Here is a 125,672-nt window from a genome sequence, read left to right on the forward strand (position 1 = left end):
GCAGTCTACAACTTCCTCGTAAGGGGGTGTCGAGAGGCAGGAGACCTTTTCTCCATTAACACCAGTGACAGGACCCGCGGGAACGGGGTTAAGCTGAGGCAGGGGAAGTTTAGGCTTGACATCAGGAGGGGGTTCTTCACAGAGAGAGTGGTTGCACACTGGAACAGGCTCCCCAGGGAAGTGGTCACTGCACCGAGCCTGACTGAATTTAAGAAGAGATTGGACTGTGCGCTTAGTCACATGGTCTGAACTTGGGTAGACCTGTGCGGTGTCAAGAGTTAGACTTGATGATCCTTAAGGGTCCCTTCCAACTCAGGATATTTTATTTTATTTTATATTTTATTTTATTTTATTTTATTTTATTTTATTTTATTTTATTTTATTTTATTTTATTTTATTTTATTTTATTTTATTTTATTTTATTTTATTTTATTATTTTATATCAGATTCTGGAAATGTCCAGCCCAAATCCATCCCTTATTTAAACCCCAGTAGACGTAGACATGATGTGTTTAGACCAGATAAAGGGGACTGGGAAAAGCTTCACAGAGCCCTAGCCTGGTAGAAATGTGTCACAGCCACAGGGAAAATGCCCCAGCTGCCAGGCAGCAAATTGCCATCAGTGCACAACTCATTATCGTGCTGTCTCTGGGCTGTGGCATGAAACCCATGGAGGGGACCATCTCAGCTCACTGCAGCCATTGGGAGAAGCTTTCTCCATTACTTGTCTCTCTCACAGTTTCCAGTTGTTAGCATCACACAACGCTGTGCTAGGAAATGCATGTTGTCAGTACTGGTGCAGGGAAGGGGAGGGCAGAGGCCTTCAAGGAAGACCAAGGAGAAACCTAATACCTCCATGGGTTCCCTTGCAGGGACAAGATCAGGGGATGTGGAGTTATTTATTAGGTTATTTATTAGCTTGATTACATGCTACAACATGCATGTCATCAAGCATCTCACTGTAAGCAGTGGTCTCCAAGCTTTCTTGTTACAATTTTCAAACATCCTTTCTTTCTAATCTAGAGTTACAGATTTTGGTTCTTTGAAGAGCAGCACAGGATGCTTTCTGGAATAGCGACTTCTTGTCTAGACTTTGATTTTTGCAGGTCTCTCTTGGGCAAGGGCTTTTTGTTTATTTGTTTTGTTTTGTTTTTCATTTCTCTGACTGCTGAAAGGTGACTCTGAGTGACTTTAGCTATTGGGTAATTATTGGGTAAGAAATTCTTACTACTCTATCTATAAATTTTGTTTGTTGGTGTATATCAAATACTCACTTTCTCTTCATTTATGGACCTAAAGTAGTTCTAGAGCTTGCAAGTTCACTGAAAATAGTAGTAAGTAGGTTTTATGACAGCATTCAACATCAAAAGGTTTCAAAGACAGTTTTCTTAACTTCCAGTAAAACTGATGCATAAGTCTAAATGAAACCTTTATGCTAGCATGAGAAGAATCTATAACTTGGTGATTTCATCTTATAACTACATGTCTCCAGAAAATTAAATATATTGTTGTAGTGACTGCTGGAACATTCCGCTAGCAGATGTTTGTTTTAAGCCACTTTTAAGAGAGTCCTTGCATGAATGCAATAGTTTGTTCATTTTTCTTTTATTTTTATATAACTGAAGCCCTTGTCTCTCTCTCACAAACATCGAGGGTGGACCAGGACAGAGGAATTTGTGAACTCTGACTGCCATAGAGCTCTTTTCCATGTCTGTGCTTGTACTATGCATGGGTGGGACATTCTCTGTTTCCTGTGACTTGCTCTTCATACAGTTTCTTCCCAGACACAGAGAAGGAAATGTTCTTCCCTTTTGTAAAGCCACCTTTTGAAGGAAGACATGATGTTTTGTTGTGTAATACCATCTTTTCCAGTAAACGTATATTCAGTTAATGGAATGAATCTGAGTACAGTCTTGTGCCAGTCTCTGAAACTTACTTTTGAAGTGGTTTCATTGGATTAATAGAAGATGAGATTTCATTACTCAGGATGGTATTCAATTTCAAGGCTAAAATTAAATACTTCTAACTTTCTAACTGGGGGCAAATATTATGTGTTTGTTTAATATTTGCAAGCAGGTGGAATTTTTATGTATTGCCAGGCTTTGTAGCAATTACATAGTGCTACAAGAAATTTCTAAGCATTGAGTATATTTTGGTTAGTTCAAAAATGCCCAATTTTTTCCTTATATTTTTTTGGATATATGAGACCATGAATCTGCCAATATGTTTAATCACAGAAGGTGCAAATGCCAGTAAGTCCAAGCATTGTGTACAAAGTATGTGGCCATAACTTTATTTCTTGTCAGTCTTAGGAAATCCACAGTCTGAAAAAAAATTCAAATGCCAGCTAGACATTAATGTGGCTACACAGCTGTAATATGGCTGCCTAAAGTTATGGTGCTACACCCAAACTTCACTGACAAGGATTAACATTCCATTGGCCTTGATCTTAGTTGCATGTTGCCACGACCAAAATGAGAACCCTCTTCTGGGCATTGTATTGTCTAGGAAGGTAGGACGTAGACCATTGCATTAGAGCATCTCAATATGGGCTTGCAAAGCTGGTGTATGTATGTTGGGCCTGAAGGTTTAGGGCTTGTTTTTTCAGCTTCAATAGTTCTTTGGTGGTATGCCCTTTCCAAGATTAATATAAAATTGTAGAACAGTTTGGGTTGGAATGGACGTTAAAGATCATCTATTCAGATCAAAAAGATAATTGGCTTTATTGTTTCAAAGTTTGTCTCAGAAACACTCAGACACCAATATTTGTATTCCTTGCTTGATTTCCATTTTATGGAAGACACAGCAGAGACAGTCCAATACTTACAAAGAAGTGAATGTTTTGCTGCCGTTGCCTTGAGTCTCTGATAACAAGAAAAGCTAGTTTAATAACTGAAGCAACAACTTTGGTTAAAGATGTACTATACCCAGAATCCCAGATTTAAGTTCTAGAGGGATCAGCTCTTCATCCTTCATTTATCCAGCATTAAACAGTCTATTCAGAAAGAGCTTGTCTACAGTGAACATGGAATCCACCAGTCTGATGGACTTCCCCCTCTGACTCCTGAAAAAATAGTGGTTTCTTTAATGTCTCTGGATGAAATCTCATCTTGGTACTGTTCTGCTGTTCGCTCACTGATTGTTTTCTCAAATACAGATATATTCTATTGCTACTTCACAGTGTACGTACAGATAGCTAGAGATTAAAAGTCTGCACAATGTAAGTTACTACAATAATAATTCCAGGCTCAGAGCACTGAATGTTCTGGGGTTTTGGTTTTTGTGGTTTTTGTTTGCTTACTTGTTTGTTTGTTTGTTTGTTTGTTTTTCAGGTAATGACCCCTGGTAGTTCATAACTGATAAATAGGATGCTGGATAAAGATATGCAGCTCTGGACAGTGTTTTCAGCAATCCTATTTTTGTGGCTCCATTTATACTGTTCATATGCATTTTCTTGATATGTGTATGAAGCTCAAGAGGAAAATAATCAGCTTTTGTGGGATTTAGACCTTGCAATGCTTCTCTATTTCTAAGCACTCAAGTAATAAAGGCTTTGGTAATCATCTCCAGCATACTGTATTACTATCTTTCCAAAGCCATCATTGCTGTTAAGCTTAATGGCTACTCTACAACTTAGGAGCAGATATGAAAATCAAAAAGGATGACACAACTACAGACTGAAATCCAGAAAGCTGCGGTTCTTGCTCCAAGAAAATTATTGAACACATTAGCAGAACATGACTTCATTAACAGCATTAAAAGTTAGCATTTACTGGAAGGCAAGCTCTACTTTGGCACATATTTCAATGAATGACAACAATTTTTTTATTATTGCATCATGCATCAACATCTAGTTTAGGGCAGTGAGTCTAAAAGCATTTAAGATTACATCAGTGTTCTTCAAAACATTATGAAGAATAGTTATTGAACTCATTTTTTTTTTTAATTTTAAAAAGGCATTTTCCAGAATGTTTAGTATTTACTAATGTTCATATATAATTAAAACCACAGGCAAGAGCATAAGTCTCTGAGCTAATTATGTTGCCCAGTATCTTTCTGAAGCGATTGCCTTTTATCCTTTTCTCTTTCCCTCATAGTAGAAAAAGAAATAGATACTAAATTTTGGTCTTTCTTGGCTTTTATAGTTTTACTTAGAGTTGACTCAGCCTGATGACTGCAAGATTGGATTGCTTCCTTCTGGTTCTCCTCCATCCTCACCTCTATAGCAGTGGCTGGATTTGGTGAAGATCTCTTACTACCAGCTAGCCAGCAGCAAGTCCTCTCCTAAGTAGTTGTCACTGCTGCTGCAATGCTGAGATTTTTGTGACATTATCCTTTCTGGGGACAGCAGAACAGATCTCGTGAACTTCTGCAAGCCCCCTGCCTGAATAGGGATATACCATTCTCAAAGACTGTTACCATTTCCTGAGCCAGCAAAGCAGTAGTGATAATATTTCTTAGCTGTTCTGACTTTTTTTTTCTCTTCAGTCTCACGATTGTTTCACGAATAGATGGTAAAATTTTGATTTAAGACAGCATCATTCAGTGTTTCAGAATATCAGGATCAGTTTCAATTAGGCTTTTCCAATTATCTTTTACTTACAGGGAAAAAAGAAATCTAAATGGATAAGAATGTTATTGGGTCTCTTGGGATTTCTTGTTTACAGTTGTAAGGCTTAATTCTTTTCTCTCTTACAGTGATACAAAGCAGATATAAATGTAAGGCACGTAAATGTAAAAGTACACTGGGGTAAAAGCAGAGAAGTGAGAGGAAAGCACTTGGGCCTAACCTGGGTGAAGTAGAGAGTATTTGGATGCATGTAGGGTACATGATCTTTGAAGCAGAGGGGACAAGGACAGGAGGTCCGTGAAGGTGAAGTTTCAGGAATCTGAGGTCACATTCTGGAGAAAAGTGTTAGAGGTGTCTCATTTGGTGTCCTTGCCCACTCTCCCCACAAGCACGCATCTTTGGGTGCAGCTTTTCAGACAGGAAGACTGTACAGGTGAGGTGCTTGACAGACAGAAGTGAAAGATAACCATCTAACACAAACCTTCCCTGCACCTCCAGGGACTGGGAAAGGAGAGGAAAAGCAGACTGGTTGCCCCTGTGTCCTGGCTCTGGGTGGCTGTGGAGACCAAGCACACCTCACCAGAGCACAGAGAAACAGGGGGGGGTTCTGGAAACCAGGAGAGCCTCTCGGTAGCTGCCATGCCTGAGGCACTGCAGGTTCACCAGGAGCTGCCTTTGCCATGCCCAGGCCTGGGAGCAGCTGGCATCAAGCAGACTTCTCTCCCAGGCGGTTAGGGAAGTCCTGCAGGCCTCGTTTGCTGTCACCACAACCTCACAGAGGCTGTCTGTAATGGAGCTGAGCACCGTCACTGCCCTCCTAAAAGGGATGAAAAATGAAGTTTAAAGAAATGTGAGAAGAAAGCAGGAAAATAAATAATGTCAAGAGTCAAGCTAAGAGCAAGCCTGCTCTTTAGCTCATTACAGCAAGGAGGAAAGAGTGGGGACAAGAAATCAGCAAGTCCTGGAGGGGAGGAGGAGGGTACTGCATCAGTTAGCAGCAGGAACTGAAAATGTACATTTGCACCTCAGATATTCACCTTCTTGCTCACATCCAATTTTCTGCCAACATTTTCAACCATGATGGCCATTAAACACCACCACGTGTATGCACAAAAGCTTGTGTTCTGGAAATGGCATTCTATTCTTCAGTAATTACAGACCGCTCCGTTACACTAATGAAATACCCAAGCAATGCAAGGAAGTGTTCCCTCTGCCGCCCACCAGCACAGAAAAAATATATCATATATACATATACATAGCTACTGAACATGGGGTTTGGCATCTGTAACCAAGCTGCAAGTCACCAAAAAAAGAAAATAAAAATTCCTCAAGCCACTAAAAATTCAATGACATAATTCTCATTTGGCATGCTGTGGGGAGGAAAGTCAGTATAAATTGTGGGGGCACCAGGAATGCTATGGGTGAGCTCCCTATCCAGTGCCTCGATGGAGAAATGCAGACAGTGGAATAAAAGGGTGACAGCTTAAGTGAGGAAAGGGCTAAGGGAGCCATGAAAGGGTGGAAAAGGTGAGGGGAAGATTAAGTGACTTTTTGTAGAAAGAAGGGCCCCAAGAGTCACATTTCTCAGGAAGGAGAGGACAAAGGGACTGGAGATAGTCAGGGGAAAGGGAAGACAGTGATGTGATCACGTGGAAATTAAAGAGGCAGTCCTGATCACATTTTTTTTGGGGGGGGGACGCAGCACTGAAGGGAGACAAAGCAGAAATACATTTTGAAAGGACTTTTCCATGCAAAGTATGAGAAATGAAAAAGACTACAGAAAATTCACCCAGACATGAAAGGATGATGCTGAAGAATCAGAAAGGAAGAATCACAGCAGGACTAGGATGTTATTGGCTTTGCTTTATTGATTGTTTGGCACATCCAGCATGTTGCCCCGAGAGTGAATGATTAATGGCTTGCTTCCTTCCCTAGGCCCTGCTCCTTTGGATACAAGCTGTATCATTCTCTCTTTTTTTTTTTTTCTTTTTAATCTGAAAAGCATACTGATGCACTCATGTAGCTGAAAGTCCATAAAAATTCAAACAAATAACTTTACAGCAAAGAGCAATATTACAGCGGCAAAGCACTGTGCCTCCACAGGCAGCAGCTGCGGGAACAGGGTCTCACTTTACTCTGATCAGCTCTTTACCCAAGCATTTTCATACGTCTATAGTCTTATTCTGTCCACTATCAGAGAGGTAACAAATGACAGAAGCCTCATATTATGAATTATGTAGTTCGTCAGTTATTAGAAGATATGTAACAGGAGGACATATACACATAATGCAATGATTTTAAATTTTAAATTATTCATTTGAAACCCCACTTACCGAAATACCAAGAAAATTACATTCTATCTGATAGGGTTTTGAGCTTTGTGTCTTCTTTGTTCATAAGGAGGTAAATTTCCGCCCCCCCCCCCCTTTTTTTATTTTTTTTTTTCTCGTGCAGTAGAAAGAGAACACCCAAGATCCCCTTTTCTGTGGAGGAATTTCAGAGCAAAGAGTTGCCATCTCTTATAGCACCAAATAACTCATTGAACTAAGTCCTATTTGCAGACTCATAAAATAACAGCAATCCTTCAAAACATCTTTCATTGCTGAAATTGGTAGTTTTATTTTGTCTTCTTCTGATTAAATTTGCTTTGGAAATAAGGAGTGGGGAAAATTACCACCCCTGTAACTACCCACCTGTGTTTGTACTCCTTTTAATAATGTTGACCTGTAATTCAGAAAGAACCAAAATGCTGTTTTTATGTAAATATATAGAAAGTTACTATCCTCTGATAATAAGCAAATGTTTAGGAATGTCTGAGACACAGGTTTAATTTCAACTGGAAATGATGTTTTAAAGAAGCTCTCATGCCTCACAAGCAGGCATATAACTGTTTTGTTTGTTTGCTTGTTTGTTGAGGATAGTATTTTCATTTCTACTCAGCTTTCTCTATTTTTCGTGCCTGCTCTTAGAAGATTTTTAAAAGAGAGTTTCAATTATCAAGTAAAAATGCCTTTAGGAAGAAATGGGAGTTCCTACTGTTCTCCTCTGCTCAAGGCTTGCCATGGCTTTTCACTCCAAGGGTCACGTACACCTGTGCTGCCTGGTGTAAAGATTTCCAAGCCAGTTCTTACTGAGTTAGCATTGCTATCAAAGTGATAACAGCTGCATTAGCAGAACGCTGCATGACAGCCAAGTTCTGCTGCCGAGAAGCCAGCTTGGATGCCTGCAGTCATTTAGCACTAGGTCAGGCGTCACGGCCAGGTACTGGATTCTGGCATGGAGACGTGAGCAATGTTTCTGAGAGAAAGAGCACTGACCACTTCCCCAGCCTGCCTGTTCCCAGATGATTCATCAGGCCAGTCTGCCTATTAGCAGCTCATGCGTGCTGGCTCCAGCAGCTCCAAAGGGCGCGATCGCTCATGAGTGACACGGTGAGGTCAAGAGACCTTTGCATCTTTGGCTCCTGACCAAACTCCTCCATGAGAGGCAAGGCAGGCGGGTGGCAGTGGCTGACCTGGAGCATCGATCCAGGCATTGATTCATTTCTTCCTTCTGCCTGAGCAGAGCAGGATCCTGTTTCTCCTTCCAAAGGGAACTGACTGTGCAGGGGCCTGAAGCAGAGCAGCATGTGTCAAACAGTGCTGGAAACACCCAGGGAGGCTCTGCAGGCACTGCAGACGATGCTTCATGCATCACCACGAGCCATGCTATTGATTTTGCTCCACTCTTGTCATCAAGCTGAGTCGAGGCTCAGTTCTCCTAAAAGCTGCATTAGAAAGACATAAGGATCAGCACCTCCATGTGTTGTTCTGGAAGCTCACAAGATTAGCTAGGCCTAATGCAGTAGGCCGGGGTATAATCTTTCTCTGTGATTGCTGGACATCCTTTTTGTTATGCCAGGCTCTGACTGTCCTGAGAGAGAAAGGGTATTGTGCCAATCTCATCCTAAGTGAGTGCAGTTCTATAAATCAATGTTAATGCTGAGCTTATTAGAACCAGGGGCAAATAAGAGGAGCCTAAATGAGCAATACTGTGTATTTAACTATGTATGAGGAACAATTCAAACAGCACAAGAGCTGTGTGTTGGATGTACTGTCCGTAAATTCAGTAATGAAGCTGTTTACTGGGGAACACTCGCTTTTCTTTAGCCAAATGACAAGAAATCCTTTTTGGCATTGTATGACTGTGATGCTGCAAGTTTTGAAGAGCAGAAATAAACTTGAAAATCTAATTTAACACTGAACAATAGCTTGCTGATCACAGACTATATAATTTATCTTGAGGTAAGTCACTTTCCTCTAGACAACAGCAATTAATGCTTAGGCACAGAGGTATAATGGAGAGTTTGAAAAGATAGTGTCTTCATCCCTGTGTCTCATAAACCCATTGTCCTTAATGCACATAGTTCTCCTTAACCCTCAACAACGTCCTCTGCAGAATGCACTGCAAATGTTCTGGATGTTTGCTTCTTAAAGGGCGACCAAAATATAATGAGATGAAGATGGCTGTGATTTATTCTTGAAGTTGTTTGTTGCAAGATCCTGACCCAGATTCAGCCCTCCTTAGGGCAGTTTTGCACTGCACTCTGGGCAGGATGCCCTTGGAAAGGGCATAGCTGGTTCTGTGTTTGTGGAATGCACTCTGAGGTTTCTTAAGTAACAAAAGTCAAACTCTGTTTGCTCTGTGAATTTTTTTTTTTTTAATTTGGAAAAAGCTAAGGGTGTGGGGGAAAAAAAAATAAAAAATTAGCCTGTAAAGAATATGCTGCCTAAAGCCTGTGTTAAGATCATGTATAGCAAACAGTGCAAAACAAGAAATCAAATTGACTCCTGCTAATAAATCTCTAATCGGGCCTTATTGTTGAAGAAAATAAATGAGGGGATTAGCCAGTCTAGTTAACACCCTTTGGGTTTGCTGTTTGGTGCTGATGCTGGAAGTGCAAAGTTGGCACCCAGAATCCAGCCTTACAAGCATGACCCTACTTTTACCTTTTCCTGAAATGTTCTGTAACAAAACAGGGCTCTCATCTCTTTTTTCCTGATCAATGGGCTTTTGTCATTCTACTTCTAAGAAAAAGAAAGGAAACATCATGATCTCCACTGGATTTAGCTTATACCTGAAACTTACTGTTTGTTTTACAGACTGTCCTTTGTGCATTGCCCTTCCTTGCACCCCATTTTCATTTATCTTACTCATCCTCCCTCTCCCTCTCCTTGAGCAGGTAAGACTGCACACCTCCGTGACACCTGGATTAGAAAGCTGTGCCTTAAAGAGGCTGAGCGCTAATGCCAGCTCACCTAATTTCGCAGGCTGTGGATTTAACCTAGCTGCAAGGGTGCGAGGAGTGCTGCAGCAGCACAAGTCTCATCTGTACCTCCTGCACTTTCTCTCTGCTGTGTGCACTTTGTTTTGTTTTTACAGAAACACAGCTAGTTTCTCAACAATGACGGTGAAAGACCATGCTGTCTGCTCTTCTATTCTACAGGCTTTGCTCAGTTTCAGCTGCTGGGATGATCAGATAAGTGGTCCAGTAAGGGTGATTGTCTCACCACTGCCAGGCCAGGCAGGTTCATCTTGATGCAGAGAAAATTAGGTTTGTCTCCCTTCCCTCTGTGTATCTTACACTCGTGCATGCACACACACACATACACATTTCCTACCTGTTCTTTCTCATGCCTCTGGGCCTGACTGTCACACCAGCAGGCCACAGCACAGAGGAATTTCCCCTTCCTGTATGCTTAGATTTGTGTAGAGACATCCTGCAATGTGAAGGAGAGCCAAGACCCAAAGCAGCCCCCATGACCTGCTGTTTGTGGCTGACAATCTGCCCCGTGCTTTGAGAATGTCATTCTTGTTCACCTGGCCTGTTTCACCTCTGAAATGAGCCCAGCACTAACTACAGGAATATCTCTTACTCAGAGGCCACTGTGCAGGTCTGTAAGAGCACCGTCAGCCTGTGTCTGTTCAAGGAGGCCAGCGCAGCTGATCTGCAAGGCCCGGGGCTGAATTCTTCAACATGAGTGAAGCTCGATGGAAACTTCTCCCAAACACTTCTGGTCACACAGGAGTCAGATTGGAGAAAACATGTGCTGTAACTGGTAGCAGAAGTAGGCAGTAGGCAACCCCAAACTGCAGTTAAGTGCACGTTATGAGATTAGCTATGCATATCAAAAGATTCAAAGACTGATGCAACCTCTATGGTTTCTATTAGAGCCCCAGTTTTAGCTTTCCTCTTTAGAAAATAAATGTTTCTGTATCTTCATTAGTGGAAGATTTTAAAACAAGAGTGAAGCAGGTGTCAGGAATAATCCCCATACCATCCCTGCTGCCAGTGTCCTTGGAAGCCAAGACGGGATTGACATTTTCCTCTTTTAATTATGTTCATTTTCATTTTCTGGCTGTTCATAAGGAAGCCATTAGCCTGGAACATATGCTGGGGCCGTGGAAAATTAACCCCAGCCGTGTCCAGGCTCCAGCAGATGGGTGTTGCTCTGCACAGGCTGATGCATTTGATACTGACATCCCGTCCTGAAGCTGAGGGCAGCAGGCTGAAAGCTGGATATGCCCTGGAGATCAGTCTGTCCTGCCTTCCTCGGGGTTTATCTTCTTAGGCCTTGCAGAGATGGATTTACGGGGGGAAATCAGGAGGAGCGTAATGCCCCTCATCTGTAAGTACCATAGTGTGTTTTGTATCATGAGGCAAGAAAGTGACCATAGCATTGCTTTCTCTCCTAAAGCACCATCATAAGTGGTTTATAACTATCCCTGAGCTATGGACAAGTAGATAGGATACCTTTGGAAATTCCTGACTACCTCCTACCTACCTGTCTTCAACCCCAAAGAACATAACATAGTTTCTTGAACTAAGGCAAATCTGTGCTGGCTGGAAGCTTTTACCCCAGCTAAAACACAGGTTGATCCCTGTGTTGGCAGTGGTGGTTTGCCCTGAGAACATTAGTTTGTGTGCTGTTGGTCTAGGGCGGCTACCTCCAGGCTTTCGCCTTGAAATTTTTATCTCAGAACATGTTTGGTTAGTGCTTTTGCCCTGGTTTAACCCGTTCTCTGAATTATATTATGCAGTCTCCAGTGCTCCCCGTGCAGCATGTGGCTGTAATTTGCCCAAGACTCCTTCCATTCTGTCACTCCAAATGCTCTTTATTGAAATTAAGGCTGTATTTCATGGAGAAAATCAGCAGTGTTATGGTGAGTCAAGCAGAAGTATGAGGTCAGTTGGCATAACTTAACAAGAGGAACCTGCGTGCTGAAGATTTCATCATGCTAAATGCCTTTGGTTCAATTTAGGGCACTCTTTCACCAAGGACTAAGTCCCTCAGGATTAAGGACCACTTTAGTCACATTAGGACCACTTTAATCCTAAATGAGGACATCCATTTGGGTCTTTAATACACATTGGCTTCCCGTGGTCAGGTGAATTGGCTTAACTTTCTGAGTGTCCCCTTGCAGACAAACCCTAAATCTCCTTTGTTTTGCATTTTTGCAGTGTCCTACAGCAAAGGACTGCTGCGTCACACCTGCTATGCCACGTGTCTAAAATCCTCTTTCCTTCCCTAAGTCACTGACTCATCCCTCTCATCAACTCTTGACTCTCTTTGCAAACTTTTGTAGGCTACAAGCTATATAAAGAAACAAATTGCGCTCGACTGTATTAGCAAGCAGCCTGAAGGGTTTTTGTTTTGATTTGTTTTTATTTCATTTTTTTTCTCTATGCAACGTCAGAAAACAATTTGCCCCATGTTCAAACTTTCTGAAACACTTGACTCACATTCCTGAGTTATCAAGACTTCTTTATGCCTCAAAATTACTGCATATGCCGGTACTTTACTCTTTCATTCACTGCCTTTTTTTATTCAGAGTTGATCGTTTTTTCAGAAACGCTATAGATTATGTTACAATTAGCTTATTTCACATAGAACTAGCACATTCATCTACTCTCTCACTGCAATTAGAGAGAAAAGTAGCACATCTGAAAATAAATAGCCCAAGCATGAGGTGTTTTTGTGGAACAATACAGAGCAAGTGGGTGGACAGGAATGTGGAAATAAAGCCAGGATTCAGAGTGGCAAAAATTGGCTTATCTCCATTAGCTTTCTTGAGCTACAATAGCATGAACTCTCACATTCACTGATAAGCTATGAAATGATTAAAAATGCATAGTATAAGGAGAAATGTATACATCTAAGCTGTTCTTTCAGAGGACTTCTGCTGGCAACAGCACAGCTGAGAGACAAATGGTCTAAACTTAGGTTTTTGCAGTTGCCCTTCTGGCTGTAACCCACAGGGCCTTATGTCAGGGAAACCACACAAAATGGAGGGTCTCTGTGACAGATGGAGCGACTGGAGGTGCGCAGGAGGTGAACGAAGAGGATTCTCCCTGCTGGAGTGATCTGAGTGACCTGGAGATGTGATGACTCAGACTGACAGCTCATGACTTGTAATTTATGCCATGGAATAGTGGAGAGAGAATAACATTGAAAAATTCCTTAGACTTTCTCCTTTTCTTGCTAGCACAGCTGGTTCTTTTCCTGACTTAGATTCTGGAGTGCTTTTTTTCAAAAATGCCAACACTTCTTTAGAAAATTTGGGATTCAGGTTCCAAATTCAAGGTGCTGCTGGAAGTTGTATTCCCATCCTGACAGTCATCACCAACTTGACATCGCAATTCTCCCACGCCACAGCTACTGTTTATAGTTTCTCACAGGCAGCTTTCTAGTTTGTATAAATTGGTTGGCCTTCCTTGGCATCTTCCAGATCATGGACAGTACTCAATAAACAACCATGCACCTAAAATCTGCTTTAGCCATCATTATGTTAGCACTAATAGGAGAAAAGCAGATCTTTGTGATCCAGCTTCCCAGTGTAGTATCTATGCCTAGAAATGTCTCATGAAGTGAGAGCTTATCTGCTTGGTCGGTGTTGTTTAAGGAAGTCAGGTCATTAAAATGTACCAATCTTTACTTAAGAATTTTGTTTGTCTTTTCTATTTCCCTATAAGTCAAAAGATTTCATGACAGCTACCATATCCTTAGAAAAACCTCATCACTGCTGTGCTATATTTATTAGTCAGAAGGCCTTTTTTCGTTATGACTCTCCAGACATGCTCTTCCACTCTTGCATTTATTTACTGCTTTTGGCTGACAGCAGCTTTTCGACCTGCTTAATATAGTATGTAAATATCATGAATTTTCAGAATATGGAGAATCAAAAGAGAGAATTACGTCTTACTATGGCCTTCTTCATTTCTCAGGCTAATTAATATGGTGTATGCTTCCGTTATTGAATTGGAAACAAGATTATTTTTTTTAATTTAGGTTAAGTTAAAAGGCTAAGAGTACTCCCACATGCTTACATAGGAAATATTATAAGCATGAATCATCATCTTCATTGCGTTTTCTTCCTTCTTGATGCTAGTGGTTGGGCTGGCGATCTCTCCCAGCAAGGACGTTGTTTTGTGTGCTCTTCCATTCCCTGACGTACATCTGATGGCTGGGACTGTGACCAGTACATAGTTTTCAGAGTTGACAGCTGAGTTTCACACTTATATTGCTCCTGTCCAGGAATTTGGATGACAAAGTATTTATACAGAGCTCTACTGAACTGTTTGTTTAAGGACTATCATTAGGACATCGTTGGGAAGCAAGACGTTTCTATCTTTTTTATATTTGATTTATCTAAAACAGCCCAATTTTCATTTATTATTTAATAAAGTACATCAGCAAGATTATTTGGTGTAGCTAGTTCAGGTTCCCTACAACAGTCACCAGTATTGTCACTGACCACACAGGAAGACCACAAGAGCACTAGTAAGGACCAGAAGTTGCTCAAAATTGTCACCAGTGATTACCAGGCCTGGCATTTTTTACTTTCATATCTTAAGGGAAAAAACAGCTTTGTCCTTCGGCCAACTTCAGATAAAAGGGATGGTTGGCAGAGGTATGAAGGTCTGACAGGTAATTGAATGGGGGCAGGAAGAGGGGAGTTGCAGGGGGAACTCATCTGAGATTTGTCTCTCTTATCCGTAGCTGGATAATCACTGGCTGTGCCTGCAGCTCTCCATACCCTGTGCTTGCTCTTGCTCAGCAGGAAGCCTGAAGGCTGTATGCAGGGAACATAAGGAGCCCTTCGGGTGTTGAATGAACGGGTCAAGGGACTGTAAGAGGAGCCTGAGGGGGAGGAGGATTTAGGGCAGGCTGGGGGCAGCGTTACAAGAAACACAGCTGAGAGTTGGATTACATGTACAGATTAGTGCTCAGGACAATGAAAACACATTTGTGAGGCATCAGGCTTAATTTGCTTTACTGCTAATGGAATAAATTGTTTCTCAAGTTAGCCCCAATTGCTGTTGCTTTGTTTTTGTAGTGGCTTCCTCATCAGAAGTGATATGAGAGGCAGACACCAAGTTTCAGGGCCACTTGAAATTCTCCCATGGCAAAAAATAGTGTTTCTTAGCAGGGGAGCAGCTCCCTGAGAACTGCAGGAAGCAAATAGAAGAGTCAAAGTGCGTGTGTGTGAGTGTGCATGTGTGTGCACGTGTGCATGCCAGCAGCAGACCTGTCAGGGCAGTGATCTGTGCAAATTAGAAGCAGAGGTCCCTAATGAGTCAGCCCAATTTAGCAGAAAACTTACCAGAAGTGTGGTGTTTAACACCTTCTCTTACCCTTGGCTTTTGATATGTTTAGTGTGGGTGTTCTGCAAACAACGTGAATAGGCCTTATCAAGCTGTGACCTTGAAAGTGCTGCTTTTATGCAAGAAACCAGGCTATGCTTGTGTGAAAGTCACTAGCAGTCCACCACGAAGTTATTTGCCATTTGCTTAGTGAATGGAGGTGTGTTTTTTTTTCACTTGGCAGTGTGCCTAGTTCAGTTAGTACCAACCAGAGACTAAGTCTAGATCTGTTACCTACTTCCAGGAATAGCATGTGCAATGCTGCTCCCTTTGTCGAGGTAACTGTGTCACCCTTTGGCAGTTCAGCTTTATGTGCTTGTAAGACTTGAGCTTTGCTGAAGTTGTTAAGTAAATGGCAACAGCAACAACATTTCTGTGAGCCTTGAGGGAAGTGGTGGGCTGCTACAAAGTGAGAAGGCTTGGGATAATAAACCCCAGGCTTCCAGAATCCATGTTACTCATCACCTATGTAATCTAATGTAAAGCACCATGGGCCTGAATAAGGAATTACTGTGCTTTGTCAGGAAACAGATGGCAGCTGGAAACCCTAGTTTCAGAGAACAAACATGATGTTTTGCACGATAGCTTTCAGCTTTCACCAAGCTGAAGGATGTTGCAACAATATTCTTTGCAGACAGGCAATGGACAGTCTGCAGACAATGATCCAAAGCAAAAACAAACAAACAAACAACAACAACAAAGCGCAAGTTTACTCTGCAGAAATAGGAAGACCATTCTGTATTATCATCCTAATATAGGACTGTAACGAACAAGCTGCAAAAAGTGAAATGGAAATTACCTAACCAATAACACCCTCCTTTCCTTCTAAGAATTACACTAGGACCAAAGTCCTTACTGCTTTGTCTTGTTCCCCTTGCCAGGGAGTTTTAGGAACTCTCTGAGAAGAAAATTGGTTGCAGGTTTTATGATTATACCACTGGAATGCTGTCAGGAGAAAATATATGCCTGGAGCTGCTGCAAGGTACTGTGCTGCCAAAGATGGTGGCTCTTTGTAAGTGAGGAATGAGAGATCTGTCTCATCTCAGTTCTGCTTGCAGGACTTTGTTGAAAACGCTGACAAAAGTATACATCCACATAGACAGCTTAACATGCTCATGAACTACACATTTGATTATCAGAAAGAGTTGTCAGGTATTTATTGTGGAGACTGAGGAGAAAGGAGAAGCGGATTGCTAATACAAGACTAGTGCTTATTACCTAGGTAAGCTTAATGATGTAAGGTGTAAGCTGTGACTGCAAATCTCCAGAGCTTGATTTACACCATGAAAGAACTTGGGCTCAGTCATTCAAAAGTACGCCACTGTTAGAAGTAGGCAGTTTGGGAAATAAATATTACTAAAACTCGGCCACACACTAATCAATTTTATTGCATTGTGAATCAATTGTATTCCTGATAAATTGTTTCTGATCTCACACATTTTAACAGGTTGCAGATGACCTTAGTATCGATGAGTTTCCATATTAATTCTTTCTATTAGGTCTGGAAAAGGTCTTTCAGGGGCCCAAATATCTAGAATACCAGCAGTTTTTGGAAACTGACCAGAGTTTACTTTTTATATTGCATTACTTTGCTTCATGTGCCTACTTTCAAGGTTACAACTGTAAAAGTTCCTCTTCAAGTAAAAGCTGTGATGCATGGCATGTCAGACTCATGCATTGGAGTGCTTTGTGTCAGCTGAGAAATCTTTGGGGAAAACATTTCTTTTGACAATGTCCTTTTTAATCTTTTGTATCACAACGGCAAATACACATAAAATGTCACAAAAACGGGCACCGTCTCTGGTCCAGGCTACTATCTAGCTGGTAGGTAACCAGCTGGTAGATAACCAGACACCACGGCCACAGGTAACTGCGAGCAGCAACACAATAATGAAGTTAGTACAAAGCATGGGTAGAACTTGGCATCAACTCATACAAACAGATTTAATAGCAGGCGACTCTGCAGTACAAGGCTCTGCAAACTAGCGTGACCTTAACCCAGTAAGACCTAGAATTCATCCCCGTGAGATCACAGATAGATTGCTTCCAGATTCAGGCTGGCTCACATGGAGGCCATGTAGCTGTCTCTGCACAGAGAACCTGGCTACCGTGCCCCACATTTAATTCTGCCCCAGATAACCAGGAGGATATTGCCATTGCTTTGGTTTTAGATGGGTTAACAGCTTGCCTGTATTTCACACAAGCTAAAAAAGACAAGAATGTCTTGATCCGATGGCAAGGATGGCAGCGTTTTACCAGAAGTCTGCTCTGTACTTGTAATGCTTCAACCCAGCTTTTATTAGAGACTCTTTCGCCTCTTTCTTCTTTTGTACATCTAGGAGCTAATTTCCATTTGCAAAGTTATTTCAGCTGGATCAGATAGCTAGGCTTTACTTCTTTTAAAATGGCTGAAAATTATTTACATCTATTCATTGTGAAAAGAGCCCCCAGAGTGCTGGGCATTCACAGCAGAAAACTATTTTTAGTCCATTTTCTTAAGGAAACAATGCCAACTCAGCCAAGTTGTTTGTTCCCTCATCTATCAATTTAGTCCTAATAACTATGAACCTGCAGACTGATTTCAGCCAGATTTGGCAAATTTGCTCTGTTCCTGCGAATCATGTAAAAATGTGCGGTTAGATAGAAAGAACCTATTATTTTCTTCATGATGCAGGGAAAGAGGGAAGAATTCAGCCATTGTTTGCTCTTTTGGGTGAGAGCAGGCTGGTCCGTTAGGCTGTGCTACTAATTGACCAGGTGCAGAGCTGTAATACAGCCACAGCACATCTGGCCCCTGCCTGGCCTGGCAATTAGCACACCCAGAGTGAGGTGAGACTACTGTAGGAGAGCTGAGGGATGTGTGGATTGATGAGGGGGAAACTAGGGTTATTGAGCGAGGGTTTGTAGGAAATATGTAGAGAAACAAATCTGTGGGAGACCAGGCTTCATTAGTTCTGCTGCCCACGAAATACCATCTTCTCTTTCCCTCTGGAGCATCTTACTCTGAACTTTTTTGTCATTTATATTCAGAAATCTCACCTGGATGACTCAGATCTTTTCAGCTGGCAGTTTGAAGATGTCACTGCCATTCAGCCTACATTTGCTGGATAAAAATGACAGCCACCTTTCTGGGCACCTCCTCCCTCAGTTACTTTGGGAGCTCAGAATCCCAAGCAGCACGCTCCATCCTCCCCCCACACACATTGTCTGTGTCACTTTTTGTCCTTTTCTTCTTTGGGGTAATAAATACTGAATATACATCTCATGCTGGAACTGGGGAGCTTTTATGATGACAGTCATGATTTGTGAAAGTGCCAGCTGGCGATGTCTGGATCATTTCTCTTACAAGATATAAAGAATCAAAAGCACACATTAGCATGTACCTTCTAAACAATGTGCTTTTCAAGTTAAAGTCTTCTAATATCAATTACATACAGAAGTGACAGGATGGCCACCTGAGGAGGGGAGAAGGGAAGAAAGGGAAAATTAGAGGAAAACAAGTAAAAGGAATGTTTGTTACTTAACAAAGGAAAGCCCAGAGGAACACTGCATGGTATCAAATTGTTTTGTTTAGTACCTTTCATTCTCTTGTTACAAATCTTAACACCTTACTCACTTTTTGACATCTGCTGAGCACCTGGCAGATATCTTGGATGAGCTGTCAGCAAATGCGCTCGAGTATTGGGTGCCACAAATTGATTTGACAGCTAAAACAGACAACTTACACAGAAATTGGTTACAATCAAGACTGAAGTCTATCTTCTGCTTGCCAAATTAAAACCCTGAAAAGCGTAGGTTCATTTGACACAAATATTCCCTTCGGCCTCAATGGAAGACTTTGCTTAGAAGAAAGGTAGAGGAAAATGTAATCTAACCCTCCAACATTACTGTTCCTGCTTCTGCAGTGAGAAAACACCAAGGAGGTGGGTGCCCTAGCCACCTGTCTAAAATGTTTTCTGGGACAGATGAATCAAACTTTCCTTGGCATGCAACTAATTAAACACGGAGATCAGGTAGAGGCATCTTCTTGGGAATATTTTAATCATTGTCAGAGCCAGGGACTCATTTTCATTCTTTTTGCTCTGAGTAAATGAAACTCACCCCACTCCCTTGGGCACAACTTGTGCAGAAGCCCTGACATCGTCCCATGAGATATGCAGCAGGGAGGTGATTCCCTCCATCTTTCCCAAGTGCTCCAGTTACAGCTTCACTTTTCTGAATCTGGCCTTCAAATATATATATATACATATACATATATATATATATATGTATATATTTCACAGATGAAATCATTTGGCACAGTCACTTTGTATTTGCAAACAGTCTCAAGACAACAACAGTCACACATGCTGTTCTACAGGTGTTTTTTGGACAGCCTTATTACCTGTTCTTCTTAGGGCTTTCCCTGGAGGTTACCGTTCATTCAGAGCTCGCTGCATATGGGTGCCACAGCCAAAGTTCCTTCTATCAAGCCATATCTTCATCTTTCTCTGTCGGTATTTCCTTTACAATTATATTGCTTCCATTTACAGTAACATTATTAGATCCATCTGGTATTCATCGCATTCCTCCCAAACCGTTCCAAACCCAAATAATGTGTATCACAAGCAAATTTTACTACCAGACCATTCATCCTCCCAGACTCTGAATAATATACTGAACGTTGGCTCCAGCTCGGGTCCTTGGGGCATCTTGCTATTAACCTGTTTCCATTTTAAGAGGTAGTAATTTATGCTAGCTCTTTGTAGTCTCTCTCTCAGCTAGTTTCTAATTCATGACAGAACTTTACCTTTCACCTCGGATTCTCAAGTTCCTTTGCAGCCTCTTTGAAAAAGACTTTTTTGACAGTGTTTTTAGGCTCTAAATTAATTGCGTCCCCTCATTCTTCCCCAGCCATTATTATAATACTGCAATAATGTTTATGTCTTAGAAAATAAATGTTTTTCCCACCTCTAGCAAGTGACTTTATTTTGGCTTACCAAAGCCAGCGCACAGGTGGGCTATGTGCTTGCTTTCCTCCCCCTATCATTATGAATGTTTGCTTCCAGCCTATAACAGTCCCCCAACTGCCTAAGAAATGCACCTTTAATTCTTTACCTCAACAATAAACTCCACAACCTGTACGATCTCTAAAATCAACATGAGATCCACTTTAAAGAGTGAATACTATGTTTTTCATTTCCTCCTTGCAAAGCAAATGTTTACCATAACACATTACTTAGCTCTTTGAGGTCAGAACAAGAGCCCGTTTAATTCACTGTGCACTTTTCATTTTTGGGATGGGTTTTCCTGAATTCAGCTACTTCTTATTTTAGTTCTCACTAAATGTTCTTGTATCACCTGCTCCTGATTATGCAACGTGATTTAATTTCATCTTTTCAAACACATCTCCAGGAGGCTTTTGCCCGCATAACTTCTAAAACCCAAGACAAAACCCTGAGTTCCCATTACATTATACTAACCATGGATGTACATAAACCAGTCCATGTCTCTGCCAAATATTTTTCTTCTTTGGTTATGAATGGGGAAGTTTCCGATTTTCAAGATTTTAAAATACACTTGGTCACTCTTCGTTTCTTCAAACATCTACAGAACAATGGCCTCAAAATTTTTTGCTATAGGATTTGCTTAACTTTTCAGTATTTTTTAATTCCATGGGAAACATACTTGCTTATTAAAATAAAAACCTTAGCTGATAAATCTGTGTCTATTTGTATTCAAAAGAGAGATTTGAAAAGTGGATGGTTTTCAAACTTTGTAGAAATATTCCTTTTCCAGATCTCTTCTGGAGGTAGTGGGGTGGAAAGGCATATCTCCTTTAGAGCTGAGGGCATTGTTAATTGAATTTGTGCAAAGTGGCCTCTTGTGTGATCAGCAGCAGACTGAGGCGACAGTGATGAGCTGGCTATACCTGGGCAGCTGGTGAGTAAGCTTCCCTTCATGCCTTTTCCTAGTGACCTCTGTATTTGTGTTTACCCATGACAGACTGTGTGGGAGGTTTGTTTTTCCTCTATTTTACTTTGTCAGTCAGTCGTGTCAGACTGTGTCAGTAACACCGTAAATACTTTTGTTCTCCTTTGTAGCAATTGCCTCTGAGATCAATTGAAGGCTTTCATTGCTTTATTGTTTTCAAAACTTTCTTAACCACAGAAACCCATTCCTCAGCAGCAAATGCTTAGAAAAAACAGCGCACATGAAAGGATGCATTGAGCAATGTAGCCTGCATAGCCTGTCTTGCCTCAATTATCAACGGGGCATTAATGGGAGCAGGTTGTTGTCCTCCCAGCAGCTTCCTGGATTCTCACCAATGTCTTGAGATTCGAGGGAAAATTCCAGCCACTTAAGATTTTGATCCATTAGGTGAGGCATTTGACTCTGTTGAACTTGAAGAATGATTTTTCCACTGACTTCAGCAACTCTCGATCTGGTCTGGTGCAGCTGCCTGGATCTGTAAAGCTCAAATAAAGGTGAAGACATTGTTTCCTGAACATCCCTTCTGCCTGGAACTGTTTCTATGCTCTGGCACAAAACAAAAGAAAGCAAAATAAAACCAAAACCAAGAAACAAACAAAAAACAACAAACCACCTGTGTGTACTTACAGACTTGTTTCCTGTTGAGTCTGGCTTACAACGTCCATGAAGATGTATTTTCTGTCAAGCAAGGCCAGCTGCCAGTGGGGAAAATGGGAAATTAGTCATACTAGAAGACTTCTGAATTGTTTTAAAATTCAGACCCTGACACTAATGGCTGTGGTACAGAAAAAGGAGATGCTACTGCTGTGTACATCAGCAGATCTGAACCCACCCAGCTTAGCATTTCCCCACCTAGACCTCACAACATGTCTGAACAGCAGTTTGGAAATCTCCTGATACAAAACGTACAGTCAATTCACACCAGCAAACAGGTGTGCTTCCTACTATCTCTAGTGAAATTCCTACCTGTGTATGTATATCTGAGAGATATCACCTTGGATTGGCACATGAACCATTTAGTGAGGCACAGGTCAGGGCACGCAAAGTATTGATAAGCACAAACTGGCTGTGTCCATGCCTAGGCTGGGAGCTGGGGGACTGATCACTGGAGCAGGAAGGCTCTGGAACAGCTCTGTGGCTAGAGGCCAGAAGTCTGACTTCCAAGTGTCTGTGAGGAGAGTTGCTCCTCTGCTGTTTCATTCTGACATGGGTCAGGAATAACTGTTTGCTAACAAGCTTAATGTCTGTAGCTGGACTTGCACAGTTTTCAGGATTGCTCTTGTTACTGCCACAATCGAACCTTGTCAAATATCACATGCCCTCAAATGAAGCATTTGCAACTTCAAGGAGTTTACACAATGGAAAACTTCACCCATGCTGGCAGGAAATGTACCCGGTGAGTACAACTTACAATGTTTGAACAACATCATTTATTTTCCCTTCCAAGTGAAATGCAAAGGCATCTGTCCCATAGCCTTTCAGAAAATGCCTTCTAAATATGAATTCAGTGCCTTACCTTACCTTTTGCTTTCATGGTCCTGAAAGAATGAAAGTATTTGATGTCAGCAATTTTTGTGCCTTAATGTTTTGACATTTTTTACTGTTACATGTATTCAAAGTGAAAGAATAACAAAGCTAGCCCTAGCAAGAGAAACATGGATCCTATTCCCACTCTGGGAAAGGAAAGCAGGCTCCATGCAGGGACCCAGCATCCAGATCTGAAGTGCTCTACGCTGCATGCAATGGTTATGGAGAAAGAGCAACACAAGAGGTGTGCCAGGGCCTCACCCACAGCCGAGTGAAGTAAGTAGAAACTGTGTCTGCAATGGACAATGTATTACATCTTCCATCTGCAATAACGTAAGACTTTAAAAAGGGAAATGTCCCATGGGTGTGGAATATCTCTGCTAATCCCTTGTGCCCCACAGGTTTCTTTCTCTCCAATTCCAGAGAGAACTCCTCGCTAGCAACCTGAATAAATAAGCTTGCATTGGTAGGGAAGGATAATGTAGCCCACAGTGCAGTGAATTACACTTTCTTAATAGCTGTATTATCTTCTTTGCCAACTGAACTGCATCTGGATGCCAAATTCTGCGGAGACCGGTATCATGTCTCTGTAAATATACTTACTGAATACGGTAAACTTTAATGTACTCTGGTATTTTCTGTCTTAAATAATGTGGAAAAAAATATGACTACTTTTTTCCATCTGACTGCATTTTAGATAAATACTAAAATCCAAGAATACTTGGAAGAATGAGTAATAGTCACCAATGAGGGGGAGGAGGATAAATGTTATAAAACAGCGTCTGGTGTGTATGAAACCAGTACAAGACTGACAAATCCAGAATTTTAAATTGCAAGTTTGTTTAGCTTTTATTCTTAAAGGAAAATGCTCTTGTTTTAAAAACTGCAGAATCACTTTGGCTTGAAAACCTTGGAATTCCTCTCATTTCCAAGTCAGTATTAAAGTTCCTGCTCAAAGCATGTCCTTGTGTGTAGTAGAAGCTTAGAAGGTATCTCAGCTTGCTGTTTCTCCAGTGGCTTGGATGTTAGACCTGCTTATTCACCACACTGTAACCAGTTGACATTCACAAGCTGGTCCTCAACTGCAGTAATCTTGGGAGCTAGTCCCAGTAATGTTGGGTCCTCCCATTTTCCATGAAGCTAAATAGAACAGAGAAATAAAAGTCAAATCAACAACAAGAAAATTATTTTTAGTATTAGTGATGAATGTTACTGTTTGGAATTCAGCTGTTTCCAAATTCATGGGTCCTATTGTGGCAACTTTTGCATAACACCCCCCCCCCACACACACACACATACATACACACACATAAAGACAGGGTTGTCCAGAGCCTGAATTTTATTTTCTTCACTATGGTACAGTCCACAGGTACAATTTGCTGAGTGCCAGGCTGGTGAACATTCATTCCTTTTCAGTTTTTCTCCTTTCTATTTTGAGTAACTTCTGGCCACACATCTGCTTTGCCAACATAGAAAGACTGTAATCTTCCTGCTCTCTCTGCCCTTATCTGAATAAGTTAACATGAGCCAGTTAAGCCCCTTGTAAGGAGAAGAGTTAGTGCAACAGCAGGTCTGCTTTCCCCCACTGCTGTGGAGCTCTGACCACCAGAAAAATGAAAGTCAGAATCAAGACTCTGAAAAGTATTTGCAACATCTCATGAATTTTGCAACACAGGTGATATGCTTGCACAAAGGCATTGCAGCATCAGGCACTTGAGAGGTAAACTTTGTCCCTCAAAGGTATTTGGAAGGGCTCCAAAGGGAGTTTAACGAGGCTCGGTCTAGTTGGGAAGCGAGAAGAGCCAGGAAAGAAGGCCCAGACACTACAGTCATGAGAAAAGAGGGCTGGGCAGATTAGGGAGATGATAGGTAAGTGTTTAGAAATACCAGCAAGACACACGAAAGCTAATGCCAGTAGCTTGCATAATACTAGCCTGTATATGCAACAGGATGCTGGTGGTATTTGCCAAAGAATTGTCAATGGGATAGAAGGCTCCTGAGTGGTCGCTGAGAAAAAAATAAAAGGTACTGGCACAAGGACAGAAATGACATAAAAAAAAAAAAAAAGCTACCAAGGACAGATTTCTTTTGGTGGACAAGGAATTATGTTGCTGAATTTCAAGATGGGTAACTTCTGCCCAGGACTGAAGACGTATGTGCTTAGTCATGAGAACAGAAAGATGGGTTAACCCAATAACTATGTACACAGTTCTACTGCTGCTCACACCACCTCAGCCACAAGGATTCTGATAACCATATTCTTCTGCTGAAAATGTAGAAGCTCTTCAAAAGATTTGTCTTAGTTATTCATCTCAGAGCACAGGACATAACTTGTATCTCACAACAAGCCTTTCTCTGTCTGCTGCATACCCATGCTATAGGAGCTCGTTCACCAGCATGAGACTAAGATTGCTTGAGCATGAAAAATCATTGCATGATATTGAGTTCAACAGAATCCTTTTCATTGTGCTCACTGCAAATATTATTGTGTACTGTCTTTACAAAACCACAGGAAAGAACAAGCTAAAAGGATGCACCTAATGGTGGAGTTTTAATTCAGACCATGCAATTTAATTATGCATTATATTAGATCAAAGGGAAACTGAATTAAAAAGCAAATACCTGTTGGATCATGGAGATTGGAGTTCCTCTTCTTAATAGCTCTGGAAAGATTACAGTGTCATGAGGCTCCATCACGCAGAACTGAAAAACCAAAGAGCAAGGATAAATCGAAGGTTAAGTGCACAGGGCTGGGGAACACCCTAACCACCTTCTTTTTACTAATACAAACCAGATGGCTTTGTGTTGATGGATCTATTAAAAAAGAAAAACACCAATCTATATTCAGACAGAGGCTTTCTGCCTATACATTTCCCCTGATGTATGCAACCACCTTTTATTTTGCCATCTCAGTTAAGGCTGACATTATTTCTCTGTGCTTTGATTTTCTAATAGGAAGAATGGTCTTACTCCCAAAGGGCTTCCTATTAATTCATTTTTAAACTTATTTTTAGCCCAGGAAAAACACCACTCCAATACTGGTTTTATTTATTTGTTTATTTATTTATTTATTTATTTATTTATTTATTTTTTCTGAACAGGAGGGCTGAACAAAAGGAAAGGAAAGAAATCCACAGAAGGATCAAACTCCCTCCTGAAGTAGCTGTAGTTAATATATCCCAAACATGTTTGGTCCATGTTTTTTGCTGTGATGAACATAGGAACAGTGAATGTCCTTAACGTCTCAGGAACCCCAAGTAGCTTGCTGTCTATACAGCAGTACTCAAGATGGAGATTTTAAACTGGAAGAGGATTTGAATTTTGCTTTTTTCATTTCCTTCTCCTTGCAAGGTCTAGAGGCTATTCATCATCAAAGAGCCACCCAGTTCCTCTCTAAATCAAGAAGTGGTCTGAGTTTGGCTTCAGTGGGAGCTCGAACAGACCCCACATGCATAGTGCTACCTACCAGTACGTTAGTGCATCATGTGATTGCCAGAAAGGTGCCTCACCAACATATTCCATTTGCCTACATTTTTCTTAAAAGATTTGTTGCAGGCTACTTAGTACCATTAGTTCAATAATAATGTTCTTTAAAAGTACAGTGCTAGTTTGTTGTTTTTTTTTTTTTTTCCTAAAACTTGTATTTATAAAAGCAATTTTTATAAAACTTGAAATGTAACAAAATGGTGTATGCTATTTTTAGATTATAGTTGTTTGCAAACTGATAAACACCCTCCAGCAAAACCTGAATTCCCACACTGCAGTAACACAAAGCTACATTAAATAAGATTACCAAAAGTAAAACTGCTTTGTTGCTTTTCATTGACTTTGCTCATTGACACTCACTAAAAATTGCTCCTCATATAAAAATGGGCATAAGTAATGCTGAAAAAGCAGTATTCCAAAGGCTCTGTCAATATTATTTTCAAGTACATTTTATGATCCATATGAACTAAGGCAAAAATAAGTTCATTACGTATAACAAACAACATTTAAAGGTATTAAATGGTATGGGATGCTTTAGTGCCTATGGCTTGGGAATCCTCTGCCAAACCCTGTTCTTATAAACGTGGTACTTTGTGGCATCTCATAGCCTTTCAGCAAATGTGGTTTCATTCACAGTGCAAGGTACCACCCTGAAGATGGGCTATGCTACCGCGAGCTCCCATCCATGAACGCTCTCCCTGCCTTTTGGGATGTCACTTGGAGTGGCTTTCCCAAGCACTCCCACCCTGTTCCGAGGCAGTGTAAAGGAAGAGGAGGTTTTCCAGAAGGTTGCCCAGGGCAGTGGTGGTGTCACCGTCCCTGGGGGTGTTCAAGGAAAGGTTGGATGTGACGCTTAGGGACATGGTTTAGTGGGTGACGTTGGTGGTAGGGTGATCGTTGGACCAGATGATCTTTAAAGGTCTTTTCCAACCTTAATGGTTCTATGATCTATGTTTCTCTTTGCTGTGACCACTGAAGTAATGAGAAGCACCGAGTGCAGGCTGGGATCAAGAAGCATTTGGTTAGCTTGGGGCCCATGATGCTGAGCTGGGAAAGCAGGGGGCCCTTCCTTCCCCTTCCTCTCCTGATCGAGGATTAAACCACACTTTGCACACGAAAACCACACAAGCTCTGCGCCAGGCCACATCCTCCCTACATCCTCACAAGCAGCAACCATTTCGGAAAGACTTCACGCACACACCACGGGGATCATGGAAACGGCCCAGAGCACTTCGAACAGCTCGGGTCTCATTAGTCCCTCCAGCTGCTGCTTCTTATACAAGGCTCCGAGGAACAGGCGAATTTTAGGATGTGGGGTTTCAGGATGTGAGGTTTTAGGGTGTGAGGTTTTAGGGTGTGAGATTTTGGGGTGTGAGATTTTGGTGTGTGGGATTTTGATATGTGAGGATTTAGGATGTGATTTGGGGATTTGATTTCGGGATGTCACATTTCGGGGTACCAACGGGGTCTGTCGGTGTCTGAGGGACGAAGCCCCCGCGCACCTCCCCTCAGCGCCGGCCCCCGCCTCCCGCCCCACCTGCCGGTGAGGCCCCGCCCGTGACGTCACGGAAACACCCCGCCTCCCCCCGCGATCGGCGGGGAAGCGAACGCGAGCTTCCCTTTGGCCAGCGCGGCTGCCAATCAAGCGCGGCGGTCCCGCCTCCCTCCTCCCCTCTCCCCCCCCCCTCCCCACTCGTGTCCGTCCGGCCGGAGCCGAGCGGAGCCGAAGGGAGCCGAGCGGAGCCGAGCGGCCGCCCCGCGCCCCCGCCCTCCCCTCCCTTCCCCTCCGCTCCCCTGCAGGTACCGCCGTTGTTGCTACATTAAAATAAAACTGAATAAATCCCGCACCCAGCCGGGGGGACGCCTCCAGGCGTGCTGAGCTCCGGGACGGGGCTTGTAGCAGCGGGTAAGGGGGATGCCCCCGTTGTTCTGGTGGCGCAGGGCAGTGGGTTAAGCCCCTCCAGCATGGCTTCCGACAAATTGCGAGCAATTTGGGGACAAATTACGAGTGATCTGGGGGCAGATTACCAGCAATCTGAGCGCTGAGCTGCTCCGTTGCTCCCAGCTGCTCAGCACAGCTCACTGATGCTTGGTTCTGCCGGGGGGACGTGTGGGGTGGCTGGAGAAAAGGGCATTTGGTAAATTTACTTCTTCCTTGTAGTGTAATTTGTCTGCTTTGCACTTTTTTCTAGGCCTCCGATGACTGTCACGGCGCTTTTTTGCTTCTCTGCTCTCCAGGGAAGGGACACGGGCTGTTGCTCCATCCCTTGACTTTAACCACCGAGTTGGGAACGCTTCGCTCTGCTTCGTTTCATCAGCCCGTAAGTCCTGTTTGGGTATACACAGCGTCATCTATCTTATTTTCCAGCCTTTTCATTGAAAATACGTCTGTTTTTAAATCTTAAGTAATGCTCTCGAGTCTGCACTCCAATGGGTTAGGCTCAATGTTACCACTGTGCTTCCAGTGCGTTGGCTTCGCAGTTGCCCGTTTTGGTGCCGTTCCCCGCCACGCACACGGCGTTGGGCCCGCTCCTGTCCCCCTCTATCGTCCCGTACGGCGTCTGGGTTTGAATGCAGGAAGGGTGGGAGGGGAACTTTAGGGATTGGAGATGCTATCTGTGTACGAGCATGCATGTGTGTGTTCTGGGGGTGGTGCTGAGCAGTTGTGGTCGGGCTGAAATTACCAGCACGTTCGCTAAGGACAGGAAATGATGCTGAGGCTCTGATAGAGTTGCCTCATTGCAACGCTGTGTGTGTGGCTCGCTCATTTACTTTCGCAAAAGTAAGTATGCAGTATTATATACAAAACCTCCTTTTTCTGGTAGCTGTGTGTATGTCATCCTACAGAGTTGGGTCTAGTTAAAATAGCTTCTATTATAAACCAATGCGTGTATGTCTAATAGGCGTGTATCTAATATTTCCTTCATTAGTCACATTCTGTTGGTTTTATTTCATGCTGTGTAGAAATTAGGGTGAATTGTGACGTTGTGGCAGTCTTGGATCATATGGTTTCTAATTGTAAGAATGAGTTTTCAGTTGCTACAAACAGTGCTCTAAGCAATTCACGTATGAGCTACGCTTTCAACAGGAAGGCTTTTCTCATTTTGTAGCTGATACACTTCAGGCTTAATTTTGACTTGCTGCTGAGGTCTTTGAGATTCTCAATTTTGGTGTCTGTCTTCTGCCTCTGCGGTTATGTTGAAGCAATATACTTTGGGGACATGCATCATTTTTAGTCGCATGCAGCTGTCACTTGTGGTACTGGTATGTAAATCCATGAATAATATGCCTGGAAACAAATGTTCTATTGCTTTAGTTTCTCATTTATCTGAAGGATGAGGAGGCTTTGTGTATGTAACATTATGTCCTCTTGTGGGTGCTTGTCTTTATTCTGCTAACTTAGAAATTAACACTGAGGAAATGTATTTTAATTACCTTAGAATAATTTTTGCTGCCTGCCATCGAGGTTAAGAGACGTGGGTGTTGATGGTAATATGACAATGTAAGTAAAATAGGAAACATAATAGTTGAGAAACATACTGCTGTGGGTATGCTCTTGGGAAGCAGGATATCATTCTCCTCTCAGTCTGTTTTAGCTTGCTCCTCCTGCAAAGTTCCTGAGGCTGCTTGTGACTTCCATGTTGCACACATCATATGTTCAAGAATACCAGATTCTATTATATATGAAGTTATGACATGAATTAACACAGTATTTTATTGTTAGTTCAGGATTCTGTCAACATGAAACTCATGGCATATTGTTTCATGTTGCTTGAAACAAACAAACAAAAAGTTGAGGACAGCCTCTGTGAAGGAAGAGAACTTGAACAAATTATTTTTCTATTTTGCGTGTCCAAACTGAGGTGCTCGTTACGTGATCCAAGTGCTGGGCTGTTTTTTTTGTTTGTTTTGTGTTTTTTTTTTTGGGGGGGGGTGTTTTTTTTGTTTGTTTGTTTTGTTTTTGGGTTTAGCACAAATTCAGTGACAATTCTGGTAAATGCATTGTTAAGTAAAAGCATTGCGTACTTTAAGAAAACGCTAGCTGAGATTGAGAAAAGCATTTGATTAGCCCAGTGCAGCTCAGCATTTACCGTCCTGCCTGCCTGGTATGCCAGAACACCACTGACTCAGTGCAAGCTCCTTAGGGTAGGAGTCACGTGTTAATATATAGCAGTAAGCACAACAGCACTTAATTCTATTTCAGTGCCTGGGTGTTCCGTGCCACTAACCACAAAAGTAGGAAGAACTGAAGCTGAGCCACTTTGGTTGTGGAAGGTGCTGAGCAATGTGTGCAGTGCATGTTTGCTAACAATTCTCCATCTTTGGCTGAAGGCTGAACATGTGGTTCTTGAGTCTTTTTTTCTGAGGAAAACAAATAACTGTTAAGCATGACTTGATAGGAATCCTTGGTATGTGCAGTGGAAGAGAGTGAGAGTACAAGATATAATAAGAGTGAGTACTGTATATAGGAGTGAGAACTGACTTTCACTGACCTTTGAGCTTTGAGCTGAAACAGTGCATTCAGGATTGCTAGGAGTTCCTAGCACTCGGAGGGATCTCCATTCTTAAGAACTGTACAGGCGGCTGTAAGAAAGCCTGATAACAGCGGCTGCATAATAGCATCGGGTGAGTCACAGAAGGAGGGCAGCATATATGATTCTCCACATGCCTCTGTGCTTTTCTTTTCAGCTTTGTGACAGTTTAAACTGATTTTGAAAAATTCTTCCTTTGTAGTCATTATACAGCAAGTTAGCCAAACTGCATTCCCTGTCTGACCAGGAGGCGTGTCTCTATTCGTGTTTCTAGGTTTCTCACTTTCAAGTCCTGTTGTTAAGGTACAAGTACCTGGCATGAAGGTTCCCTCTCTCAGTAGTGGGGGGTTTATTGGTTGGATCATATTAGGTTGGCAAATACAGCTGCTGCCATGTCAACAATTAATTTTTCCAACTGTTTTCTTTAGCACTTCTGTTAATATAGGTGTGCAAACAAATCTACCTTTCTTCTGCCCGCTAATGTAATGCATCAGTTGAGAATTGAAATCTTTTATTTTTGATTTACCTCCCCATAATGCCAAGTTCTTAGTGATAGCTTCAGGTTCTGCCTGTGTGTTGGTTAAACCATAACGTAACATATTTTTGCTGTGATTTTTTTTTAAGGTGTACAGTGCCATAATTGTCTTGTCACTTGTGACATAATTGTCACTTGTATTTAACTGCTGCTCTTAGAAAGAAGATGATAACAATCCAAAATACTGAAGTTGAGAAACTAATCCTTGTTTGCACCAGTGTGTATTTTCTCTTCTTTTTTTTTTTTTTTTTTTTACGTTAATGATATGCACTGTACTTCGATGTTGGGTTTCAGTAATGACTTCTTGTTGTTAGAAAAATTTGACACATGGGGCTTTCTGGCTGTGCGGTGTATCCTCATGTGAATGTTTTTAGACTGGAAGTTTGAAACATTTCCCTGGCTGAAGGTAGTCTTACTCTTCCCTTATCTTAATTTCTGCCATTTCTGTTATTGCTACTTGTGATAATAATGCCATGACTCTACTTTTGCTGTCATCTTATCTGTTGTGGCCATGGCTTAAATCACTTTGAGGTCACCTTTCTCTGCCATTCTCTTTTGTTCCCTTTTCCCCCATAATTCTGTAGGTTTTTCCTAGTCTCAGTGTGTATGCGTTATTGTTCTGTTATTTGTCTGTTCCACTTTCCATATAGTTGCTGGTGAAACTGAATGAAACACGAGGTCTTAGCAGTTCCAGTAAAGAACAACTGTGTGGGCATACTCAATTGCCTTAAGCGTTTTCTTCCTTCTGCTTGGACAGTAGCTGAAACCACAGAAGAGACAAATTCTGAATGGCCTGTCAGTCACCAACAGGCCTGCGTGTGTGGGAGACTTTATCCTGCTCAGCGCACAAGCCCATCTGTGTCATTCTTAATTCTGCGTGTTACTGAAGGTTAAACCCTGCCCTTCAAGTTTTAAAACGAGCAGAGCGGAATCCTGGTCGCTGGCGCTGCTTTCTTCCCTCTCTGCAACCAGTCGCTCGTATTAAAAAAATTTGTTGAAATGTCTTCCTCTCCTCCAAGTTATTTTATTTTTTTGTCAGTGTGTCTAGAAAAATAGCCTTGAGAAGTGGTGGAGGGAGTTTCTTCATAGTTTTAACACCCTGAGTGAAATGTACAATTGTTTTTATAGTGGAGCTTTTGCTGTCCTGTCTGTAATGGCAAGAGATGGTGTTGAAACCAGTTTTGATAAGTTTTGTTGTCAAAAGGTTTTCGCTGCTGCCTCAGGCTGTGAAGCATAATAGCAGCGTCTCCCCTGAACATCATGCAGAGCACGTCGTGCTCATATTGGCATCTGGAACCGCACTGGCTGCAACCACAGTACTAGCAAAGGAGCTTGTTTAATAGTCCTATAAATTACTGTATTCTGACAGAGCGAACAGCTCCCTCGTTTGTTTCCAGATCCCTTGCTTGTGACAAACCCGAGTGCTGAGATCCCGTAGGTGCAACCGTGACAGCACGAACTGTGAATTGAAGTGCAGCTTGTAGTGGCGGGGCAGGACGGAAGTTTCATTATGAATGAGAATCAGTCGCTGACCTTTTCATATCTTTAATTTAACAAATAAAAGTAAGAAAGGAAGTGTCTGTTTTCTGTGGTACCGCTTGATCACTTTAGCTAAGGAAGCGTAAATTATCAGTGTCAATGGGGATCCCCGAAACACTGGTGATTACCATCTGCATACTGAGGAGCTGATGATGTTAACTCCAAAGGATGTGGGCAACGGGGAGTCTTTGCTATTTTGTAGAGATGACTGTGGTAGGAGTGTGGTGCCTTTCTCAGGTTCCCTCCCTGATACTGTGCCGCTTGCCAGCCGCAGGCAGGCTGATACTTGCTGACAGATACCTTTCTACGGTTTAGTAACTCTACTTTTTTTTTTTCCTCTCTTCCCCTCATGGGATGTATCTGTGTCTGCAGCTGAGTCGTATATGACCCCTCTGATTTTGGGAATCCTGCAACCATTTGGGTAGCAGATGTTCCAAGAACTTTGTGCTGGCCTTAGCATATATCAGCCTATTTGGACCTGGTGTTATTGCTAAAAGATTGCAACTCTTTGCTTTCTAAATAAGCGATGATGAAATGAAGAAACAAAGATTAACAACTAGGGGGCATTACTGAGACTATACCTAAAGATAAGATTTCTCCTTAACTTTTTTGCTGGTGAGTAAGAGTGATCAACAAGCCTGTGCAGCCTACCCTGGTGCTGTGATGAAGCTTCTCCGAACAGCATCGTACTTGCTGTTACTGTCAAACAGGGTTTGTGGAATCACTCAGAGCAGTTATCTTTAGTTTCCTTAAAAGATAGTATTCTGGTAATGGTTTTGTCCTGTCCTACATCTTAACAAGTCACAATGGGCACAAAGCGAAGGAGCATAGGAGGTTCCATCTGAACATGTGGAATTTTTTTATTTTTTTTTTCCCCCACTGTGTAGGTTAGTGAACACAGGTTGCCCAGAGAGATTGTGGACACTTCATTCTCGGACATGTTTAAGAGCTCTCTGGACATGGTTCTGGGTGACCAGCTGTAGGTGGCCCTGCTTGAGCAGGTCGGTTGGACAGCCAGAGGCCCCTTCCCACCTCAGCCATTCTGTGGTAACTACTAGTGTGTTTTGGGGTTTAGCTTAGGGCAACTCTGCACTGCAAACTCTGTTAGATTTAGATTTGGGGGGAAAAGTCACTTGCAGTCCTAGCATTCTTTTCCAGTCTTTCATGGGTCAAGAGTGGATCGGATCACTGCACATCTTTGTGGCTGGGTTACATGTAATCTTTTATACAGCAGGGAGGCAAATGTTGGAATATGTTTCTGGAGGATTGCTGGTGTATCTGACAGGGGATGACTTCTAGAAATAGAACTGGAACTAATGGGGTTTGCTGATACTATGGCCAGATAACAAGGAATTTGCATACGAAGACGGCAGAATCTAGGTTAAATCTACTTTTGTCACTCTACCAACAGCCATGTTGGGGAAGAAGAGTTGATACTTCCTGTGAATTTTTTATTTTTTTTTTTGACTAAGGCAGAACAGTAGAAGGAAGAGAATTTTGGTATAAGGTCTACGCAGTTTTGTTATGTCCTGGCAAGAAAGTTAGTGGCTTTTGGGAAGTGAATTCAATAGGTGTACCCTTAGAAGCATCAACAAATACTTTGAGGGCAGATGGATTTAGATTCTTGGGCTGCATGGGGGGGCTGTTTTGCAGTGCTATTGTTAAGCTTCCAGGTTGAGGGCTCTAAAGGGAAATGAAATGCAAAATTTGCATGTTGAGTGAAAAATTGGGACAAAGTATTACAATTGCTTCTTGTCTTCCTTAACTGAACGGTACTGATAATTTATGCTGACTGTTGTGAGTTAACCCCCGTAACTCACCCCCAGGTAAGCACCACCAAAACCAGTAAGCCAAAAAGTAAGCTAAGCCAAAACCAGTACAAAACCCAACATTCATTTTTTCCTGTGGTGATCATGATATCTCTCAATTCATTTTCAGATTTCTTACTGTTCTTCAAATCTATGTACCTTGTCTGCAAGGCAATAAAACCAGCAGCACTCAATATTATACTAACATTATGAACCTTATAAAACTGAAGCTCACTTACTGAATATCTCCTGGTGCTTAGAGTGTTGCAAATTGCTGAGAAAGGGGAACTTAATGAAGTAAGAAACTGTTATAAATAAAGTTCTTGCCTTTTAGCTGATGTCCAGTACATACAGTTGAAGCAAGCTTTTAACATCCTATTTCTTAGAATAAGAATAAACATACGCTGCTAAAATGATGTGCTTTTTTTTCACTCAATTCACTGAATAAATATGGAACTTCGTGTCAGATTCAGAGATATTAGAATTTTCCACAGAATAGCTGAATCACAGGCTTCTTTCCACACACAAACTTCTTATTTTTCCCTGCATTATACTACACAGTATCATATCCTTTGAAGTTTAGCAGGATCAACGTTTCTACTTGCAAATTAACAGCAGAGCCGTCTCCAGGATGTCACTCAGGCAAATGAGACTTTTAAAAAAAACATATTGCTAGGCTTTCACAACGTGGACTATTTGACAAGAGTGACTAGTAAATTTTCTTCCCCTCTTTTATTGTAGGGACACTTAAGTATTCAAGGTCACTTTCTTCTGGCATGTCATATTTGTGGAATTGCTGGTGTACTGAAGATTCCTTATGGGTGATAATATTACATTTTAAAAGATCAAATTTCAAGTAACGGGACACCAGTGAGTATTTTTGAATGCACACAAGGTCATTGTTTTTATCAGGTGAGCTTTAACAATCTGTTTTTAGTCCTAGTTGATGCTTGTGATAAGCTGAACAGGGAAGATGCATCTTCCCATTTATTCCTAGCTGTTTCTTCATCCTTCCTGCTTTAAAGCAAGGGGCTTCCTTGATTCCACAGTAATTCAGTGGCTGTATCGGAGTGTCATTAAGCGACTGGATGCTCTTGCTTTGGGAAATACTTGCGGATCTTGTCTGTGATGGTGCCCCCTTCCTACTGAAGAGGCATGGGGAGATCCTTGCTTTCGTGGCATGGCTCAGTACCTGGAAACATCCACATCTTCCTAACTGTGGATGCCATTTCAGCCTTGGTATTCCTGACACAATGACAGTTCATAATGAAGTACCAAATGTTCGTTGCCCAGCGAGCTTGCATTATTTGCTTTAATATGGCTAGAGTGCATGGTTAACATAAAAACATCCCATGTTTGGGGTAGAATGAGAATTGTTTACTTCTGATGTTCTCAAACAAAACTGTCAAACAGTATTTTAGTGTGCAGAGTCCCACCGAAGAATTATCTTTGCTTGCAGTTAAGTGAATTTTATGTTCTGAAACTAAAGTGTTGTTGCTCAAATAATAGGAAGGTGCAGTGCCTTTTTCAGTGTGTCCTGTCTCTCAGCACTCACATCTTGCAGAACTTGAATTCATAAGGGAATTTCATTCTGAAGGACTGTTGAGCAATGAAACCAAGTGCATTGCCACTTGATCAACTGTGTGATGGGTTACTTCAGGAGAGAGAAGGAGGTGTAGGCTGTGTATCAGTTGTTGCTTGCTGTTGTATCTATCAAATTGATCTTTGTTGCCTGGCCTGGTATGATTACAGCTGAGAAAAAGGGAGGTGTGTGGTAAGGGGTATAGGGATGATAGGTGGGGGAAAAAAGACTTTTATTTGTGAATATACATATCTTTAATTCTCACCTCTTATTCTGGTTAACCAAACTGCTTTTTATTTATTTATTTATTTATTTATATTTTTTTAACTTTCCTGTGTTTCTTTCTGGGTCTTGAAAATAATCAGAAGTCATAATCTGGGTAGACTTGATTAATAATAATAAAATAAAAAAAAATAATAAAAAAAAAAAAAACAGCTGATGGAAAAGAAGCTCTACCGAGTCTTATCACAGAATCACAGATTTTGGAAGAGACCTCAAGATCATCGAGTCCAACCTCTGACCTAACACTGTGTCAGTGTTAGTGACCTAGCACTGTGACTATGTCAGTGCTGACTGAGTTAATGGTTTACTCTTTGTTGGATCTGTACAGATAAAGGTGTATATTAAATTTCTGATTATTTTAAAATAGTCTTAGGGGAAACGTGGAAAATGTATTTTAGAGCTGTCTGGGTTTACAGGTTGCATTGTTAAGGTTTACAAGCTGAAACATAGGAGAGACTTCCTTTTTAAAAAAAATAAAATAATTGTCTGCCAGATTTCTCTTGTCATAGTTCCGATAGCATGGACTAATTATAAGGAAATATGATGAAGAATTGGCATGTCTGTATGGTGAGAAGTATGTTGGACTATTTGTTAAGAATGGGATGAAAGGATTTGGGCAATTTCCCAAAAGTAAAACTTATATGTGCTGTTTTGCCTTGCACTGTTTGTAATGTGAGCCAAATTGCTTGTACAGTAAGGAAGAAAGAACTATGTATTCATTTAATTTAGTGTAAATTTAAAGAATTCAATTAAATGAAAAGGTTTATGTACAACATAATGAAGTTAAAATTTTCATTGTAATAACTCTTGTTGCTTTGTTTCGGGGAGTTGAAGAAAGCTGTTCTGATCCCTGCACTGAGATTCCCAAATGCTTGTTTTTATGTATCAGGGTTCCAGAGTAGTAGGTGCCTCTGAAGGTGCCTCTGCAGTAGGCATCTTCAGGAAGATAGGAACATGCAAAATCTTTGAAAATTTTATCAAATTAAGAAGAAATCAACAAATCTCATTTTTGGAATTAATATAGTAAAAGCTACATATGCTCGGTAGCCTAAAGGTAGATCCTAAAAAGTATTATTTCCTTGATCTGACACTCTTTGAATTTAATATTCCATAATAAAAAAACACCCCATGATAAATAGTGACAGAAAATCATACAGAAAAGAGTACAGGTGCATGAGTAAAACTGAAATAATTCATTTTTATGAAGGGAAATTCTAAAAATATTACATCAAGGACACTTGGCAGAGCAGGTTAAATCAGCAGTAGATTTTTAAGTGGTATATAATGGTATTCTTACTCAAAGTGTCTGTACTTACACTTCGTATGACTGGAAGAGAAGCCCTGGATACTCATCTTCGGTATTTCTGTTGCAGTCTATACTTCTGTATAATCCCTTTTGTAAACTGACAAAGCATCATCTTAAAAATAGTTGGAGCTTTGACCTGGTTGTCCCATTAACAGAATATTTCAGAACGTTGTTGCTTTGACTAAAATGCTATTCCAGGATTTAGGATAAATGTATTCACAGCCAGTCTGTGCATCTAGCTAAAATTAGTGTTTTCTCTCACCATTTATAAGGGCACCTGTATTCCCTCTGCACCTTTGTTTTGCTAAGCTAAACTGGTTAACTCCTCTTTCTGCTCTCATAGGAATGCTCTCCATTTCCCCATCATCTTTCATCTCTACTTGAAGAGATGCAGAGACTCTAGTGATTGACTACATACACTGTGATATTCACTTCAGGAGGATACTTTGTTGTCCATCTCCCTTGCAGAAGAGTACATTTATCTCTCATATGTCTTACATGCTATTTTTGGCTTCCTGACCAGATCAAGTGCTAACACTGCCTTGCACAAAGTTTTTTTTTCTTTTAAATGCATCTCTATATTATCTCTGTAGAAAATGCCTTACTTCGTGTCAAAGGATAGCTCTTTGTTTTCAAACGTTCATCAGATTAATAATTTAGTGAATCTGCAGTCATCTCAAACATGCAGGTACCTTTCCTTCCTTGGTTGCTCCCAGCTGCTCACAGCAAAACTTGTGCTCGCCCTGCTCCTCGGGTTGCTGGCCTTGCCTGTGGGACTTGAGAGCTGCAATTCATCTCACTGCTTCTGTTCGTGTGGTTCCTTCACCCAGTGTTTTGGTCACTTGGTGCATCAGAGGTGCCTCTGTGCTTTTTGTCAGCAGCAAATTTCAGCAGGTGCTTCAATTCCTTTGCCACTGGTAGCAGGGCTAGTGAATAAAACCAGCCCCAAGGCAGTTCTTGGCAACCTCTTATGGTGATCTCTGTCCAGCCTGGTATTTTCTAATTACCTTCTCTGACCAGTTGCTTAGTTACTTTGCAATTCTGCTGTTAAATATAATAATTTCCAGCTAGTATTTTGTATGCAGTTGTCAAGTCCAAATGATAATCTACATATTTCACTCACTTCTAATTGTTTTAAGTTCATTTTATAGCATTGTTTTTTTTTTTCATTTGAGTCTTTGACTTGATCTGAAATCTTACATGTTACTTATTGTAGCCAGCCTGATTGTTTTTCTCCCCTCCCTAACTCTGAAGTGTCCTGTTTGCTCTCCTATCATAACTTACCTCCTACTGTGTGTGTGTGTGAGGGGGGAGAGCTGTTGTTGTTTGCTTTTTTTGTTTGTTTGGTTTTGCTGGTCTGCTAAAAAAGTATAGATTGTTTCTTTTTAGATGTGTCCATAAGGTAGGGGTGAGGTAGCCGGGTCACCTGAGGATGCGTGAAAGTTTTATTTGCAACTGTGTACAATTTCCTCTGCCTCTTCTTTCAGAGACCTGCAACAGTGTTGCCTGGTTTCCTCAATTTGTGCTGGAGAAAGCTTTTAGTTCTGATCCCATGTCATAATTTCCAGGCCGGTTTCGTAGTAGGCATCCTGTCTTTGTTTCTGTACTAGGCGATAGTCACCGCCGGGTTCCTTCTTTGCTTAGTTTCAATGTGTTGTTGAAGAACTTAATTTTAAATATTTTTTTTTAAATCATTTTTTAGAATGTTTTAACTTTATTTCTGCCCTTTAGCATATGAGGTGCAACTTCTTTAATCAATTCCTTCCCTGCGTTTTCAGGAGGGTTGGAGAAGCTTTTTATCTAGTTAGGCTTCTTTCATCTCACGAGTTGTCTGCCGTATGCTACACCCCGCGAGTCGCTTCCAGACCCATTTCTGCACCTTAAATGAGGCAGCAGCTCAGCATTTCTGATTCAGACAATCTGAATTCCTCAGCCCACCCGACTTCAGCTAAATCCTTTTGCTTATTATTCACTTGTTGGAGAAGTTAATCTCTTGTAATGCACACTTCCCTGTAATATTTTTTTCATTCCAATCAAATCTGTACCGAGGCTGGATTTTGTGAATGTATTGCAGACTCACAGCACTCTGAGCAGGGCAGTCCTTCTTTAAGTGCATTTTTGGACCCAAATAGATTCTGTTCTTACTTTGCAGTCTTTTATTTATTTATTTATATATATAGTGTGTGTCTGTATATTTTAATCTATCGCAGTTTTAAGTTGTGTAGATATGCACCACCCCAACATCTACTTCTGACTTCTCTGAATAGCATAGGCTTTACATGAAGCACATATGTGCTTTAGCCACCAAACCTCTGTTGTCCCTGTTATATTTAGCCTTATATTTAATAACTACTTCAAGTTACTCAGTTTTGTAGAACAGGCTTTTTCTATTCATTTTTATCCTTTTATTTTACTTACCATTTTGAATGAATCCACTGATACTTCAAAACGCTTCATGTGGTTGTGTAAGTTTAACTGGACAGGCTACTTATCTGTCTGACCCCTGCTCACATCCACATTAGGACTTAGGCTTTTATGAAACAATCAGAGAGAAGAATCCTTCATGGCCACATCCTCATTTTTCTCTGCAGGTGCAGTAAAGTTAGATGTTAAGACTGGGCACCCACGCAACAACTCTCACTCTCATCTCTAAATCCCTTCTTGGGTATGTCACCTGTCCCAGAGGGTCAGTGTCCTTGTCTCATGAACAGAGTCCATCAGCAGGAAAGTCCTTTTTCCATAAGTAGCTCTGAATACTCTGGTGTTTCACCCAACTTTCTCTCTCTTTGTTATTTATTCTGTGTCTTTACTAAATCCCTTGAGATATAGCTGGATCAATTGTTTAAAGTCTCGCTACATAAATAATCCTCATGTGTTGTTGTTGTTGTTGTTGTTCTTCACTGTTCTGTTCTCTAAGTATAATTTAAGAAACCTTGAACACCCAGGAAAAATCAGCTTCAAATCAGCAGGGGAACACCTAAAGTGCAGGGAGGAGGGAGAAAGGCTTGCATGTGTGAATTACTTGATCTGGCAGTGGAAGCATTCACTTAAATGGAATAAGATATATATCCATCTGTCTACCTAAAGTCACACTGAAGTGCATTATCTATCTATAGACAGATTATATATAGATATATCTATGGGAGAAAGCATATTCTATATGCTATCAGTCACATTTAAGCGAGTGTGTGTATGTATATTTATTTCTTTCCTCATAATGCCACATGCATAGTAGGAGCTGTTGCCAGCATTTTTCAGCAGCTATTGTTACAGCTGAATGAGGCAACCTTGCAGGTCACCAAATGCAGAGGAAAGAAAAGAATCTGGTAAATAAATAAATTCTGGAATGTGTAGAGATGTAGTTGGACACATCCTTCTCTGGTCGCCTCCTCCCCCAGGAAAAAGTCTTTGAATAAATGTTCTTTGAGTAGATTATGGGTTCTGGAGGATGGAAGAAATTTATTCTCATGGATCCTGTTGTTTTAACATAATTGGTTTTTAATTAATTACTTTTTTTCATGGAAATTTTGTAAATATTTAGGCTTCAACTGTCCTGACCTGAGGCTGAAGGTGCGCTTTTTTTTTTGTGGATTTTTGTGTGCGTGTGAGGCTAAGAGGAAAAGAAAAAGGGGTTGTACTTACATAAGCATTCTAATTTTGGAGAGGAGAGTAAAATCTCTCCAGTATTACCAGTAGCAAGAAAACAAATCACCTTTTTCTAGCATCTTTTCTCTCCTGCTAATCTTCAGATCCAGATTTACTGGACAGTCACATCAGGTTATCACGGTTGCATGTTTCCTTTCCCAGACTAATCCTGTGTTTGCTTTCGCTGATGTCCCCCGTGCTTCCAATTCTTTCCCTTGTGCATTTTTGCCCCTCAACCTTTCTTAAAAGGCAGTGTGTGGTTTTTCTCTTCTCGCTGCACCTGATGCAATGGATTTAAATGCAGGGAGAGGGTGGGATGTTGCTTGGTGCCCCAGCCTCGTGTGCTGAGAACTTCTGGGTCATACCAGTTAGCATTTAAAGTGTGTTTGTCCACCACAGCTGTACCGAATAGGCTGTTGCGATTGGCAGGGTTTTAAAACAAAAATGCCTTCTGTAAGAGTGACAGAAGATCTGTTACACAAAGCCTCTAGAGCATTCGTTCCTATTTTTGACATTATTTACCCACATTTTAGTCTGTTACTTCGGAAAGAAAAATTTCAATGGCATTGAGTGGTGACACTGCAATTTAGACTGCAATTTAGAAATGGAGAAATGAAATCTGTCCTCGCCTGCCTTGACAGCAGGGAGTTGTTCTTCCCTTCTCCTGCTTTGTGTCAGCTTGGCTGGCAGCAGAGCAGGGATGTTCTGGTGCAGAGCCTCCTCTTCAGGAGGAGGCTTGCCTTCAAATTTCTCTCAATCAGCACCAAACAGGCGTGGTTCCTTTAGCCTGTTTTATCCAGCCTGGTCCTCCACTCAGAAATGGTAGGCAGGAAAACTTGTGGGATGCTAGCTTTGGACTTGTTTGGTGTCGTAGGTATTTCCTGGCAGCCCTCCAGCTGGTGCTCCTACAGCATGTGCACAGCTCGGTAACGCAGGCGAAGCTGGGGTTTTAGCTAGCCCATCTTTTCAGCTCTAATGCTGCGCTCAGTAATTCATGTGATCTGATGAATACTTTTTTTTTTCTTTCTATACGTAGCAATACTATTTTTGTCCCCACTCACCACAGACAAGGGATGAAGACGACCGGAGATCTTAAAAACAAATTTTATTTATTTATTTTTTTTTTAAAGAAGACTTCAGCTTAGTAAAAAGAGCAGAGGTTGGGTAAAACTAGAGAGAAAAGGTGAAGGGAAGGGGGTGCAAGCAGGTGATGGGAGGGGTGTACGGTCAGTGGAAAGATTGCCACTGCAGCGGTGGCTCCCTGCTTCTTGAATTTGAAGAACAGTGGGGGGAACTTCAATTGCATAATGACCTGTAAAATGGAGGTTAACAAAAATGCTGAATCTGCAGAACATATTTCTAGGTGTCAGCCAAATTTTCAGCCTGAAAGCCTTTATCAGCTCAGAGAGGGAAAGTAAAGCCTGCTACATAAAACTTTCGCAGTTATGTTTTTCAAAATCCTTATTTAGTGCAAGAAGGCAGAAGAGAACTTGTTCCACGCCTGTATCGGGGTGGTGCAATCTGCAGCTATAGCAGATTTTGGACTCCCTTATGTGTGTCATGCCAATACAGCAGCAATACAGGTAAGGGTCAGGCTGCGTGCGTGTGCAGGAGACTCACCCTCCTCTTCCTCCCTTGGGGTGCTCACCTTGGCAGTACATGAAGAAGCGAGGGGGTGCCAGGGAAGCTTGCTGGTGAAGGCAAGATTTTGGCTGGAAATATTGGGCAAGCGAGACTCGGCACAGTCTACTAATACAGCAAAGAAACAGAAGAGTCCAAAAAGGAGCAGGTACGGTACGTAAATGGAAGCAGGGCGCTGGAAGAGCAAAGCGAACGGCAGCCTGTTGAAACCAGTCATTCTGTACAGATGTTTGAAACTCTTAAAAACTTAATCATCGTTAAGGTTTGCTTCCTGTTTCTTAGTTGCGATATGTGACTGTGTGGCTATCTGCTTTTTCGAACTGGAAATTTTTTCTCTTCTTGAAAGACAGAAAAGCTGCAGGGAGCTATTAGATTCTGAAAGTTATATTTAGCTGAGAGCAATTAAAGCTAGCACTACATGATGACATTTGTAACTAGCTTATCCATCATGCAAACTGTAAGATTTTAATGTTTGGTTTCAGTCAGCCTTGGCATTACTGACAGCTTTTGCTCGCATGCATCAAACTGAATTTTAGAAGGCATGTCTATTGCAGAACAACCCTGGCAAGATGCTTGCTTTCTTACTGGTGCTTTGTTCCTAGCTCCAATTTCAGTGCAAATCAACATAATTCTGCACTGCTTCCAAAAAAGGGGTAGTTGTGCTCTATGGGTCCTGTCTGCAGCTGCTTGGTTTGTTCTTTTTATTGCCTAAATTTTGGCACAAACATTCGCACAGCGAACTGGTTCAGCTAACAGTGCGGCTAAAAGTCTGGCTTTTTTCCTGCTTGAGTTATGAGCTGGACTAATTTCCCAATCTCATTCCACTCTCTGGTCGTGTTGCTACTGGTTTTGCTAGGAGTTGCAGCAGAAACAAATGGTGAGCTTGGAGAAGGGAGGGAATTGCCTGGTTACTCCTGAAGGGCCTGGTTCTGCCTGCTGCAGACTTGTACCCATCCACATCTTGTTGCCAGTTCAGCTCTTAGCTTGTTGCAGCTCTTCCAGAACCACTTAGAAATATGTCTCTTCTTTAGGACTGGTACAGTGCAAAACAGCTTAATGAATTGTGGAGTTGTGAAAAGGTCAAGTATTGCTTTTTTATTTTTTTTTCCTTGGGTACCAGATAATTAATTTCCTCTGTTCTGTTTTAAGTGAGCAGCCCTCTATGATGCTCACATGAGCTGTAGTCACCCACTGAGAGTGAAGTTTGTTGTTCCATTTGTTGTTCTATTCCACTGTATCACACTGTAGTTTTCCTAATGTCTGTGAATACGACAGCGAGAAGTTCTACATCTTGTGTCTGCACAAATACAGCTTATATTTTCTTTCAGAAGTACAAAAAAAAAAAAAAGAAGAAAACTGTAGATCAATCAACAGGCTGTCAAGTGTTGCAGTTAATCTGGTCAGGATTTCCCAGATTATTTTAGGAGTGTGCTTACCTGCCTTGCAGAATATTCAGAAAGATTTTTTTTTTTTTTTTTTTTGTAAAAAATAGATTTCTACCTGTTGGCCTATTTTATAGGGAAGTTGTGAAAAGGACAAACGTTCATGAGCTGTGTTCAGCTCTTTGGTCATACTGTTATCTATATAGCTCCTGTTTTTGTCTTTCAGATTTAGAATCTGATCCGTATTTCCTGAGAGCAGAGAGATTTATTTTGTGGTGTATTCTGCTTTTTGCCTAAAAAAAAAATATAAATAAATAAAGGGAAAAAATTGCTTGTGCTTTTAATTTCTCATGAGGGCTTTGTTCTGTGTTTTTGTTGTTGTTTTGTTTTGTTTTTTGTTTTCTGGTTTTTGTTCTTTTATTAAAGTGAGAATAGCCTTACCACCAAAACCCTGGAACTGTGCCTATGCTGGTCATGTCCCAGGGTCTGCCAGTGCATCCCTCTGCCTGTTATTTTATTAGATCACTGTAGCACAAAGAGGCTGGGGAGCAGTAGGGAACATGGGTGCATGCTCCCTACAAGCTACTCTTTTAGGACTAGCAAGTTGCAGGAAAAAAATCTTTCTGGGGGAGGAGGATTTATTACATAGCAAAAATATGGAAAGATTGGAAGAACATCCATTGGTCCTATGGGGCAACTAAAGTGTCACCTTCCTATAGGGTACTTGCTATTTGAGTGTGATACATAATATATTCTTGATAAATAATGTAGCTTTCTTAAACTAACCAATATCAGATTACTTTTTTCCCCTCTCTCTGTTACTTTCTTCATACAAACAACACAAAGAATTAAAGGCACTATTTTTCAAAGTTAGATATTTGCTTGTTTTTTTTTTTATTTTTATTTTTTTATTTATTATTAGAAGCTTATCATAAGGTTATTCTGTTGCCTTAACCAGGAGAAGTTTTTAATGCGTGATTAGTTGGAAGTTTTAAATGTAGAACAGCTTAATTTTTGAGATACTGGGAAAAATGCCAGCCATAGATTTGGAAAAGTCTGACTAATAAAATTGTAAAGCTGGTTCATCATTCAAATATGTTATTATTTCAGCTGCCTCTGCCCACTACAGGCTCCTACAGGCTAAAAATGTCAATGGGCTGTTGCATTAGTACCTATTTTAGGTCCCTAAACTTAAAAGGCAGAACAAATGAAAGAACTCTGATATTTTATTCTAATCTAAAGTTAACACATCAAGGTTTTTTTATTTGCAACTTTAACATCTTGATTAGTATTAAAATACAGAAGCTCATATGTTAAAAGATCAAATCCTAAAATTAGATCACAGATGTTTAGATCCCAAACCAGCTGGGGGCGGTGGCATTTTCAGGAATGTAACAAATAGAAGAAACAAGGAATTAAGTATAAACATGAAATTAGGAGTTATTAAATACAGACAATTGGTAAGAGAAGGCAAAAGTATTACTCAAAACTCAGCAGGTTGAAAACAGGGAAAGGATTTTTATTTTTATTTTTTTTTATTCCCTGGGAAGCATGCCAACATTTTAAGAATAACACTTAATAAGGGCAGTAATGCCAATAACTAAACAAATGTAAAGTAATGTAGTTGTGCTACTGAAAAGAAGCTGTATGGTAGTTTATTCACAGCATGTAGAAATAATGACTAAGAAAGAAAGTTATAACGGCTAAAACTATATATATATATATATATGTGATCTATATATTATTATTATTTTTTTTTTTTTCAGATCTACATAGCAGATAAGTTTTGAATCAAGTGTACATATAATTTGATGAATTCTCTTCTTTCATGTTGATCCTGAAGAAAGATCAGGAAAGCCTCAGAGCACTGGGAGAAGCTTAATGATGGGCCAGCTTTTATAAACAGCGAATGATTTCTGGTACCCAGATACTGTTTTGCCTTGTGCTGATTGTAGAGTTCTGGGAAGATTATCATAGATATAGGAACTGGCTTGGTTCAACAGAAATTTAAATTTAATAATCATACAGTCTACAAGTATAGAAATAAGTGAAAATATCAATCCTTTTTAGCTCAAATTGGTGGTGTTCCGATTGTCCAGAAATATTGTACAGGCTGCTAAAACTGCAAAGTTGGATTGTCTTTAGAAAACAATGTGTTTGAATAAATGTTAAAACTGCATGTTGGTGGCTATAAAGCAACAGCTGAATAATGGTAAGAGTTTGTCAAAGACGGTAGTACCCCTTGGTACCTCTTCCCCTGCAGAACTCTTTCTTTTTTTTTTTTATGTTGACAAGATGTGTGAGAGGTTTCCCTACCCTGTAAGTAGAGTTACACCTATTGTGCAGAATCCTGGATCCTTTGGGCAAGAAAGATTTATGTTACAAAATGTATCATTGTGTTATTGTGTTAGTAGCCTAAAATGTAGTTGCTTTGTTACATAGGAGAATTTTGCTAACCTGAACTTCTAATATATATGTACATATATACCCTTCAAGAGAGGAAGATGTAGTCATGGATGCTTTATTTTATGGGAAGATTTTAGTTAATGACAGCAACAAAAATTTCCAGATATTTGTAGATCATATTTTTGTACCTCTCTCATGCTTCCCAGGTATGGAAGGATAAGTTTTATTGTTCATCTGATGTGTTTTTGTTTGTTTGTTTTCAGATCCAGCAGCAGACTCATGTGAGCATGCCAGGTTTTGCCTGATGGAATTGCTCAGACTTCCAGTGCTCTAAAAGGGAGAGAAGATTTGGATTCTTCACAGTCAGCACTGAGAGACTGCCCATTCACTGTAAGTCACTCCTTATATTTTGGATGCATGGTCCTCTTTGAATAGGGAAGTAGAAGTCAAATTGATGCAGAGTCTTTTTCAGCTTATAGGGGATATGGTGAAAGAAGCTTCTTACTATGAAGAATCACCACATGCATATAAAAGGGGAGAGGACTGTAGCATTGCTGGTATAGAGGAAGCATTTCCATCTCCTTTTTGGATGATAAATTCTGCTTAACTATGTCTAGAAGAAGAATTGAAGGATGTAGGAAGGAAATGAGATAGGTAAACCTTGGGTTGTGACAATGTAACCTTATATTCTGCTGATACAAGGGCAATTGCTTGAAAATATCTCAAAGCTGCCTCTCTTTTGAGAGAAGACTGGGGTGGAAAAAAAAGTACCGTTTCCAACCCAAACCATTCTGTGATTCTGTGATTTTGGGCTTTTCTTTAATCTTATGCTTTGAGGTTTTCACTGGAAACTTACCAGGTCAGGAAGAGACTCTCCCACCTGTTGTGCAGTTATTTTCTTTGTGGTTTGTACCTTTCTATGAAATGCTCTCCATAGAAACAGCCAAAGCTGTGACTTTGGCAAGGGGAGATTATGTTACTAGTGTTACTTAAACAAAACAAAAAAATCATGTTCTTAGTTGGTGTGTTTTTTTTGCCTGTGTGGTCACTAATTGTGAGATTTAGGATTGGGAAAGAAATCTGTTCGAAGTCATATTGCTGGGCGTAGCACTTGTGGCATTTCACCTTCTTCTGATAGCATGTATTCAGAAGGCACTGAGTACTTCTGATTAACAATTTCACTTTTAGGGTAGTGACATTGCTTGGTGAATTCTTTCAGGGTCAATCTGTCTTCATTTCTGCTGTGAACATGTGCAAGGTATTGTTAACTGTATGTTGCTCAGGAGGACTTGTGTTGCAGTGGAAAGTTGGAGATGACTCATGGAAACTGAAGTATGTAGCAGGCACAGGGGCTGACTCTTTGCTAGATGTGGCTGCTGTTAATCACATTAACAGCCGTGTGCATTTCCAGTTTCTACAAGCTAGACGCCAACAAGGAGTGAGTGGAGTGGAAAATACTCCTACCTGGTTTATTTGTTCTGGTAGGTACTGCTACATTGATACTACGTGCTCCTTCTGGGAGGTGCCAGGTTGCTCTAGGATCTTTTTGCCTGTGCATATAGGAGGGTTTATCAAACGCTATTATGAAATAGTTAGCTGATGATGTTGGCATGCTTTTATTTAAGTACCAAAGTAATGTTTTGTGGTTATCTAACAACCCATAAGTTTTGTGTACTTGGCAGAAATTAATATAGCCCTGCCCACGGTGTGCAGCATGTGGCTGTTGAATTTTTGGAAGGGGTTACGGAGAACAGGTATGTTAATGGCTTTCTATGGAGTCATGCAGGAAAACTGTGACAAAGTCAGGGCAGGAAACCTTCATTTTGCTTATCCTAATCTTTAACTTCTAGTGCAGGAATGTTCTCTGAAAGGCAATTTTGATAGTTGCTAAAGGAAGGGTGGTAGATTTACAGGGATACAAAACTAACAGAATTTGGAAGATTATAGAAAGGAAATTCTGTGCTGTGGCAGAAGGCTGCCATAAGAGCTATTACTTTTCTTAACAATAATATTTTAGTTTTCATGCTGACGTAGTACCATCCTGTTTGGGTAGGTTCTTGGAATCCATTAATACTTCGTAATCCCCTTTCTTAATATACACTGTGTAACATTAATACCTGGCATAATTTCATTGAAAAGCCCCGTCTTTCAAAGGGGAAAAAAAAAAAAGAATACGTTGTGCTCAAAGTGAATTCACCTTAAAGTGAATTAAATTCATTTTACAAAGTTGAAATGAATTTGTCTTTTACAGAAGCAGTTTCCATAAGTTACTGAGATGTTAGAAGGATTCTTTACTGCTCACTTGAACACAAAAAATATAGTGAAGGAAGTGAACCTCATTTTGCAATCTTTTTAAATTTTATTTGAGAAACTTCATGCAATTCCTGTGTATTCATTGCTCTTTTTTTAGGTTTCCTCACTTTTGCCAACCTGAAGTTCCAAGCTTAGTTCTTTAGTACAAATATGTACATTGATTTTGGTTCTTCTCTCGCTTGGAGCACTAACATAGTAAAATTAAATACTTTTCACAATATTTATTTTGTAAGTTCAATATTGACAGAAATGTTATTAACAGCGGCAGTTCAACAGTCTGCTCTTTACTGTTTTATATGAGAAACTCATGCAGGACTGTGAATTCCGTGCTAAAATATGTCATTTGCTGCTTGCTTTGAAAGAAAATGAGGTCAAATCTTAGGGTCTATGTGCTTCTAAATGCAAAAATAACCAATGTGCACAACCTTAGCTGCTCTTTGTGAACAAGCTGGCGCCTGTAAGTTCAAATTATTTGTCTCAGATTAATGCCAAATTCCTTCTAGTGGATTTAATTATGAATACTGTCATTAACTTGTTCAATTGATAGTAGCATAGATAGAAGTTTCCGGAGGGAAAGAAAGAAACAGAAAGTGCAGAAGGGAAGAAAAGATACGTTTGTTACTCTACTGTCTCAGGAGTTACTACTGAAACAAATTAACTTTGTATTGTTTAAGACTAAAATGAGCTATATATCTGAGCATTCTGTATGGCATCTATGCAAGGGAGAATGAAGGAGCAAGATGACCTTATTTCAAAACAGCATAGCTTGTAGTTTTTGTTTTAATGATAGTTACTTTGATTTTAAACAGAGATAGTAGCTTATTAGATGGGGGAGCAGTTTGAAACAACTGGACTGCCAATTTAGTGTGATTCCAGAAAAATGTAAATTTTAGAATTTGTTCAGTAGAAATTAGATGTTTAAAATTACGAACAGGTGGATCAAATGTACAGTCCAATTTCATTAATACAGCATGGTAAACTAGTAATAGCTTAAATGCTTCTTTTAGGGCAGGTTGCCATTTGTAAATGCCAACCGTGTGTTGGACTGATGTCGGGCTGGAAGCATTAGGAGGAAGTTGTGAACTCCGTGATCGTGTGGTGTCATGGATGCAGAATGTGCCTCTTGCAGTAGGGATGCAGCATGCCCCAGCCATGAGATGCAGATATTTCTAATAGTTCCTACAGTCTACCTTGTGACAGACTGTGAACAAAAGTGCTTGAAATAGGTGATTAGCATAGGCAAAGGTAACCTTTGAGAAATCATGAAACTTATCTCCTGCTACTCAAAGTAGTGATTCTGTATGTTTTTATGCAGAGAAAAGTAGCAACTGCTGCCTGTCTTGTCATTCCAAAGGAAATCAGGTTGGTTCCCTCGTGTTTTTAGATCAAGAAAAAATTATTTTTTTATTGGCACTACTGGGAGGGTTTTACGAAGTGAGGTTCAACTTTTTTTTTCCCCAGGAAGTGATATGGACAGTCCGTATACTCACCAATTTTCTCTGAAAATGTTTTCATCACACTATCACTGAGCAGAGACATTCCCTTTTTATCTGGAGGTCATCAATGAAGTCAGTCCTTTGATGTAAATCAGTTCTGTGCTTGTGGAAGCCATGGAAACTTCTTTCTCTGATAGGTATCTGTCTCTGCCTCAGAGATATGTTTGAACATGTGCTTCCATCAGGATTATATCTTTTTTTTTTTTTTTAATTTTTAGAGAGACACTAACTTTTTCCTGTATTTGTTTTTTGTAAACTCATGACAAGTTGCTTATTCATCTACTAGTTAAGAATAAAAATAATAATGCATCAGGAGGCAAAAGATTTGTCACAGTTCAGGAAAGAACTTGAAGAAATTCATCCTTTGATTTATGAAGAACAACCATTATATATGACCAAGGTACCTTGCATTTCAGTTGTGCAGCAGCAAAGGTTTTGTACACAAACTGCATGGGAGGGAGAGTTGCTGTTCTTGGTGGACTCCTTCCATAGTATGGTAATGGGACATGGGACTGAATCTTTGATCCTGGCATGTGTTGCAGTGGGTGAGGTATAGTTTTGGCTTCTAGTGACTCCCTTTCTCATTGCCTCACTGCTAGTTTAAATGCCTAACACTCCCATCTGCATTTGGGAAAAGGTCATACCCTCACTTTAATTCAGAAGGCATGTTTTTGTAGCAGTAGGTATTTGAGGAAGAAATGAAAATCATTCTTCCTTTAGGTCTGAAGAAGCTTCCCACACTAAACAGAAAAAATAGATTATTAAAGTAGGTACTTCTCAAGGAGAAATAAAGATTGGTTTAAAGATTCTGTAAAATATTAACAGCATTTATATATGTATGTATTTATTTAAAGCTCACGGTGAAAAGTTGACAACCAGCATACTTCTGCGGTAATGTGCTTTAATCTTGTTTTGTTTATCACATTGGTCCAAGCATGTAATCTGTTGTAGACTTCTTTTGTCATATATTGTATGAACTCATATATGAGGGATGAAAAAAGCCGAAACCTCACCAAGAATAATTATGAGCAGTGATTAATAAACATAAATGTATTTATGGAGATATAACATTTGCAATATTTTTTAATGAGTTCATCAAACTTACTGACTCAGTGTGCCACACACTTCTAAAGGAAAGTGTCTGCTATGTCTGCTTGCTTTTTGGTTGTAAAACTGTAGCAGGAACTTTGAGAAGGAAAATATATTCTCCTGTCGGCTGAAGTTATGTTGAAAGAACATTCTGATTCTGGCAGAAAATCAGAGAAGATCTTATCTGGTAGGGAGTAAAACATGCTGGCTGGTAACTTTGCAGACACAATAGAGCGCATCAGAATAATACCATATAAAATGACTTTAAAAAGCTTTTAGAGGTTTTCAGCATGGCTGCCAGTTTCACTGTGACTTTCACTGGTGTTCCTTTTGTCCAGCTAACTTTTGTGTCTCCTTATTTCCCAGAAGAGACCTGGGTACTTCTGCCTAGAGCAAGCTCCCAACCTGGCTATGCTTGTGGCAGTTCCTAAGCAAACGGCTGCATGGGATGCACAAGTACAGAGAGGGAGGTGAATTAAAGGAGGGCCAACTTGGGAGGTTAGAGTGGGGAAAATCTCACTTGATGGGGAGTGACCTGATAGGAAGGGTCCTCTCTGTCTCTCTCTCTCCTGAGGTAGCTGGAGACTGGATGGCAAGTGCTTGGGGCTGGCAGAGGTGTATGCACTGACATACACTCTGTGTGTGTGTGTGTGTGTGTGTGTGTGTATACACACATGTATAATACATATGTAAATAATCCATTAGAATCATCATATTATTTTGCACTTTTCCTTTGAAGTCTGTCTTCTGTTTCAGATCCAGGAGAAGATTTAAAGCTGAAAGGTAGTCTTCCCATTCCCTGCCCAAGGTCTATTAGTGTCACTTGTAAGAGCTCGCCCGCAAACCTTGTTTTTCCAGTGTACGTAGAGCATTCAGTCTGAAATGGCACTGCTGCTGTATTTTTGGAGGATGGTGAACTTTTGAAGAAAAGTTCTTGATCTAAGTGTAGGTTTTGTATGATGCCTTAAAGTACTTTTTTTTCCCCCTAGGTTTTGTTAAAGCATGTGTTTATCCCCTTGATTATTTTTTTTTACTCTCAGTATTAACTATATCTGAACACTTTGACAACTGTCTACAAGTGTGATTGAGTGTTGTATAAGCAACAGTTTATTTCATATAGCAGACTTGTTTCAGAAAAAAAAAAAAACACAAACACAAAGGAATTTAAATTATTATTCTACTTTAAAAGCATAATACTAAACGATTAATGAAAATGTTGACACTAGAAAACTGCCTTTCTGTAGTACAGTAAGTCCAGAAGTGTTTTGAACTGCTAGCAAGCTGTCAAGCGCTACAAAATGAAATAATTCTAGTTCTTGTGGGCTCTTATGTCACATTTGTTAAAAAGTGGTGCTGTCAACTACAGTAATAGTCAAGAGACAGCAGTGCTGACTCTGTTTACAGTGAAAAAGCTTAGGGTGCTTGATTGAAGGACATGAAAGAATTTATCCTCATAAGGATAAGAAGGACTTCAAAAGTGCACTGTCCTCTTGCATGCAGTTTTAATTCCAGAATTTATCTGGCTGCAACTCTGCCTCTAAGGAGTTGAAATTGTTTGATAATGCAGTTTTTAACACTTAATGATGTGCTGCTCCCTACCTGATGATTTTCTTGTTGTTGTCATTGGACAAAATGATCTAAACAACAAACATGCTCAACAAGGTAAAAGGTACCCCAAGGCAAATTAGCTTCTAGCTTTGCCTATAATATATTTTGGTGTCTTGCCACGTTCAGTGGATTTGTTTTGTTACGCGAGTAGTATAAATCTGTACATTTTCTATGCATGTAATGATTTGCATAGCTAGTAAACTTATGACTAAATTTAGCATGTTCTAACAAAGTGGGGATGCAACAGGGCAGACTGTAGCAGTATTGTTGCTCTCTTGCCATAAAGAGGGCGTGTGTATGTATGTCTAATTAGAGTCCTTAACTTTAAACGTTTCTTACTCTTGGAATGATGGCTAAGGTAATATTCTGTGTATGTCCTGTGGTAAGTTGCACTGGCATGGAAATCGGGTGAACACTGAAAGTAATTTTAAAAATTAAATTTAAAATGTGCGATATGCCTAGAACTACTTTACTGAACCAGAAATGTATGGTGATATTGTACCATTTTGTTTCTGGTTGTCCTTTGAAGTGTAGAAGTTGCGGATCTCATCCCCTTGCACAGTTTGGTGATATTTCATTAATTTATTAGGTGAAGAATTAGCAGTTCCCTCAGCTCCCATTTGCCTTCCCCCTTTTCAGTGAGCAATATCCAGCACTTAAGTCTAGGCAGCATATGCTACCTGAAGAAGATGCTGTCATATAAAAGTTCATGTTAACTTTCCGGAGCACTTTTGATTCCATGTGAGTTGTTAACAGCTCATCCTAGTCTCGTGGTTAGAGTCCCTTTGAAACCTTTCTATTAAGCATTTGCTGCTTTAATTTGCTTTCTCAACTTAGTATACTGTCACCAGGCAGTGTAATCATAACTTCAGAAATAAAATGTCAAGGTTAAAAAACATTTTGACAAGATTAATTTTGTTAATCTTCCAGCCTGTCTCTGGTAACCAGAACTCTGGTATTTCTAATATTTTGTCATCATCTAGGGGTGACAGCATCCACCTGTCTTCTGAAAAACAGAGCATGCACACTCTCCTGCCTTCTTTCTTTCTGCTCTTTTAATGGAAGAGACAACAGGCTGTAAAATATGCAAAAGCTCTGGCTGCCACAGATTAAATAACAATGAGACAGTAATTTGCTTCAAATCATGCATTTTCAAAGGAGAAGACTTTTAAAGACTATCAAAGACTTCTAAATCGACGCTGGTTAAACTCCGGATTTATAATCTGGTAGTGTTGTAGTTTGGAAACGGTATTAATGAATAGACTGGCTTACTTGTCATTCTGTTTAAGCAAACATAAATAAATGAAAATGTAGATAAAAGTGAGGTATTTTTCTACAGCAGACTGTTAAGCCTGAAGAATTTTGTTGTATATATTATATCTTTGCTGTATAGCCACAGGAGTACTCACATCTGTGTCTGAAGTAGTCATGAATTTTTGGTTTGGTTTTCTTTTAAATGAGTCCTTGCCGAAATGCATATTTATTTTTATTTCACCCATTGTGATTGGGAGATAAATTGAAGACAAGGTGACAGGCTAGGGGTGGTGCCAGATGACTGTGGTTGTCTGTAATAATACCGGGGGTTTTACTGCTCTAGTTGATTATTTTTTTTCTTTCTGCAGCGTGGCCTCAAGTAGGCTGTGGGATACTTTTCCTTACATTTGGATGTATCAAATTCGGAGACAAGGACTTTTCCTTACAAATTCAAATCTTACTGGGGGAGTGATGAAGAGGGAAAGAATTCACTCACCTGTTTTTAAAGTCAGTTACCCCATGACCAGAAATTCCAAGTGTTTTGCAAGTCTCCTAAATGCAAAATTATTCCCCCTAAACGCCATGATTCATGCTTTGCTGTAGATAAATGTTTGTTCCACTTGGCCAAAGTGCAGTTTATACTTCATATTTACAAATTTTACCCATGGTTTGTGGGGTTTATCTTTCAGTGCCATATAGCCCTCAATTTAAATTGAAGAGAGAACCCTAATAAGAGCTGGTGATAGCTAAGCAACAGCTGTTGAGGCATGATTCAGCATCTCCCCCCTGCAATGGGCACTTTGTATTTTTGTGAGATTTCTGTCTACTCAGTATTTGCGAACTCCTCGATGAACACAGTGCTGGTGACCAGTGTAAGAACTGCTGCACAGGGTGGGCTCTGGGGTTTTCCTGTGTTCATCTCTGGCATTGGCCAGTAGTGGAAGCTATGGAGGAAAGTGCATAAGTCCTTATCATGAAAAGTTACAAAGCATCTGCCTTTTGGTCAGACCCTTTCTATAATCTTCATCTGATAAGGTATGACGTATGATCTGGTGTAAGAAAGGCTGTTTAATTATTTGTTTTTCCAGGTTTATAAAAACTGCACTTAGTGGTCTCACAAGCGCATAACTTGTTTGGTGGCACACATGAAGCTAAATAAATACATTCTGTAGGGATTTACTTTGCTGTGTACATTTGGCATAAATAAATCCGTTTTCAAGGGTGGTGTTTATCAGTTATTTCGGCAACAATTCCCATGTCCTAATGTAGCAGCTTGAAAAATAATGCTTGCTTATTTTAAATTAAAAAGTGAAAATGCAAAAAAAGAAAATCCCCCAGCACCCAGCACCAAGAAAAGAAAGCAATTAATGATTGATAACTTCAGTAACAAAGTTGGGCATGTAAATAAAAGCCGTCCTGTCCCCCCCCCACAAAAAAAAAAAAAAAAAACAAAAAAAAAAACACCCAACACAATGACATAGCTATATAGTTATATCTTACTTGATAAAGATGAGATGACTGTTTCAAGGCTTTTGTTATGAGAAACTGAGAAACTTCTCTTTTTTTTTTTTTTTTTTAAACTTGAGGCCATTCTCTTCCTGCCCACAGAAGCACCTGCAAAACTCTCACTGCTATTGACTGTGTTCTTTTAAGTTTTGATTTCTCTCTGGAGTTGTATTTCAGATGGAAGAATTTCGAACAATATGACAGAAGCATTTGTCAAAATAAAATCCACGTGGCATTCCTAAATCCTGAGTGTCTCTCAAATTCTCAGTGCACCAAAGCAACCTCACTGACATGAGGCTTACTGTAGGAGAAATGGCAATGGTGGTAGGAAGGCAGCACTCCCATCGACGGTAGTCCTTTCTCTCTGTGTGGTGCTGGACAATGTGGAGGGCATCCTGGCTGAAACATGTAGAGGAGAATGGATGGAGGCGTGAGGGAGATATGAAGAAAGAAAGGAAGGAGTGATGAGAATGTCTTAGAAATCTGTATTTCTGCACTTAAAATCATGTATTGTATTTTGCATAATATATATTTCAAAGCAGAATTAGAGGCTTTCAAGTTATTAACAGATTTTAGACTTCTGTAAAAAATAACCAGGATAAAATGTTATTTTAAGTGTATGTCACCTAAACGTGTCAGTCGTGTCCTGCCTTTTTTTTAAATACATGTTGTTTTTTTTTAAAGCAAATTTAAAGTCAAAATCCCCGCTAAGACTGAAATGCAATTCAATGTTAATGTTTATCAGTTTCTTCTCATAGTCTAGTGGTAGACTCAGATTTTTCACTGAACTCCTAATGCAGGAGGATAAAAATATGTAATTTATACCTAATACGACTATGAGCAAAAATTCCTTACTGTGCATCTGTTTAGACAGTTTTGACTATTTCAGGCTTTATCTTCCTGGCACCTTTACACTTGGCTAATTCATGATTAGAAGGAAAAAAATGTGAGGAATGCTTGTGGAGATTTTTGAAGTGAGATCGTTGAGCTGCTGGCCACAAGCCAGAGGCCTGCTTAGCAGTGGGTCCCTGGATAAAGAATGTGAACATCGTCTGTCTTCGGGATACCAGGCTGAGTGGGAGTGAAGCTTCTCTTCCACTTGGGCTGTTTAACTCCTTATTTGTGAGGAGATCTTTTTATTATTGTTGTTATTGTAAACATACGCATGTGTTTAAAAAGCCTGTATATAAATAGGGATATACTTTGCATAGGTATTGGTAATAAAGCAGCTTTTATGACCAAAAAGAAATGTGGGTTTTGGCATGGAAGACGGTGTTTCTGGAAAAGTCCTTACAAGTAGAATAAAGCTGTGAAAGGTGCACTCAGCGGAGAGGAAGGATGTGGCCCACCGATGTCTCTCGGTACAGGAGCGCAGTGACAGATCTGAGCACCGTGGCCGGCTGTGCAAGCACGAGCAATGCGCATATTGAGGGAAATATCCAGCTCTGGTCAGGCTCTGCGGTGACTGTAAGTGGCCTGGCTTCAGCCTCAACATCCAGATATGCTCTGTTGTGTTAGTGTAATCTAACAGGCAATGACCTTTAATTGTCCTTCAGCCTTGCAGCATCAGGCTGCAACTGTCATAGTGTGAGTATTAGCCGTAACGTTCCTGTCATGAAGCTGGAGTCTGAAAACAGCAGGTCTTCGTTCTTCTTGTTAGTTGAGGTAGCTTTAATTGGGATCTGACAGTGTCCATAGAAAGATTTTTGCTAATTTAGCAGGTGCAAAACAGAGCAACATATCAGCTAGTGCAGGGTGAGGAAGATTTACCTTCCTTTATAAAGAATATTTTACTGCTATCACTAAAGAAGTTGTGATGTTTCTGCACTTGCTTGTATCTCAGAGTTCTCCAAAATGATTGTGAAAACTATCACTGCTGACTTTTTTTTAATTTTTGTTTTTCCCCATTATCAGTGGTGAACAAGCCCTGATCCTGTATGCTACAGGAAGGTCAAATGGAAGGCTGTTTAGTGGTGTTGGATAAACTGGCAACTTGACTTGAGCTGTTCACTTTCAGGTGGTTTATTTAAATTGCCACCTGCGAAATATCTTGTTTCTGTACATGTGGACATGAAGACTGAGCGGGTGTTGCTCAAGAAATAGATCTCTGCTTGCTCAGCTGAAGAAAAATCAAGCCTGCAGCATCCCTGGAATTGGTTCCAAATACTTAATTGAAAAAAAAAAAACACCAGTGGTTGATTACGTGCATAATGTTAATTGTAATTTTGCTCTGTTCAGACATAACTGATGCGTGACTTAATTTAGATACATTAGCTGAGAATCATTACGTTCACATGGAAAGAAATGCATTTGTCACATGTATTTAGTTTCCCATGCTTAATGTGTAACATCCAACTTGACAACTCCTGCACTTGTTGTTGAGTTTAAGCTCCTTAAATGTGCTGTGTAAGGTTGTTAAGCTGCTGTTTTTAACTTCTAACTACCTCACACTTTTGCTGTGTCCTGGCCTAGCTCTAGAAAAGTATTCTATGTGCAGGGGGGGAGTTGGGCAAAGAGGAAGGTGGTGAGAGATGGAGCTGTGAATGTACGAGCTAGTAACAAGAAACATGAACTCTGCTTCAAGCAGTTTGTGGAGTCTCCAGGCAAAATTAATTCCAGATCTCTCTGCAGAAGGGAGCAAACCCAATTCATTCCAATGTTTACTGGAAACTCTAATTATTCCAAAGCCCTGTATAAGGAAATCGTGTGAACAACCTGCAAGAACAGATGACGGGCTTTTTAAAATGAGTTGCTGGACACTGTAGTCAGGAAAGGCAAATTTACATCCAGTATTTGTGAATGATACCAAATTTTTGTGTAGGCTGGTGATAGTACTCCCAGCCATACAAAGTCCTATCATCTGTGGTGAAAGCAAAACACAAAGTGTGAACGTTTAATGTTGATTTGTGTCAGTCTAAATGAACTCTACTTCACAATGGAGGCTTTGGGAAGCATGAAGATGGAGTCAGCTTTTTCTGGAGGCTGTTCAGAGCCTGGTGTAAGTCTACCATTTCAAAATATTTTCAAAATCTTTCTTCCAAAACCTGATGGTGCTGAACAGAGAGAAACATAAGGAAGAGAGATCAGAATCTTTTTCACCTGAGTAATTCAATAACTTTTTATGTACTTTATGGAAATGTAAATTATTTGAATTTTGGTCTGTGAGCTTCCTAAGTAAATTGACGTGCTACTCTGACAGTATTTTAATTCAAGTTACCAAAATGAAGCGAGAAATACAACACCAGGTGCTCAAGAAATGTTGCATTGTGCTGTACTGTGTCGACTTTTTTCACCCGTTGAAAGTATGATATCCATTCAGCTTCACAAGTGATCTATTCTTAAAATCTTCTCTCTAGGAGGTGCAAATGATACTGGAGCATTACAGGAGATCCTGCTTGCTTTGTCACTTTTTATAGTTTGGTTACTAACTTGAAGCAATGATCACCTTCACTGTTCATCTGCCTAATTCCTATTTTAAAATTACAACAGAGAACAGTCTTTGTCATCTCGTTTTGGGGATGATGAAGGAATAGTTTCAACAACAACTATTTGGTGGTTCTCCACATTAGCACAAGTTTCTTACTCTGGAAGATCATTCCCAAGGGGGACATCAGGGGACTGGTGCTTCAGTCAGAGTAGGAACTGTCCTTTTGGTTCTCTGTCCATATGTGCAAGGTTTCAGAGCTTTGTTAGGCAATGTGTGGTGCTCTTCTCAACATCTTTATTTTACTAACTGCAAAATGCTTCTCATAAACTTCAACTGTAAAGAATTTTCATAGATGCTGCCTTATTCTACTACTGGAAAGCCTTCAATCCTTTCCAAAAGGATGTTTTTGGAGCAGTCTCTGTATTGCACACAAAGTGACATGTTTAAAATACCTTGCTCTTTTCCCCAGACACTGAGCATGAGCAGTCAGGTGACTTAGCGTGTCTGAGAATGGCAGTCTGGAATAGGAACAGTGGGACTGCTGGCTCCTGCTGCCACCTTGTTTGTTTGCAGCTAGAACAGGCAGTTGACTTATTTTCTTAATTTGGAACGCAGAACAGAAGACTGGAAAACTGCAAATGCTGATTGTGTAACTTCTGCAAGAGTAATCCTTTCAACTGCTGTCAGTCATTCCAAGGTTTATCTTTATGTTCCATGCAAATTGTTGTCATTTTGAAGTAACACAAGTAAAGGACTTGAACGTTTCTTGACAGTTTCTGATGTGCTCTTTAAAAAAAAAAAAAATTGTGAGTACAGTTTTGGGGAGCAAATTCGTGATATGCTCCCAAAAATACACATACACATTTCATATGGAAGTGTTAAATTCTCTTCACTTTAGGTTACCATTCATGCTATTTTTTTTCACATTCCTCCTCCAGCTCTTCATTTTTGACAAACATTTATTTTTTCCACTTTTTCACAATGAAATACATGGAATAAAATACTGGAATTCAATTCTAAGTGTTGACTGTCAGTATGGCATAGATATTTATTTTTTTCTAGAAGAAAATATGAGTTATGAAGATGCTTTAAGCCCTGCAAAGTCCAAGTATTGTGGTCAAGATTTGATGAAAACTTTGCATATATTTTCAATCACAAGAGCTTTAGAAAATACAACTTTATTTCAGAAGTACAATTTTCTGGAATAGGTTTTGTGAAAGTGTTTTCTTCCTCTATGCATTCTCTATTTTGTCATATAAAGACGACTTATTTGGATGAGTTGCTTAGGCTTTTTATCCTGAAAGTGTTATTTGCTGACAAAACTGTAGAAAACATAGTTAGTAAAAGATGAGTGTTAAGGATAAAATATGTAGGTCAGCCTGGATGAAGTGTGCATGACTACCATCTGTTAAGAAATCAGCTTTCAATAGTATGTTTCCTGATGCTTCATTTTATTTAAAAAAAAAAAAAAAAACTTCAAAAATAATTTTATTATAAAAAAGCCTTTTAGCTCCTTCTATTAAGAAGAAATTGCTTCTTTATTCACATTTTTTAGAAATTCATTAAGTGCATTATATGAAAAATTGTGGACAATGGCTTAAGTATGCCAGGATGCACCTTATGCTGCACTACTCATAATTAACCGCAGGTTTAATTTGTTTTTGTGTTGTAAGCAGTGGTGGTTTTAGAAAAAACGGTACCAACTGCCAGCATTTTAGAAACAAACACAAAAAGGGTGAGAGGCTGGGAGAAGAGAGTAGAGAGAGAGAGGAGGTGAAGAACAATAGGTGGTGGCACTCTTCCACTACGAAGAAGTTTAAGGGGAATCTGCATCAGTTGTAAACACGTCTGTTTATTGCTGCTTTTATAGCCTGTAATTAAAATCTAGGCTGTTCAGCTGTAGTTCAAGTACAACCAACCTCAAAAATGCTATGAAGCAACCAAGATGCTAGACTGCACACACATTATGAAACTCTGCACGTTGTCTGCTGTCTCTGTATCCTGTTTAGTGACTGGAACTGAAGTGAAAAATGAGTGTACTCATTAGAAGTAATAAATATGGATTGTTAAGCTGTAGCACCCTTTCACTAAGCTTAAATCAAATTCTTTGTAAGTTATTCATTTCTTTCATGTTGCGGAGGCATCATAATTAAAAACTCCAATCTTTTAAACCTCTAAAAATGCTTGAGAATGGGATTGAAGCTTTTTTTAATCTTGTGGAATTTCTTTCATTTTTTAATTAAATTCAAATAGATATGCAGTCGGTAGCACTAACTTGAATCTAAATGTAAGATTAGGGACATAGTATCTCTTCTAGCTTGATCTGGACCAGTTGAAAGTAACACTGCTTCCACTTTTTTCATTGCTGCCCATAAGCTGGAGAGTGCCATGCCTGCATTTTGGTGAACAAAGTACGTGAACTATTTGCTGTGTCAACTGACTTGACACTGAAGTGGATTAAGGAAGTTTCCTATGATTTTACTTACTTATAAAATTTTGGGTGAAGGGGAATACTTATCTCCAGTGAAAAGGCAGTAACAAGTTGCTTGGGAGCAAGAACATCTTAAGGTGCTTTGGCTGTTTTCAAAGTGTGTATGAATTTAATGAATTTGAGCTCCAGTTCCTCACTGGAGGCACCAAGCTGCTGCTGAGAGCCAGGGAAGTCCTCAGTAGTTTTATATTAACTATTAACTTTATTGCGGAGGGATGCCATATTTTATATTGGGATGCCATACTGTTGTTGAATGGTATAAACAAGCTCAGTACATTAAAACTCTATACATCTTCCTTCTGCTGGGTTGTCTGTAATAACACTAAATTATTCACCAAGTCGTAATTGAAGCTTTCCTTTCTGGCCAATCTCCTGATTTGCTTTTAGGTTTTGTTCTGTTGCAGCTCTGCAGTGGTACAACAAGAACTGATGTGAAAGCACTTACTCTGAAATGGGCCTTCTGTTCTTCCCTAGCATGGCTGCTTCATCTATAGCTTTGGGTTCGCTTTTATTATTTTTTTTTCCCACAGGGTCAGAAGTTCTTTGCCAGCTCTGTCTGAATAGAGTCTTTAAGGTAACCCTAGCTGGATTCCAGTCCTTCAGCAGTTGAGAACTTGAGGAAGTAGTGGTGGTTGTGGGGACTTGGATCATTTAAGTTGGGGAGATCCCTTTTAATTATTACTTTCTTGGTCAGGACATAAGAACCTCAGACTAGCTTATCAGTTTATCTCTAGCCTTGAGTCATCTCTTGCTGACCTAGCTATTGCAATTGATTCTTTCCCCTGTTTGTTCGTTTTTTGTTTTTTTCATTTTGGAAAATCACCACATCTAATCATTCAGTTTTATAATCAATGTTCCTGTATGTTGTGTCTCTGCTTCTAAGTCTCTTTCAGTTCATGTTTATCTTATGCCAGAAGGATAATGTTGCAGAAAACCTGATCTGTGGAGACTCTTTCCTAGTTCGCATTGTCCAGGTGTTTGTTACAGTCATACATATCAATGGATTTAAGACTAACTGTGATATGTACGTGTCTTCCAAGAGGATGATCCACTCTGTCAGCAGCTGCTTCTCAGTGTTCGTGTTACCTGCATACAGGTACATGAAGTCTTTCCCACCATGAGGACAGCTTCAGGAATTGTTCTGTCTGTCCTCAAGGAGCTCCAGTGCAAGACTTAACATATTTCTTTTAAATAAGAATTAAACATTTCTATGTACAGTTTTTAATAGTATTTGCATTTTTTTTTCCTTACCTGTTGGTATCAATAACAAAAATACTTAGCACTCATAGCACTAATTATCCTCATCACATGTTTTAAGTGGTGTTTCTTGCAACACTTCTCTAAAGTGTCAAGGTTTGTTTACATATTGCCAGTTCAGAAGCACAACATAGGGAAGTTAGTGGCCCTCAGCCTAAAAAGATATGAGAAAGTTAACGCTGATGTATGTAAAACTACTTGTTCTTTGGTCAAAATACTACACATCTCTTTTCAAGTTTCAAATTATCTTAATGTGAAAAACAGTCAGCGAAGACCTAATCTTTAAAGGTTAAAGAGCTTAAAATAAGCTTTAAAGGAAGGTGTGGCTCTATCTGCATCAATTTGTAAATGCTAGTGTTATAAAGTACACTGAAAGAGGTGTATTGGAATGGATTTAGAGACCAGAAGCCTACACAGATACAGCAAATTGGTCAAGAAATATGATGTTTCCATAATCCACAGTCGCTGCACTTTGTGAAGCATGTAAACAAATGTCTATGCATCTGGGGAAAAACTGAATCTTGTTACCATGCTCATTAAAGTTAATGAGATTTAAATTTTGAGCTAATAGCCCTGCTTTATAAAGGATAACACTAAACATTCTCAAGAGGAAGTGTTGTTTCCCCTCCAACTTTATTTAGAAATTGTGATATACACTACACATAGATGACAGTTCATCTCTATCATGGACAAAAATAGGTATCTGCAAGGGGGAAAAAAAATGATTTTTTTTTTTTTAGAAAGTATATGATGAACTGTGAAAATTAAAACATCACATCAAAGAGAACAGAGCAGGCATGTTGGATCCTGCCACTCTTTCAGGAACACATCTAACTTTCCACATAAGATTAAAGGATCTCTGGGTTGTGTCTGCTGTTCTTACATACTTCATGACATTTTTCTTCAGGCTTTGGTAAGAATTGTACCTGGGCTGCAGAAACCCTTCTTCCAATAGTCCTTTATACTGTTCTGCATGAAACAGGTGATTGGATTGGGGTTTGTTTCTCTGTAGTTAAACCAAGTCAGCTGGTCTAATAAAATACATTGCTTGACGTCAGCCTTGGTAGATTTATGCATCTCACAACAGTATGCAGCTGATCAGGTCACGAAGAGCCAGTCTGGTACAAAGTTATATGGATGCCTTCAGTGATTTTAAAGGAAAGTGATGTCTTTTTCTTGATGTACAGACAGTGCTGTCTTAAGATCTTGAATTGCTACATGCTGGCAGACTGACAGCTATTTCCACCAGAAGGCATTGACTTCCAGAACATTGTGCCTATCAAAACTGAATCTAGGAAAACAAATAGTGTGCATTGCAGTAACGTTTTAGCAATAATGAGTATTAAAAAAAAAAAAAAAAAAAAAAGGATTAAGCCTTGGCATATCTTTGTTTCGGTGAACAAAGCAAAGCTTTAAATAGCAATAGATAACAGAAAAATGAAAGCCAACCATGCTCGTGCCAAAGCTCTGATGATGGTAAGTGTTTCCACTCATACCAACCCTGGGACATTCTCATTAGCAGATGATTCTCTCAAGGTTTTTAGTACAGACTGTGAAATGACACTGTGTGCCTGTTCTTTTCCTGACTGAAAATGAAAAGCCTTCTTCTCTCTTCTATTGCTTGATCATCCTTTGTCTTTTGGCTTGTAAAGTCTTCTCTGGATGAATAGGACGTCCATTGCAAACAGTCCCACTGCTTCTTTATTGCTTGAGGTTGACAGCCCTCACTGTGCCCACGAGCAGCACTGTACTCCCAGCATTGGATTTGATCACAGCTTGGTAGCTCTTACTTTCTGGACAGGGAGACTGTGGACCCCTCTGTTCCAGCATCACAAAGCAGGTCCTGTGGTCCCTGGGTTTGGGGCTTCTCTGTCATGTGTGTGAGGTGTACTCAGAGCTGGTAGGGGGTAATCTGGGACCCTGGTCCTTCTGGTAGCTTGTGCTAAGGAACACAGAGCTGCCAGCCTGTCCCTTGGTAAGGCTCTTTCCAAAAGGGGCCAGGGGAGAAGAGGAATGAATTATTTAGGACCCGACTGTGAGCTAAGTCAGTCCTATTTAGCTGTGTGTTCTCATTCTCACCCGTGATTAAAAGTTGGATTGAAAAGGTGGTATGACAGCTAAACAATTAACATTATAATGCTGCCATTACTAATGGATTTTTTTTTAATCTCTAGCCACAAAGATTATTAACCTATCTGTCTGTGATACATATGTAGCAAATTTCATACAAATGTAATCTATCTCATCTCCTGGGGGAAGGGGCAACAGTGTCAAGATTATGCATTTAAAATTAATCACGTTACATGTAGCATTAAAGTCAATTTCTATGGTAGATGTGAGGGAAAGGTGGTATTTTTATGTATACTTACATTTTAGGATGCATAATGACCTACTTCTAAATTTATATAAGATCTTTCTAGTACAAGGGACTGAATTATTTGTCCCAAGGGTTAGTGAAACAGTAGATACTTGCTTTGCTCCAGGAACATCTGACTAGACTTGACAACGAAACACGTTATTCTTTGGTGTCTTATTTGGGATGTACTGTAGTGGATTGGATTGTCTCTGGGTGTTTAGTTGTGTGGGTTTTCTTGTTGTTTTGTTTTGTTTTCTGTATGCTTAGAACACAGGATTTTTTTCATTAAGTGATGAACATTATACATGAAAAGTAATCTGGTGTTAAATGCAGTATGTTTGTTGTTTGTCTGTTTGCTTTTTTTTTTTTTTTTCCCTTTCCCACCCTCTGTCTCTCTTGATTAAACAATTAGGACGGTTTTGTTTGAACTAAATTTTCCTCTCTTGGGTCATTGCAATAGCATGATTTAATTACTACAGCAGCCTCCTTAAGAAAGTAGACTAGATAGAAGTAACAGTTTCTTTGTATCACAGAGTACTTGGGAGAGTAAGTAGCACATGTCCATGGCCAACAAAAGCATCTGCTCAACAGAGGCTGTGATTTGGATGGTATCTATAAATAATTTTATAATATTTATATATTTTTTTCTTTAGCCAGATGAGACTGTTGGATATATTAAAGCTGACAATTTGAAGTATAACAGAGAAAGCCATGAAAGCATTACTTGGAAAAAACTATTGCTGTGTTTATCCAGGTGGACATGAGTGAATGTAACTTAATAATTTTATAATAGCTGTAGAGCAAAGGTCTCAGTATGGATTCCATGAAAGTCACTCAATGTTGCTTGCAGCTCTTACTTCGGATTGCTCAGTCTTGCACTGGCTGTGTCCACATGACTTTCATCAGGCTTTTCATTGTTCCCATTCTTCTAGTCACAAAATTTCAATTGACTACAGTTACGGGGTGAGACATACACTTTCAGTTTCACTGCTCAAATTCTCTCTACAGTGATTTTTCACTGCTGAATCAGCTCTGAAACAGCTGTTAAGTCTTTTTCTTCCAAAGCCATAACAAAAACAATCACATAATGTTGATTTGATGCTGCAGTTTTTCCAGATTTTTCTAAATTCATGCCTTTCTATTGTGAGATGTGGGATTTTGCTGTATGCGTATTGCTTTGAGAATTGCTAGAGATGAATTGTGATACTGAGGAGCTGTTTTGAGCCAATGCAGTTGTAAAGGTTTGAGGACAATGAGGACAAGTTAGGATGGTACTCTTTTGTTTTTTATTTTTTAGCAGGTCTTCCTGTTGTACATATTGTCATATACCTATTATTTGTTTTGATTGATTTAGAATGATAAGGCTCCTGGTAACCGACGATAAGTAAAGATAAGTACTGCTTATGGGTTTAGGACACAATAGCTATAAATAATATTGGATGCTCGTGTTTTCTTACTTCTATAAAATGGTGAGGTGATTTGCAGAAGTACTCTTGGCCTACTTTTGCTGTTGTTGACTTAATAGAGAAGAATTAGGCCAATACTTAGCAGTTGTGACAATTCTTCTCCTAAATTTATTTGGATTTGCCTCAGCCTCATGGCTTTAAATTGTCTTTTTGGAGGAGACAGAGGTAGTTGGTAGTGCATGCTTCTGAGGAAAGATGGGAGCAAACATACTTAGTTCTGAGGCTCTCCTGTGGCAAGAGGAAAAGCAGAAAGTCTTGAACCTGAAGTAATTGGATCATGTTTACCTCAAACCATGAGAGCCTGCTGCAATTTTAGCTTAGTTAGTACAATTCTGTTTTTTTGTGCCTGCTTTAAAGTCTTAATTGCTCATGTACCATTGTAACCTTATGTGCTGCAGGTAATGTAAAATATGAGTCACCCTAGAGAAGCTCAATCACTGCTGTTGGCAGCCAGAATACGAGTCTGCTTGGGATGCAGGATCAGTGTTTTCACACCCTTATGGAAGCATAAGTTGGTAGTTGTTGAAGGGCAACCATGTTTTCCTCTCTTCTTCCTGAGCTTGAAGAGAATTTTAAAAAAGGAGCACAAAGCAGTTGCTGGAGGATGCAGCAGTTTTGACAGATGGGTTGGAGCCATATTCAGTATTCACTTACAGTTTCATGTTCAGATCTGGAATTCTCGAGGTAATAACTTGAATTACTGGGAAACATTACTGAAACATTAATAAAAGACTTCAGACAGAGGGCACACATCATTCCTGCCTTCTTCAGAGCTGGTAACAAAAGCCTTTTCTTAAGTCCATGTAGCAAATTAATTTGAAGGAATACAAGAAAATTGGAAAGCCCTATTTTGGAAGTAAACCTCAGAATATTCAGAATACAAGGTGGTCTTTGTCAGATGTATCCTTCCAGCCTCCTGCCTCTCTTAAGCACCTTGGCTTAGGTGGTGGAGTCATCTTCAACTCATTTGAGTTCTGGAAAAGTGCCCATCTCTCTCTTTTTGCTTCCTACATAACAATTGCCAAAGGAGATCTGGAGTTCTTATCTGCGTGCCCAAAGTTAAGTGGTGTAAGTCTGTGTCTAGACCATATCGGCATTAGCAAGGAGAGCAGTGCAGTAAAAGTGGACCTCTGAGTGAATCAGGTAATGGCGAGGATCCCGCATCCACACCAGGATGGGACCAGTCAGGATGAGCTCCAGTTTGGTGCCACAGCTCAGTGAGCACTGGCTGTGCTCCTGGAGCATGCCTTCTGCTTTCACTTCATCCAAAGGGGATTTGGTGTCCATGCTCCACAACTGTCCTGCAGAGCTACCCAAATTGTGGTCAGAAGGGGTGATCAGGAGATTTGCAGAGGAAGTGTACTTCTAATCTGTGCTAAAATGCAAATGTGGACACACCTTAATTTCCTTTAGGCTCCACACAGAAAAAAAGAAAGCTGATGGAAATATCCTTTTGATTACATGGCTTCTTTTTCTGTATTAAAATCAGAGAGGCCTCCAGTTTGTTTTTCCATTTTCTGAAGCTTCCAGGGTGTCATGACCATTGCGCTGTGTTCAGATGGGCAAAGGGTATCACATAATTTCCATCTGGCATGTCCTGGGGGATATGCTCTCAAGATTATGATGACAGTAACTTTAAGTGCATTTTGCTGCAAATTAAGCCTGTTTTCTTGTCATGAACTTTGCCAATCTTTGCCAAAATGCCAGGTAGTGAACAATGAAAGCCAAGTGGTAAATTGGTCGTTTTAGACACCAAGCAGTGAAGAGGACTGCATGGCTACCTGAGTGATCAGTGAACATCAGTAAAACACTTGGTGCATGGCACTTTCAAGGCAGTATCTGAACTTAGTTTATATGAAGAGAATTTATTTTCCTATCGTGTTTGACATCTACTTCTTAACAGGGATGTTACCATTAAACTGTTTACTAAATGCATCTTGAAACTGATTAATAAAGTTGTGCTTTATGCTTACTCAATAGTTTAAACCTGTTAAAAGTGCTAGTCCTTGGTGAAGTGCCACACAGAAATTTGTCTTCTGGCTAGGAAGAGTCTATACCTTCTCCAAACTGCACTAGTCCTATTCTCAGCAGTAATTTTAGTGCAAAACTGGTGTGCAAGGCCCAGTTCACATCACTGTGCTGTTGTGTTTTTCTTAGGCTCTTGCATTGTACTCTCTGGTTTTGTATTTATCGGATGGTTACTGGAAACGATTGCCAACTGACTCACCAGTGAAACAGCCTCAGCAGAGCTTGCTTTTTCATCTGACTTCTGGAGACTGGGACAGTTTCATTAGTGTTGTTTAGGATAGATTTGCTCTGGGGGTAATTGAGTATTTCTAAATAGATAAGATCAAGCCATACTGCAGAAGAGGCGCTATACGCTGGAACTGGTCTTTGTTCAGAAGCTGGATGCTTCAGACCGCAGCAGTTAGAAGCAAGGCTTTCTGAAGTACCGGGTTGTTGTTATCTTAAATGCAGCACCTGTTTGTCACGGTGGTTTTGTTTGCTTGTTGTTTGTTTTGTGTTTTAAGGGAAATTAGAATTTCTAAAACAAAACATTTTACTAGGGATCTTAAAATGCTGTTTCTCTCAGCATGGGCTTTTGTGCCTCTTCAGGAGAAGAAAAATTAATGAAAAACTTCACTAACCAGAGAGCCTAGTTCAGGACACTTGTGACAGTGTGAGCTATTAAGCAGGTTGTGAAGTAATGCCTCCCTATTCCAGCAATTAATTTTCTCTTCTCTGTGGAAATGTCTTTACCTTCCTAGGTTCTTGCACCGTTCCTCATGTGCAGCCTTGTTGCCCAAGACAAAATCTGAAGCGACAGACAATTCACAAAGCTGCTCCGTCACCCCAAGTTTTGGAAAGCATCACCCTTTTGTTACGTCCTCTGTTCAATTTAAAAACAAAAATGCAGTTACCATGACAACTCTTGCCCACACTGGAAATCCGTTATTGGGAGTTTCTGGCATGGGTTTTATTTGCATATGCTGCAAACTGCACTGTTATTAAACAGACTGTTGACTGTTCTTCCAGTCACTGACTTGGACAACTGATGTGACAGTAGTCACAACTTTCTTCTGGTTTCAGGTAAGATGCTCATGCACAGCTTTATATAGCTGAATTTGCATGCTCTCTCCTTGTGTATATTATATGTTATATATGGTCTTTTTTCTTACAATCTGAAGCCATGCTTACTTGTTTAAATTGTCAAAGAACTTGAAAAAAAGTATTTTTTCAGTGCTGTCCTTTTTGTAATATATTTAGTTAGATGCTTTCTCATTTTGAGAATATTTTGATCCTTTTTGCATAAATATTTAATATACTCTGTGTCTTTGTTAGTTGTCTTTGTTATTATGAATTTAAGTCTTTAAAATGATTCTTTGTACTGTACTTTGTCTTCTGCATAAACCATGACAATTAAAGTATGCATTTAGGACCCAAAATTCTTGATGGTCTTGTTTGATCCTTGAAAATCTATCTTAAAGTGACTGTTGAATATATTTCTAGTAGTGTACAGTAATGCGGTCAGCTTGTATTACCAAAGGCTGTATGATTCATGTTACTGGATGGCAGTAAGCGATCATATCTGATAAACTCAGCTTTTTGTTTTTTCTTTTAGGAATTTCCATGGGATGCAGATCATGCCACTGGAATGCATTTGAGTAAACGATGAGTTCTGCATTTCTCAGGAGTCTTCCAATACCTTTGCTTAATTACCTTTTAATGGTGTTCTAAGTGAGCTGATGTGAAACGAATGGTCGTGGATCATGAGTGAAGAAAAAAGCTTTGGTGTATCCCAGAAAATGCTGTCTCCTTCAAGAAGTACTAGCAGCTGCTCCTCCAAGCAGGGAAGTCGACAGGTAATACAAATGCTTTGTAACCAAACTGAAAGTGTTAGCAAAATCGGGTGTTACTGTTGCTTATGAATATCAGTGAATCTCTTAAATTCTGTTTTCCTGTTGATTGTTTTATTTTATCACTTCTTTGGCTTCCTCACCCTCTTCTTTTTTTTTTTTGTCTGTAGTAGGATCTTCTTTTCAGTCAAATGCTGTTATACGTGTTATACAAAGATTTATTTGTAAAATAATGTGTACATATATAAATATATAACTTGCCTGAATTGCAGGCACTTGTAAAATTGAATTTTATCACATTGTATGTACGGTGTCTTTATAGTGAAATATCGTTGCTGTGGAGTCTTGATCTCAGTGGTTTGATCTTGAAATCCCAAATCTTCCTTAGAAGATACCGCTTCTGTGGTAGAATATTGGGCAACTGCTCTGCTTATTTCAAGTTTCCAGGGAAAGATGTGAGTGCGTGTGTGAAAGAGAATGCATTTTTCTGAAACTTGACATAGGGCCTCTTTGGCATTAAAATGTGCCTGTGAATGCCTCTGTGCCTGTTGTTGCTGTAGACATGTAGTTAAGAAAATACATATTTGTGTAACATGATGTATCTGGATACCTAATGCTATATGAAACATCAAACCACACTTTGCCTTCTGCAGAAGTGATCATTTAAGCTGTTCTTTCAGCCTTACAGTTTTAAAAGACCTGTCTGGGAGTGTTTGTACTTGATGAGTAAGACTGCTTAAGACAGATTTTGTTAGTGGGCAAGAAACATTGACCAGTAGCTGTGCTGAAAATTAAGTTTAAACACACTGAAACCATGCCTGTAAAATGATGAGCAATATGCTCAACATAAACTTTCATTTGTACAGATGCTAGTTTGGTGGAGCTCTTGGAGCTGCTTCAGGTTGAAAATTTAATTGGAACTGAGCATCCAAATCCCCAAAAAGCTTTGGAGTCCTCAGCTGTGTGTTGAAAGAGCACCTGCTTTTCTGGGACTTCTGTCCCTGCCCATACAATTGGCAAGGTGGACAAATCTCTGAGCAATTTGTGCATTTTAAAATGCTGTGCTTATAAGAAATGCTGTGCATTTCTAGTACGCTAAGTATGGAAATCCTTGCTTTCAGGACACTTTTTGTTTTCCTTCAACATTATTTCTTATATCCTCAGTATGAGATTACCTTTAAAAGCATAATTTAAAACATTTTGTATTGTCTGTTCTAGCAGCTCATGTCAATCAAGTGTTTCATATAGTATTTCAATAATAAGATTTACATGAGCATGACTAAATCCACTGGTGCTTTACATAGCCAGTAAAATCAGCCATACTTATGCAGGAGGAATTTATGCAAAAAACTCACTGCCATTTAACATGGTCAAATCAGTTGGCTAGCTGAGGCTTTTGATATTATTGTCAGTGGATCCCATTTCTTAACCATTTTATTCTCACCTGCTCTCTTTTGGAGAAAGGAAATAAATCAGTAAGGTTTAATATCACCTTGTCTGCACCTACTTTTTTAGTCTTTGATCACCTGTACAAAAATCAAGGTATATCTGACAAAGGTGAGAGATGCAGCTTTCTGTTTTATTTGTATTCCTGGTGCATCCATGTTCATTCAATATAGTCAGGCAGATGGTAAGTTGCCTCATACACCTATCAGGTCAAGCTGAATGGAGATATAAAGTAGGTTGCTTCTCAATCTATGTTGAAGGCAGTACGGTCTATAATCATAATAATTCAACATAATATGAGGCATGGTGATAAATATCTCCACTTTGATTAATGTTTCACTATTAAACCTCTCATGGTCACTCATGGCAGTACCAAGTAACAGAATGCATCTGCATCTAGAGAACGTAAAAGAGTCGAGTGACTTCTCCATGTTTTCAGGAAGTGTTAATGAGAGAGGCAAGCCCACAGAAGTTGGGGCAGTTTGCATGACTTGTTATGTGCTGAGACATAATCACTAAGCAAGACTAAAATTTCTGCTTGCTTACTTTTCATATATAGTCTGAAAATATAGAAAAACATTTTTTCAGAAATTAGTTGTTCATTTTAAGGTGTTTGTCATTTTTTATGAGAGACTTCTAATATTAGGGAATTCCTTAATACTTTCTCTACTCCCTTCTTTACCAAGTGTAATATCTTCCTAAGTTACCCTATAACTTTGTTTGCATTGGCCAAAGTGATCAAGAGGTCTACAAAGTAGCTAAATTTACAGTGTTACTCCTGTTTAACGCATTGTGAAAGTTTAAATCATTTTGCCACGTGCTCTGCAAAATGTGGATTGTTGATTTTGGTATTACTTTGTTTATCTTCCAGCTCTATGGGAGGCTTCTTACTCTTTGTTCCAACGTTTGTGCCCCTTTCAGCCACCTTCAGAACTGTATTTTTTGCTTGCGACAGATCTGCCTGGATGCATTTTTCTGTGCTGCTGATCTGACATGGCAACTCTTTTAATCTGATTAAGTAAAAAAAAAAACAAAAACAAAACAAAACAAAAAAAAAACCCTCTGGACAGCACAGAAGGAAGGGATTGAGACAGTTTTTGTTTGTTTTTCCCATAAATAGTGAGATCTGAGTTCTGAGTCTCTTTGTTTTCCTAGTCACAGACTCTGTTGCAAGTAGACACTGGCACCATGTAATAAGCAACTCAAGACTGGAATGTGGAACCACAGTAGTGTAAGGCTACCACTGGGGCTCCTGTGACTGCTAAAATTTAGTTATTACTCCTCACGGAACAACATGTGTCAGTGGTATGGAGGATAAATGGAGTCCCATGGTGCAGAGGTAGGCCACCATGCCAGAAGCGTTGACTTGAAGCAGGGCCGCAGGACTTTGAGGGGTCTGCTCCTTCCTTTGCTAAACTTGGTGCCCTTTTTCTGCCAGATGCAATACATTTGCAGTGTGAACTGCAGACACCAACAGTTAATGGTGTTCCACTACGTTCACCTCACCCTGAAGCCCCGTGGCAGGTTGGAGGATACTGCCACATCCCACCTCTCTGCTCTTCTCTGCCAGCCATGGAAAGGGTTGTCTTCCACAAAGCCACAACTCAAACCTGGTCTTGGTCTTTCCATTTAAACTGACCTATGTGCAAAAGTAGATATATTATGATAGTCATTTCTAAGTCTAATATGCTAACTAGCTTTTTAAATAGATACAGTAGGGAAAAAAGCCTTATGACAGGAGAGCTGCTTAAAAATACTTCATGTTCTAAAAAAGAAAATTAAATAATTTCTGCCAATTTTATGAACTGTAACAAATGCTTTAGTTGCAGCTGATGCCAACCCTTATCCTCCACAAAGCGGGTTTCTATTTTTGGCACTTAAAATATTCGGTACAACTGACTGCATTTTACACTGAAAGAAAGTCTGGCACTGTCATCTGTTTCGTTCAGGGAGCTGCAAGTGCAAGCATCAGTCTGAGAGCCCTTCAAACTCGTTGCTTCATTCTTTCTCCTGAAATAATTCACCTTGAGGAGCTCCATGATACATAATACTGCAGAAAATGGGAAGGCTTTTATTTTATTACATAAAGAAAATAAATACAATTACCTCATGACAGACTTCTCTCTGAAAACCAAAGTGTATGGGTTTTTATTCTCAGCAACACAGCAGGTATGCTCTTCAACTGCAGTGTGAATTTCCCATGCTGGTCTGAAATGAGCATCTTTGGACCTGGGAAAAAGTAACAATGCTACTTTCCTCCATCAGCCTTGAGTGAAATTTCTGTCTCAGGCAGCAAAAGCAAGGTTGATCATTTTGTGCAGATATTGGCCCATAATGATGCAAAACATTTGGTAGGGTTGTAATATTTTTTTTTTTTGGGGGGGGGGGGGGGAGGGGAGGATATGTAAAGAGGTTTTTTTTAAAAAAAAATATTTTTTTTTCTTGCAGTTTAATGCAATGGTTTAGGGTATCTTTTTCAGTTCGCTGCTGTGGGATAAGAATCAACAAAATGGACCATAATGTAAATGCTTCCAGTAGCTTTCATGAGGTTCCGTATTTCTAATTTGCTCCTCTGCTCTTTCAGACAGATGAGACCAAATGATAACCAAACAGCCCACTTCATTTGCCTTTATTTTAGAGAGTAAGCAGTTTTCTTTTGCTTCAGCAGCTGCTCCCAGCAATAGCCAACTGACGCTTTTTTCCCATTAGATGAGGTGTCAGATCTCTCACAAAACAAACTACTGATAGAGATGCTGCAGGGCTTGGGTTAAGAGCAAACAGATCCAAAAACAGTCACGGCAGCAGTGTTTTGAAAACCTTGTGAGTTCAGGGGTTTGGCTGGGAAAGGTTGGGTTCTTTGGCTAGCCGTGTGGAACAGAGCCCAGTGCTTCTTGTTATTGCTGTGTTGAGCCTTGTGGTTATCCAGTAGTTCCTCATGCAGTTAATTCTCTAAACTATTCCTTGCATTTCCTTGTGTAACCTAGAGGATTAAATAGTCTTGTGCTTTTAAAAGCATTGGATCCATTTCCAGTCCAAGTAACCTTTGTGTAAGCTTGCAAAAACGTGAGATTGCTGGTTTAACAGAAATGTGAGTAGGAGACTTGCCTTCCCCTGAGATTTGGCAGGCCTCTGGGCCTACTCAAAGGGAAGTAGTTCTACTTCAGCTCTTCTTCCCATTTTCACACTCCTTAATTTTGAAGACACTTTCTTGGCTGCCTCACTGAGCAAAAGAACAAGGAGAGATGTGGATCTTCTGGAGGAACAGGGGAAACATCTTACGCCTGGACTGCAGAAGAGTCCCAGACTAAAATTGATTGTGATTCAGGCCAGGATATGCTCTGTATTTAAACTTTTTACCAAAACTGTTGACACTGTATATCCCAGGTGGGTGTACTGCCACTGAACTACTTCCCAGTGCTTTCTTTCTCTTTCATCTCATATGCCCAATATAGCATGGATCTTGCTATTTTGAGGAGTCCATTTAAAACTGAATCAAGATTTTTGTGGCTGATTGTGCTCAAATTTGTGCTTGTCTCCTTCAAGTAGACAGCTTTATTAACAATACACAGTGTTTAAGCTTAAACAAAGTGTGAGAACTGGATCCAAAGTTCAAGAAACTGGATTAATTAGGCAAGACAACAGAATACTGAAAAGGATCTGCTGTTTCATAGTCTTGACTGCTATCAGATCAACTTTCAACGGAAAAATGATGTGTTTGGATACTGCAGTTTAACATATTTTGGGTAAGGTAATGGAAATAACATGCTTGGTAGTCATGCAATATTGCTTTTAAGCTCATCTGGCTAATTTCAAGAAGGAAGAAACAAAAACATAAACATGCCATTCTTCTTAATCTTGTAGATGTGCCCATTAGTTCTTAATTAGAATCATCTTTTATTAGTTCCATTAGGTTTCACACTTTTTTTTTTAACGTTTACCTCAAGTCCCCAGTTTGAAATCAGCTCATGTCAAGATTAGTTATATATTAGCTCATTTAGGAGAACGTATTTCCCAAGCAGAGGAAATTTTATCCAAACGTGGAGAGTGAACAGCAGTAAGTTCAGCTGTTACATGCTTAATGTAAATTGTAGCATTATACCATATTTGATTATATTTAAAGAGGGTGCTCTGTCATCATAAGTCCTAATGCTTGTAATTATATACAGGTTAATTAAATAATCTTTAACAAGCAAAGAAATTCCAAACTCACTGCAGAAAGCAGGTGGTCTAATATTTCCATTTATGGCAGAAGAGATGGTGGAATATAAATTCTTTTATGCTTTCAAGGTTGGAACACTCTGTAAAAAAAGAAGAAAAGTCCTTAATTGTGGAGGCTTATCCTGCCTTTGTACTTGAATAGCTGTCAAACCACAGCTAGCAAGCCGTAGCTGACTGTCACTGTAAGGGCACAAGCTGACTCTCTGCTTCATTTTCTGGCTGCTTCACCCCACAAAAGACTTGTGCTGCTGGTGTCTAGCAGCAGAGCGTGCACTGCTGTGGCTCATGTTGCACTGATGTGCTGGAGACAGCCTGGAGACCTGCTCTTCATTCAAAACATTAGCTGCTGGTGTCTATGAGTAACTTATCTGTTCCCTGACCTGGTATCATAGCAATTTTCCCCTAAGTAGGAGAGGATTTGTGATTATTTAGAATCCTAGGGGGGTCCCATATTGAGAAAAAAAAAATGAAAAATAAAGAATATGGAGTGAAACTTCTGGTTTTCAACAGGAAAAATATGGTTTCATGAGTGTACTAGTTAGAAGTAATGGTATTTAAGTAGCTGTCAAAATATTGCAAATTGGAGGGAGTAAAGGAGCTGTGCATTACAAAACTGGCAAGCGTAAAACCCAAGCCCATAGGGGCACAAAATGCATGCTGTGATAACAATTTAATTTAGAATGAATGCAGTTTTGACTTACCTTCAGGCACCAGAACATCATGGCTGATCTGTAGGGTGTGGAGTGATGGGAGCTGCATTTCTGGTGCTGGCAGCCTGCTGTGTAGTCCTGGCAGAGGGAACTCAAGTCGAAGAATCTGACCAATTTTGCAGTTTGTTCCATAAAGTGCAGTACAAGGAAAATAACAAAATAGTGGAGTGCTGCCACTAACGTGTTGGAATAAGAGATCGTGTTGTTTAAACTATTTAATGGATGACTTTTTGTCTTATTCTGGTAATGGGCATATAACCTGACGTAATTTTTGTGGTTAGTTTTAGATTTCTTGGGGTGAATTTTAAGGATTCTAAAGATGGATAAATGAGTACAACTAGCACTTTTGCCAATTTTTGTTTAACTTTTGTTTTAAAGTTTTTGAGTCAGTCTTTTTTTTTTCTTTTTTTTTTTTTTTTCTGAAGGGAAAAGCTACTTCCCTTTGTAGCTTAAATGGAAGACCACAAATACTTGCCTGCCTGGTGTAGTTCTGTTTTCTCATAAGTGTTTCATAGTAGTCCTTTACATTGTTAAATTCTACAGGTTAAAGTATTTGTCTTTTTTAAGTACACGTCAGTGGCGCAAGCCATGACATTTTCTGTTAGTTGTTTATAATTAGGGATCTGTGGAATCCAATGGTAGCTGGCAATAAATAATTCATGAAGTCTGTCATCAGAAATCTTGAAATTCATGTTACATGGTCATTAGTAGTTTTCCCATTTGAAAAAAAAAAAAAAGTAAAAAATCTCATCAGATTAATTCTTTTTTCTGTTGCATTGCTGCAGGATATTTCATTTAAAACTTACTGACAGCAGAAGAGAGATACTCCTTTAATTAGAGGTGTATCTGATGAAAGTGGGGGAGTATTTTACTTGTACTCTCTCTTTACATCATGTTCTTCATAGTACTTGAATTACTTAGCTGGCTTGTTCTTTTTCTTTCTTTTATTTATTTATTTTTTTAGTATTATTAATACTTTATTTTTTATTTTTAGGGAGAGTGCAGTTCATTACAAAATACAAAGCCTTTAGTAACTGAGTATGGGCAAAAGAGCATTATAGAAATGTCTTCATTTTCAGACTTTTATTTCTGTTTCATAACCTACGAAGCATATCCTTTTAGCATAGTCAGTTTCTGTACATGACTGCGGAAAGCTTTTTATGGTAAACTGTGACTAGGCTGTGGCTACATACTGTGTGTGTACCCACAGAAAAATACGCATATAAAATTCTGGTAAATATCTAATTTCAGTGATGGTTCATGTCATAAAAATAGCATTTTTATTTAGTTTATATTGTATCTATCAAAATTTAAAAAAATATGTCTTGTCTCTTCGTAGATACGTAGGAAATGTATAAAGAAGGATCTAAGGTTAGATTTCAGCATCCCTTTGTTTTTGTTTACTCCTCTCCAATCTGTTTTAACAATTCTATCAGTTGGAAGGAATAAGATTGAGATTTGGATTTTCTATTTAAGCAGGACAGCTGGGAAATTGTAGAAGGACTCCGGGGAGCAATGAATTGTACCCAGGAACCACAGAAGCAGGAAGGCTGCTTGCTGAAAAAGAGGAAATGGCCTTTGAAGGGCTGGCACAAGGTAGTAAAGGAATGTCTGTCTGAAAGCCTGATGCCATTTGAATGTGACTTACTGGGTGTGTTGTTACAGCAGAAATAAAAATAAAAAAATTAAGAGAATGGAAAGTGTTCTCCAAAGAAGTATGTGTGAGTGGTGTGAGTGTTTGGGGTAGGCTTTTTTTTTTTTTTGTATGATTGGTTTTTTTTGGTGTCTGTTTGTGTGATTTTTAATTCTCTGCATTTCTGGTTACAGAGATACTTCTTTTTGGACAGAGGGATTTTGAAATATTCTAAATGCCAAGCTGATGTAAGTAATTTAAAACCCTTTAAGGTCATTATAAGGTAACAATAGAATGTTATCTGAAATACTAGTAATTCCATATTACTGGTAAAGAGAAGTAGAGTTTCAGCAGCTCTAAACAGTAGGTCGAAGGCAGGAGAATGATGGTCTTAGTGGGTCTGTCCTTCTGCTTTATTCTGGGGTTATTGCATTCTCTTTACTTTTTTGCAGATAGAGAGAGGGAAGCTTCATGGCTGCATTGATGTTGGGCTTTCTGTCATGTCTGTAAAGAAATCAACAAAATGTATAGATTTGGATACAGAAGAGCAGATATACCATCTGAAGGTAGGTCTTTAAAATTATTTAAAGTTTACTCCCAAAACTGTAGGGGTATAACAACATTAACTCTGTATGGTGGAGACCACATTTATTTTTACTAGTAGTAAGTCTGTTAGTTGCACTAATAATTTTTAGTCTCAGGAGACTAGTTTTACACTTTATAATTTCAGAGATTTTATTGTACTGTTCCAGAGTTGGTAACCCTGTTACAAAATTATTCTCTAAGTAGAAACTTGGAAGATACCTCATGTTTAGCAGCACTCTCTTCTCCACCATTTTTTTTCAGCAAAGGATATGCACTTTTTATAGTGCTTTTATTTTCAGTATTTGTATCTTGTTCTTTGTCTTATCTGTAGGAAGTATTCTCTATAGTCAAATGTATAGAACTGTATATTCTGTCTTGTGAAATAAATTTTTGTAAAATTCATCACCAAAATCGAATTTCTGTTGCAGTTCGTTAAACCTTGACTAAACTTTAAAACTGGCAACTAAGAAATGACAATTTTTTTTTTTGTTTACATTGCTTTTTTCCTGTCTAGAAGTTGTTACATATTGTGTTCTGTATTGAAATCATAGTCATGTTAACTGAAGCTTCTCTTTTTTTTTTTACTTTCTCCAGTGACAATTTTTCTGTCATGCTTAAGCTCATGCAGCGTGTCTTCTAACATGAGCATCGTTAGAGAAACTTTCTCGATATTTTGCCAATAAAAGTCAGCCAGGCTAGCTGTCTAATGAGCACAAGATATCTTAGTTTCTTTATTAGCAGTTTTGGATGTGGGTGTTACAAAATCTGAAATTTTGTGTAGGTGAAATCTCAGGAGCTGTTTGATGAATGGGTAGCAAAACTTCGTCATCACAGAATGTATCGTCAGAATGAAATCTCCATGTTTCCTCATGACGTCAGTAATCTTTTCTTCCCTGTATCTGCTACTGTGGACTCTGTCCCTGGTGTGTGTGATTCTACTCCAAGTAGAAAGGTAATAGTTATGATTTATAAATAATGGGCTTTCATCAAGGAATAAATTAGCATGACTTGAGTTTAAATAAAGGGCATAGGAAATTTGTAGGGGTCTAAGTTATGGTCTAAAATATTTTGCTCTATAAAGAGCAAAATAATATTATTAATATATTTTCTCCCAAGCAGTTTTCTCTATGATAATGGTAAATTGTATAATATTGTCTTATTATTTTAGTGAATTAAATAATATTCAGTTTTAAAAGTAATGAAAATATAGTTATAACCCCATAATATTTGAGACATATTTCAGTATTTGTGTGATACATTCATGGTGAATGTCAGTCTGGGTCACAGAAGAGCGCTCAGCTGTATTATTTTTTTTCATTTTTCTCATTTTTTCTTTTATCCTTTAGCTAATAAAACCTCTCTCTTTTTACATTAACGTGTCTGACCGTGCTTAACTGAGATGTATATAGGGATTACTGAACAGCCATCACCTGTGACTACCACTTGCATTTTTAACTAAGGTACTCTCACAGAACAGTAATGGTATTTGCACCCAAACACAACCTGTCTCCAGCAGTTTACATGCTGACTGGTTGACGTTCACCCGAAGAAGCTCTTCTGCTGTTGTCTAGAACCAGTGATCTCTTTCAAGAACATTTTTTTTTTATCAATACTGTGCTACTTTCTGTAACTGAAACTGCTTTCTGTTTCTGTCAACTCCAAAAGTACCTCTGTGCAGCTATCACCTCTTTGTTATCATCCTACTTAAGGTTTTTTTTTCCCTAGCTATATTGCTGTGCGGTCTGAGTGGGTTTGTTTCACACTACCTGCAGTACAAGAATTTTCCTCCTACTGGCACCTCCCTGGTTTGATAGGACTCCTTCTGAGCTGTCAGCAACGTGTTTATCAGTGCTTACTGTGGAAACAGCATAGTATTTCTGCGTAAAAGGGTTTTAGGCATTTCTGAGGATTCTCCATCTGTAGGATTCTTGGGGGATGTTTAGGAGTGCTTTGTAAACTTACCCACTAACCTTTCTCCCACGCCTTTTTCTCCTTCAGAGACAACGAGTACAGTACATCCCCTGGTACTGACAGTAAAAAACAGGGGTGGCTGTATTATCAGGGGTGCCTGTAGTATCAGTTTGAACAAAGTCACTCTATAAGTTTGCCTGTCAGCTGCATGGAGCTCTGTGTCTACAAGACATTGGGATGGGGGGAGGTTCATCACTTTGGTAGGACTATACTGTTACTGTGTAAATTTTTTTATTTAGCAAGCACAAACATGTGCCTGAACAGCTTTTTGCTAGTGGCTGAGAAGGAGGGGATCTGTGTGAGCCAGCAGCTGAAAGCACAGTGATGTGCCCTGCGGTAACAGCACTGTTCTGCAAAGAGCTGTCTGCATGGGTTTTGTGGAGCCAGCACCTCTGCCGCTCTGACAGCCTGCTCTGCTGAGACTGTGTCTGCTAGGAAATGGGAAACCTTATGGGACAGTCTAGTTCTTTTCTCCTGCAAGACAGCTGGAATAGAGGGGGAAGAATAATACTGAAGGCAGACATCAAGCATAACAATGCCTTTGCTCACCAAAAAAAAAATAAAATATATATATATATTCATGTGACCAGAATATCTAAAATCTGTACTCACTGTCAGGAACTATAAGCATTTCTTCTTTGGCATGAAAGACTTTAATTCACTTTTAATTTATTAATCCAGATTTGTACCGCAAAGAAGCCCTGCTTATTTTCATGTGAAAAATAGAAGGGGATAGTTCTTAAGCTCCAGTTAATCACCTTAGATCTGCTGAAGCTAAATGGAGGTTTGCCAATTTACACGAGTCCTAGCTAGGTTAATGTTGATATCAATCCAGAAGTTATTTTGAGAAAAATATGTTAAGTGAACTTTTTATTGCATTTTATTTGCTTTTAGAAATGCTAGACCAACTTTCACTTCTTTATTGTTGTTGTTGGAAGGTGAATGTATGTATCTATGTATATATATGTGCAGCACTTAGAATCTAATGCTTAACCTGGTTGATCATGACCAAGAGTATGCTAACTGGAGCTCTGCAAACTCTTTTACCTGTTTCTTGGCAATGTCTTCTTGCTTCTTACCTCCTACTCATGCCCCTCATGGATACAAATTCTGGAAAAGGTTTGGTTATATGGTTAGATTTTTAAGAGATAAATGTGGGATTGGCTTCCAAAATGTCAGTAAAGTGTTCATCTTTAAATTAAGTTTGCTTATGCTTACAAAGGTGCTGGGATTATTATTTGTGTATACATATATAGATGATTACAGCTTTATTTATGTAGGAATAAAACAGCTGAACCGCATAGATTAATTTAAAAATAATTGTGCTTATTGATGTTTACTGCTATTGCAGACTGACTATATAAATTGACATAGTACTGAATGACATCATCTGGACAGTGCTTTCTATTTTATTCCACAACTCAAGTTGGAGCATATATTATATAGTTTAAAAGACAAACTAAGAAAACTGCAACTGGATAAGATATAGATGATATTTCCTCTGAATAAATTTAAAACTAGTGCTACACGAGTTCTGATATAAGGTGAGCAGGAGGTAACAAATCCTGTAAAGCCTGTGATTTAGAGAAGAGCCAAACAACTTAGTCATCTTTTCTCATAATCAGTGAGTGGGCAATGTAATGCCACTTAAGATGAAACATTTATGAAAACATTTTAAAAACTGACTTTAAACAAGATGTTGATAAATCAGGTAATTGCTTTATGTAACTTCCTGATGTAGATATTAATAAAGGTGAAAAGTTTAGTAAAGTTTAAAAAATAATTAGGCATTTGAATGGCTACTATTTGTAGTTATATTAGAAAAGAAAACAGAATAAGGCACTATGAACTGGTAATAGTATTGGGTAGAAATTTCTTTCCATTGGAAGCTATTTAATTGTACTACTCAGTTAGCTCTTACACAGGATTTTGAGCATCTCTTGAAGCATCTGATAGTAGCTGCTATCGAAAATGAGATAGGTTTGAGAAAGATTACTGAGATATTGCAAAAGAATAGTCTATATCCAGTTAAGATATATGGTTACACATGTAGTAAGGTCTGTCAAGCTAAATCCACTCTTGATTCATAAGACCTTGAATAAAAATTTTAAAAAGCATTTAGTAGATTATGCGTCCTTCATTAGAAAATAGCTCTAACAAATATGTGCATATTACATTTTAGTTACCTTTGGGGCTTCTTCAGGGAGCGTGCAGAAGGAACAGAATGTCCTGTTTTGGTTGTGTGCCACGTAAGAAGCTTTGAATGCATTAAATTGATTTAATAGCTGCATAGCTTTGGCCTTCCTCAAAATTTATTTTTCATCATTATTGTTCCTTCATTAAAATATTATTTGTTAATAATTTGCTTGTTCTTCTTTGGAACAGGCAGGCAGCTTGACCAAACAGAATTCACTGTCAGCTGGAGGTAACTTGTCATTTTCCTTTTCGAGTAATGAGTCCAGGATTCCATCATGGCTACAGTCTTCTGAAGACATGGAAAAATGCTCGAGAGGTAATGATATTCGAAGGAAGCTGAAAATAGCCTATTTCCTATGGCTGTTTTTAAAAATGACAGAACAATAGCGTAAATAGTAATTAAAGTTAGAGTTTTCTCAGAAACAAGAGGGAGGAACAAAGTAGTTGTTGGTTAACTGCCTACTTGTTTTCAAAAGGATTAGTGATTCCTGAATGTGGAGATTATCAATTTTAGGGACCTCTTAAAGGAACCTACATATTTTGGTGTATGTTCTTTTATATGTGAACATCACCTTCAATAGTAAAAATTGAACTTTCTTAATCTGGGTATTCAAAAAAGGGAAGCATCCAAAATCTAGTCATTTTAAAAGGACTAAATCTTTTTACTTCAAAGTTACCTTCTGCTTCCATGTTTTTCTAAAAGCATGAAAATCTTTCTCATGTTGATAGTGTCTGTATGATGTATACCTGCTAAGCTTCTACCCAACATTGAGCTTCAACGTTAACATAGAGGAGGCCCATCTCTAGCTCTGAATGGACTATTTAGTCTTTAAGCCTTTGGATTTGATACCCCCTCTCCATGAGGAGACCTGACTAGTCCCAAACTGCAGTAATTATTATGTTACTCTTGATTTTCTACAATCAGCAAGGATAAAATACCAAGATCATTGCACAGGCTGTATAGAAACATTTCAATATTTTGAGTATGGAATTGAAGAGAGAAGGATACAAGCTTTTTTATGCAGTTGTCTAATACTGTTGTGTTTTTTTTTGTTCACTGAATAACTTAAGTTAGCTACCATCAAAATAAGACTAACCTACAAACAAAAACTTTCATTGTGCCTGTTACTTGAGAGCAACTGAAAATACTCTGTTGTTCAAAACAGATCTCTCCACCTGTCACACACATTTACTGGAAATGAACCAGCTGTTACAGAGCATGGATGTTCTTCACAGGACCTATTCAGCGCCTGCTATAAATGCTATGCAGGTTTGTTGTTTAAAAATAAATAAATAAAGTTTTCCCTTGCAATTCAAAAAGAACCCCAAATCCTAAAAGATCAAGGTGTTTATTCTTATCTTTGCTAGTTTTATGGTGATCTGCATTAATTTTGTCCAATGTGTTGTTAAAAGGTTGGACCTTTTGAAAGCCCAAAGAAGGAAAAGAGAACACATAGGAGGTGGAGATCCAGAGTTGTTGGTAAAGAGGCTAAAGGAACATTACAGGTAACTTCAATCTTTTCAATAGCTCATGTATTGGTCATTTCTCAATGTAACCAGTTTAGGAAATATGAGTCCTTTTGAAGTAGTATCCTGTGCTAGATCATTTTAAGCAGTAATATATTAGACAAAACAAAAATATGTGTATCTGTATATCTCATATATATCTGCAACAGGATCTGTACTAATTTCTTTGGGAGACTGACAATATCTTTTACCTATTTTTTCCATCTGCCTGCAGTTTAAGGGGGGGATTCTGGTAGTGTTTTCTTTTTTTAGCAGTACAGATTTTTTATATTCTCCAGGTATTTTTGTGCATATTTGCCTCCGGAGGCCATATTGTTAGATACTAGGAAGTGAGTAAAAATAACATACCACATCCTACAGCTCTCAATGGGCTGGTTTCTTGGAATTTTGCCATATTTCCCGTTATGACATCTTGGGCAAAATTGGTTCAAATTGTATCAATGGTTTTATCCATTGCAAGCCTACTGGTAACCAACAGTAGTACTTCAATTTTTGGTGTCTCCAGGATGCAACTCTGATAGGGACAAGTAAAAAAAAAAAAAAAAAAAAAACATTCTTTACAGTTTGTAAACAAACAAAAAACAACATCACAAATGGCTGTCCTCCTTACAGGTGCCTTCAGTATTTTCTGCCCCTATGAGACTGCATGCTTCCAATCCTAACTTATCTACAATAGATTTTGTAGAAGAGAAAAACTACTCTGATGGCTCAGAAACATCATCAGAATTTACTAAAATGCAGGAGGACTTATTTCACATTGCACATAAAGGTAAACGAAATTTTGTTGTTCATTCACAGTTTTATGTCATCACAATTTAAATATTGATGTGACTTTTGAGAATGCATCCTATTTAATATTTAGACAAATGCACGAAACGCCCTTCCTTTTATTTCCTCATGGAATTGCAAATGTTGATGTCTTGAGTCATTTGAAAAACGTGGCTTAATCATCCAGTATATACATATATATATATTATGGAGGACCTTACCTTGCTTAATGTACTAAAAACCTAGATTCTATTTGTTGCCAAAAGGTGCAAATCCTACAGTCCATTGCTGTAAATGCTACAGGAGATCATATTCTTTTCTGTTCACATGCATATGTGTGTATATGAACATGTGTGTTTATAAATTCAGACAGTTCACTGTATTTCAGAGTCAACATTTGTTGGTGATGCAAGGGTTGCTATGGTAGTAACCTATTTTTAGTGAATATATAAGAGTAAAATCATGTAAAGCAGCCAGAGGGACAGCCTGACTCTTTCTTCTCTCAGAATCATTCTTCTTTAGCAGTACTTTGCCCTGTCATCCTCACACTGGAAACATTTTTACTATTTAAGTAATCTTGGTAAGGAAGGCACTCAAGCTTGTATATCTGAAAGACTTTTGGAAGCATTGGTTTTGCCCCCTTTTGCACCGGATAAGGATTTGATGTTATCAGTATGCATTCTTTCATTGTTTTTGCCCTCTGGTGCTGATGCGTCTTGATTCCATTACATAAAGAATGTATCTATCTCAGTAGTAAGCTTCATAAAGTCAATTATAGTCAAAACTGATCCATGTTTTCTGAAAATTAAAAAGGAAGTGGAGGCGCAATTGGAAAAGTTGCTATCTAGTGGAGTTCTGGAAATCTCCTGCTCAAAATGATCTTTAATCTTTGTCCATGTCCCAAGTTTTGACTGGATTGAACCATGCATTATGGATACAATTGACTATGCACTATTTAATGCAGTTATCATTGTATTAAGAAAACAAAGATATTTTTTCCCAAACTTGCTTTATATCACTACCCTTCTGGAAAAGAATAGTAAAGAAAACTTTTGCTTTAGCTTTTGATACAACTGAAATGTAACATAAGTACTTAATTCTGTAACATTTCTTCAGATTTTAGTATACAACTTACTAAATGAAATACAAGATCACTGAGGATTCTGTGTATGTCACCCATGTGTGAAAGGCTAATGTAAAATAGATCATAATGGATACATCTTCCTCTGCATCCTCTGTGACATTGTTAGATTTTTTCATGTAGGTTAAGGTGTGAAAATTATCTTTGGTAACTGTTTGCAGTGTTGAAATATACCTCAGGAGTATTTTCTTATAAGATTAAGTTAGGTTACCTGAGATACTAAGGTATATACATTTGAGATATACCTACAAGGTAATGACTATTAAGGATAAGTAGAAATGGATGATTAGAAGAGAGAGATAACAGATTTGTTGTTTTTTATACTTCCTATGCATCCACACTCAGATTTAGTATCTTCATTTCCTTGGTAAATTCCCTGACAATTTTTTTGTATTGACAGTTCTTGTGACTTCAGTACAAGGTTTGATTAGTCCCCCAGAAATCCATTAGTTCTGCAGTTATATGAATGTTCAAAGCCTACATAAGCAAATGTCACTTTGTATTCCTCATAGTTAAAGAAAATACCAAATCTCTCTCTTTTTTCTTTTTTAAAGTGCATTCCCCTTGAAAAATCTAGTGGTTTTCAGCTTTCATGATCTATTGTCTTTGAATGTTTCAGACTAGTAATACAGGCTCAGGAAGGAGTAGAAGGAGCATCATCACATTCAGGATCCGAGCCTTTTAGTCACTAAATCATCTAACAAGCTGAAATTTCATTGTACCCAAATGATATAATAGAACTCAACACCACAGTTAACTTGTGGTGAAGCTGCTAACCCTATAGCTCTGGCGCTATATGGTCTATAGCTGCTTTCTTGATTTTTTTTTTCCTTCCCTCTCCTCCCCCACTGGAATTCTTAAAGGAATGTGAAGTAGAGTCATGGCCATCTGAAGATTCAAGCTAATTGGGAAACAAAGCAAATGAAGAGCAGATGTGGTTAGTTAGCTTTGTTGCCATCTGTCACAAATAATCAAAAGTAATTTTGACTGTGGCTAATGTAGTCAGCGTGGTAGCATTCACCATATACATTTCTCCTACTAAAAATCTACTCTGTAACCTTGATTAATATTACTTGTTTTTAGTGACCTATCTTAGATCTCAAACTAATTCCTTGTTTCTGTCACCATAAATGGCATTTCTTTGAAGTTTTACCTAACTGATATGTATACAAAAGGTTTTTTTTTTTAACTTTCTCTTTTTACAAAATGATTCTAGTTTACTTCACCTTGAAGTCAGCTTTCAGCACCATATCTACAGAGAGAGAAAAGCTGAAGCAGATGCTAGAGCATGATGCATCCTCATCTCCATCTGCACAAATAGTTGGCTTGAAGAATGCCTTAACATCTGTAAGTGATAAACTGAAGTATAGCAAGCTTCATTGTCATCTGATACTACTTTTAAATTTCATAGTAGTTAATTTTTGTTTTGTTAGTGTTCGCTCTGTGCTAGAATTTTTAGTATTGAAGCATAATGAGTTATTATATATGGTGTTACACAAAGACTCTCTTTCCTAAATGGTAAAGGTGATAACACTGAAGTCTGATAGATTTATTTGGGTATATAGTATAATCTGTATCATTTGATGTCAAGTATAAGAGGGCCGCTCTGTGACAACAAGTCTACCTTGTCTGGAAATATACACTCTGTTCAATCACTCAGTTCTAGGAGGTTGTGGTGGGGAATTTAGGTTGGTGTACTTTGTCTAATTGTTTGAGACCTTCCAGGCTGTTCATATTCAGATTGCTATCTGTTCAACCAAATAGCAATCTGGTTTCAGAGCAATGAAAACCATCATTACCATGCTCTTAAAATTTCAATCTGTGTTGCAAATTCCTAATCAGAGGCACTCCTGACTCTCTGGCTATATGTGATATAGATCATCTTAGAAATCGTTCAGTATAAAAATTGTTCGACTCCTTTTGTTTTACAAAAAGTTTACAAGATTTACAAGTTTATAAAAACTTCCTTTGTTTTACAAAAGCTGCACATGGTTATAGATTTTTAGCTTGTAACATGTTTCTTTGCCTAGACCTGTAGAGGCAGTTATGTCTTTGTAGATTTTGGCGAAAACTGAAACTTGTTGCATAATAACTGTATTTACTCATTTGTTTTTGGCTTTCAGATATTCCACTTCTGACATCTGGATAGGTGTCTCACACTTTTCCAGTGCTTTTTGCGTACTATTTTATACCAAAAAATCAGTTTTAAGACTTCTGAACTAAGTGAACACTCAGCCTGTTGTTTTTGGTTGTTTGTTTTTTTCTGAGCAATGAAGGATTCATCTCCATCCTCTAGATGTCTTTTAAAAGTCATTCTCTTAGCTCTTATCTGTCACTCAACAAGCCTTCTGTAGCTTGTCCAGATGTCATTTGTGAATGCTGGCAGTTTCAGCAGAGGTTAACATCTATATGAGAGCTATTCTTAGCCTGTAGATCTGTAAAGCCATGATGCCAACAGAAATTTTCTCACCATGCACAGGAGAGATCCTCTAAGAGAAAAGAATGAGCTTTCTTTGAAGAGCTATGCAGGCACAGCTATGATAAACCTGACACATTTGCAAAAGTGCTCTTTTCAAGAGAGTCCTGTATTGGTTACTTTGACTTGGTGTTTGTTATTAATTCATTTTTTATTCTGTATATGTGCAAAAAAAAATCAAACTCATTGGTTGAAAGCTATCCAACGTAAGTCTGTTTTGCTCTTACTAGCCTGACAGGAAGAAAAGTGAACAGATAAAGTGCATAAAAAGACTTTTACAAAATTAGCGTCTCTGCTTCTATCCTTGACCTACCCACAGTCTAAGAAAAGTAGATAGTGAATAGAGATAAGTAATATATAAAAAATTAAATAGAAAGAAGATAGCACAACAGAAAAATGCTACAACAGAAGGAAAAAACCACTTTGTAGCATGCTATACAGGCAGGCTGTGTAAATTCTTTTTTGCACTCATTTGAAGTGACATATAATAACGCACCTGAACGCTTGACACAGGAGTGGTAAATGCCTGTGTGCTGAATCCAGACTACATGTACATAAAGCCAGAGAATGTTCTTTCTCCCTTCCACCATCACTTCAGGCCTACTGTCTTTCCTGCCCTCAAGACCATATCCATCAGAAAATCAGAAACATTACTGGGACAAATTATTGCGTAAACAGGAGGGTTCTCCACATTCAGATTGCAAAAATGGGCATGAGGTCTTCAGTATTGTTCCAACCATCAAGAGGGTTTGTTTTTTCTTTTTTTTTTTTTTTTTCCTTACCCAATTCAATAGACACAATTAAACAGAAAGGGAAAATGTGTTTTGTAAGGGCTGTAGGACCATCTTCATTTCTATACTGGATTTATTTAAAATGATGATCTTGGCTAGACTTGTGTTGCAGTACAGGAACTATGACTCAGAAGGCTTTTTTTTTTTTTATGGTTAAAATTAGTAATGCAATTTTTTTTCAGAGACACATTTTCATTTCAGAAGGTCTGCATTCTCTTCCTTCAATTCTACTGTGACTGACATGTGGCCATGAGATGCACTCAGCACAAGTAACTAATACCAGAGTTTGCAGTAGAGATTTTTTCTTCTGATCATTTCCATTATAAGGCTGTCAGAACATGAATTGTACCTGTTCTTTGATACAGTGGTAGAAAGAGTTGTGAAGTTCTGCTTTCTGTAGAGAACTGCTTTGAAGATGTAGATAACCCTTGCCAAAGTCTACTTTGGCCAGAGGAAGTATTTCAAAATAGTCTAAATATACTTTATTTGGAATACAGTTTGAACAGCCTGCTATAATAGATATTTGGCATCTAATGAAAAAATCCTGGGACAAGAACATCACAGTCAATTTTTTTTTTCCATTCCCTTTTGTTACCTTGCCAGAAAGCTGAGACCAAACACTTAAAGACAGTTCTCCTGCTTCTGGGCAAGTCCGACAGCCTAAGGAGTTGCACAAGTCCTTGAGACTTACCAGGATAAACATGCACTAGATTGTTCCTCAAATTCCTACCCAAAGTTGCTTCTTTCTTTCAACTATGCATCAAACCATCCACAATCCATCCTGTGGTGGAGTACATTTCAGATGTATCTTAGCAAGAAGATTTTGCTTCACATTGTTCCATTTCATACTGCCAGGAGGAATGCAAAGACAGGTAGGTGGAAGAGACCTCTCTGTATCAGTTTTTAAAGTAGAAGGTGTTACGATCAAGTCAGAGCAGTCTACACAGCTCCAGTTGGTGCAGCAGAAAAATAACTACGCTTTCTGGTTCTCTTCAGGAGGACAAGAAACAAAAACTTGTATTCCTGTCAGTAAGGATAAAACCACATTTCCTTACCCATTTTGGTAACCCAAACTTTAGATGTGAAATCCCTGCAGATGATCAGAGGGCTGGGACATCTCTCCTATGAAGGGAGATTGAGAGAGAGTTGGGGTTGTTTAGCCTAGAAAAGAAAGCTCTGGGGAGATCTCATTGCAGCCTTCCAGTACTTGGGAGGACTACAAGAAAGATAAGCAGGCTCTTTACCGGGGCGTGTGGTGATAGTACAAGGGGTTTAAAACTAAAAGAGGGTAGATCCAGAACAGATATAAAGAAGAAATTCTCTACTAGAGGGTGGTTGGATCTTGGAACAGGCTGCCCAGAGAGGTTGAGGATGCCCCATCCCTGGAGGTGTTCAAGGCCAGGCTGGATGGGGCTTTGGGCAACCTGGTCTGGTGGGAGGTGTCCCTGCCCATGGCAGGGGGTTGGAATTAGGTGATCTTTAAGGTCCCTTCCAACCCAAACCATTCTGTGGTTCCCTGGCTGACAGTCACTGAAAGGAGACAGGAAGCTGCCCCCAAGTTTGTCTTTCAGGGGATAAATAAGCATCCAGGAATTGTAGAGGTAATTAAAGAAGCAAGGAGGCATCTGAAAAAAATACATTGTAACCAACAAAAAAATCCCTGGTTTAAGGGAAGAAATAAGCTTGCAGACAGGACAATTTGAACACCCCAGCAGACTGAAGTTTAGTCAAACTCTTGGCTCAGACTAATCCTCAAACACTGAGCTTTTGTGTCTTTTGTGGTTCCAACTGAGTATGAGAGAAAACCCACCTCACCTCAGAAAAGAGTTGCCCAAAAGATCATAGTGTGTCCAACTAACAGCTGTGGCTGGAGGAGTGCTGGCCATATATTTAGAGTCTGTGTTGTCTAAATCATCCCATCTGAGAGACCGTGACTGCTTCTGTGTGACCTCCTGCTCCATGTCCTTGCAAAGGAGAAGTTACGTTACCATACATGACTACCTGTTGGTCTTGCAGTGTTACATATACTTGTGATACTCTGAAGGATGGCATCCTTTTAATTCACTAGAGTGAACTGGTTTCTGAAATGGAACAAAGAATGGGCTGTTTCACTGTCAGGGTCTGTAGAGATTCATTTTTTAACAGAGTAAATTTAAAAGAATGCTTACACATAATTATAAAGCAGTAGAATATAAAATAGTATTGCTGTACAATATTAAAATACAAATACAGAATTTTGGTTATTAATATCTTTCTCACCAAAAAAAAAAAAAAAGAAAGAAAACAGAGCTAAGTTGTTGTAAGCATTGTTAGATATTTTTATTTGTTGGTTTTTATTTATTTATTTATTTATATATTCGTAGCCATCTCCAAACCACACCAGAAAGCTCTCCCCTAGAGGGTAATCATGTCCAGTGAAACTTGCCCTCTGCCATTTCTGGAATTGTCTCCTGGAAAACAATGTTTGTCGTGTGCGAGGGTTGTCTTTCACTCCCAGGCTGCATTCTCAGTTCTTCAAATGTTTTTGGGTGTGGCAAGAGTAAGAATACTGAAAGAGACTACGTTGGAGATCAGACAGAAAAAAAAGGAGCTGAAGAGAAAAGTGATGCATAAAATTAAGTTTTAAATTCTTATATCACCTTGCAGAACCTGGTAACTTGTAAATACTATCCTTGGCTTTTGTTCTCCACTTATGTGTCTGAACAAAAATAATTTTATTTTAGACATAAAGAACAAGGTTTGAAGCATTTAGAATAACTGATTTGCTGCACCAGTAAAGAATCGTGTTGGTGGTGTTTAATAATGCACTTTAAATATTCTTCTCCCCTTTCTTTTTACGCAATAAAACCACTGTTCAAATTAGTTGAGAGAACTTTATATCCCCAATATTTGTGTTAAATATTCCAGGCAATAGCACAAAACACTGATCTAAAAGACCGGTTACGCAGAATACATGCCGAATCTATGATCCTTGATTCAGCATCTAATGCAAAATCAAGTCCAGATTTGGTGAAGGTGGGTATGGATTTCGTCTTCCAGTGATGTCTGTTCCTCCAGCTCCTACATCTAGACCGTGTTACATCTTGTCCTGTTCTTCATGTGTTCCCCGCGGTGTATTGTGTTAGTAAAATGAGTCCACTTCTGTGGTTATGAATCATTTCTGATGATGCATTGTGTAATGTTTAATTTTAAAGACTTTCCTTGTGAGCGGTTTTCCTGAGCACACTTCCATTGCTTTTTCCTTCTGGCTTCTGGTGTTCTCCCTCACCTCCTGCCCACTTCCCATTCAGCATGAACAAAGCTGTCTTGTTGTTACCTTGCAGCCAGCATTTCTCTCCCCCTTATTCCCTTGTTAGCTTTCATGTTCTGTATTTCTTTGTTGCCTAAATATTTTTAGCCCAGAACACTGGTTACCCGTGGGGCTGATTTAAAGTTTAGAACCATTACAAGACTTTTTCATGAAAGGATCAAATAAGGTAGATGTACACAGCTCTTAATGAGCTCTTTCACTGATTTAGTTTTGTGTGTGAAGCCATGGAGTCTTCTATATATCCAGTGAGCCATTTTGAGATGTCCTGATGTTCAGACAGCTCTTTGGCTTGCTGCAGAATGCATACGAATACGGTGTATTTATAGGTCACAGGATCTAGATGCTAATGGTGCTGGTAAGGGGAGCAAGAGCTGTGTTATTTCTGGTGGATTTTCCTAAATGTTAACTCATACAGAAGCTTCTGCTGCTCTTGCATTATAAATCCTGCATTAGAACTTGAATGGATGTAATGTTGGGGGTTTTATATAACTTACTATTTCCTTCCATTTTTAAAGACAGTTTAGTCATTCAGTCTGTTCACTTCTATTTGCGTTCTCTTTTAGCAGAACTGGTTTTGGCCATATTTAGCCTCTTTTTTTTTTTTCTTTTTTCTTTAAGGTAGTTGATCATTCTACTTGCCTTTTCCTTTTAATCCCATAAGATTTTGGACAGCACTTAAGCTGCTATCCAGAGAAGCATTCATGTATCAATACAATGTTTTTTTAATTTCAGGAGTTATTTTCCTATTTAGTAGAGGCCCTTGCAAAGACAATGGATTATTTCTGAAACATGCTGTATGCATTGCATATATATGTGACAAAAATAGCTTTCTATAGGTCCTTTAGGGGGTTTGTTGACAAATTCCCTCTGGCATGGTTGGGAATGGAACTTAAGGGCAGAATCACTTATATTGGAAAAGTTTCATCTTAGATTTCTCTGAGGGCTATGGTATAGCAGTGTTGCTGTAGGTTACTGCACAGAACTTGGCTGTAAATGATACATCAGGTGCTATGACAGACCTGTGAAAACTGAAGCAGTATTAACTAGTTTCTCAGGCCTTAGCATAAGATAAAAGTTTAGTTTGTTGGGCAATTTATGGTGTAGTTTATCATGCCACAATTGGAACATGAAAGTAGGCAAAATGAAACTCTCATGTGATTAAATATAAAAAGCAACTGTTCTTTTATGAGCCTTTTCTGCTCATTTTGCTTCTCAGATTCAAAGTAGTGTTGGAAACAATCCCAGTAGCAACGCTTTATGTATGTAAGATTTTTTTTTGACTTGGAGGCCAGCGTAACTGGCTTCCCACAGAAAAGATAATTTCGAGGTTGCATCTTTCTTGCAGCTATATCATGGTTATACGCTAAAAAAGCAAAAAGTCTTCGGTATCATAACAGTTTGGCTTGTTACCATGTCACCATTATCAGTACACACTGAGAAACATTTCATACTGTAGTAAAATCCACCAGCACAAGACTGAAATGGTTTGTCGGTTTGAGTACAGACTTATCAGATTATTCGTTAAGTGAGCTCTGAAAGTAAAACACTACATTTCCTGCAAAACGATGATAGTTAGGGCAGTCATGGTTACAAGTTAATAAAGCATCTCATGCAGAATGAAGCTTGAGAGCAGCTGATACACTCGTTTGGGCCAGCTAGCCCTTTTCCTTAGTATTGGTGGAGTTAGGAGGGAAAACAGTAACAATCCTCTCCAATTTTTTCCTGTGTCCACGTAATGAACCAAGGTAATCCCACCTTTGCTAGACTACTTTCTGCAGCTATACTATCTATGGAGCACTTGGGACTTCCATAGGCAGAGATAATGAAATCTGTATGATGTTTCAAATGGGCCTGCAGCAGCAAAAACAATGTCATTTACGTGGCTTTGATAATACGCTGACTTTGGTTAACAGAGTTCGTGTGTGTGGATATGAGGGAAAGCTTTCCAAAGCACAGCGTGGGAAGTAGTCTGGTGGAGAAAGACAGCTAGGAAAGCATTGCTGTTATATAGCAAGCAACTTTGCCCCTCTGAATTTTGTATGCGACTCCTAGGCCAGATTGCATTGAGCATGGCCTGGGAGGAAAAGACTGATTTGATTGCTAAGATCAGAAAAGAATGTGAATCCAGTATAAAGAGGCTGGGAGTTTTCTTATTGTGGGGCTTTTTTAATAATATGCTTGCTTGCATCTAGTTAAATCACTCAAACACCAATGCATTTTTATATTTATTTTTTTAGGGGGGAAAAGTACATCACTGTAACTGATTTACTGAACAATGCATTGCGATTTTTTTTGCTGTCTTTTTCTCTTCTCTTTAGTCTGTTTTCCTTTGGTTTTAATTCCGTCTTTAAAACATGCTGCCTTTCACTAGAGAGGAGCATGTGCAATCTTCTCCCACTGTTTTACAGCCCGTTAAGTTACATGACTGGATTTGCATGCATGAATGGTATTTGTGGCATTTTTCTTCTCAAAACTTTGTATTTCTTTTAAACAGGAAAATTCGAGAGAAGAAAGCAGAGGTCTGGTTCACCAGATCTCCAATGAAAGCAGACTGTCTATTGCTGACTCTCTCACAGAATTTTTCGATGCACAGGAAGTCCTACTGTCTGCTAGCTCTTCAGAAAATGAGGTCTGAGCATTAGGATTGACATTATTCTTACATAATTCATTATCTGCTACTTGACACGTTGTCTTTCAGAGGGCTAATTGGTTGTCAGATGACTGCCAGATAATGATTTTTTTTTTTTTAACAATAATAATACACTGCATTTGTTGTTATTATCTTTTTGCAATAAAGTGTAAAACAATATTATGGAGAAGTCTTATGTGTGCATTAAGAAAAATAGCAAAAAGGTAGCTGGTATGCAGATATTGCATATATTATACCATCTGTCTTGAGTCATCCTGCAGGTGCTTAAGAAATTGTATCATAGAAATATATATTTATACTTGTCCTTGTTGTACCTGTCGGTACCTTGGGGCTGATGTCATGCACACTGAAACTTAATAGCTCACTTTATCACCTCTCTGGGACTCCATAAAAGCCTTGGCTTTTGATGTGGGGAAAGCTCTTTTAGCTCTGGGGCCAAGAAGATGAAGCATGCTTTCACTAAAAGTTGAATTGTCATTGATGGTCATCTCTCCCAAACTTATCTTTTAATTCTTAGGCCTGCTTTTCTATAATACTGAAATACAGCTTAAACAGTTCAAATATAATTAAAAAAATCATTGGAGCAACAATTTTAATATGCAGATGGGGTTATTTTAATGACTGCTTAAATATCTTGCTTATTTCTCTACCTTGCACTTAGGTATCAGATGATGATTCATACGTAAGTGATATCAGTGATAACGTCTCAGAAGATAACCTAAGCAATGACATGGAGAATGAAAGACAAACTTTAGGTAAGTTCAAAGTTTTATTATATCATGTTCTGAAAACTGTGTTTCTTGTTGTTTGGGATATTTTTTCTCATCTTGCTACAAATCATTCAATACTACAGGTTTTGTGATGCAAGCAACCTGTTTTGTTTTTTTTTTTCTTACCACCTCAGATAAGTTTTGAACAGCACATTCTGGATAATCTGATTAACAGGGCCAGGACACCATTGTTTAAGCAAGACGGTATTCAATGTCAGTAGATAAACACCTGTTTTCTTGGCTTCATTGGTGTGACTCCAACTCATTTTTAGTTCCTTTCATGTCCACGGGATTTTTCAAACTACCAAGACCTAGCTGCTTTCTTTTTTTCCAGAAAGTATTTTTTTCCAATTTAACAACCACATTCAGAGGTCTGTTGTTTTTAGCAGAATTTGTTTAAAGGAACATGACAATTATTATACACTGGCAGTGCGTGACTGTATGGATTTCTTCTTTGTATGTTTTAATTATGATAGGCTTGTTACTGCATACACTTAACTGTCTTGCTAATTAGAATGAGAATCAAGAAAGAGGAAGAGGAATTGGTAATAACAAACTCTGGCTCTGTGCCTTCAAAGCATGTCATCTAGCCACAATGTTCTTCACTCTATCAAAATGTTTTATCTTCAATAATGCTGAATAGTGGTTTCTTACTTGCAGCATGGGCTTTTTTTTTTTTTCATGAGAGGTGGGCAAACTATACTGTAGAGAAAATTTGGCATCTAATCTATCTGCCTAATCTAACCACTGAGCATGCACCAGCAGCCTTAAAGGAGATTAATGAGAGCAGTATGGTTGGAATACCAGGCTAGAAAGCTCCTTTTAGGTGCCCAGATGAATAAATAGTGTTAAGTTTCAACTCCCCTGCTGCATGTTTGAACTATTCACATCTTTTTTTTTTCTACACTTACATTTTTTTCTCTTTCTCTGCTGTGTTTTGTCACTATTTACCCCAATTAATAGACTGATCCAGAGTGTGTAGTTCAGTGAGTTGGTATTCAGGATTTAATCAGAAACTGTCAAGGGATATAGCCAAATCCTATTTCAGAGAGCTCTCTTCAACAGGAATATGTTTTTAGCACTTACTCCTTCCTCTTCAGATATCCAGTCATTCCTGAGTTATGTGAGGAAACGTCTTTCTTTTTGGCCTTTTCTGATACTAAATAAATACTTCCAACAGGGAAGTAAGTATAGGAACCAACCTCTTTTTAAAAAGGCACACTTAGCAGCATTACGCTTCAGGCAGATTTTCTGATTCACAGTGCCCACATCCTTTTTATGCAAAAAGAAAGAGATACGCACCAGTATGTAAATACTTCTCCTGTCCTTGTTACAATAACTTAGTCACATGAGTTGTTAGGACTTGCAGTTCTGTGAGTAGCAGGAAAGACAGAAACTTCTTTGAGGCTGGTGATTATGAAAGCCTCTATCTGAGACATTGGGCTAATATATACATGTACATCAGTGATAGGGGACGTTAGTTGCTTGGGATAATCTGTACTTTTTCATTGTTGGAAGCACTGCTGGTTTTGTGCTTATGCCAATGCAAAAACAAAGGAAATAACGTTTGAAATCATGCATTTAAGGGCAGTGTTTCTTTGGGCAGGTATGCTACAGGAAAGCTGTGCTCTTCTACGCTGTTTCAATTCCTCCAAGGAAAAGCTGTCTGCAGAAAGCCAGATGAGGATGGGGATTAGTAGTCTGGGGCTATACCCAAAGGTCTCCAAATGGCAATGGACTGTAGTGCAGGAGCATCCTAGGAGCTTCTAAGGATGTATAAAGGATGCTTATGTAGTGGCAACTGTGCTCCTTTCTGAACTGAGATTTATGTACAGATAAGCAATGTAATCTTCAGGCTAGTGCCTTTTGCGGAAGCTTGTAGCTCTATCTTGATTGTGACACAAATCATTTCATTTCGTTACACACTTGCAACCATTTATTCTGTTCTAACTGCTTTGACAAGGCATCCTTTTTTTTTTTTTTTGAATCTTTATCAAGCCTAGAGCTCTACGGTTGCTTCAGTTTTACCACCTACTAAAGAGGTCATTTCTCCGCCAACATATGGGTGCATCTACAAGCTAACATGGCTTAAATTTTTTAAGTGCTCACTACAGTGACAAGTGCTCTAGAAAAGCCTGCATGTAAATCCGTGGTATAGTAAATTTCCTTGGTAGAAGTATTCAAAAACGTAGGAAGAGATAGACAGGTGATATTTTTATGCTTGGATCTGTTAAGTGACACCTTGTCTTCTGAGAAGTGTCAACTTAATTGAAGCTCTGTCAGGGAAGGAGGTTTTATGTCACTTAAACAGATAGGAATCCATCTCTGTTACAAATAGGTTAGTTCTAATATTTACTCTTTCAAATTCAATGGAAAGCCTGAGCCTTTCTCATATCTTCTAAGAGTAAGGAGGTAATTTTTATATGCTGCTTTCCTATCTGGAGTTTAATTTGGTTAACTTCCAGAAATTAAAATTGAGTTCTTTTTTTATCCTTTCGTAACAGGCTACCTTCAAACCATAAGTGAAATATTTGAATGAAGTGTGAGGGTGGATGGAAGCTTTGACAGAAAAAAAGTTGGTTGAATTTTAATGTATGTTTGCAATGGAGATTAAATAGTAAGTAAGCAATGTATTGATTAACTTGTTCTGCAACTTCCTTTTCAGACTGCATTTCTGAAAGTGGAATTGGATGCCATTCTAAACGGAGAACATGTTTACCAGCTCCATGCCCTAATACTAGTAATATCAGCCTATGGAATATCCTGAGAAATAACATAGGAAAGGATCTCTCCAAAGTGGCCATGCCTGTTGAATTAAATGAGCCACTTAACACCCTTCAGCGTCTCTGCGAGGAGCTGGAATACAGTGAACTACTAGATAAAGCAGCGCATACACCTAACCCCTTTGAACGGATGGTAAACACGTTATTCCTCATACTTCATAACATTCAGTATAGCCAGAATAGAATACAATGTATAAACAATTTACCAAAGAAATGAAGATATTCTGTTCCATTTTTCTTTTTCTCCAAGCTGAGGGAAGCAAACCCCTTAAGCGTGCCTGGGCATGCTTACATACCCTCTACTTTTGATTCTTCTGCCTAATTTCTGTTGTTTTGTCAGAAAGCGTATCTCCTTAAATGCCTTGCTGTCCTGCAAGGTTAAGTAACGTACTAGTTTAACTCTGTTTTGCAGCTTTTCCTCTTCCTTTCTTACTCTTTCAATCTTCCAAGATTTAAACTTGGAAAAAAGAAGGAGGAATTGAGCTAATATGTTTCTTTCATGAGTATGAAAGTTACAATAAATCTTTTCTTAAGGCCTATAAATAAAAGATTTAAAAGCTTTCAAAATTCTCTTAAATGGAAGCTATGGATTATACCTTAAACTAAGTCAAGCCTTTTCAAGTCAATATATCTTATGTTAAAAAGAGGCTATTAATGAATGTAAATAGTTTTGTTATAAATACTGTTTGAAAAGAAACTTCATTCTGACAGTCTGCAAGGATTACAATTTAGTGTCTGTTCTCTTCTCAGGATAGAGGGTGTGGCTGTTTATTTGTTTTTTAGGTGCATAACCTTTTTGTTGTTCTCCTGAGAACATGCATTAAAAGGAAATGAGCAGTAGTTTTTCACATCAGGGTGAAAAGAAATCTTTCTCTCCTTCCTACAACTAAGCATCTGAAAATTGCCTCAGAATGAAGTATTCTTTGCCTTTGAGAAATTCCTGAGGCAAAATTAATGTTAGCTGTTGCACAGTAATTGCCATAGTTCAGTTTAGAATGGCTCTTTTATCAATTTGGTTTCTGAAATTGTGAAAGGAAAGCATCTACTCTTTCACAAGATGAGGAAAAGGGAATGAAAAGGGAGAAAAACGGTACAGAGGAGACATGAATTGAACAAAACTAATTCTAATTCCTCAGGCTTGGGAGGAGTTATACTGTGTTGACTGTAATAATTTGGAAGGATCTCCTGTTCCTTAATTGTAATAAAGAGCAGTTTCATTATTAGGTAATAGCATACAATAGATAAAAGGCAATTCAAACTGTGTTGGACATAATAAATTTTGTGAAAACTCTTTTAATGCTTCGTGTGCCATGTTTAGGACAAGGGTGGCATGTAGATCCATAGAATCACAGACTGTAACTGTAAAAGCCAGTTTAAAAAATATCTAACAGTGATTTTTAAAGTTACTGCTTTGAACTGTGCATGTTCCAAAAGGCTGAGTTGTTTCAAACAGTTTTCAGAGACACTGCTTTCAGTTGATTAAATTTGCAGAGTTTGATCCTAGTAACTCCATGCATCAGTGAACCCCTGAATGACTGAAAACTGAATACTTCTGTTATGTGTGATCCAGTGTTTAACCTGCAGGAGGAGGCATACACGTTCATACTCTTTTTTCCTTCTGTTAAATCCCAATCTATAGCAAAAAATATGCATGACTGTGGTAAATTAACCAAAATTCCATGTATGTTATTCCCAGGTGTATATAGCTGCATTTGCAGTATCTGCGTATGCCTCCAGTTACTACCGAGCTGGAAGTAAGCCATTTAATCCTGTTCTTGGAGAAACCTATGAATGTGTTCGTGAAGATAAGGGTTTCCAGTTCTTTGCGGAACAGGTACTGTGTGCTGCACCCCTTACATTTGCTGTTTGATAGGCTGCTTAATGCTGAGTGCATGGCTGGTATCCTTTAGAGTTAATAGCAAAATGTAAAATTACTGTTACCTAACCTTAGCCCAGCAAATCTCAAGGGGTCCTACAGAATTATAAATGAAGGAAATTGCTTTGTTTTTTGAGGAAACTCAGCTAACTCTGGCATGGAACATGACAACCAACAGCTGGCAGTCGAAAGCAAAGGCTGGCAGTTTGTCTACTCCAGCACCTAGATATCTTGGTTAAGGGGAGTACAGTTCCCCACACTGAAGTCTGATCACTGCTGCAACGAGCCTTCATGTTCTTGTCATGTTCTTTTGTGTGATCATTAAAAACTACTATATTTTCAGCTGTTTAATGTCTTTTTTAATGACAAATATTTCACTCATACGAGTCAGTCAACCACTAGTATTTTTTATGGCACCTTGAATATTTCTCCTTGCTGTCCAAATATTTAGTGGGCTGAGCCTAGTATCACAGCTTAGTAGCTGAAGAATGTATACAACACATCAAGGTCTGACTGTTGCTGAAAATAGTGCTTCAATAGACGAGTAATTATTAAGCGTGGGCAAAAAATATTAAATTTAAACCAGTTGAGTTACCAAAATTGCTAAGCTTGAGGCATATGTTAAAAAGAGATAAAACTTAAATATTCCGGTGCCTATCAGGGTGTAAGAATGATTGAAAGCTGTCTTGTTTTGTCTAGACATAACAACAACAACAAAAAATACAGAAGTGTGGTAGTCAAAGCTGTACAACCTAGAAACCTGATCAGAAAAAGTCTTAAAAGAAGCTTGTGGTTTTGACACATTTTGTACACCATGTTCTACAGCTGACAAAAAGGAATGCTCTGTGATCTTTCCTTGTTCTCAGGAAGTATCATGGGCAAGAGAAAAATAAGGGAAAAAACAAAGCAGTCAAAGCGAGAATCGAATTAAAGTTCAAGCAATGTGTCTGTTGCTTTATTGTATTTAGTTCTAAGGTAACATATAGCACACTGAAGGTACCAGTGTAACATCAAATTGGAGTAGCAAAGTGGTTAATAAAAGTTTGATACTGAGTTTAATGTGAGTTTGAATTGAGAAGTTTTTCCCCTTGATACTGGACGAATCAATACAAGGCAGCTTTTACTGAAGGAGAATTTTAAAACAGGAGGATTCTTAAGTTGTTAGTAACTGTTCTATAACTGTGTGTAATAAGTGACAAGAGTTTATAGATGGTAAAGTTTTAGTATACTAGTGTAGTGTTGAGGAATATTAGGAAGGGAAGGTGGTGTAGGAAGAAAGAAATTCCATAGAGCTTGCAAGCATTAAATAAATCTTTTTCCATCAGGAGCTGTTGCTTGTTTGTGCAAGCCTTTTGATGCTTACTGTAGATAACTTGTTAGCACGGACAGTGTGCAATCCATGGGGTAGATATGCAAAATGTATAAAATGACAGAGATTCTGTTGCATGACTAGAGTGTGTTCATAATAGCTCTACTTAGCTCCATGACCTTACTCTGGAATTATAACAGTTTAAGTGAGAGCTAAGTTTAACCCAGGAATTATAGTGACATCTGGGGCTAATCTGGGTGCAGTATGTGAGAGAGAGAGTGTTGCTCCCGGTGGATTAGGCCATAGCTGACAGGAATTAGCACTGCTTTATTTTTTTAACCAAGTAGAGGTTGTTCAGTGAAGAACTGAATGGGAGGGAGGGAGGGAGGGAGGGAGGGAAGGAAGGAAGGAAGGAAGGAAGGAAGGAAGGAAGGAAGGAAGGAAGGAAGGAAGGAAGGAAGGAAGGAAGGAAGGAAGGAAGGAAGGAAGGAAGAGCTCAGTAATAAATTTGCAAAATGAACAACAAAGAAGAAATTAAAACTGCATTTGAAACATGTATGTGTGGTTAAGAAATGAAATGTGTAGTAGGAAAGCAACTAGACTTGAAAATAAAGGTGTTTTTGTCAAAGAACAGTATTACACATCAGAGTATTTGGCCTGGTCAGTTTTAAGTCCTGGTCACCCAGAATGGAGAAGGTGCAGCTGAGGAGGAGTGGTTGCTTTTGCTTTGTGCAATCACCTTTGCACACCTGTGCAATCACCTTTTTATTTAATATTTTCTTTTAATAGTATGCATTGAGTATTTATTTACTTACAGTCCTCACTTTGCTGTTTCGGTCATTGCTCCAGTTCATGTATGTGCTTTTACCCAATGCTGATAAAATGCAGTGCGTGTGGTTAGAGTTTCATACAAGAAAAACCTGAGGTCTCACGAGTGCAGTAGTAGGTGGGTGTTGGTAGCTGGAATTTCATGGTTGTATTTCTCCACCCGTTTGGCCCCCCTTCAGCGGTACTGATTGCTGTCTCCTGCCTCACACTGAGTGATCTGTAGGTATTTACTGTACAGAGTAATTTAGCCTCTTGTTTTTTGTTTGGTTGGTATTTTTTACTTTTTCCTATGTACTTAAAGTGCAGCTTCTGTTAATATATGAATGGAGCCTTCAGATTAACTGTAATTATCACATTAGAGACAATGTGCAGAATATATAGTTAGATTTTCATTTGATGAACAGATTCACAGGCCTTCTAAAGCATGCTTCCCATTTCTTTCTAGTTTTCTCAGGTCTCAGTACCTTACTAGTCTCACTGGCTCCCCCTTTAGGAAAGAACTGCAAAAGAAAAGCAAATGTTCAGATTGTAAATGTGATATATGAATGAAAAATGAGAGGGAAAAAGGGAAAAAAATAAACAAAAAACCCCACGACTATTCAAGTGTTAACATGTCCATCTTTTTTTCCCCTTTCATGTCTTGCTATTAGGTCAGTCACCATCCGCCTATTTCTGCATGCCATGCTGAATCTGTGAATTTTGCTTTTTGGCAAGGTAACCTTTTCGTCTATCATTTACTTTTACAGCCTTCATAGTAGTTTCATTGTGTGCCTAACATGAAATATTCTGAAATGGGGAAAAGGTTAATTTCCCTTTTTATATCATATCAGAATGGCTTTAAGAAATCCTAGCCTTACTGCCATGCTTCTTATTTGTGTTTTCTGCCATTACAAAAATCTACAAGTATTTTATAACATTATTGATCATTCCTTTCATGTACAAGTAACTGCATTTATTCAAAATCTGCTGAAATATTTTTCTCTCTTTTTTTTTTTTTTATGTGTGGAAGGTTTGTTTACTAGAGAAGAGTTGTACCTCAAGCTATTTATAAAAACAAGCTAGAGTAGAGCTTGAAAAACTACAAGTTAAATCCCGAGCCCTGACAGATCTTGTAATCCTGTTCTGAAAATAATTTCCAGGAACGCACATAACAGCAAGGACAAACATATTCTCTGTGTCTTTCTCTGTTAGTATTATTACAGAATGGAAGATTTCATGCTGTTTCACTACTAACATTCAGTCTTTCAAAAAATATTGTGTTGGAGCTTTGTTTGCTCTGTAAGTCTAGTGAAGATGCCAACCAGTTACAATACCTGTATTGTTAGGTATTTTTGGAGTGTACAAAGAACATAACTGTGCCTTTTAACTCAGTTCAAATCCTTTGCCCAGAGTTTTGTCAATTCACTATGTAGCCATATTCTGACACTTACTTCTGTTATGATTGACTCTGCTGACTTGATTATAGTTATTATGGATACAGCTGTATTGAACAGAAACTGGGACTCTGTCATTAGTCTGGGTTTCATTATTCAACATAATTCCGTGCTTTATAAACACATACAGGACAAGAATCCTTCTTAGCTGAAAAGCAGAGGTGACCAACATTTATTCATTTCCTGAATACTCTGTATACAAGACTAGAAAACATCCTGTCTTAATAGAAAATGAAGAGATTGATTTATGTAACAGATTTTGGAAAATTGCTGTTGCTTGGCTATCGTAACATGCATGTACAGAACAAAGTTTTTCTGTAAAGATAAGAGCTGAGAATCTGGTCAGTAAGAGAGAGTCTGAGGTTTGGTCCTGATGACCCCAGAAGACTCAATCAGGCTACAGCAGGGTTTGGGCTCCTTTGGTTTGTTTGATTTCTTTTGTTTTCAAGCATGGCTAGCTGAGCTTAAGGGAGATCTAGACAATGATTTCCAATGCAAAGGCAGTTTGTAAATCCTGTGGCTTCTTATTAGAGGGCTGTATTAATTTGTGTGGAAAGATTAAGTTAATCATAAAGGTAGCTTGTCAATGAGGTAAGATCTTTCTGTGCAAATATCTTTCCACTTAGCATACTATCCCCACTGCTGGAAAGCAGACAGCCCTCAGCTGCATTGCCAGAGCAGTGCTGTCATCCCACCAGACACTGACATTAGTTCCTCTTTCAACATCAAGAAATCTCTGGATCATTTCTGTCGAGCCGTTAAGACTGGGTTCTGACAGTGGTGGTTATTTCAGAAACTGTTTTTCCTTACTTAAGAAACTAAAGCGACTTTTGCAGAACCTATTTGAAAGGACAAGAACAATGGAAATTCAGAATAGAAACTTCCAGCTATTACAGTATCTGTGCCTCAATTAGTCTGAGCACAGCTTTGAAAGAACACTTGGCTTATTTTAGCTCTCCTAAAATTTTTGCATGATGAAGTTACACACTGGATCCTAAGATGTTTGCAATGTAATGATCTCTGTGTGACTTTCTGAGGCCATAGAACACAGTCTGACAATACATTTTAACTGTTGAACTCTGCAGGGTCTGTCTTTGCTCTTTTTCTTTCATCCCAGTGCAGAAGAAAGAAACCTAGTGAAGAATTCAGTTCAGCTATGAAGTCAAGGTAGTTTTGGACCTCTTACTGTGCAGTGTAGGAATCATGACAGAACTCCTGTCACTAGAGATACTGATCCAACGTAAACCTTCAAAACAAACAAACAAAAAAGAAGGTCCTTTTCTCAAGTGGTAAGAAAAGGAATGTTTTTTCCATTAGAAATTCTTCCTCATGTCCCATACCAGTTTTTGCAGTGGTAGGCAGTTTGATGTGGCTCGATCTTGTAATACATGCACATATACTTGGGAACAGGTAATCTCCTAACTCCAGTTTGAGTATCTATCTCACAAGAGGTTCCCCCCAGCAATTGCACGGGAAGCAGTAGTCAGGAAGTTAGTACTTAGTGTACTATCATCTTTTTGAGAGTAGAGATGAATTATTCCCTCATTTTGAAATTGCTTCACAAATAGAATTGGGGATCCTAGCGTCTAATACAGCAAGGATACTATCCACTCAGCTCTGAAGTTGTCAAAGTTACTGCCTGATTATCTAGCCTAATTTAACTCCATACCCTTTCAGCCATGCTTCCCTGCCCATGTTTATTTCACTTCAACATCAAATAAGTTGCTAATTTAACAACTGCCTCAAGAAAGTTTTATAAATTCTCATTGAGATTTCTCATCTTCTTTTTGGAGGAAATGACTTGAGAATTGGACAGTTCTTTCTCTGATTCAGACCAGATTTTAAAAGGCCAGTTAAACTTCCAGGGGAAGTTGGACTAAATCCTTCTCCAATTTTCTGCCCTTTGTAGCATTCTCTTGCTTCTTCACTATGGATGTTGCTAGTTGTTACATTCTTGTATTAGAAATTCTGGCTTGGGTTTTTGAAATGTCTGCAGTAGAAACTGAATTACAGATGAACATACACTGTTGATAGCTTATTCAAATTCCCCTCTTTTGAAAGGTTCTTAAGAGATGACTTTTAGAACTCTGGTGCTTTTCTATTTAAAAAACCACTAATGTGAAAAAACTTGCAGCTCTTAGAAGTTCCATAGCATTACTTTGAACACTTTATTATGTTGCATTTCATTATTTTGAGTTTCCTAAAAATAAAGTAGAATCCAGATATAGGTTGATTCACCCATGCCTCTGACTAAACCTCTTTTTTTTTTTTCTTCCTCCTGTTTCAGATGTAAGATGGAAAAACAAATTCTGGGGAAAGTCCATGGAAATTGTTCCAGTTGGTACAACACATGTAACTCTTCCAGCGTAAGTGCTTCAGTCTCATATTGCTGTTTGCACACAGATACACACATGCTTACATGCACTGGAGCTACATTTATCCAGATGAGGACAAACTATACTGTGTATATGAGACCTCTGGAAGAACTGGTGATTATGATTTAGTTTAAAAAGAAAGAGAAGGAAACAAACAAACAAACAAAAAAAGACCAGAATCTCTAACTATTTCAAAAGTTATCAAACCAAATAAAATGAAATAAAAGTGGACACTTTTGTGTGTTTTTAAAAAGGCAAAGTTGGTATTTTCATACTCTGGTTGAATTTCAAGCTTAGTTGCATAGAAGAGTTGCATGGTAAAGGAAGCTATGAATTCAGGGGTTGTTGCTATATTTGTGCCTGTGTTTGTAGAGACCCTAACACCATGGAGTCTAGGTCTATAGCTGAAGCTGATAGCTGTCCTCACTGCTTAAGTAATTATTATAAGTGATAAATAGCACCAGTAGCATATCTAATATTTATTTTCCAAGGCAGTTGGAGTAACTATAGTTAAGTGTTGAGTATAGTCTGATTTTTTAAAAAAGAAAAATCTGCAGTGTTCCTATGCAGGCTTCTCAAAGAGCCCATTAAAGATCAACAGTTAAAATTCTGGCCTATATCCAGCATGGTTGCAGAAATGGAGGTCTAAAAGTTGAATAGTGTTCCAGTTATATCTGTTTTCCAAAGACAGTCTATAAATTTAATTATTCTTCCTTATTTAAAAAAAAATAGAAAAATAGCCCAATATAGTATTCAAAAGGTAGCGTATTGTGTTCTCTTATTCATAGTGGCTAGATTAAGCTGTGGAGTGAGAGGTCTTTATGATATGAGTGAAGGTTCAGAAGCAAGGTAACTACCATAGTAGTACCCATGGTGGGCTGATGAACTGGAAAATTTTCTGATTCACATGTTGTCTCCATGTGCTGGTTTGTATCCCTGTGAGAAAGATATCTTATGTAGATTTGCATACAAATGGCAGAACTGAGAGAAAAATGAAAGTTTATAGCAGAAGTGAATAGGGTATTCTGGGAGATGGGATTGTTTTCATGGGGTTTGTGAAAGAAGGAAGAATATATGGGGACAAGAAGACCAAGGCATTATTAAAAACTAAAGATTTCTATTCACCTTTTCTTCTAATTTCACCATTTCTAAATTCACTTTTTTTTTTTTTTCCTAATTGAGTTCTCTGCATTTTTTTTCAAAAGTTTGTAAGCTAGTTTAAACATGGTGTGAGACTTCTCCTGTATGTATTTTCTTACAGTTTTAAAGACCACTTTGCATGGAACAAGGTGACATCTTGCATCCATAACATCTTAAGTGGACAAAGATGGATTGAACACTACGGAGAGATCATCATCAAAAATCTTAACGATGACACTTGTTACTGCAAACTGACTTTTGTAAAGGTGACTCAGGAACTGCAGCAATTTTGGCAGTGCCCTTTCTAGCATCCACAGGGGGTGGATGCTGTCTGCTGAAACCCAGTACAACTGCTTACACGCTGATTTCCTATAGTTCTGTAATTACCTGTGATTCTCTGAGAAGTGTGAACTCTAAATGGACTGCAGCTCAATAGGTAGAGCAAGGCAAGAGAAAAAAAAATAATTCTCAGGTGATTATAGCTGAAAAAAAGTATGACGATGGGAAAGGAAGAAATATCATCAAAAACCTAGTCTATGTTTGACAAGAGAGGTAGGCACAAGGTGTTTACTGCACAGATCCTGCTAAGCCATTGTCCTGCGCTGTGGTTGCATTCATCCAGCAGCTGTAGAACCAGAGTTTACGCAGGGTATTTCAAACAATGTACTTCTATAGCCTTGTGCAGATAGGTGGAAGAGCTTAAGTGAGGTCTTGTGCTGTTTTTCAAAACTTTTGCTTCAGTACAAGGCCAAAGTATATAACTTCCTAAAGAAATGCCCTTATAACTGAAATTAAAATTAGGTTTTAGCAGTAGATGCCTTCTTCCTAGAAAGAGAAAATCAATTTAAAACCTAAAATAATGCTAAAATTTCTAACCTTAGAAATTTTGCACAGCATAATAGTAGTCTTACCTTAACCTGAGTTTTCTGATTCTAATTGCGGGAGCAAGGCTGTGCTTTTCATAGCTCCTGTCTGCATGGCTTGTCTCTAAGCACTTCAGCATACCAATGCGCACCAGAAGGAAAGTGAGTATCATCATTTTCCTTTTCCTACTTCTGAATACTATGTGCTTTCTAAGAAGCATTAAAGTGAGGCATTTAGGTACGTAATTGAAAGCACTGTAATGTATTTGCAGAGCTGCAACAGATGTTTGGAGTTCACATTTTAGATTGAGAGACTGCAAGTTTTATACCTTTGATATTATAAATTGGCAAAAGTGGAGATCACTGTGAGTAACAGTGTTTTCTTTTTATGTTCTACAAATCTGGGGAGGACGTCAATAGCTATGTCAGAAATCAGTGTTACCTGTCATTGGTCAAAATTCAGTCATCTCTGCTTCACCTCGTGCTGCCCTTAAAAAAATAGACAGAATAGATACAAATCTCAATAGTAGTATTTTAATTAGCTAATTCATAATACTAACAGCAGTTCTTTGTGCGTGATATTGTAATGCACACATCAATGAATAATTTCCATTTCAGAAAAATACTCTACAGCATGGCAATATCACGCCAATATTGCGCTTGACCTCTCACGCACCTTTTTCCTCCTGTTCCTTTTGATTCTAGGCAAAGTATTGGAATCCAAATGTACACGAGATTGAAGGCAGTGTCATGGATAAAACTGGGAAAGTTGTGCATCGGCTCTTTGGGAAGTGGCATGAAAGTTTATACTGTGGGACGACTTCATCTTCGAACTGTATTTGGAGAGCAAGTTAGTGACCAGAATGGTTAACATACAGAACTTAAAGTCTGCTTGAGAATTGCTGTTTATTTTCACTTATTAGGCCCCCACTTCTTTTTGTTTCTGTATGGAATATTAGAATTTTGTCAAGCGTTTAAAATTTAGACCTGAAGAATAATAAATCATTTAACTTAAGTAATATTCAGATCTTAATCCCATGGCTTCCTGCCTTTTCCTCATTCTCCCTCATTTTCGTATCTGGCTATAAAGGAGGTATTCAGGACTCTATAAAGAAGAGGAACAAACAAACAAAACAACAACAACCCCCACCCCCCACGTTTTTGTGTACAGAATTGTGATTCATGTATTAAACATTGGAGGATAGCCTACATAGCTCAGCTCTGTAACAAGAGCCATGAAGTTCTCCCAAATCTCATGGGTTTTTGTCTACTGTTGTTTGAAAAAGGGCTATGATTGTAGTATGTGTTTCATCACAGTTGTGCCCTGATTCAACTTATGAGATGCCTCTTATTCCTCCAAAACTGAGACCAGCTTCAGAGATACAAATAAGAAAGAAAAAAGACTGAGGGGAGTTTGATATTGTCCTTCTACAGATAGACACTTTTAATTGGAATTCTCAATGTACTTTTTTATGTACTTTTTTTCTGTAGATCCTATGCCTAAAGACTATGAGCAGTGGTATGGATTTACTCAGTTTGCATTGGAGTTAAATGAACTGGACCTGCAAACTAGGTCATTACTTCCATCCACTGATACACGTTTTAGGCCAGACCAAAGGTAAGAAGTTTCCCTCATATGTATCTTCCTCAAGTAGTTTTAATCTTCTGCAAACTCATTTTACCCCTGAGCTCAGGTGTCTACTTTATATAGGTACCTGCAGTGTGCTTCCATTTTTACATCACTTCTGCATCTGAAACAGACATTTTAATCAGTTAACAAGAGACGGCCTAGTCATTATGGACCAGTGTTTTCTGGAAATGGTTTTGGATGCTTCAGTTTCTAGATAATTGCTTTTTCAACAGTGGTTTTAAAACTTCTGTTGTTAGGCATACTGTGTTTGAATAGCCAGAAGCTGAGGCACTTGAATTTGCTTTTTGCAGTGGAATTTCTACCATTGCTATCTTCCAATGAAAAGGTTCTAATATAAAGATTACTTTGAACTTAATGTGAGAATTACTTTTCCTTTAGTGCTTTTTGCTAAGGTAGTTGTCTGCAGATGTAGTTTTTTACCTTTCAAACACTGTGAACCACCTGCTGTAAGGATTAGATTCTGGAGCTCTAGAGGACTTGACAAAGATGGGGACAGAAGCACCAACTATGTCTTTTATCATTGCTGCTCCTACAGGTTTCTAGAAGAAGGGAATATTGAAGGAGCTGAAATGCAAAAACAGAGAATTGAGCAACTACAGAGAGAACGACGGAAGGTGCTGGAAGAAAACAATTTAGAGCATCAGCCTAGATTTTTCAGGTACTATACAATAATTAGCATATAACATCATTTCAATAAATGTTTATTATAAATCTAGTTCTAAATTACCATAAATCATTCTCCAGTTTTCCCAGGTTTCTTCTAAATTCTTTCTTTGTTGTTGGTGGTGGTTTTTTTGTTTTGGTTTGATTTTGCTTTTTTTCTTGATGGTGAATGGTATTTGGTCCAAGTTTGAATTTGCCTGAGGAGTAAACGTAGCACCTTTGATTCTTTCAAGCAAGGTGACATAGGTCATTTTAGCTTAATTATCTCTGCTGAACTCCTGCTGAATTCAGTGGGATTGCCTTGTGCAGCAGTGTGCAGAGGTGAAACCTTTCATATTGAGGGATGTTTTTGAGAAAGTTTCCCCCATTTAATGGCAAGATAATTGTGATTTAGAGAGCACTGTGTTTCTTCCTGTTATAAATCAATTAACAGGTGACTTCAGCTACCGAAAGACAAAAATGAATGCTAGTGAGGATGTGGCCTTTTGGCCTCCAGCTTCTCTGTTGAGGATGCAGTGAAAAAGTTAGACCCAAGGTGAATGTTTTATGGGCTTGTGTATCATAGTTATGATATATAATTAGTTATAATAATATAATTAGGATCTGGGATCCTGATTGTTTTCTGGATAGATACAGTACTTAGGAGGAGTAAGAATTGGAGGAACACAGGTTTAAAATAGATGCAAAGAGGAAATGGCTTAGGCCAGTGCCTGTCTGAGGAACTGGTGAGCTAACTACAGAAAAGCAAACTTTACTTCCAGCAGGCTAAATAGACAGGAGAAAAGCAGTGTCTAATACTATGTTGTATCTTCACAATGAGGATTGTAAATAAGGATGAGGATTTGAATCCTTATAATGAGGATTTGAAAAATTGAGAGTTGTGCTGTAGGTTTAAATGACAGAATAAAAAAATTAATTACTGTATAGCAAAAGTGTTGCCAAATGTTAGGTTAGATATGAAACACGCATTTTGCTTTTCAATGTAGATTTCTCCCTCCAACAAATCACAAGCTCTGATTTATGTTGAATGCTGTACTGAGTTTCATTGCACCTGGTTTGTGGGCTGGATTGGGTATCTGTGCAACCCTCTACTTTATACCACACAACGAATCTAGAAAATACAAGCCTTACATAAAAAAAAAAAAAATAATCAACTGTTTAATCTTTGTTAGGAAATCCAAAGATGACTCCTGGGTGAGCAATGGAACCTACATGGACCTTAGAAAAGAACCTGGTTTTTCCAAACTGGACAATCCTGTCCTCTGGTGAAAGAGGAGCCAAGTGAAGATGTTCTGTGCTGTTTTCTTGGATCTTATTTCAAAGAAGTATATATAAATATATGTGTATATATATATATATATCTCTACACACACACATATAATATATGTGTGTGGGGGTTGTATGTGTGCAAGTGTGCATATCTCCAGAATTGTGCTTACTTTAGGATATGATAATTCATTTGTTTTCTCTACTCTATTGCAATGATTGTTTGAATGTATAAATACCCTAACTTCTTTTTATAAAATATTTAATAAATAGCACTGAATGTTAACAACTAGAGGGAAAAGAGGAGCTTTTACACTACTTTTCCAAGGTGTGTTGGTAATGTCAGTTCTGCGTTAACTTATGCCTTATTGAGTTGCTTTGGAGACAGTAGCATTGGCTTCTCCTAGCTGTGCTGAGAAATGAGCGTAAGCCTTAGTAACTCAAACTCTAAGTAGGCTTCCACAGTTCAATGAGTAGTTCAGCTGTCTCTGGGCTGGTCTAAATTCCTAAAAATGCATTATCAGTTGGTGCTGAAATCTGAGCACGATCCCTTGCTGCCTGTGGAAAAGATTCAAATAAGCTTTGGTTTCTATTAGCTTTCTTACTAGCGTTATGGAAGCAGTAGTTCTGAGCTTACTTCAGTGGATTGATGGCTGTATAAGTGTACCTGGCTAAATGCAGTGCTAGAAATTCAGGAATCGCCAACATTTTCCACTGGGAATCTTCAGATTTATAGCCCCCAACAGGGCAAGAGGAGGAGATCTTTTGTATATAATGGTTGAGCACTGACTAGATGAAGCAGCTCTCTCTTTTTCCAGTAAGTAATGTGTATACAGAGCACAAAATCCTGTGCTTCCATAGCTTCATTTGTTTTTATTAACCTAAAAATTGCAACAGAAAGTCTTTTTAAAAAGTAAGCAAACTGATTGTTTTAATCTAGTATTTTTTTCTTAGTATTTTGATATTTTCTACCTCTTCAAAATAAACAACATATTTAAGATCTTATATTTAAAAAATGACCATCTGCCTTATGGAGAAATGTATGGAATTGTTGATCTTCCTCTGTTTGTTTGTTATGTTCAGATAAATATTAAGTGTCTTGCACTAAATCAATTGCTTCTCTTTCCTGTAATTTTATACATTTGGGTAGATTTGCAAGAGTATGAAACCATAGGTCAAAATATACCAGGAAACAAATGTAGCAGAATTAGCACTTTTGAATGAAGATTATAGTGATGGGCAATTTTATTTATTTTTTTTTCCATGAAATCGCAGTGCTCGTGAACTAACTGCACTCCTGCCTATCTGCAGCTCAAGCCCGACTCATTCTTCAAGTCTGTTCTGTGTGTCTGTGACTCTCTTGCAAGAAAACACTTTTCAAGTTTAGATCTATATCCACCACAACCCTCATTTTTTTCTTACATGCCACTTCTACAATAGAAAATACACCCTATCTATGATAAATGTTGTTGGCATGTTTACCTGGCTTATGACTGGAACAAATGGACAATACATGCATAAAGGTTGCTCTTAGAAGGACTGGTACCTTAGAAAAGCTTACTTTCTTTCCTTTCCTTTTTTTTTTTTTTTTTTTTTTTTTTTTTTTTTACTTTTTTTACATCTTACAGCATTGTTCTAAAGAAAACCCATTAAAGCAGATCCATGTAATATATGTAATGAAGGAAGTACTACAAAAACTTCCATTTTAAACCAAATCCATGGTATCAGTTTGGATGTATATTTAAATTTTGTTTCCTGTTACCTTGATGCTTCATTGTCTTACAATCAAATGCTTCTTCGCCATTATTCACTTGGCCCAGGAACTCTGGTTCACTATCGTTTCTGTAATTTATTACCAAAAATGTTAGCATAACTCTCTGTTTAATGTGTCTTTTAAAGATTCAGCTAGCACTCCAGCAGCTTACAGCAAGGCAAGGTTCAAGTCAGTATGAAAATAAAACCCATGCTTTGATTCTGAAGGAAATCTTAACCTCTGGGGACTGTTTGGCTTTTCAAGGAAAATGAGACTCTCTTCATGGCTTGAGCCTTTCTGTTTTACTCTTGTATTATTAAAACTTGGCACAGAAATGAGTGGATATTTGTAATTATCCTTGTTGCTGGTAATTACCATTTGTATGAAAAATTACACACATTTAACAACAAAGGAGGTAGGAGAAAGGGGAAAAAAAAAAAGCTTTTAAGAAAGGGAGTAAAATTTATGGAGGATACATTAAATTTGCTCATTGTCATATTTGGCAGCTATTGTGATTATTGTCTGATCTGATTGCTGGGTTTGAATTTTCTACATATGGAGTGGATTTTCCCCTACTATGTCATATGAGCTAATAGTTGATAGCTTTCAAAATTTAAGGAATAGAGGCAACAAGAGAGATAAAGAACCGTAATGCATTAAAATCTGTGGGTGTTAAACAAAAACTCATTTAATTTGGGGTGTTTGAGTCATGACTTTTGAGAAGTCAGACTGGTGCTGTTGTCTTGTATCTTCCAATCCAAAATGTCTAAAAGACATTTACTTAATGACAGGGAGAATTGGGCTGGGAAGTGCCTTATAGAAAATTGTTTCCTTTGACAAAATTCCCGTAGCAGGAAGGCAAAACTCAGAATTTTACTATCTTCCTCTGTAAAATAATGCCCACAAAGAGCCTGGTGCATTTTTTAGATAAACAAAGGGAAATTGTTTCAGAAGAACTCCTTTTGTAAATCTGTGATACGCATCTGAAAACCTGGTGTAACCAGTTGCAAATGATCCTCTGACCCCACATTTCCAACTACAATATAGTTGTCCCTGCTTACCTTTGTGCGAAGCAGTTGGTGTAGTTGTTAAGCTTCTGACAACTGTATATTAAGAAGTGGAAGAAAAATGTCTCTGTTACTTGTGTATTTCTATAAATATATATATATATAATATATATTCATCATTCACAAACCTTAATACAATCTATAGTTATTCTTGGTAAAATAATGACATTTTAGTAATTGTTTTCCAAAAACTTCAGCTGTGTTAGAGTGCCTAACTTACATTAGCTTTCTGCAATATACTAAGACATATGTTGTTTTTAGTGACTGACATTTAGAGCCTTTCTACCCTGAGTACTAGAAAGAAAATAGCAAGCAACTTACTGCATCCTTTCATGCGCAGCAGTGACTCCCAAACTGTTCAGCTCAGTGGATCAGTCCTAGAATTTCCTGTTGACCATTGCCTGCTGTTTTAGCACTCTTACTTGATGACTTTGTAAACATTACTTAATGTGATTTGGGGAGGCAGTTTGAGCACCACTCATCGAGCTCTCCCTTCCCTCCTGTACCCCTTCACAAAGTGAAAAGCTTACTATAAATTTACGTCAAGGGGATGGAGCAGCTCACGCCTTTGGGTGTTAAACCACTACTTAGTTTTCAAATCAGCAAAGAGAGAGGAAAAAAAAAAAATTAAAAAAAGCCCGAGGAAATAGTAATCATAGAAATAGAAACCCACAGCTGTATTCTCAAATTTTCAGATTTGACACTGAGGTTCTGATTTTGGTGCAGAGATTTGGTGTTATGAAACAACAGGGTAACTTGTTTAGGACGCTACTCTTGGAAGGATGAAATGCTGTTTAGACTGAGTGGAACTAGACTGCACCACTACTCATTGCATCCCTTTTCTAATATTTGCTCTCAGATTTATGCTTTATGTGTTAGTTTGCCAACATCTGTCAACCTTTTTGGATAGTTTTTGAAATACAGATCCTGTCAAGTACTTAGGTTCTTCATACAGAGCCTAGAAAATCAGCTGGTCCTTATTTGAAAGACCTGAAGCTGGGTTGCTGGCTTCTGTTAAAACCTGGCCCCTGGAGGAGGTGGCAAGTCAGTATGAAAACAAACTTGGTCTTGGTGGTTGCAAACTCGGTCACCTTATTTTTTGGCACTTTACTGATTAAACTGTCCCTGAAGAGTGTCAGGCTGTTGAAGCCAGACCACTGGACAGAGAGGAACACAAATTCACGGGGCCAGAACATCCAGCCAGGGACAGCTTTGAGGTTGGACAAAGGTTCAAAGCTGGTCTTAAATAAATGAAGACCCGGCCCCCCAGTTTCACTCAACTGTTTACAGTGCTGTTAGGCTTTCTGTGTGGCCCCCTCGTATCTTAAAGTCCTTATTCAGTGTCCCATTTTCTCTTTATTAAAAAATAAATAAATCCCAAAGAATAGTAAAACATCCCACCCTAACAGGATTTCAAATGACAAAACATGCCTAAAAGCTGCAGTTACAAATTTCTTCCACAAACATCATGGTCTATTTCTGTACATTTTCCTTGACTTTGTCACAGTTGTACTCTGGAGCCAGACCACAGCCCGGTAAGGGTGCTGCAGAAATATCCAGCTACAGCTGCTCAGCATATTCCTCATTAACATTCTCGCATCTGCTTTGTATAAATCTGTTCTATTGTGTCTCTAGATGATCAGCTTTGCAGAGCAGGACATTTTCAGTGTATCTTATTTTGTTCAATACAGCTTTTTTTGTACATTACTCATACAACGGGGAGGGGGATGGAGGCAAGCTGAAGAGTACAAAACCTGGCCTACCATGCAGATAAAATAGCGAAGGATGAAACCCCAATTTCTCCACATAACTGAATGCATCTTGCAAGAGTTGGATGGTCCTATTCAAAAGAATGAAGCTAAAAAGAAAGGTTCTTTTGGTACTGTTTTCATTCATGGATTTTGCCTACTATAAATAAATTTCCCAGTGTTTACTAACTCATCCTTTCTATTTTCTAGCTACTGGTGGGTGCAACTTACTCCAGCAGCTGTGAGTTGTTAAGAAATTGCAAATGTTATCTGGCTTATCTATTGAAGTTTAGTAACTGTAACTTATCACCAAATATATTATTGAACTGCTCAGTTCTTAGGTACTGTTCTTGCTGCAGCTTTTGAAAGCAATAAGAAAAAATTTCCACATAAATAGTCGCTGTATGTTAAAAAAATAAATAGGTGGTGTGTTTTTTTAATGGAAATTGTTGATATGGTGTTACTGTTGTACAAAACAAAACTGTATTAAAGCTTACGGGAATGTTTTGGAGATTGATCCACATGAGATGATGAGCTCCTTGAGCTCCGTATCTTCGAGGCGTCTATGAGAATATTTGGTACACCTGAGAATCAGGCAGTCTTGTATTTATGTTGAGTGTTTTACTAGTTTCGGTGTTGGAAAACACGCCACGTGTATGAGGTATTACATATGCAAAGCTGCTAAATGTTGAAATTGTTGTTTGTTTTGATAGGGCATTAGTGATTTCAGGATGAAGAAGGGTATCGTGTTAGAATTATCACTGACTTTCAGATTTTTGAGAAAAACTGCTGTAGTCAGGATCACTCCTGTTTTCTGCATTCCTTACTGCAAAAATTTGTAATACTGTTGGAGCACCTTGACGTGCAATTTGATTTACTTCTTTGTCTCTGTAACCAATTTAGTTGGATGTTAATAAATCAGACTTGCAAAAGGTCATAGAGCACCCTCACTTTTTCCCAGGGGTTGTAAGCATCTTTCTTCAAAGGTTGTTATTGACAGCTGAAACAAGTTTAGCTGCTGTAGTGATCTGTGAGCTTTATACCTGCTATAATGGCAAGTATGAAAGCTTCCATCTGCTAGAAATCTTATTTATCTCTCCCACAATCTGTCTTAGAGTTAACTTTTGCAATTTTCCAGTTGGTCACCACTTACCTGCACACACTGTACGGCACTGCCACTTGGCTACTATGCCAGACACTGGAGCAGGGAAAGGGGTAAGCTGACGGAATTCATTGACACTTCTAAGTTGGTTCTTAAAAGCAATTTTTAGGAGACAGATGTGCAGCACAAATGCTATGCTTTAGCATGGAAGTGGAAACCACAAACCACATGTTCTCCATAAAACAACTTTTAAAAGCAAGGAAACATAGTATTTGCTGGATAAAATAAATAGCTGGAAGAAAACTATCACTGTGGTGTTTTCTCCCTCACAGAATGGTGGTTTAGTACAACTCTGTCAATCAACTGTGCCTCCCAGTCCCACCATATGTGTGTAAGATACAATACAGATGGATTAGGGTCATGAAAAATGTGGGAGTACAGTGAGTGTAATTCCTGACCATCCTGTAATGCCAGACTGCAGTTCTGCAGCACCTCGCAGACTCAATGTGTAAAAAAGGTTTGGTAGGAGGAAGCACGGAGGTTCCAGGAAGAGCTGGGAAAATTGGATAAATGAATCTGGTACCCCACAAAACATCTTCAGTTGTTGTATGTGGCAGGATGAGGAGGCCACAGGATAAGGAGAAAGGCCACGAGAAATGCAGCTTTTACATGTACAGTGGGCAAGAATCTTCTGTTCTGTGAAATCCAGCTGTTTTGATAGCATATTGGGCTTTTAACTTTAAAACTTATCATGATGTCATTGGGAATCACTTCATTACTGATTAATTTCAGAGATTTAATCTGCTCTAAGTGGTACCTGAAGCAGCTAACATTTAGTTCACTGGAAAAAAAAAAAAGCAATTTACACAAGTAGTGAGTATTTTTTTCATAACTGTAAAAGGGAGAGAAAGATGGCAAGGGATCCTTGTTATTGGTGCCCTGGTCATGAACACCGAGGGCAATAGGAACTTTTCTCACAGAGAAATGGATATGGGGTGAATTTATCATGATTTACCCTGGAGCTAATATTATGCCAAGTTCCCACCTTGCAGTTAGTGCTAAGATAAAATATGCTCTCTACTCTATAGAAGTACAAGGTGAATGTGGCTCGTGCAGACCTTGCATCCAATTTGTGTTTAATCTCAGTTGTCTGTTCATTTACAGTAATCTCTATTTTAAAGTCAGTGCTTACTGCAAAATGATTCAAACCACCATAGCGTGAGGAAAAACATTGACAGCTGAGCAAAGCTTGCTCTGCTTAGTAACTGTCACATCTTGGCTTCTTCCTTTTTTCAGTGCCTCTGTTACATTTCTTTCATCTTGCAAGCAATGCTCTCCATGCTCAGATTGTTGATTTTTAACTTAGATACCCCTTCTAGTGCAGCAGATGCATAACAAGTTGTAGGGTTAGTCTAGGTGGGGTTTTTTTGTTTGTTTTTTTGTTTTTGTTTTTGTTTTTTTAAGGGGCTAAAAGCTGTCCAGATATGAGTTTCTTCTCTCTACTTACAAATTTGTATATTTGCTTGCTTTATACCAAGGGATATATTTCAACTTGCTATGTGTAAGCCCTCATTTGAAGTAAATCAACATTGCTCTACTGAGCTGAGTATAACTGAGGCTAAAGTTAACTTAGAATTTGACTCAGTGGATTCATTGATGTAAGTTTTTATAGGCTCTTGGAACAATAATAAATTCCTGGAAGACGAGATGTTGTGTTTGAATGCATCAGCTGAGGTTCCTGTCTCTAATTTCATAGACTTAGGGAATTACTTGGCTTTCTCTGTTAGGGCACTATTTCTCTTTTAGGATTTTGTTTGAGCTATGTTTCAATTGCTATTTTAGCAAGACCAGATGTTAGATTGAAAATATAATTTTCTGCATAGTTAACATTGTTTTCCTTTATAAAGTATTTATTTAATAAAAACTTGACTTCCTAAATTACAGATTTCTTTTTTTTTTTCTTTTCTTTACACATGTAAAAGAAAAGATGCCTTGATGAAGGCTGCAGTAAAACTACTTTGAATTATTGCAGTACAGGCCTTGAGAAATCTTTTCCTTCTGAGGTTTTATGAGGGTATGTCTGCAATGCCTTGATTGCTGCCTAGAGCAAGGAAGATTATGTAGATTTATCAATAGATGAGAACCTGTCTAAAAGCTGAGAGAGATTTACTGTTTTGTTTACTCTAATGTTTGCTATCATCTCAGCCACTGTCAAACTGAAGATGGAGTGAAGTCAAGAGATCATCCTACTTGTATCACTGTTTGCTACTTGCACTTCAGTCTGTGAAACAAATCTTGTGAAAACAACTAGAGCCGTACAATAGCTAAACAGGTTAGGGGGATGGGAAAACCAATTTTCATAGGAAGTTCAAAAATAGTGCACCAAACTCTGAAGTCCTGTTGTAGGAGAAATATCTACTGAGAACTTTGCCTGAAAAAGAGCACTGACAGTAGGTTAGTTAGGATAAGCTTGACTTTTTTGGAGTTCTCTAGGTACTAAAAGTTGGTGAGCCTAGCCCATCCTTAACCTGTTCCCTTTCCTTGTTTTGGGGAGAATAATACTTCAGCCAAAGTTGGTGGAGGGTAGAGAACTCAGTGATACTACATTCTTACCTTTTGTGGATACCAGAAACTGGAAAAGATATTCAGATGTGCTGCATCACAAAAAAAAGCTACAGTAGGAGCTCCACTGTATTTTATCTAGCCACAGAGCTTCCTAAACTGATGCTCGTGTGAATGTTTTCTTCTCTAATGCTGGCTCCAATGCAGATAACAACAGGAATTGTTTTGTTTGAAATGATGGGGGGAAGGAATGAGAGGGAAGAGCACATACTGTTGAAATAAGCTTCTCGGTATTGAAGTTTGCAGTCATGAGGTCCTAGGGAAAAGAATGAGAGCAGCTCACATGTTGCCAGCACTGTTTGCTCATGGTTTCCTTTTGTACTCACACTTCCTTGCAGGATACAGCTGGTCTTCCTTCTCTCTTTCAAGTTGCATTGCTCACACTGTGGTATATTGGTGCTGGTGAGGCTGGAGAGTAACTCTGGAAGAACCAAGTAAAACCTAAGTGACTACAAACAATTCTGTAACAAGAAGAGCATTCCTGCCTCCCAGCTGCAAAGAGGAAGGCTCTGAGAATAAGAAAGTCATCCACCCCAGGTTACTTGCACCACCCCTTACAGATGCTATCACCGAAAGCGATGTGTCACTCAGACAAACAGGGGCAGCACAAGGAGCAAGGACAAAGGTCTCAGTCCCATGGCACAAAAAAAAATAATATTTTCAATTGTGAGAGAACAGGCCGGCACATTGTCTTGTAGGTGATTATTTTTTCCAGCATAATGACTACCTGGTCTATACATGTAATTGTGATATAACAAATAGCATCAATATCCACACAACTAGCAGCCCACACATTTTGGAGCTGCTTGCCAGCCCTTGTTCCTTGTTTTGAAAAGAACTGTTTTCTTCTCGCCCTGCTTCATTTTAGAGCAGGAAAATGAGTATGTTCTTCGCCTACTGTCTGAATTATCATCCCTGTGCAAAACAGGGTGTGTTTTTTTTTTCCTTTGGTCCTCCCTTTCCATGTGCATTTCTACAGCAGATGATGCAGATGGTCCCTGGCAGCTCCTGCCCCAGATGATCTGAGGAGCATGGCCTCACAGCTCCTCTGGACATTCTGGTTTCTTTGCCATTTGCAGTCATCTCCTCAGTGCATCTGCTTCTTGTGTGAGCCATGGCCTGCTTCAGAGCTCTCAAAACCAATTTCTCTGTTTCCATCTCTGTAAGTACTGAAAAAAATGCACTTACTTTATTCTTCTGGAAAGACTCCTTTCAATTTGCGCCGGAACAGGAATTCCAGTCATAGTTCAGTTCTGAAAGAGAGACTGAGCTGACAACACATAGTGAGAATGGAGGTCACAGAGCTGTAGAATAATTGGGAAATACAACAAAGGAACCTCAAAAAACAAAACGAAGACACAAAAATTTGTTTTAAATCACAATGAAGCTATTGCTAGAAATGTTGCAGGAGATGAAAACACCCATCTGGTGTTATTCAATGAAATATTAATGTTAGCTTCGGAACATTTTGCAAGGTTTGACTACGGCTGTGCTCCAGTTCTGTATCAACGGAACACAAACACCAGCCGGCCTGCTGTCTTGGGAGGAACTGCAGTCCTCTGCGGGTTCTTTGGAAAACTGTGCAAATAATTTGCTCCCGTAGTTGGATAACTGTGAAGATGTTTGTGCACACACACACATCCTTTCAGAGCATGTAAGAGCACTCATGTCAACCAGGAGAAAAGCTGGGAGTTGATCAAGGATATTTCCCTGTTACAGACAACTGCAGTCATAGACTCTTCCCTGTGGATTCCTTAGCTCCTCTTGGTTTGCCAATGTTGTCCTACACTGTCCGTGTTTCCTTTAGACATGCATTCCTTAGTTCCTCCACCCCCTGTAGCCTGTAGTTTGCCTGTAAGTAACAAAATCAATATGAACTGCATTAATTTTAGGATCATATTTTTATTGATCTGAAAATGTACCAGTAGAACAATGAGATGAGATATAATTTATTAAATCAATTTTATATTATGCAATCACTTACAGTCAGCTTTACCTAGCTGCCATTCCTACTAGGTGCTGTGCAACTGTCCTTTAAATACTGCGATGTGCTGTACAGTTGCATGTCAAAGAACCCTGCCAAAGTGCTTACACTCTGCAAGGTCTATGTGCAGCGATAAAAAGATGTAGGGCTTCATGTTTTGCAGGCTCAATGACAGATGTCCTCTACTTGCAACATTTTTAAGAAGGAATCCTAATATTTCTTACTTTAATACAATGAGTCATTTAACTTTAAAGGTCCTTTTCCAACTGCTCAAAAGCCAAAGCTGTAAAAAAGGAAGAAAGTTAAGAAACAAAGAGATAATTTTAAGATTAATCAAATTAAAGAGCAATAAAATATTTTTAGATTTAATTTCTCATGTCTTTCCTACACTTTTGTAGTTTAATGTAGAATATGCTTTTAAAAGAACTGTGTTTACATAGGACTTCCATAAAAGTTTGGGGCTTTTACACAACAGTTCAGTAGCCATTCCTTTTGGTTAGTTTATGATGAAGTTCTGCTGCTGAATAGCTTGAACAATACCACAGCCAGATGGTCTTCGATAAAACATTAATGAGGCCAGATGGTTCATAATAAACTATTATGGAAAAAGAATCCTGAGACACGCAAAAAAATGTTATCTATTCCTATGTCTTCATTTACCATTGTCATAAAAGAAACAAAGTTCTGTAGCTGCCATCTAATCTACATTTTAAAGTTAGGAGCCTTTAGTTTGTGCAGCTTCATGCAAACTGCCTTCCGTGTTATTGTTGGAGGCATCATTAGATGATTCCTTTGGTAACCACAATATGTTAGACGTGATCCTAGCCTAACTTTTCTAACGATTTCCTAAAATTATGGGAAAATCATCAAATGATCACAAGGTTTTCACTGGATGATCTTTGTACAGTTACAGCCACCCTAAAATACAGTCATAGCAGAGAGAAGGTTTTTTTTCAGTGACAGAGGTGAGTCCTGTGCCAGATATTTTCTACGGAAAGGTAAACGTAGCACCATTTCTCTCTATGCTGATAATACTCCAGACATCGAGAGCTGAGTTACACCGAACATGTCTGTCTGTCTGACCCTTCTGTGTGTCTCTGTGTGGCACTCTCCAGTTGCTCCTTTCATGGCACTACAAGATCCACTACTGAACCCCTTTTTTCCTCGTACTGTTCCATAAAAGCAGCAGAGATGCACATGACAATGAAATAGATCACCTCTAAATTGTGGCCAAACTCATCTCCTGGACAAAATCTTCAAATGTTTAAAGATGCTGCCTTCCCACTGCCTTCCTGAAGAACTTAATGGGCAGAAGCTCACATAAAGGGGTGGAGAAATGCAGCAGAAAGGCTTTCTGGCTACTCTGAGCTCTCATGGTCCCTTCTGGCTTTCTGTGCCCTCCCACAGGTCTCCACTAAGCACGATTCAGTAACTTACTGTTAAGCCTGTCACTGAGTGCTGGTGCTTTGGAAGGGGCTGATGACAGCCGAACCAGTGGGACAGCGAGAAGGCTGATGTTTGCAGCAAGAAATGTCTCTCAGCACTGAATGTGAAATGTGAATGAAGGTGAAAACTGGAGAACATCCCACCAAAACAGCAGATGAGTCATAATGTAAAATACAAATGAGGCTGGTTAGTTAATTTGAAACAAACAAACAAACCTGTTCAGATTTTTATTCCTGCAAAAGGAAATGAACAGGAAAAGAAAAGGAGTTCATTCTTTTCGTGGTGATTTGGCATATGATGCTGGACACCTTTAAAAAGATTTGCGTCACCAAGTGTCCTTGCTTTTTTTTGTTGTAAATAATTTCACACTTCCTTTTCTGCATTTTTTCCACAGAACTGAAGCCAACAGGCCCTTCTGTAGCCAGTACGAGGGGTTAAATAAAGCCTGGCATGCAACAACAGAGAGCTCCGGACAACCTCCTGACATTTCAATAGGATGAATTTTAGTATGCAATCTCTTGCTGCTGCAGCCTAAAACGACTCCATGATGGCT

The 125,672-nt window shown here is 38.8% G+C and overlaps 1 protein-coding gene and 1 long non-coding RNA gene across 12 annotated transcripts; one reads left to right on the top strand and one right to left on the bottom strand.

Moving 5' to 3' along the window:
• Positions 1–23,590: 23,590 nt before the first annotated feature.
• On the bottom strand, positions 23,591–28,437 carry LOC110353550 (uncharacterized). 3 transcript variants are annotated; one of them, XR_005263325.2, is made up of 3 exons: positions 28,269–28,437; positions 25,377–25,457; positions 23,591–23,894 (listed from the first exon to the last, which is right to left on the bottom strand). It is a non-coding gene; the product is annotated as an uncharacterized lncRNA (long non-coding RNA). The 3 variants fall into 3 exon arrangements; XR_005263324.2 differs by having other exon boundaries at positions 28,089–28,437; XR_011806964.1 differs by lacking the exon at positions 28,269–28,437 and adding an exon at positions 27,442–27,824.
• OSBPL3 (oxysterol binding protein like 3) lies at positions 28,433–118,902 on the top strand. 9 transcript variants are annotated; one of them, XM_027450954.3, is made up of 26 exons: positions 28,433–28,561; positions 35,396–35,524; positions 47,162–47,288; positions 69,930–70,251; positions 70,784–71,024; positions 78,869–78,988; positions 79,220–79,273; positions 79,478–79,591; positions 80,392–80,562; positions 83,967–84,093; positions 84,944–85,047; positions 85,191–85,283; positions 85,917–86,073; positions 88,430–88,560; positions 93,388–93,495; positions 96,285–96,419; positions 97,102–97,195; positions 99,876–100,126; positions 101,690–101,827; positions 104,657–104,720; positions 107,727–107,805; positions 109,076–109,220; positions 110,523–110,667; positions 111,309–111,435; positions 112,004–112,126; positions 113,304–118,902. In XM_027450954.3, the coding sequence occupies exons 5-26, from the start codon at positions 70,932–70,934 to the stop codon at positions 113,398–113,400; spliced, it is 2,670 nt and encodes an 889-aa protein (XP_027306755.3). In that variant the 5' UTR covers positions 28,433–28,561; positions 35,396–35,524; positions 47,162–47,288; positions 69,930–70,251; positions 70,784–70,931; the 3' UTR covers positions 113,401–118,902. The 9 variants fall into 9 exon arrangements, with proteins under 9 accessions (XP_027306755.3, XP_027306754.3, XP_027306759.3 ...); XM_027450953.3 differs by lacking the exon at positions 35,396–35,524 and having other exon boundaries at positions 28,434–28,561; XM_027450958.3 differs by lacking the exon at positions 35,396–35,524 and having other exon boundaries at positions 28,434–28,561; positions 78,872–78,988.
• Positions 118,903–125,672: the final 6,770 nt, after the last annotated feature.

This window comes from Anas platyrhynchos, chromosome 2 (genome assembly GCF_047663525.1).
Source record: "Anas platyrhynchos isolate ZD024472 breed Pekin duck chromosome 2, IASCAAS_PekinDuck_T2T, whole genome shotgun sequence".
In the NCBI taxonomy this organism is placed as follows: Eukaryota; Metazoa; Chordata; class Aves; order Anseriformes; family Anatidae; genus Anas; species Anas platyrhynchos.

Bases quoted from the DNA above. Each gene is read 5' to 3' on its own strand.
- OSBPL3 (XM_027450954.3), top strand. From the start codon at position 70,932: ATGAGTGAAGAAAAAAGCTTTGGTGTATCCCAGAAAATGCTGTCTCCT. The intron at 97,196-99,875 runs GTAAGTTCAAAG...CTTCCTTTTCAG, and splicing joins GAATGAAAGACAAACTTTAG to ACTGCATTTCTGAAAGTGGA. The intron at 104,721-107,726 runs GTAACCTTTTCG...CTCCTGTTTCAG, and splicing joins GAATTTTGCTTTTTGGCAAG to ATGTAAGATGGAAAAACAAA.